Below are 141876 nucleotides of genomic sequence, written 5' to 3'. Positions count from 1 at the left end.
CCGCTAACAGGCACCCCTTGAAACTACAGGGCCTCTATCGCCGCTATCAGCGCTAGCAGTGCTATTCAACCGCTGTGGTGATCAATCTCGTAGTGTCGGCGATTCATTCCGTTTTCAATCATTTTTCCATTCAAGACGCAGCGGCGGCAAGACCATCAAGCATCAAGAATTTTCCCCTCTTCCAAGCGTCAAGATCCTCAAGATTCGGGCACTTCATCCCTGCTCATTTCTTTAACTCTCCCTTTCCTAGGTCTTTTTCCTTCCTTCCCCCTTCTTTCCCCCCCCCTCTTCTCTTTCTTGGTCCTAACACAGCATCTGCTGTGGGTTTTGTTTCCTTGTTTGGTTTCTGGCTTCTGTTTCCTTTCTTACTTGGCATTGCGCGTCTTAAGTTTTTCTGTCTTTTTCCTTTCCTCTTTGTTTTTTTTTTTTTTTTTTTTTTTCACTGTTGGTTCTTTCTTTCCTGCTTCCTATTACTGTGTTTTGTTTTCTTTTCCTTTCTGTTTCCCCTGGTTGTTGTTGCGCGCTTGTGCGCGTGGGTGTATGATGACTTGTCCGCAGCATGTCGCGGTCCCCGGAGTCTGAGTTCAGTTTGAACTCAGACAATGGGGCGGCATGGGATTTCGTCTGAACCAAAATTTTCTTTGTCAGATCATCTCATCAACTCGAATCTAAAAAGTTTATTGATCCTTGTTCACCGATATACTCGCAGAGCTTCTGAGTTTCTCCTCTCAGCCCCGCGCGGATCCTCTTCCAGATTCCTCTCCTTAAGATCACTGTTCCCCGGTCCAGTTCGCCGGCTTTTCCCCAGATTCTCAACAAACAAACCACCGCCGACGGGAATCTACCTCTCGTCGTCTCAAACCAAAATCCCCCCCCCAAAAATTCCGCTATCTCTCGAATCCTAGAATCTCCCCCGGACCACCGCGAAGGCAGCGCACAGCGCAACATTCCCTTCCAGTAACTGCCGACGGCCCAGCACCGGTCGGAGTTCCACATTTGGTCCCCCGAGCCGGGATCGAACCAGCGACCTCAAGATTTACAGTCTCGTCCCTACGGGATTTCAAGACGCTTGGCGGTCACCAGTCTTGCTTTTCCAATATTGAGCATAAATTCGCTTGTTCTTATTTCTTTTCTTTTTTTTGTCGATTAGTGTTCAGCGGCGGAGGCTTAAGGGAGCAAAAGCTCTGAATTATCTTCCTTTCTTTGCAATGGCCGACGCATCAGCAGGACCACCCGGTGGACGGATGGTCAAGATCAAGCCCCAGAAGAAGGGCCTTTGTTTTGATGGCTCTGAGCAACACTGGGTCGCTACGCTACGCTACGCTACGCTACGCTATTTCAGCGCTACGCTTTAGCGTAGCGGAAAAAAGCGCCCATCTATTTTGCATAGCGTTAGCGCGCTGTTAGCGCCGCTACGCTGCGCTAATTTTCAGCGGCGCTAACAGCGCGCCAATTCTTTGTTAGCGTTAGCGCGCCGCTACAGTCGCTACGCTACGCTGCGCTGCGCTACACCGCTTTTAGCGGAAAAAAGCCCTTTTTTCCCGCTAAAGTGCTGTAGCGCAGCGTAGCGCGCGCTCTTTTGCGCCCTGCATGCGTAGCGTTAGCGCAATTGCGCGCATCTGCGCTAACGCTACGCTATCAGCTAAAATAGCTGCGCACCGCGTGCGCATAGCGTTAGCGCATATGCATGCAATTGCGCTAACGCTACGCTAAAAAATAGCGCATTCGCGCTGCGCTACGCTACGCTAACCGCTATGGTTAGCGTAGCGACCCAGTGTTGCTCTGAGGTGGAGCAGTTCCTCGATTTCTACGAGCTCGCAGCGCAACTGGACGGCGCATCCGAGTATGACATGGCGCGTCAGCTTGGGTGCTTTGTCCAGGAAGGCGAGGTTCTAACGATCCTCGCTACGTTGGAGGGGTATAAGCCCCCGGATTGGCCGAAGTTGAAGGCAGCAATGATCGCTTATTGGGGCGATGTCGATAAGGCCCTGTTTACGGAGCGGGATTTGGACGCGCTCGTGGATCTGTGGGCAGCTAAGGGCGGCGTTTCGTCGGTCTCCGAGTATCAGGCGTTCCGCAAGTCCTGGGAGCCTATCCAATCCTATCTGATCCTGAAAAATCACATTGACTCCGAGGAGGAGCTGAGGAAGAAGTACTACCAAGCCTTCTCGTCGGTTTTTCAAGAGCGGATCCGGGCGCAACTCATCAAGGAGAAGGCCATGGTGACGACTCTGGATAAGCGCTTCCGGCTTCCGTCGTTTCAACTACTCAAAGCCGCCGTTACCACCGTGATGGAGACACAGACAGCTTTGACTTTTGAGGATTCTCGATCTTCAAATCCGGTTCCTGGACCTTTCAAGGCGTCCAACGACGTGATGCTCAAAATGGAGGCGGATCGCCGACCCAAGGAAACGGCGGATCAGTCAAAGGCCCCTGCTACTGTGGAAGACCTGACGCGGATGCTGCAGTCCTTCGAACAGCGGCTGAAGCAAGAACTTGCGGCGACTCCGTCGCCGCCGAATCTCTCTTCTGGATCTCGCGGCCCTTTAGTCTGCTACTACTGTCATCGTGAGGGCCACGGCACGGCCCGTTGTTTTGAGCTGAAGAAGGACAAAGACGATAAGTTGGTCGAGCAGAAGGGAACGAACTTCTTCCTTCCCAATGGAGCCCTGATTCCGTTCAACTCCTCGCGCCCCATCCGCCATGTTGTTGCATCCTACCAGCCTAAGACGAATGTGGCGGAGACAGAGTTTCGGACGACCTGCGGCACCTTAGATCCCTGGTATCCTCCAGCAGTTTCGTCGCAGTCTTTTTCCGGCTCTTATCAGTCTGTGCTGTTGATGGAGTACTTAAGAAGATATCCGATCTCCCGGTTCCAACACTTACGGTCTCGGAGATTTTCGCCATCTCTCCGGCAGTCGCAGATGGCATGAAGAAGTGGGTCTCTCGTCGCCGAGTGGAGGTGGGAGCAGGTGAATTGAAGGTCTCATCGGGTACTCTAATGGGAGACTCTCTGGATCCCCCAAGAGAGGAGAACCGCCTTTACTCGTGCCCGTTGGGGTACCTCCCATGCCTTCTCGGCGAGGACGAGGGTAACGCAGCTCCCCTTGTAGATTCAGGCTCCCAATTGAACTTGATTTCGGATGCTAAGGCAACAAAGCTTCACCTCAGCCCTCGAGTCAACTTCAGTTCGGCGGTCTATGGAATCGGTAATCAGGCCTGCGAGTTGGTAGGCGTTGCAGAGGACGTCCCTATCAGAATCGGCAAGTCCATCGTCGGAACTTGCCACTTTTGGATCACCCGGATGGACGGTCCCATCATTTTGGGCAGACCTTTTCTCATGGATTTCGACGCCACACTTGATTTCTCCGGTCAGACTGGAGAGAGAATCCTCATCCCGGACGCAACCGGCCGAAGAATTGAGATCTCTCTTTGCTCAGTGGATTCAGGCCGCTGGGAGCGCGACTTTCCGGGTAACGGGCGCAAGGCGGTCCTTACCCGTAAGGGTAAGGCTCGCGAAGACCCTGTCAAAGGCCGGCATTTTTTATAGGAGAAGTTGACCCGGAATGCGGCGGATTTAATCTAGAGTCTCGCGGTCCTGCCGCTGGATCAACTTCATTTCTAGAGTCTCACGGTTATTTCTCTTCTTTCTCCTCTCAGTTTCCTATTCCATCGTCATCTTTCAAGGCCAACAAAACCAAAAAAACATCAAGAAAATCAATCAAATCCAAAAAACATTTCTTTTGATCCTCTTTCCGGACGTTTCAGCCTCCCAATCATTTCAACTTCTCGTGCCTCAAGATTTTCTCAGCCAGCAAGCTTTGCGTGTTTTTCTCGAGCCGACTCGAGCGCGGCGGCGTCTTCTGGGTGCGAGCTTTATGGTTCAATTGTGGAGGAGATTTTAGGTGCCCCGCGGAGGATGGGAGAACTAAAAGTAAGTTCCTCCCAATTATGCACCTCCGGGCCGGATGCCACCCTCTCGTCAAAAGCTCTACGTTCCGCCACACTCGTGAGCCACCCGCAACCTGTTGGTTCCTTTTTCAGTTACGGTCAAACTCAGCGCCCCGATTCGGCTCGTCTCCGAGACGAGACTAAACTACTTTCCGAAACACGTCTCCGCGAAGAGAATAAACTCGTCCTACCCATTGAGGTCCTCCGCAACAAGGGTAATCTAATTCCGTCTTTCGAGACCCTCCGCAATGAGGCTAAACTTCCGAGCCTCCGCGACGAGGTAAAACTAATGACCCTCCGTGATGAGGTGAAACTATTGGTCAAGGACCCCTTCTCTAGGGTTAATGAGGAGGGTGAATACGGTGCGTCGTGGTGCTTGGGAGAACTAAAAGTAAGTTCCTCCCATAGTTGCACTTCCGAGGGTATCTCTACACGTTGTGAAAGCCCTACTTTAGCCACACTCGTGAGCCACAAGTCTTCGTTTGGTTTCTCCTTCTCAGAAAAGTCGGCGTTCGAAAGCGAGAGGGAGCATCGAACTGGACTCTTGTTGGAGCATGGCCTCAGTCAGCGCGCTCAAGCAACTCTTGCGGATTCCTGGCGAAACGGCGACTTCCTCGTCTTTGCCGCTAAATACAAACCGGTGGCGCGCAAGATACGGCCGGTGAATCAACCCATGCCCCAGGAACTCAACCCTCCGCTCCAGCGCCCACCCTTGTTGCGGGATCCTTATCGAGGGCTCCCTAGGTTTCTTGCGGGCCCGTTCGTTCCGCGTGGGCGAGTCACTGCCAAGAGTCTTCAAGTCGTAAACTTTGGGCCGCCAGGATGGCTGCGTCCCGCTGAGCTGGATCTTATCAAAAACGTTCTGGCGGAGCGTAGTCTGGCAATAGCTTTCAATGAATCACAGCGCGGACTTCTTAAAGAATCTTATGGCCTTCCCTACATCATTCCGGTCATCGAGCACGAACCCTGGCAGAAGAAGAAAATTCCCATCCCAGCGGCTAAGATGGACAAATACATTTGGATCATAAGGGATCGAGTGCGGACTGGCCTGTATGAGCAGTCGACGTCGAGCTACACCAGCCCCGTTTTCTGCGTGTTGAAAAGTAACGGCAAGCTCCGGATTGTTCATGACCTGCAACCTTTGAACAAAGTCACGATTAGAGATGCGGGCGTACCCCCTGCGACCGAAGAATTCGTGGAGTCATTTTCCGGACGCGCGTGCTACGGGCTAGGGGATATTATGGGTGGCTATGACGAGTGCGCTCTGCATCCCATTTCTCGCCCTCTTACGACATTTGACACGCCGCTCGGACGTTTCCAGCTGACTAGACTCCCTCAAGGCGCAACAAACTCTGTTGCTGTGTATCAGGCCCAGATGGTCTGGATTCTTCAAGACGAGATTCCGGATCACGCGGGAATTTTCATAGATGATGGGGGCATCAAGGGCCCAGTCTCTGACTACAACGACGCGGTTCTAGATTGGCATCCCACCATACGCCGTTTCATCTGGGAGTACGCCAAAACGCTCGAGCGAGTTCTTTTCCGTATTGAGGAGTCCGGCCTTACAGTTTCCGCGACTAAACTGGCGGCGTGCGTTCCGGCCCTGGAAATAGTGGGCCATGTCGTTTGCAAGGAAGGCCGTCGTATGGCAAAGAGCAAAGTCAACAAGATTCTCTCTTGGCCCACGCCGGCTAACGCGACGGAGGTTCGCGGGTTTTTGGGCGTGGTCGTGTATGTCAGGATTTTCATCCCCTCCCTCTCTCAGCTTTGCCTGCCGCTTCGTCGTCTGACGCGTAAAGACGCGGATTTTGTTTGGACCCCGGACTGTGAGGATGCGTTCGAGGAGCTAAAGCTGATTGTTGGGAAGGACATTGTCCTGGTCAAGATCGATTACGGGCCGGAGGCGGGAAAGATCAAGCTCGCCGTAGATTCTAGTTTCCACGCGGCTGGCGCGGTCCTCACTCAAGAAGATTCCAATGGGTTGGACCGACCCGCGCTCTACGAGTCGTTATTGTTTTCCGACGTCGAGTCACGTTACTCTCAGTCAAAATTGGAATTATGCGGCGTCGCTAGAATCCTCAAGAAGCTGCAAACTACCTTGTGGGGACAGCATTTTGAGCTTCAGGTCGACGCGCAGTCCCTTATTCAGATGATTAACGCGCCAAGTCTCCCTAACGCTCCTATGACGCGCTGGGTGGCGTTCATCCAGCTCTTCTCTTTTGATGTGGTTCATTGGCCTGGCAAGTCTTTCACCATGCCGGACGGTCTCTCAAGGCGCCCTCAAGGCGAGGACGAATCGGATCCCCCTTCTTCTGAGTTCGATGAGGACTTTCCAACAATCCGACCGCTTTACTCTTTTGCCGTCAACTCCAAAACAGGCTACTCTGGGTATCAGGAGGGCTTTTGGCGGCGTATGGAGATCTTTCTCGCGACACTCTCTTGTCCAGACGGATCTGACGAGCAGGAGTTTCGCGCGCTGAAGCGCAGATCAACGGATTTCTTCTTACAGGCTGGACGCCTTATGAAGCGCGGCACCCCTTTGCCGCGCATTGTTGTAACCATCTCCGAGAAACAAGATTCTATTTTGTTGAAGCTCCACGAGGACTTGGGACATCGCGGCACAACTGAGACTTATCGACGTGTCTCGGAACGTTTCTGGTGGCCATCTCTCAAGCGATCCGTGGCGCGCTGGTGTCAAAGCTGTGAAGCATGTCAGAAGAAAGACCTCAGACGGCCCCAGGAGCTACGTTACCCCACCGGCGAATCTACCGTTTTCGGCCGTGTCTCAATGGATGCGGTACATCTCAAGGCCAGCGGGGCTAAGTACCTTATCGTCGCTCGAGACGACTTCTTGGGATGGGTCGAGGCAAAGATCTTAAACAACCTCACTTCCGAGGCAGTTGCGGCTTTTCTTCAAGAGAACTGGACGATGCGCTACGGTCTTGCGCGCTCTTACTCGACAGACGGCGGATCCGAGTTTGGCGGCGTGCTAGCGGAGATGCTGCGCGCGCTGCCGGGACAGCACCGAGTTTCTACGCCTTACTACCCGGAAGGCCAAGGGATGGTTGAGCGTGGTCACGGTCCTATCAAGTCTGCGTTGGTGAAGTTGGCGGGCGAGAGCGGAAAGAACTGCCGCAAGTATCTGCCTTTGGTTCTCTTCTCTGATCGGATTTCGACAAAAAGAACGACTGGCTACTCCCCTTACGAGCTAGTTTTCGGTCAACGGGCGGTGCTCCCTCTAGATCTTGAAATCGAATCATACCTGGGCGTCGATTGGGACGCGGTGAAGGACACGACTGATCTCCTAGTCGCACGTTCCATCCAGCTTGAGCGCAGCGAGGAGACGCGCGCAATTGCCTACAAAAAGCTCATGGAAGCGCGGGGCGACTCCCTGCGCTACTGGGAAGAGAAAAATTCGTCAAAATTGCGAGAACCCCTCAAGCCTGGCGATCGAGTTCTTGCTTTCAATCGATCCCTCGAGACGCAGTGGGGGCAGCTGTTCGCGCATCGGTGGAACGGCCCCTACCGCGTCGTGAAGCAGGTGCCTGGAGGTTCTTATGTTCTTGCGGAACTCAACGGCACGGAATTGAAGCGGCGTTTTGCTGCTGATCAGGTGAAAAGGTTCTATTCACGCGAGGACTTTCCTGACCAGAAGTAAGTTCCTCTCCTGGTATGCATCTCCGGGTAGTTACTACCGTCACATGTCAAAAAACCCTACTTTAGCCACACTCGTGAGCCTCGCCGTGGTGGTCGTTTTGCTTTTTTTTCCTTTTTAGGGCCTCGGATTCCTTTTTTTTTTCCTTTTCCCCATTTGTCTTCCTCCCAGGTTCAATCATCGGATCTTTTACCCCTCCTTCCGGCGTCTTTTCCCTTTGTCCGCGGCGCGGCGCGTGCAGTCTAGGGACAGACTGCAATTGTGGAGGAGATGTGGTGATCAATCTCGTAGTGTCGGCGATTCATTCCGTTTTCAATCATTTTTCCATTCGAGACACAGCGGCGGCAAGACCATCAAGCATCAAGAATTTTCCCCTCTTCCAAGCGTCAAGATCCTCAAGATTCGGGCACTTCATCCCTGCTCATTTCTTTAACTCTCCCTTTCCTAGGTCTTTTTCCTTCCTTCCCCCTTCTTTTCCCCCCCTCTTCTCTTTCTTGGTCCTAACACAGCATCTGCTGTGGGTTTTGTTTCCTTGTTTGGTTTCTGGCTTCTGTTTCCTTTCTTACTTGGCATTGCGCGTCTTAAGTTTTTCTGTCTTTTTCCTTTCCTCTTTGTTTTTTTTTTTTTTTTTTTTGTTTCACTGTTGGTTCTTTCTTTCCTGCTTCCTATTACTGTGTTTTGTTTTCTTTTCCTTTCTGTTTCCCCTGGTTGTTGTTGCGCGCTTGTGCGCGTGGGTGTATGATGACTTGTCCGCAGCATGTCGCGGTCCCCGGAGTCTGAGTTCAGTTCGAACTCAGACGATGGGGCGGCATGGGATTTCGTCTGAACCAAAATTTTCTTTGTCAGATCATCTCATCAACTCGAATCTAAAAAGTTTATTGATCCTTGTTCACCGATATACTCGCGGAGCTTCTGAGTTTCTCCTCTCAGCCCCGCGCGGATCCTCTTCCAGATTCCTCTCCTTAAGATCACTGTTCCCCGGTCCAGTTCGCCGGCTTTTCCCCAGATTCTCAACAAACAAACCACCGCCGACGGGAATCTACCTCTCGTCGTCTCAAACCAAAATCCCCCCCCCAAAAATTCCGCTATCTCTCGAATCCTAGAATCTCCCCCGGACCACCGCGAAGGCAGCGCACAGCGCAACATTCCCTTCCAGTAACTGCCGACGGCCCAGCACCGGTCGGAGTTCCACACCGCTAAAAAAGCTGATAGCGCTGTTAGCGCCCGTTAGCGTAGCGGGTGCTACAACTAACGGCAATGTGTCAGGAACTACGCAACGCTAAACTAGCGGATAGCGCACGCTACGGATAGTTTAGCGTAGCGGCCCACCGTTGCAAGGAGCAAAGATGGGTCTGGGTAGTTTGAGCTCTGACTTGATGATTTGATTTCAAATACAAGCAGAGGAAATATGTAGTCACAACTAGAGAGCCCCCTTGCAAGATCCAAAGGGGGCCTAAGTGACAAAACAAACAAAACAGACATCTCACATGAGATGGAAGGAGAGATAGACACATGTTAAAGAAACATTAACATGTGGAAGGCATTGTAACTTAACAATGGAAAGAGAAAATACACATCACAATCTTGTGATGGAAAGCATCAATAAATAATTGATGGAAATAAATACCACATCACACATTGTGATGGAAGATGATAGATTAAAAAAAAGGGGGGGGTTAGGGCATCACTAATCAGTGATGGAAAAAGGAAGACTGTGAGCGAAGAAGATGAGCCAGAATTCTGACAACACACGCAGGCCAATGCCTGAGGACACATCAGAAACCCTCAAATAACCAGACTCTTGCATCAGTTGGTATATCGGGAACAGGCAAGATTGACCGGCGGGAGGCAAGTCACCCCATTCATGACATTATCTGTGTTTTTTAAGACTCATCTGACTCTCTGGAATTGCCTACTCCCTCCAGGTCTTACAGCGGTGTGCTCTTTGGTGTGCTGAGGGAGCAAATCCGTTCTCGGCTTTGGAAGAACCCAGCTTCAAGAGGCTTATTCATCCGACAATCCTGAAACATCTTCCGACTCGAAAGAAGGTCTTGAAAGCAATTCATATTCTCTACTTGTGTGTGCAGGAGAACCTTTGTGAGAAATTGCGAGTGAGTTAGCTTTTTTTTTTTACTTCTATCTTTTTTGACTTGCAGCACTTCAAACCCCTGACTTCCATTCAGGTCCATGAGGGGGCCCTTTACTTGGGGGTTGATGCTTGGCAGACCCCAAATGGATTTGACATTGTTGGAGCAGTGGTCTACCGACTTTTGGACAACAGTTGAGTTGGATGCAATGCCTCTGGACTTTGTCCAGCTTCAAGAAAGGCATACTGTAAAATACTTGGCGCGTATGGTTGAGTACATCGTTGAGAAGTTTGAATTGAAAAACCGGGTACAGTCATATTCCTGCCTGTCTCTTTTCTGGTTGCATCTTGAACTAATCAATTTCATCAATCTATTCCTCTCTCCAGATCTGTGGTATTGTTTCCGACAACGCGGCAAACAATGGGACGATGATTGCCGAGTTAGAAAAGCTTGATTGGAAGTGGTTCAAAGGCGAGCCGCAGTGGATACGGTGCTTTGCACATATCCTCAATCTCATTGTCAAGGCGGTTCCTCGGCCATTTGCACGTAACAAAAAAGGCACCCCTGGAGATACTGAGGATGAGGGTTATGATGAGGAGGAAGACCTTAAGGATCTCATTGAAGGGTGAGCAATTTCACAATCTTACTTGCTCAGATGTCAAAACATCCGGTTAAAGCTTGTATACATATTTCTACAGGTTTGATGACGAGGAAGAGCAAAGCGAATCTGAAGATGAAGAGGTGCCCACTAATCTTCCTGAGGCATGCAATGTCGAACTAGCAGTAGAGGACGAGGCCACTCTGGCCGATATTGAAGATCTTGAAGACAAAAAAGATGATGATGTTTATACTTCTGACTCGTGTCGTTGTTCGCTTGCAAAGGTTGGTTTTTTCCCCTGTGCCTTTGATCCTTCCCTTTAACCCTCAAAATTCATATTTATTTTCATTCAGTTTCGTGCAATTGCCACCAAATTGAGGAAATCCCCGAACTCGAAAGCAAAATTTACTGAGCATTGTCAGGGAAACCAGTGCAAGAAGCCTCATAACGTCGAACGAGATGTCCCGACTCGTTGGAACTCGACATACTTGCAGCTTTTGAGCATTGTCAGATGCGAGAAGGCCATGTAAGTCTCTTTGCATATCAATGGATTGCGCGAGGGATGAACAAAACTAATATGTATCTATATTTTGCAGTATTATGTGGCAGCGTGATAAAAGGTTTGGCACCGCCTGCAACTTCCATGTGAACCAGGAAGACTTTGACTTGGCTGCAGACCTGGTGCAGGTTCTGAAACCGTTTTATGACATCACTCTTCAAATATCAACACAAGGCTCTGCTCGAGTTGCCGAAGTCGTCATTATGATCGACCAAATCACCGCAAACCTTTCGGCCGTGATTACAAACAAGGATCATTCATACCCTGCCGCATTACGAAATGCATGCTGTGCTGGGCTTCAAATTACAAACAAGTACTACGCACTTACAGACTGCTCACCCATATACAGAATAGCAATGGGTGAGTTTTGACTGATTCTAATCAAATTAAATGTAAAGTAAATATTAATTTTTTGATACTTCCAGTGCTCCATCCGTTGTTCAAGGATGAATATTTTAAGCTGGCCAAATTGCCTAAGGAATGGATCAACGAGGCGATTGCTCTTACTCGCGAGATGTACGAGAAGTGGTATAAGCCTAGGGACTTAGATTCAGCCCCCAGACCACCAAGGAAAGGAACGCTGAAGGTAATCTTTCTACACATATTTCTCACTCTGACCAATTGAACTAATCACAGCATCCTCCAGCCGCAAACTGGGGTTCTGGCAGGGCTTGGTGCAGCTGCTGTAGCAAGATCTGCTGAGTCTCTGTCAGATCCGATTGACATATGGCTATCAGGCGGCCTCCATTTGGAAGACGGCGAGCCAATCAATGCCCTTAAGTGGTGGGCCAAGGAGAAACAGAGCGGTAATAATCACAATGGCCTCTTACAGATGGCCCTTGACATCATGAGCTGCCCAGGTAAGATCAGATTCTTATTTCATCTTTATCGCAACACAAAAATAACTAAAACTTTTATTTTCATACGGCAACTACAGTCGATGTGGAACGGACTTTCAGCTTTGGCCGCGACTATGTCGCCGCCAGGAGACACAACCTCCACGCAAAATTGGTAAGTAGAGGAATGGAATTGGCGTTCTATTCAAAAAGTGGGAAGATTTCGCCTCTGGCGCTCCACAACTACATGGAAAAGAAAAAAAGTAAGGCTAAGACTGGCGCGAAGGAAATTGGTGCCTCTGAAGGCGATGTGTTGATGGTTGAGTGAAATTATATCACCCTGCCATCACCCTATTTGTATATAGTATGCAAATATAAGTTATCTTGCTGTCTCAGTGCTTTGTGAGTGGCGGGTACCCGGCGGGTATCTGGGCGGGTACCCACCCATGGCCGCAGGTACCCGCCAGCGGGTTTGGTTACGGATGCGGATGTCAAGATTGGGTTGAAATAGGCCGCAGGTACCCGCACCCGCCACAGGTACCCGGGTTTAAAGTGCCATCTTTGTACAGTACCTGTGGGACTGCTAGGGTACCAGCCCCACTGGTTATCCGGAGGTGCCCACTGTGCGTAGCCATCATATAACCCGCAGACGATGCCAGATTCAGTCTCACTGGTGGTCGTAAACTTTTGAGAAAAGAAAAATGATGGAGAGATCTGCTCACGTGGTGGGTCGCCCCAGAATCCAAAACAGTGCCTGCTTCAGCAGCACCTGTCACATCCGCACCCACTGCCAATCAAACTGCCGCATTCTCATCAGGACGGGTGGGTGGGTCGTTCGGAGATGCTGCCTGACGGGCAAAACTGGAAGCGGGGCGACCAGGTGTTGGGGTGTTAGGCAATTGCAGGCCGGCGTCCCTGCGGAGAATTGGACACGTAGATCTCCAATGATCCATAACCCCACAATAGAGACACGGTTGTCCCACCAGTAAGTTCGGGTCGCTCGGGCCAGTGTTGCCCTTCTGAATGTTGTTAATGGCTGCCGCAATGTCATCAATGTTTGGATAACCCGGCTTGCCAATATTCTGGGACCGAGCAACACTGGGTCGCTACGCTAACCATAGCGGTTAGCGTAGCGTAGCGCAGCGCAAATGCGCTATTTTTTAGCGTAGCGTTAGCGCAATTGCACGCATATGCGCTAACGCTACGCGCACGCGGTGCGCAGCTATTTTAGCTGATAGCGTAGCGTTAGCGCAAATGCGCGCAATTGCGCTAACGCTACACATGCAGGGCGCAAAAGAGCGCGCGCTACGCTGCGCTGAAGCGCCTTTAGCGGGAAAAAAGGGCTTTTTTTTCCGCTAAAAGCGCTGTAGCGCAGCGCAGCGTAGCGTAGCGACTGTAGCGGCGCGCTAACGCTAACAAAGAATTGGCGCGCTGTTAGCGCCGCTGAAAATTAGCGCAGCGTAGCGGCGCTAACAGCGCGCTAACGCTATGCAAAATGGATGGGCGCTTTTTGCCGCTACGCTAACGCGTAGCGCTGAAATAGCGTAGCGTAGCGTAGCGACCCAGTGTTGGACCGAGGCTGATTGTTTTTTTGATTATTGGGTCGCTGGACAGGATTGTTGCGCTGTGATCAATCCATATGTGGCTGTTGGTTACCTTGGTTAGGTGACCATGAGTTGGGTCCGCTTTGATTTGGCCACGCTTGAAAGACGGACGGAATGGCTGAAGTTGAAGAATCGAAACGAACAGTCTTGCCATAAGCCAAAGTGATAATCGTCTGGATATCTCTCGCCGTGATATCATCTTTCTTGCCGAGTTGAAGCGAGATGTTTTGAAATAACTGCAATCTGGACATAGAAGGCGGAGGAGGGATGATTGATTGGAGAATGAAACCCTCAACGAGAGGAGGAATAGCCGCGTTGACTTTTTGTAGACCAGAGAAAATGTTGAAAACCCTATTGAATAGAGCCGGGATTTGAGAAGGATCAGTCAAAGGACCTGAGACACGTAATTCCATGAGCCTGTCAACCAGTTCCATTTGACGGAATCTAATAGTCCCTTGAAAATTTGTTTGGACCGCCTCATAAGCTTCAGTGCCAGTCGTGAACCTATCAACAAGAGATGATAGTTTGTCATGGACGGTGATCTGAATGAGATATAGGAGACATGTGTTCTCCTGCGCCGTAATCTTGACGTAGTTTTTCTGGTTGTCAAAAAATGCCGCATGACCAAGAGTTAAGAGTATTACACGAGTGAGACCGCGTTTCCACTTGTTGAAATTCAAGCCGTCCGCCGCTAGCTGATTGATTTCAGACTTTTAAATGCTAGGCTGTTGCAAAAATTTATTTTTGGGGGAAATTTTGGTCTGGTTGGCCTGTGACATTAGAGGAGTAGGTGATAGGGGAGTCAATAAGTATTCTAAGGTAGACGACAATGTTTCTGACAAGGAATTGGGAGAAGTGCTTTGTAGTATGTTTGCCTTTGGTCGATATTCAGGATTCAGAATGTTAATTGCAAAGGGTAAGCCGAAAGGGTTTGCAACTATTCTGCCTTCCAATACAATGGTAGCCACTGATGAAGATTGTTCTTCAATGTGCCGAGTTAAAAAATTTGAGAATATGTATGAAACTTCCGAGATGAATGGAGATGGAGGCCAAATGGGTTCTAACGTGTCTGGCTTCTTGTTGATCGGAGATGGAGGTAGGGGTGGGAGTTTCAATAAGTTTTTGTAAGCCTTCGTCTGTTTTGGCCGTTTTGCTTGTGTCGCCAGAGGAAGCGGTCCTGTCAACTGCGGTTTATCTTGGCGGGTGTTGACCATAAACCAGAGCGAATGAGTTGATGAAGCAAAAAGGTTGAACGGGCTAGTGAACCGGTAGAAAATTGACTCTTAATCTGTTGTGATCAAAAAACCCTTAAAGATGCATTGCTCCACCTTGACCTCCTCTTGACTCCCACATGCTCCAAATATGGAGTTTTCACACCCCATACTACAACAGTATGTAGTTGGTGGTGGACGCGGCGGCAGCGGTCTGATGCCCAGGATATGTGATATCAGCAGCCTCGGCTCCATTTTATGTATGTATATACTATATAGTATATATTCCGGTGCTGTATAGGGGCCCCTGGACTCATAGCGGGCCTATGCAAGCTCCTCCGGGGCCCAAATAGCCCTGTATGGAAATCTGAGAGACTATTCAATTTCATGTGAATATTTGACATAAAATCTACCCCACCATTATTTGAATTGAATCAAATACAAATACAAATACTCGAATTGATTTGATTTGAAGTGCTATGGTCTGTTGAAGAGGCTACACTCTTAATGACCGGTCCTCTTTGATGACCGGTCAGCCGGTCATCAAGAGGTTGTATCCCAGTCAATGACCGGTTAGTTGGTCATTGAGAGGTATCCTCTTCAATGAACAGCTGAATTTTGGGTACCCACCCAGGTACCCGCCGTCCTCCCCACCAGAATTCTGGAAACCGGCACCCGCCAGCGGGTACCTGTAGGGCCAAACGGGTACCAGTGTAAGACTCAAAAGTGGTAATGAAACCCTTTTGATGAATGGTGAAGGGCATGATGGAGGTGCAAACTCTGCCCTTCTGGCTAACAGCCGACAAGACCCACCAAGCTAGGCTTGGCAAGTTTTTTATTCAAGTGATAGGATTGGTTGGCTCAAGATGAGTTTGTTTGATTGACACAACAGTTTGATTTCCAATATAAGGGTTTGTAAGTTATGTGAGAATTGAGAGTGAGTTCAGTGGTTATTTGCAAATAAGGTTTTTATGGTGGTAAGGGTAAGTGTGAGGGTGGTATGTAAATAACTGGTGGGTACCAAACTGAGGAGAAGAGAACTGGGTGGAGGAGGAGCTTCTTTTATAGACAAATGTGAGATATTTTAGCCTCCCTTCTGAGGGGGGCTCCTGGGTTAGGGTTTCAGCTAGACTAGAAAGGGGGGTATGAGGCATTTTAGCTGGTGGCAGCAGGTACAAATGATGTCATAATATGTACAAATGATGGCATAATATGTACAAATGATTTCATAATTGTGAGATTACAGACCTAAGTGAAAGGCCGCGCCCTCACAAATTGAGTGGATCCGCATTATCTGTGGAAACAGTTAAGCAAAGCAAACCTATTCTGCAGTCCAAAAATGGTTCCACGGGGTTGAAAAAACTGAAACATCAATCCCTGTTGTATGCAGACTTGACTCCAACAACCAGCAAACTCAGGCTTGTGGAGAATCCCGGCCCACTGTCACTCAGAGCTAGAATATCAGCATCTACCAAATGTAAGTTGCTGATGTTCAAACTCCAAAGTGATCAGATAAGAGCTAACGCCTTATCCAAACTCCCGCAGACAAAGACAACCAGGAGAAGATCAACCAAACCAATCCCTCTCAAAGAGAAGGGAATAAAATTGATGAGTGGCTGTATCCAAACAAGGCTAGGCAAACAAAAGGCTCATGAGTGTTAGATTATGAATCTGGCAACTCAGGCTTTGTAGCTTAGTGGTAAAGCAGGCACCTAGAGTTAGCCCAACCCGGGTTCGAGTCCTGGTGGAGCCATTTCTTTTCTGACAGATTTACAGTCTCAAGCTCAAAGAGCCAAGTGTACCTGCAGAGGAGTGAGCACACCAGCGGGTCTAGGAGAGCCTTAGAGCATCCAGATTCCGGGAGGATGTTAGATTATGAATCTGGCAACTCAGGCTTTGTAGCTTAGTGGTAAAGCAGGCACCTAGAGTTAGCCCAACCCGGGTTCGAGTCCTGGTGGAGCCATTTCTTTTCTGACAATGAGGAGTGTGATCTTAAAACAGATAAAGTTGCTCAACTCCTTCACCATTTCGCCAACACCAAACAAAACGGACCCTAAGGGCCATGAGCTCAAAGAGCGTAAGAGACAATCTGCCTTAGAATTCAAAGAGAACAACTGAATAAGAACCAATGTGTCTTACTTGGCCTCAGAGCCAAGCGTCTCAAACAAGATTCCATTATTTCTTTTTCTCTTTATTCTCCTTAGTAAAGAGCAGCCTATTGCCTGCTCTTAGGTAAATCCCTTCAGCTAAAAGACTATTGTTTTCTTTCTTCTAAATACAAGTTGTACGGAAGCCTAACAAGAAATAAACTCTTAGTCATCTGAAATCTGGACTGACCACAGAAAACAGGATGGTTTTTCAATTCAATTACACAGGAACCAGGCTCTCCAAGCTCTGGTTGAGATGCTTTGGCCACTCCAGCTCCTGCATCCAATCCTCATTATGAGGACATGGACACAAAGCCAAGATGGTCAGCTATCAGCTTGACCCTTCAGGACTTCAGCAGAGGTTGAATGTTTTTTGCTTTATGAAGGGTGAAAGGATCAAAGGGCATAAAAAGCCACAAATACTCCAACCTCCCAGGCAAGAAGTGTGGCATCAGTCGCATGTCTTTGCTCCCCCTAGGAGGGGTTAGGTTTATAGGCGCGAGCGAAGCGCCCCTCTGAAGCGAGGGACTTGTGTTGAGGTCAAACTTAATACCTCCCGTGCTCGCACGCAATGTCGAGGTTCTTGCATGAGCAGTACCAGTCCAGCCAAATCCATAAAACCCCCCAGATGACCCCCAACCCCTCTGAAATTTGAGAAGCCAAGGGCACCATTGGAATCCTCAGGACTTCCTACATGCTCTGAACTGTTGAAATCTTAAAAAAAGCCAGCAGCCAATTATCTGTCACAGGAATTACAGATTGGTTGCCGGGACATAACGCTATCACACCCCTTTCAGACCCCTCAGAACACATGTAGAAACCTCAACAATGTCACTTTTGAGATAGTTTTTTTTGGAAATCCTAGGCAAGAAGGTAGGGCTCCACTTCCCTCATATTGATTCTTTGTTGAGATGCTCAGTTGTAGGTGCTACAGGATCTTGAAATCAAAATATGTACAACAAAATTACAATGCAAAAAACCCGGTCTTCTCTCCTTCGGAGGCCTCCTCGGAGAGGCTTAGCTAAGCTCGGTGTTAAGTTACATACTCCGGCTGGCCTGGTGACGTCATTGCAAGCGATCACCCCCTCGAGTCTTGACTACCGTTTCCGCCGACGAGCACGGTCAACAAGCCAACACGAACCACAGAGACAAGAGGAAGAATTGCCAGTCGACCGTCAGTAATACTTGGTATCATTGCAGTCCAACTTTCTGCTAACCCATCCTCCCACCCACCCATCAGTCAACCTCACCATGTCAAAAACCTACCCCTACCAGGCTCGGGCTTTGATGAGATTCAAAGCCCAGGATGGCCAGTTCGTTCTCGGGAGCAACCAACTCGTCACAGTCACTGGTCAAACCGATGACGAAGGCGATTGGCTCAGCGTAACCGACCGGGATGGCGGATCAGGCTCAGTACCTGCAGGATTCTTGATCGAAATCCAGCCAGGAGATCCCCTTTGCTCAGCTCCTGCCGACTCTGATGGTTCCGTAAATCTTCCAACACCACCGCCTGCTAGCAAACCTCACCAACTCGCTTCAATTGCTTCTCATGATCCGTCAAGTTCCCAGCCATCAACCGCTCAATCCCAGGCACCCCCACCACCTGCCGCCAAGCCCAACGCATTGCGGGATCGGATCGCCATGTTCAACAAGCCTGCTCCCGCCGCTTCATCACCTGCTCCCAACACCGGCCCCAAACCCCCAGTGGCTCGCAAACCCATGAATATTCCGCCCCCTGCTCCGCCGATCGAGGCGGCCCAAGATAGCCCATCATCCACTCCAGTGCCTGCTGACGATGAATGCGCTCGCTCCACCGAACCAGCTGGGATGTCGGCAGCCGACGCCGAGGAATCTGTCAAGGCGGGTGGGTCACTCAAAGATCGAATTCGATTATTGCAACAGCAACAGCAGCAACAGACATTGGCTTCTGAACAACCTGCAACACCCCCCAAACCCAAAAGAGAATGGAAACGGCCTCCATCGGCACCCACGGATGAGCCTAGTATCATCGCTCCTCTCCTTCCATCTGCCCCCCAAGAAATTTCCAATGCCGGAGAAAACATTACCGATCCCGATAACGAAGCGGTACCAACCTCGACTGAAATGGATCCTGGCGAAGAGGCAGTAGAGGAGGAAGACGAAATCGCCAGGCGACGAAGGATTGCCGAGAGAATGGCTAAGCTGGGTGGTGCCAGAATGGGATTTGGTTTCCCAGGTCCCGCCGCTGCACCTCCGAAGCCTTCTCCACCTCAGCACTTTTCGGAGGAATCGAGTCAAGTTCCAGAGGAACTACCCGCGGAAGAATTCTCGGCATTACCTCCGGAGAGAATCGTCATGCCTGCGATTCCCAAACGGGCTGCACCACCGAAACGCAAGGCCCCTGCGCTTCCTAACACTCCCTCGGCTGCAGATGCTCCTCTCGAGGTCCAGCCAGAACCTCTAGCCATTACCGAACCCGATTTACTGCCACTCAGCGAAGAACCTCCAGCCATTACCAATCCCGATTTACTGCCATTCAGCGATGAACCAGTACCAAGTGAATCTTATGGTAAGCCGTCCACTCTCACACTTTTTTACCTTTCAATGGAGATATGTGCATATATTTAGACCGCGGGCATTTTTTGACAATTCAACAGTTCAATCCGCAGAAATCGCAAACAATGACACCGGAGCCCCACCTCCTGCTGTCCATCCTGAAAAAAGTGGCTCTAGCGACTCGTATGCCGCCCCTTCTCCCCCTCAGCGCGCAGCCCCATCGCCCAAGATTCCTGATCCGACTGGTGGACCGGAGGACTCACATCCACCTCCAATCTCGCCCGATCGACCGCAAGTTCCCTCAACACCCCAAGTCACAAGCGAGGGAGCGCACTCTGATCGTTCAGCTACGACGTCTCCTCAGTCACCACCGATTCCTGACGCGTATAGCTCACCTAAAAGTTCTAGCATTCCTCATGTCGGATGAAGTGATGGTCCAAGCGTCATTTATTGGGTCTTAGATATGTTGTGACATAGTCTTAGGCATCGACTGCACCACATGACACAGATCATGTAGATAGCCTATTTAGTCTCTTTTCCTCACTTCATGATGGAAAACATCCATTTCTGCGAGCTCTCCTCCCAATAAGATAAAGCCTTTCTGGAATGATTGTTCTTCTCCTCTGCCACTCTTGTCCCTTCCGCTTTGTTGAAAGGACTATCATTCAAAGAGCTCTACTCATCCATTATTCTCCAACCCTTATCATCACCATTTTGCCATGATTTCTTCACAAAGAAAGAACAGCATTTTCCTGATTGTGTTTGCTATCTTCTTTTTTTGACATGATTTTATACATATCTTGAGTGGACGAAAGATAGTTCTGACGTGCACAAGAGTTAATTAGAAAAAATATGCCCTGTATGAAATGTAAAACAGATCCCCGCTCAATTGTGAGGTTGAATAACCTCATCAATAAGCTTTTTGGAAGGAGACAATGACCCCACTGACTGTGACGTACATATCCGTCGGGGACCCCGGTAAAACATACGCCCTTACTCACCGAGGAAGCCTCCGAACTCAGCGAAGTCCCTCCCGTGCTCACGGCACGTGAACACTCTCCCACTTCAGTTTCTCCGAGGCGGCGCGAAGTGTCGAACAGTCTTATCAAACAAAAAGAATGACTACCCAAACCATACGAGACAACATGCTATGGCGGCCGAGGCACCGCATCACGCTCCCAGCTACGGGGCCAAAACTACAGAGCCTCAGCAAACGCAAGGGGGAACTACTCCGTTGTAGGGGAGTCGAACCCCTGACGAGGCCATGGCAAGGCCCCAGTTTACCGCTAGCCTAACAACGCATGCTGTTGCAGCGCAATTCTGTATTAATCACATCTCATGAGGCCCCAAGTGCTGCGGTTTGTGCACGGGTCCCATAACCTCATTCGCCGGAAGGAATCCCTCCCGTTCAATGGGATTGCGCAACCTACAGCCTCATCGACCGGGAGGAGTGAGAATGTAAACATTTGTAGCCTCCATGATCGGAGGTTTTACATTTTTCTCGACTCGGAAAAACTTTTGAGGGTCGATTGATCAAGCTTTTCATATATCCCTCCAAAAGTGGAGCCGGAGCTTGGAGGCCGTCGCGCAGGGGCCTTCCGAAGATGTTTGCAATCTTGTACTCTATGTACCCCGAACTAACACCGATTAGTCTAGATTTTCGAGAGCCTCGCCGGCCAAAAGTTAATCCGTAACCTGGTGTCCGTCGATACATCTTCCCCAAGTTATACTGAATATTCTGCACCCAACAGCTATAAAGTAGCATGGATCTTTCCCAGCTTCCCCCGCACTACTGAGTGTGCTCGCCCCTATCCTATCTTAGCGTCCAGCTTCCCCCGCACCAGAGCGTACTTGCACCTTTCCCAGTGTGGCTTGAAAAAGCCCTCGAAATTTTGAAGCGGAATACTTGAGACTCTTTCTTTCGGATTAGCAAACGTCAAGATGAACCTGAAATGCTGCATAAAGATCCTCCAAATAGCTCTGCTCGCAAGAACCGCGCTCGCGATCGACGGCATAACTGCCCTGCCGAAGATGAGTCGCGAGGGCCACATCGATCAGTCATTATGGGCATTGAGCGAAGATGTCAATATTTCCTATCGGTCGGGTTGGTGGAGCTGGTTTCTTAATATTATTCCTTTCCCTTCCTCTCGCTTCTTGTGTGAAGCGTATGCACTGTTTCACTGCTGGCAGCAATTGATTGCACACGTGCTCCCTCCCGTTCTGCACCGTTACTCCAGAATAGGTCGATCAGAACCAACCAATCGGACCAGTTACTTCTGACCTTTTGGTGTTTCTGCTTATATTCTATATAAGAGTTAAAATGGTACACTTGAGGTGCTATGTGACTTGGGCTCACTGTCGTATATAGGTCGATGTTCCAGCGTATCGCTCTTCTATTCTGTTTTGAGAATTGGTGCACCTGAGCGCTTGATAGCCCTTTCGTAAATATGTGATCATACACTGGTTTCTAAAGCAAGGGCTCCTTTTTTGAAGGTTATCTGAATACCTATCATTCCACAAAACTAACGTTCATTTGAATGTGTGTACTGTAGCTCATTACATAGGCCGTCAGCTCGCGCAACAGGTTGTCTCATCCGATAAAGATTGTTTTCGAAAAGTTGCCCAAAGATACTTACCCCAAGCCCTATTTGACTCCAATCACTTGGGTGACTTGGATGAGACAAATGTTTTCGACGAAACCCCATCGTTAACCCATGGTGAGTGCCCTAATTTCAAGAGATGTTGCATTGCAATGATCCCCATTGATCTTTTGGTTGAATTATAGGATTTAGCGAGGAGCACAGGTTCCAGCTTCAACAGGGATTCGTATCGACTATGATAGATGCATTTGTGGAAAGTACAGAAGCAAAATCAAGTGGAGGGACGAATCTTCAATCCCGTTTCTTGGATATCGTTCAAAAAAGCAAGCTTCCCAGTGGAGTTTTGGCCGATGCATTCCATGAAGTTTCAGAAACTGCATCCCAGCCACTGGATGTGATTGTTGCCTATCTAGAAAGTCCGCCCTCTACCATTGGTAACAATTCGGATGATGTGACACAGTACTTTTTTATATTTCAGCTGTGGTGCATTGCCAAAAGATTTACCCTTCCAACATCACCTCAGAAGATAATAGAATATCAAACGTTTCAGGAACCAACTCCTTACTTGGCAAGTGTACTTATTGCCCTCCAGGAATCTCAGAGGTGCTTGAATATAGCTGCCAAACTTGTAATGAGACGAGAAGTCTACTTTCTATCAGAAGAAACTCCGGAAAAATTGTCAAGCTACAATATTTTGCCCGAGATTTCCAGACTTGAAAATGATGCTGCACAGATTTTACAGGCAACCTTTGTGCCTTTGACTCATCATTCTATATTGAAGAAGAACAAGGCATTCAAAAAATGGGCCAAACCAAAGACTCTCCTATTGAAAACCTATCAGGATGCTATGCACTATGGTAAAGAATTGTCTCAAGAAAGCAGAAATATAGCATCCTACCACAATAATATTAAACGTATCAAGATGAAGCTGACACAAAATGGTGGTGGCTTGAGGTCTTCTCACCTTCAAAAGTAGTCTGTTTACAAGTGAAATTGAAATTGAAAGAAAAATTATTTTTATTCTATCCCAAAAATTTCTGTCTATCCTTTTGTGGGTTTTCTCACAATATCTTTGGTCAAACTTAAACGCATCCCTCCCAAGCTCTGAGAGGGACTTATGCCTTATTGGTGAAATTTGCCTGAGAGAAATGCCAATAATCCTTACTTTTTTATGCTGAGGCCCTTGGACGGCACCATCTTGGTGTAATCAACTTCTACATTTACAATTAGACTCATCAGATGCCTGGCTATCTCCTGCCAAATTTGTATGCATTTTTCTCCTTCCCAAACCCAAGATACAAGTTGTGTAGTAAAAAAAGGGACAGGCTTTAGGCATGCCAAAAAATTCCCAGATGCACGCCATAAAAGGTGTGCATTCCTGACCACTCCAAGATTTTTGGAGTGCAGGATGGTTCACTCCAAAACCAGCCCCCATTTGGAGTGCACAACCCTGCAATCCAGGCTGGTATGCAGTGAACACCCTGTAGGAATACAGGCCCAGGCCCAGACCCGCAGCGACCTTTGCGGAAGCTTGCAACAGACCCAGACCCAGACCCGCAGCAACCCCCGCGGAAGCTAGCGAGGTTCAAAAAGCACCCAGACCCAGCTGCACAGAAAGGTAAGCCTAAGCCCCTTTCGCAGTCCAAAGACCTAAAACCTAACCCAGGCGAAAAGCTAACCTGTGTATCGCCACGTCGACCACAGAAGCCAAAGCCCCAGCCAAAACCTTATTGGTCAACAGACAAAGCAACCCAAAGACGCAGACAGAACCAAGAACTCTGTGAGTACTTGAGGCTAGATTTATGCAGGCTTACTCGTAAGAACTGACATAAGTCCGGTTCCGTCGTAGCACTCTTGCGGAACGCATCAGACACAAAAACCAAGCCAAACTGCTCTACAGGATCACGGAAGCCACTAGAGCTAACCGTAAGCACTAGAGAAGATTCAACTAAACAGATCAGACCTAAAGCTAACGCACGTCCGAACCCCGTTCGTTGCGTAGCTCAAGAAACAGCGGATAACGTTTTATCCCAGGACAAGACCAAGCGACTGCAATAGCAAACGCAAGCTCGTAAGCCTAGGTCTTGTAGCCGCATAGACAAGATAGAAAGAAACTGATGTAGAGGAGATTGCGGCCAGTTGCACTGCAGTTGACAATCTACGACAACCACTGCCCCTCGCCATCTTTTCTACCAACTCACTCAAACTCACTCAAGCCATAGGCAATTCTTAGCCTGCTTTCAGGTACACAGATAAAGATTCTCATTTGTTTTCTTTATCCCTAAAATTGTACCTAGACTCTAATGGAGAAATACATGTTTCAGTTGCTCCATTTCTTTTACACCCGGGCACTCAATGGCCGGTCTGCGCCGCCCACCAAGGGAAGTACATATCCCACTTGATGACCGGTACAGACCGGTCATCAAGAGGACAAAAACAGCACTCTGGATGACCGGGACTGACTGTTCATTGAGAGGACAAACCCAGCACTCTCAATGACCAGGACCAACCGGTCATTGAGAGGAAAGACACAGCCCTCTTGATGACCGGAAAAGACCAGCCATCAAGAGGACAGACATAGCCCTCTTGATGACCGGTTGGTCCCGGTCATTGAGAGTGCTGGGTTTGTCCTCTCGATTACCGGCTGGTCCCGGTCATTGAGAGTGCTGTTTTTGTCCTCTCGATGACCGGTCTGTGCCGGTCATCATGCAGGATATGTACTGCCCTTGGTGGGCGGCGCAGACTGTCCATTGAGTGCTGGTTTTGGAGTGCCCAGGTGTTCACTCCATACCAGCCTGGAGTGCAGGGTTGTGCACTCCAAATGGGGGCTGCTTTTGGAGTGAACCATCCTGCACTCCAAAAATCTTGGAGTGGTCAGGAGTGCATGCCTTTTTTGGTGTGCATCTGGGAATTTTTTGGTGTGCCTCAAGCCTGCCTCTAACAAAATGACATACTGGCAAAAACAGTCAAGGTATAACTGTTTTTCAAATGAGCTCCCTTGAAATCTTGAGTTAATAGGCCCAAATGCATATTCTCACAAAGTTTTTTGAAAAAGATGGACATCAGTCCTGGATACCTGTCTTTTTTTCTCAAGGCAAATGAGTGAATTTGCACTAACAATGGTGTTTCATAGGCCCTCAGGCTTGGCTTTTGCAACCCTCCATCTTCAATGGGTTAGTATGAGCAATTAATGAGAAAATGTGATGATCTAAGAGTATCAAAAATTAGACAAGATGCTGGCTTTCCTAATATCCAGAAATCTTGGTGAAATCTTTGGAGGTAAGGGAGCTATTGCAACATTTGTTGGAAATGGTGTTTTTAGCCATTCCTCTCAGGCCTACATAAATTAATGATAGCTAAGTTTGATCTTTGGACCAACTTTGACCAGCTCTCTGGGAAAAACACCCTTGGTGGCCTTTTCAAAGGTCTAGCTTGCCAAGAGCTACATATTCCTTCAGGTGAGCCCCCATAGAGTGTTCTTCCAGGTGATCTGGTAGATCACCTGGGGCTGGTTTTCTACCAGCTCTCCAAAAGAAATATGGAGGAGCGCACAATTCTATTGGGCATGCGACCAATCCGCACACCCAAAGGGTGGGCATGCCAATTTTCTACGCCCCACTTTTTGGCGTCCTGAGGCTGGAACACCAACTTTACCGGCAGATTTGCTGCGCGGGGAGACGTACGCCACAACTATTGGCGTACGCGGCCCGGCACGCCAATAAATTGGTGTTGTTTGGCCATTTACACCAATTTTCCTGGCGCACCCACACATGCCAAAAAATGGCATGCAACAAGTAAAACTTTGATGTGCCTTTAGGCTGACCCAAAAAGAAGGAAAAAATTACAAAAAATAACCTGAGTGCAGGCTCCCACTCCCCAGAGAACACCCTCCAGGGATTTTCAACCTGCCAAAAACTCATGGATTGGGTACACAGCCCCTCCAAAATTCAGTTCAACGGGCATAAGTAAATATCACATGTCCATTTGCCATTCTAATGGCCGGCACAGGCTGGTGCCAGAGCAGATTATACACAAAAACAAATGACTAACATGATTTGAAGTGCATTTGATCCTATTTGATATGATTAGAATTTTGCTGGTGAATACCCAACATAAACTGGGTGATTATATGCAATTCAAATGAATAGAATATGTTTCTTTTTATCACCAAATCTGAGAATATGCAGAATTACTATGCAGTAAATGTTATGCTCACTTCTAGAGGGAAGAAAGACAGGGTCTGAAGGATCTGGTTTCTGGGGTTTGGGGTTCTGGTTTGTAAGTTGCTAGATCACAGGCTGAGGAAGCTGTCTGTATTTCCAGCATCTCAAACTATGAGTGTACAGATTGTACAATATATGTGGCAGGCTATGTACATCTTAAGGCCCTTATGCTCATAATAGTAAATTCACAAAATGAGCACATACAGTAAACGTTATGAGGATATGAAGCAAGATTAAAGGGAGTTTAATCTTTTGGAGTACCTAAAGCTTAAAAAAACAAAGATTCCAAAGACATGCATGTGAAAGTGGAACAAGGTTGTGATTAACATTCATTTACAGATCCAGTCTGCATGAGATAAGGAATGTACAGGTGCTTGGTAACTATGGGGTGGTAGTATAGTTCTCAGAAACTTTCAGATCCAGTCCATATGAAGTGAACAATTGGGGGGAGGGGATTTAATTACATATAAACAATTAACTGGGAAATAATCATTCTAGAAAATTCTGAACCTAGACAGCTCAAAGTCATGTTGGAGTGAAAGACCTGTTTATCCAAATCATTTATGATAAAAGGAGACAGGGATTTTCCATTACCAGCAAATTGCCATAAAATAAACTGCAGAATGAGGCTTGGATAATAAATCCCTTGCGTACCTCCCATCTAATTGGTCTAAGGGGGAGTGGCTTTTCTACAATCCTTTTTAGTATCTTTTGGATCTGTAGGTGTTGTTCCTGTTCTGACTGGCTGTGGTGATTATTTGAGTTGTTTAGTTCATCATCATGACCTTGTAAAACAAACCCAGAATAAAAATGAACTATTTTGCTTACAATTGTACCCGTACAGCACATTGGAAATCTGATTTCAAGATTTCCACAAGGAAAGTCATTGGGGTTCTGTCCTCCCCCAGGCGGACTAGCTGTAATCCATTTCTAGTTAGATTTGGTAGAAGTTTGGAAGGATGACCTTTTCACATAGTTAGAATTCTTACCTATTCCTGTGTCCGGTACCTCATTGTCCTCGGTCCCGGCTTTGACAGTAGTACATATATTACGTGGGAACTTGGGATCCTTGCAAGCGCCTCTCGGTATCACCCGTTCGCCGCCGGGGTTTTTGTCACCAGGCTTTGCGCAGGGTTTCTTAGGATGGCCCGAAACCAGCGGAAATATGAAAACCAGGATGAGGAGCAGTGATAATGCCTTCAAGGGCATTGAGATTATGGATCGCATGATTTGAGCTTTTTCCTATCAACACAGACGCTGATATCTAGACTTATCTGTTTTATTTATTAACTGCGGCTGAAGATTGAGAAACTTATTAGATTGGTGCTTTTTGTTTTTTTTTTTGGTTGGGATGTGGGAGATGGATATGCATCAGGATGCAAGGCTTTTTATAAGCAATCTATGCCAGTCTGACGAGCGATGGCCTGCGAGGGCTTTACTGTGAGCTGGCTAGCTGGGTGGTGATTGTGAACATTGAGTCGTAAGTCATAACTCATGCCGTTGTCGATTGTGCAGTACCAACAACAACAGTCGTGGACGGTCGGTCTCGCTGCGTGCAAGTTTTCTACTCGGTCCCTATGCCTGTGCACCGCCAGGTTCATCTCAGTCTATCCGGTCACTGGATTCGCGACAGGCTCTGTTGACCGGCTTCCCAAGGTTGCACGGATGTCAAAGGATACCCATCTCCAGAAACCTGAAGTTGTCTTCGGAACGAGTAGCACGGCAACGGAAGCTGCACCAGTCAACCCGCAGAAGTATTCTCTTACTTCCTGCCGGCCGATTGTTTGGGTCCGTATCTAGGAATCACGTCCTGGGATGCCTTAGCAAACTGGGACATTCTGGTCGAGGAAAATTAAGTTTATCTGGTGCACCCCGGTCGCTGATCTCGCAAAACGTGCCCGGGCACCTTCCAACGATGAAAGGTTTCTGTGCGACGAGGAACACGTAATCATGTTGCAACCATGGATGGTTTAGTTACTCGGAGCGAGTTGCACTTCCTGGGACGCCATGGCAAACTGAGAAATACCCCAGGCAACCGTTGTCGAAGACAATTCGATTCAAGTGGGTCATGTGTGCTATAATTATTTTCACGGTAGGAGTTCAGGCTCGGGTATCAGTCTTACATTTAGGTACGAGTTCTATTTAGTACAGCTTTCCAGAGGCCAGTTGGAGTAGTTGAAACAAATACGAAACAAATTGATCACATACTTGAATTTGGATTGCCCTGAATCTTGAGGGAAAAACACAACAAGATGGTGACGAAGTCAGCCCAAACTTCTGAAGAAAGGTGTCTGATAGACCACCTCAAATAATAAACCTCTGAGTACTTCTGCTTGTTTTGGCTGTAATATGTCGACGGGATCAAGCCAAGGCGGAGCTCCCTTTCCTTATAATGTTTTATCAAAGCGAGAAAGTTGGAATAAATTAAATTTCGATTCTGAAGGCTTGTATTCAGCCTTCAGAAAGATAGAAAACATGAGTACACGGGTGACCTTTTTGAGAATGGAGATTAGAACGGCGGACTGGATAAAAGTCATAGAAAGGGGACAGCGATCGCTAGCGATTTTTGGGTTCGGAAGACGTAATGTTAAGAGAGGGAGCAGGAGCCGAAGCTGATGCCGGAGCTGTAGAGCCAGAGGGCTGTAGATTTGGAGGGGGAACGACCTCGCCGAAGGTGAGTTTAGTCCAGAAGGTGAACGACTTCTGGTTCTCCATTCCTGACTCATCCCCGTCCATCCCCTCACCACCCACCTCGTCTCGCTCATTCCCTCCTGCTCGCTTCTGACTCGAGTACGCACTCGCCGTGGTCGGCCGGGTTGGCGACTCTTCTAGCTCGTCATTCAGATCATCCGATTGATACGTAAACGTCACCAACATGTCCGCCTAAGTATCCAAATCATCATCAACAAAAAAATTCTATTATGTGTAACGGAGAAAATCCAACCGACCTGAAGCGTGCCGACATACTGTTTACTTGTTTTGGCCTCGACCAAGATCGTGGTCCGATTAGCTTTCTTGGTGACCACATTAGTTTGGAGAGTTCTACGCCTGACGGAATCGGGCAAGCCGAATGTACTGAGTCGATTGCGTTTCAGGGTCCCGTTCTCGTCGGCATCCTTCTGCTCGACATTCTCCTCGTTCGCTGCGCCCTCAGCCTCATCTTCTTCGTCGTACTCCCAAACCTCGGCAAAGGCGGCAATGGTAAATTCGGAGGCGAGTAGTTGGACGCTGTACGGAGTCTGGTCCGGCTCTCCCTCGACGGACGAGGGGACAGGCGCGGGTTTGGGGATGGAGAGGCGGACGTTGATGGGCTCGTAAAGCGGGTTGACGAAGGTCATCTCGAAGTGGTACTTGCGGTCCGGCCGGATCACCTCGTCGGGTGTCTCGCCGACACGCCCGAGGAGCGGATTGCTGCCGGCTGCCGTTCCAGTCCGGCCTGCGGCGGCACTCTTGCGTGCAGCGCTGATTCCAGACGTCAGACGATCGGTGCCGAGCTTGGTCGAGGTCATCCGTTTCCGATGGAGTTCGATCAAAGGCAGATAGTTCGAGGCAATCAGCTTGATCTTGAACCGGATCGACTGTGCCTTCTGTTCGGGCTTGATGAGGATATGCTGACAGGTCGGACATCTCTTTGTTCGCTTCGATCGCAGTGGAACCCGACTTGGTTTCAAGTCTTGGGCACGATCGAGATGGTCCCAGGCTTCGTCCCACTTCTTCTCGATCGGCGTGAGCTGCTCGATGAGCAGAGTACTGCCATTCTCCTGAGCGGATGGCCCATCTTGATTACCATTATGGTAGAATGCGAGCCGATCTGAGTCGGTTTTGAGCGCTGATTTTTTGGCACCACCGGGCGGGAAGAGTGATTCATAGACTGGCACGTCTTCCTTCCATGTTCCGTCATGGTTCAGATTGGCGGGCATGGCGGCAGAAGAGCTGTTCAAGAGCGAATTGTTCGAGCGAAGTTTGAAGACAGAAGTCGACAGACCCAGTTGAGTACCGTATCTAGACACCGTTGGGACTTCCTTGGATAGGGCTAGTGAGGCGGCTTGATGGGCTGGTGATCCAGAGCTTATACTTCCGCCTAGACGATGTCCATGATGCGATGCTGATAATGGTTGAGCTTGACTTTGGGATTTGAGGTAGCCTTCAAAATGTTCTTTCAATTTATCGAATTCCAGTAATTCCGAGGGAGATGAATCTGCCTGGTGCAATTGTTCTGAGTCCAAACAGAAGAGGGAGAGTAGGTGAGCATCTGCTGTTTTGATTTTCCTTGATCGAGGGGATACTTACGCGCTAGAAACGTGGGTTTTTCGAACGAGATTCCGACCTGCTTACTATCCCACCGACAGAATGTGCAGGATAGAAAGAACGGGGCTTCACCGAGACTTGCTTGAGGCGCTTTAGGATCATCGCCGTACGAGCTCGAAGGGGGGTCGGTGGCAACGGCTGAGAGAGTGTGGTGGCACTGAGGACAAAGGAAGCAGTTCCTGGCGCATCTGAGGATGGACAGCAATCAGTCAGCCGGCTCAGTCTCGGCAGATGTATACAGCACGGTTTAGCGAATGAATATAACTACCCCACACCTATTCTTCTGCGAGCGAATGTTGGCTGCCGGGACCTCGAAGAGACAGTTTGGACAGTAGTAGCAGTTCAGCTCGCAGCTCACACACTGCTCGCATCGCACCGCATCGCACTCCTCGCAAAACAGGAGGGATGAGAGTGGATGGTAGTGGATGCCGACGACTGACGATGCTGGCTGGGCGAACTGGGGCGGGATGGCGGAGATGGGAGTGGTGTGGGGGCAGAGGTAGTGGACGGATGAGCTCATTCCGTGGGTTCCGTGGCGGCGGAGCGGCTGCCGGGCGGAGGCCGGGCTGGCTGGCCATCGGAGAACTTATGCGCAGCGTGCTGCGGCGGCCAGCCGACTGCGGCGCACACAGGCCGAACAGATCTGGCCTTTTAAGGCGCCGGCTATTTCCAAAGTGGCGCCGACAAGCTGACAACCATACGCACGTTGCCCCCCGGTACATATTTGTGTACATCTTTGATGCTGGTTAACCAGTGGATTAAATTCTTCTGGAAATTATGTATCAGCCATCTCATGCGCTGCTTCCGTCCGACATGGTGTATTTACATATGTAGCATGTACCAGCCGGCCATGACATCAGGAACTTGAGGCGAAAGATTTGCGCACCCTGTCTCTGTGTTCGCAGACATATCATGTGTAATGGACAAACGAACTATTTGTGTGGCGGTAGAGAAGGAACAGGACTTGACAAACTCATTCAGCGCCAGTACACATAACACACTGGCGGCGCAGGGCTTGGCTGGCGGCACTGGGCGCAACGGCAACTGCTTTGCTTGGTTCTGAATGACGGGGGTGGATACGACACACGGAGGTTGATGGAGCCTTAAATGGGAGGAGTCTACCGCTCTCATCCTTCCTCATCCCATCACACTTCTCACTCACAACAATATACCTTTTGACTCGCTTTAATTACAGAGTATACTACAAAGCAAGGTCTTTGCAGCTTTTTTTTGCCTACCCCAATCTCGGCTCACCTCCCGAACTTTCTACTTTCACCCGAACTAGATGCCATTTCTAAAATCATTGATAGCGTTCGCGATCATGGCTTGTGCGTTGGCATCTGGGCAAGACATAAAAAAGAAGTGCACTTTTAGTTGCCCCGATCCAGACAGGCCAGTCGGAGTTTGCGCAAATGTTATCGGCCGGGACACGCGCGGACCATCCAAATGGGAAAGTGAGTGTGATTTTTACCTAGGTTTCTGCTCACACAGATGTGAACGAGCTGGAAGCTGAAACGTCCGTTGTCCGGGTGAAATCAACAGTGGTACAAGCCCATCCAACAGCAAACCATCCCAGCTATTTCAATTGCATCGAGACCCGAAAGGACATCACCACTTGTTGTGATGTTTTTACCCTTAATTTTCACGTTGATAAAAACAAACAACGCATTCTTGATCAAGTGAGCAGAGTTCCGCGTCACGTCACTCGCTTCACTGAAAGCCACACTCAGCTGACCCAAATGTCTCCAATAATGAACCCCCTCAAGGGTCCGACCATCTTTGAACTTGGAGAATCCTCCGATAAATACATCCGACATTGCCATAACTATAACCCCAAAGAATTGCCCTTCACAAATTTTCCACAGGATTGCAAATAATTACAAACTATGGCAAATAGTGCCCGAATGCACAAAACAGCGCTGCCAGCATGAGTTGGGGCAGTAAGACATATAATCTTTGTGGAGGCTGGAACCTGCTGTTCACTTTCTGACTCTCAGAGTGAAAAATTTGTAACCCAATGGACTAGACAGAATATTTCAAGGGAACCTTATTCTTACTCCACTATATAGATTAGGGGGGTTCACAATTGAATTTTACTAAACTTTGGAGCCAAATTTAAGGCCTTTATGAACAAAATTTTAAAATTTTGGGGAAATGCACAGCAGCAGGTGATACTGATGGATCAGTGCAATTTATCAATTTTTTAAAAAAATGTTCATAACCACCTTAAAATGTGTCCTAAAGTTTTGTAAATTTCATTTGTGAACCCCCCTATTAGGTCACGTTATTCACATTGACCAAAAGCATCATGTATCCAAATCAATTTTTTTCTTGATATTTGAGTCACTCTGGCTTGAAGTTATGTAGGATAAGTGCTCCTGTGGAGACTCAAAGTGCTCTCTGCTGCTCCCCACACAAGAGGCTTTGTAAAGTTATGGGCACATGTGTGTCCATTTGGGCCAGGGTCCTTGGGAGATGGGCCGGGCCATGGTGATAGAAGCCCGAGATGCTGATAGGCATATATGTAAGTACATAGATACTTGTTTTAATCATGTCCAAAAATGTTTATATACATATTGTAAATTTTTGTTGGTGTTTTGTTTGGTTATGTACACCAGAGGCATGTCATTTGGAAGGTTGGTATGTGATACAAATGCCAGGCTCCAGAACAAACAACAATCTCACTTTAGGTTTTTCAAAAAAGGCACTCAATAGACAAAAAATTTAAGCATCATTCCTCCATCCCCTGCCCCAGATCCACGCCCTACACCTAAAGTATTTCAACCGGAGACACCCCTTCAGTCAGCCATTCAGATCACCAACAGTCTTTACCAATTTCTTACAAACACAGTTTTGGACAAGAACCATTTAACTTCAAGCAAATGATGCATGTGCTACAGAACACCCTCCAACTTCAGACTGTTCTTGCAAAGATCCGCCCCAACATCAACACTGCAGCAGAAGCCACTAGTACAGCAAACAAAACTAAAAAAGAAACTACACTTTTGGAACAGATAGCTGAACATTTGGACCAATTGGAATGTTGAACACAAGTCACAGCTCCTCCCACACCTGCCACCTGGGCTGCGGTTGCAGGAGAAAACAACAAGAAGTGAACAAAATATGCAAACGGACAGCAACCACCGTTGGCACCCTCAAACAAGGAAATAAACAAATACAAGAAGGCTGGTGTTGTCATGAATACACCACTGGTGTGGCAATTTATATGGGGCTAGCAGCATAGAATGTCCGCTCAAAGCAGCACATGCGGGAATGTACTGGGGCGGCTGAGCAAATGCTCATTCTACATATCCAAACAAGGGGGATAAGAATGCATGCTTATGCCTCTGATATGTAGACTGAGTGGAACCTTGAATGTGCTGCTGAGAAGGCACGCGGAAAGCCGGCTAACGGGGAAGCTGCGGGACTGGGGACTTGTCACAGGGACAAGGGAACCGGGGTTTGAGCCACGCTCTGGACAAGTGGACTTAGCGGAACGGTTGGAGTAGGACTCTGGCAGGACTCACAGACGGACTGAACAGTGCGGACCGGCACCAGGTGAGCTGGGGCAGTGGAAGCTGATGACTTTGGGGCAGATGCGCCAGGTAGAGACTGGGGTCGGAGGCTAGTCAGAGGGTGGGGTAGAACAAGTGTTGGAGATATGTTAGGCTGGGAAGTGATGCATGCGGAGTTTGACAAGTGCAGGAAAGAAAGGATGCGGGAAATGTTGGCTGGGAGTGGAGTCATGCAAGTGGAGGGAGTGGAGACACAAGGACATTTTGGAGGGCTTTTCTCTTCTCTTTGTCAACCTATCTTACTACTCACTTTACAGTATTATTGTAGTTAGAGACTTACTTGTGGAGCTTTTTTGTATTGCTACAACACAGAGAGTTTTTCCCACCCAAACACATTCTTACTTACTTGCAGAGTTTTGCTACTTGCAAACAGAACAGCTGAAGCTTACGTAGACTAGGCAGATCATATCAAGCTCATTGTGGAGTGCTGAAGAGGTCTGTACATTGCGGAAACCAAGTGCTGGTAACCATTCAAACCCGGAGTTATCTTAGAAGGAGGCGCAGTGCGTATTCTTATCAGGCGACACTCTTTTATCACAACACCGGGTTTTACGGCTTTTGATTCATTGTCAGCTTTGGAAATAACCGCCAGGATCAACACTGTCTTGACTTCAATTAATACAACTGTTGACTTGCAGGTCATTGAGGCAGTTGGTATTGCTATACTCCCATCGGAGGATCTCAAAATGTACACAAACCCTTTAGAAAAAGCTTGATGGCTCCTTAGCAACAAGCACATATGGACTGAACTAATCAGCAACGACCTCAAAACATTCCCAAGTTGATTTCCCGTAATCCTCCACGCCATACTAAGGGCCCAATTATAAACACTTATTGGAATTTTATTGAAAAAAAAATCCAAATTCATTCAAATTTGTTTTTGTCTTGTTATTGAAACGACTTACAGGCATACAGTACATGTATGCAAGACTGTACAGCACTAATCCAACGGTAGAACTTTAGTTGTACCGTTGGTCAGCAATACACAGCCGCAGGCAGTTGAGATTTGGCAACAGCCCCGCCGCCGGATGCATTTCCAACCAGGATCCATCCCGCCATACCTACCCGATCCAATCTCAGGGATCCCAAAAATAACACAACAGCGATGAACGCTTCAAACGGCCCACCCTTTGGCCACCAACCAGCTTCCCCAGGGTTACTACCCGCTGACAAACCTTGGGGGTCTCAATCAACTCATACCCAGCCTCGGGACCGACTCGGCCGCGAGTCTCCCTAACCCGCAGGCCCCACTTCCTGCCCTAGCAACACCAGCAGCACGTCCAGCAACTGTGCCAGCTGCGCTCGGCGCCGGACCCAAGAAGGCGGGCGCGTGAAGGCGGTCCGACCTGCGCGTACATAGATTTGTTCTGGGATTTGCTGGAGTCGCTGCCATTGCCACATGGCAGGTATCCGGTCGTCATTCCAAGGCTCCCAGCGATTGGGCCTCTTGAAGGCGGTCCGGCCAGCGCGTACGTAGATTTCTTCTGGGATTTGCTGGAGTCTCTGCCATTGCCACATGGCATACATATGAATAGGAGTGGCGTCGAGGGGAGGAGGGATCATTTGCAGCAATTTGGTCGGGTGAGGCCGTGCGGTTGTGGTGATGGCACTGGTTGGGCGGGGGGGGGGGGGGGGGGCGGAACAGGCAGTGTCAGCCAGGAATTTGGAATCCTTGCTGTGTGGCCGCAGGTTTATAATTGTACATAATTATTGAGGCTTTATTGAAACATTTTTGGGCCTGTATTTGCCACAAAAAGTTAAGAGTTTTTTTTTTGAATCAAGTGTGGAATAATTTACAATAAAACTTTGATAACTGTTTATAATTGGGCCCTAACAGACAAGACGCATCTTCAAGAATTGGGAACTCAGAATTGAATTGACCTGTCATTGATTCAATCAGCCCGTTGGCTGGGAAACCCGGTAGGCAAAGGAAAAAAAAGGTTCACTAGTAATTCAATTACGTAACAAGGAGATGGCCCTCAAGGTTGAGAAGACAGGCCTATTTCTTCAAATCAAACTCTACCAAGGCGCACACTATGTTTGATTGGTTCCTCAATGTTTCCACTGCTGGAAGCTAGGTCATACAGCGCAATGGTGCAAAAACTCGCCACTCTGCAACAAGTGCAAAAAACCACACAATTCAAAAACCTGTACCACAACTTCGATGGGCCCTAACAAATGCTGTATCTGTATCACGCAGGAAAAAAAATCTTTGAAGAAGCCAGTCAACTCCCTAGATGAAAAATTTGCTCACCCCCCTTGGTCAGAATTGTGCCCACAAATGAAGCAAGAAATCCAAAGCCGCAAGCAATGTTGTTGGAACACTTGATCTTAATCTTTTTCCCTTCCTCTTAATTTTTTATGTCCGCTAGATTAATATCCAACCCCACCCAATTTTCATAGGTATTCTGTCATACATGGTTTTGTTTTTACTGGCTACAAAATGCCCTTTTTTTTGTACCCATAGTACGCAATGTCAAATCAAATCAGCACTTAAAAAAAACGGATGTACTTTGCGCACTCCAAAAAACTTGTCGCGCACTGCAGGGGGCGTCCACTCGACGTCCCAGCCACAGTGCGCGGTAGCTCAAAACGCTTCGCGCACTGCAAATGAAAAAGCTTGAAAATCCCCTTTTTTTTTCTGCCAGCTGGCAGAGGGGATTTTTCTTGCCCCTCCTCCATTTTCTTGGGGTATTTGGACCCCTCAGCATGACGTAGAAAAAGGATGATAAAGAAATACAAATACTAGGCAGAGCGCCTCCCCGGGGCGCACCCCCCGTGGATTTTCAACCTGCCAAAAGTCCATGGATCGGGTACACAGCCCCTCAAAAACAGAGTTCGAGGGGCAGAAGTACATACCCCATGACTTCGCCGTGCCGATGGCCGGCACAGGCCGGAGCGGAGTACAACATGCAAACTCCCCCGATGACCGGCCAGCACCCAGGGGGAGTGCAAATCACCGGTCATCGAGTGGATTAAGCAGTCCTCTCGATGACTGGAACGGTCCCGGTCATCAAGAGGGCTAAATGGTCATCTCGATGACCGGGAACGTTCCGGTCATCAAGAGGGCGAAATGGTCCTCTTGATGACCGGGAACGTTCTGGTCATCAAGAGGGCCAAATGATCCTCTCAATGACCGGAACCGTTCCAGTTATCAAGACTCAGAGAATTAAACCCTCTTCTCAATGAACGGGTCCATTCCGGTCATCGAGAGGAGGAAACACTCCTCCTCTCAACGACTGGAACAGACCCGGTCATCAAGAGGAGTCTTTAATCTTCTCTCAATGACCTGGGGAAGTAAAGAGCCCGGTCATCAAGAGTGATGCCGGCCATTGGCACGGCGAAGTCATGGGGTATGTACTTCTGCCCCTCGAACTCTGTTTTTGAGGGGCTGTGTACCCGATCCATGGACTTTTGGCAGGTTGAAAATCCACGGGGGGTGCGCCCCGGGGAGGCGCTCTGCCTAGTATTTGTATTTCTTTATCATCCTTTTTCTACGTCATGCTGAGGGGTCCAAATACCCCAAGAAAATGGAGGAGGGGCAAGAAAAATCCCCTCTGCCAGCTGGCAGAAAAAAAAAGGGGATTTTCAAGCTTTTCATGTGCAGTGCGCGAAGCGTTTTGAGCTACCGCGCACTGTGGCCGGGACGTCGAGTGGACGCCCCCTGCAGTGCGCGACGAGTTTTTTGCAGTGCGCGAAGTACATCCGAAAAAAAATGCCAGGCTGGGAAGACCAAATGACACCTTTGGATAAAAATTGTGAAACCCAATGTCCAAAACAAAAAACCAAAGTGCAAAACCATTGGTGCAATTTGTGGCCCCCAGGGCTTCCGTAGTGCTCTGACACCCAAATTCTTGCTTTGGGAATAAGTCCCTCCCTTTGCCACCAGCCAAACTTAAACTCCACCCAAATTCAATACCCCCCGGACCATCAATTTGATACCCCCCGGACCATCCCAGCTCCCTGGGAGGAGTCCTCTTGACAAGCTGGAAAGCTCCCCGGGAGGAGTCCCCTCTGCAAGCTGGATACACATGTATCCAGATCACTGGAATAAATTCTTCCTGTTGAGGTTATTTGTTGTTGTCTCTCAGTTTCTCTGCTTTGTACCAGTCTAGTTCATATCACAGATTGTGACATCCCATTCTTGTAGCTTCACCTGGAGTAGCAGACGTGGAAGGGATTTTCCTCATCCTTCCACAACCATCATCTTGACACTCTGCTGTTCCAGGTGAGCATTTTGATTGTTTTTGTTTCTTATCCTTTTCTTTTGTCTGATGCAATGATACTCCTTCCACACCCATCATCTCAAAACTCTTCTGTTCCAGTTTGATCACTGCAACACTTCCAGCAAGGTAGATACTTGTATCCATCTTGGAAAGGGATCAGTCCTCTCGGCAAGCTGGATACATATGATCCAGCTTGCCACTTGGCAAGGGAGTTCCATCCAGCTGGAGAGGAGTCCCATTGACAAGCTGGATACATGTGTATCCAGTCTGCCAAGAGGAATCCTCCCAACAAGCTGAATTTGTCCAGCTTACTGGGAGAAATCCACCTATGAGCTGGATCTACCGGGTCCTGGCCTTGGATGCCCCGGTGTGGTAGTCAGAAGGGTCCTACTGTGACGAAATGTCCGGTGGAGCCTTCTTCTACACAAGATAATCCCGAGTAGTCAAGGGAGACTCCGAACTCTGCGTAATGAAAGCATCAAGATAGCTCCGCAGACGTAAAGTAACCATAAAGTAATTGTAATAATAACGTCCATCCGAACAGTAAAGTAACACTCCAAACAACTCCGCTCAACGTCCCGCAAAGAAAAAGATAGCCGTAATAAAAACTCCTCCGCAAAGTAAAGTAAAGTAAGAATCCACACTCCTAATAATAATAATAATCCATCCCCCCAAAAGGGTCCATGGGGAAAGATCCTTCTCCTCCCCCCCCCCATATAGACTACTCACCATTGCTCCACCATAGAAAAATGAATCATGAGAAAACTCTGCCACATGTCATAAACCAATAGAAAAGGAAATAACAAATAGATATCCTCCTCCCATCCCACACATGCCACATGCCTCCACTCCCACGTTGTCATTTGCGCCTTCACTGCTCGCCGGCTTGCCGTAGACAGCCGCCCAACCTCCAATCATCCATCATCCACACCCCTGTCTAGCCTCCGGTGTTGGGATCCCACACGCCGCCTCCGCCCAGCTACGTCCGCTGACGTAACCCGCTTCAGCTGCCACGGCTTCCCCCAATCGCCGCGTCGTTCTAGATAGTCCGCGCTGGAATGCCTGGACTCAGCAAGTCCGTTCCGCTCCACACATCGCAGCTCCGCCGTCTCTGACCGCACGCTCCGCGCCCAGCCTATGCGCTCCGCCTCCGCCGCTTGAAGATCCTGCGCCGTCCCAACCACCTGCGGAGCCCTCATGCCCCGCCGCAGCCGCGCGCCCGAACCTTATCAGACACTTTGGCGCCCCGCACCAAACAATCACCACACCGGGGGCGGGAGATAAATCCAGGTTGGGGACTCAAATTGACTGCACAAACTTGCAGAAGTTTCTGATTGCGGTTCTGCAAGGCTGACACAGAGAGGCACAGCGCAGAGGATGTTCTTCAAGGCGGAGCGTGGGGTGATTGTACACGGCGCGGCGGCGGAGCTGGACTTGACTTAAGCAGGCTGGCATGGCAGTGACCGCAGGAAGCTGTGGCAGCCAAAGCGGGCTAATTCAGCGGGCGTAGCTGGGGCGGAGGCAGCATGTGGGTGTGAGCCTGAGTCTCTAAAGTGACTATAGGAAAAAAGTAAATGGGTGGGCAATATTTGAATTTCTTGGGATAAAGAAATTAAAAATATTAGAGAGTCAAGATATACAGATTTTTAATGATATTCTGGTTGGTACTAACTTCAACTGGCAATGCTACCTCCTTAATGGAGTGCTTCCAAGATGTGCTAGAGAGTGCAACAGCCTCCTCTCACCAAAGAAATGTGGAGGGCCTCTGAATTAGACAAGTCTAATCAGCCACAATTTTTTAGACTCCTCTCTGGATATTCCAGGTTCTTTAAATGGAAATATACATTTGCGCGCGGCATTCTACTTTACAGAGCTGCCCGCAAAGTTTGTTTGGCTATGCGGTGGAAAACCCCAACTGGGTCGGGGGTCCAGCACTCTAAAAAAGTACCTTTTTGGAGTCTACAGAGTGCGTGGATCCCAAATCTAAAGTGGCAACCAATTTGGTCCAGCCATTTTTTTTTTGTTCACAGCCCATATTTTGGGACCCACCTCCAAATACGGGCATAAGTACATATGTATGGGGTCCTAAACCCACACTTATGCCTCCTGGTTGGGCACTAAAGCCACACATGACGGCAGAAACTGTCATGCAGTGCTTTCAGGAGTGCCTGGTGGGTCTAAAACCATAGCTGGGACACCATATCATGTCCCAGCCGCCCAAAAATATATGAAAAAACTGTATTTTTTCCAGGTTTTGGGCCCCAACATTTGGGACTGGCCCAAAACCTTGTACAGTGGAATGCCGTGCGCAACTGTATGTGATTTTTTTCTTACAAAAACCACAGAAAAAGAAGGATGAATTGAAGCAGAATCCTTTGGTTATGAGGTCAAGATATAAGAAGACCTGTGATCAAAGATTGGCAAAAGAAAGCAAAGAAAGAGAGCAATCAAAGATACACAGAGTTGTACCTCTGAGATAACCAAGGTTCAGTGAAAGAGTGATACTTACTGTCAATATCCTAGGCGCCTGCAAAGGTAGGTGTACTGGGAGCGTGGTATCCTCTTTGGTGGTGATCCTGGGTTATCTGGGGGTGTGGTTCTGGGTGTCTGAAGTCTGTAGATCCTCCTGCTGCATGGGGGATCCTGACTTCGAAAATTTTCAAAGTTGGATGACATAATCACACATGTACATGTGGTTTGGAGCGCCCAGGCGCGACTACAAGGCACCGCTGCGCATGCGTGTCACAAACCACAAACTCTATGAAGCAGTAGAGATATTGGAAAGTGATCAGTGAACAATAGGGTCAAAATTGCATGAGAAATCAGATTATGAAGTCAAAACAACCTTAAGTCTCAAGTTTGAAAATATATAAACACATTTAGGTATAAAATGGAGATAAAAGGCAGTTTTAGGTTAACTGTGTTGACTCCAAGGCTGACAGTGGGATACCCGCATTGTAGGCTAGACAGGGGCGGGGAAGCTATGGCGAGAGGAGTCCAACAGTGAGTAATGACATGCAGCAAGGTTGAAAAGAGATCTGTGTGAGAGCAGAGTGGACATGTGACGTGTGTGGTTGTGGGAAACAAAGTGTCAGCCTGCGTGATGCCAAGGACAATAATCCTTCTAGCTACACGAGCTGCAAAGTGAAATACTAGAGTTTTAAGGACTCTGGGGATGATATCCAAGGCTTTGGAGAGGTTGTGTGGCGTAAAAAATAGAGAAATAGTAGTTTAATTATATTAATAAAATTAATATAATTAAAATAAGAGGGGCCTGCAAGCAGGGGTGGTTTAGATCCCTCTAAGGTATCGTGCAAAAGCAGAAGATTTAGGTACCTTTTAGTACTGGGGCCTGCAAGCAGGGGTGGTTTAGATCCCAGCAAGAATGAAGCGGAGAATCTCAAGAGAAAGGGGTTAAACTTACTAGAATTAAGCCCTTAAAGTCTTGAGGTTCTTCAGGGGAGAATCTGAGCAGATTCAGACGAAGGAATTGAGCTAAAGTCAGCAACTAAGGATCTTACCAGGCAGAGAATAGGTGTTGAGCACGTGTTGGAAGCGGGTAATGATCAGAGTAGGTGTAATAGCATGAGGGAGGGTCTTTGGAGCGCACAGAGGGCCCTTTAAATGGTCATGAAAGCCCTCAGGGAGCGCTCAGGGAGCCATATAGCTGCTGGCCAACTTGTGGGCGTAATTCTGGCTCAATTTGGCGGTTGGCCAACTTGTGGGCGTGATTTTAGACCAATTTGGCAACACTACAGGAGGACTATTCCTTTTTGGGGCGTGCAAATGGCTGCAAAAGTAATATTTGGCCGTATCAGGACTAGTCTAAAACACTTCTAACTAGTAGGAGTTGTTACGTGTGTCCTATCTTCTAGATTGGGCCACTTATGATGCTCCTGTATCATAATTAGTCTGAAACACATGGTAATTGTTTCAGGCTAATTTACAGGTTACATAATAGTAATTACTGTTTGGGACATGCAGACTGTCACGTGTGGCCAATTTTTCTGCTTTGGTCTACATAATGACATCACATGTACCAATTGGTTGGTACTTCTTATCTTTGTACATCAAGAATGTTTTATTTACATCATTACATATGTAATGGAACATTCTAGGCGCTCATGGGACTCAGAAGGTGTCATATCTTCATAGTATGGCGTGATCATGGCCTTTTTGGGTGTCTGTGGCGCTTACAAGCATATGTACATGAGCATATAAGCATGAGCGCTACCTTATCCGTGGTAACTGGGTATATTTTCATGTGTAATTTACACAGGGAAGGAGTAAGAGTTTAGGGTACGTTGCAGTGAGGTACCCTAGTTTATTTTAGGCGTAGATTAGGAATCTGAAGTAATATTCTACAATTTACATATGTAAGAGTGCGTAATAATGTCTCTTTCATAGGTAATATTTATACTTTTTATAGTGTTACATATGTAGGAGATTAGTAATAATGTCTCTAACATATGTAACAATTTTATTATTTTTCTGTGATATTATGTCACGGTGGCTCTGACATAGTAGCCAGCTGACACAAAGGGTAGTTACATCATGTTGCTTTATCCACACACTTTGGGTAACATAGCTATCCTTATTAACTATAGCTCCCTGTTACGTTATTTGTAATGGGGTCTTTCCAGGGCTTGCGCATAGTGTAACAGCCTCTTTTGAGGTCGTTACTGTTGGAATTCTAGTTATTCTACCAAAAGAATACACCCAGGTGAGTAGTACGAAGTGTAAATACTCACAGGGATGAAACTAAATGCTGAAATGAGTTTTTCACACATGCAGATTTGGCAGGTTCCACATTGGAACAGCCAATTGGCAAAGAAGCGAAGTGCTCTAGATCATGTGACATCACACGCATAGATGGTAAAGAGCAGAAATCATTGTACTCAAGGTGAGTAAATGATTTCTGTTTCTTGTTGAGAAAGAGGATGTTAGCAACACTAACATTAACAATCTCAATCATCACTACTTGCATCAGTTTCAAATCTTGAATAAAACAAATATCAAGAAGCCACATTGATTGTATAATTTCACCATCCAGTGAGCAGTAAACTATGATGAGCAATGAGTTAAAATAACTAAAAACTGATTAACAGCATTATCCAATCAACCAGTTTCATCTTAGGTTGTTTGATAAGTTAAAATACCAATTATTACCATTAAGAAACAGACCTACTTCGCACAGCAGCGGAAAACTCTTCGCGCACAGAATTGACCGTCCCCCAACGTCGAGCCCGCTGTGCGCGCAAGCCAAAAATTACTTCGCGCACAGTGACTTCCCCCAAAAGAAGGAGGTGATTTTTCCGGATTTTTTTTCGATGGATCAAAAGAGGGGGTCTTACTTGCCCCCTCCAAAAAATATTGGATTTTTTGAAGGTGTCCTTGTGATGCAAAAAAAAAAAATCATAATATTAATCCAAAAAAAAGGCACCCGCTACCCCGATAGCCCACCCCGGGGCCTTTGTACCTGCTCAAACTTAAGTGGTCGGGTACCCAGCCCCTCGAAAAGAAAGTTCGAGGGGCAGCAGCTCCGGGCCGGGCTATCCCCCAGCCGCCGTGCCGATGGCCGGCACAGGCCATCGAGCGGAGTTGCACACTCCCCCGATGACCGGCCAGCACATGCGTGCATGTGGCACAAATTACCGGTCATCGAGGGGATTATGTACTCCTCTCGATGGCCAATCTATCCCGGTCATCGAGTGGAGTACATACTTCCCTCGATGACCGGGTCCGTTCCGGTCATCGAGAGGAATGTTCACTCCTCTCGACGACCGGAGCTTGGTGACCTGGTTGCTCCGGTTGGCGAGACGAGTGAACACTCCCCTCGATGACCGGAATGGACTCGGTCATCGAGGGAAGGATGTACTCCTCTCGATGGACGCCCTGTTCCGACCATCGAGAGGAGTACACTCCCCTCGGTGACCCGATTACTCCGGTCGTCGAGAGGAGTGAACATTCCTCTCGATGACCGGAACGGACCCGGTCATCGAGGGAAGGATGTACTCCTCTCGATGACCGGCATGGACTCGGTCATCGAGGGAAGTATGGACTCAACTCGATGACCGGGACAGAGTGGCCATCGAGAGGAGTACACAATCCCTTCGATGACCGGTAAATAGTGCTAGATGCACCATGTGTGCTGGCCGGCCGGTCATCGGGGGAGTGTGCAACTCCGCTCGATGGCCTGTGCCGGCCATCGGCACGCGGCTGGGGGATAGCCGGGCCCGGAGCTGCTGCCCCTCGAACTTTCTTTTCGAGGGGCTGGGTACCCGACCACTTAAGTTTGAGCAGGTACAAAGGCCCCGGGGTGGGCTATCGGGGTAGCGGGTGCCTTTTTTTTGGATTAATATTATGATTTTTTTTTTTGCATCACAAGGACACCTTCAAAAAATCCAATATTTTTTGGAGGGGGCAAGTAAGACCCCCTCTTTTGATTAATCAATTTTTTTTTGAGAAAAATCCCCTCCTTCTTTCGGGGGAAGTCGCTGTGCGCGAAGTATTTTTCGGCTTGCGCGCACAGCGGGCTTGACGTCAGGGGACGTTTGATTCTGTGCGCGAAGAGTTTTTCGCTGCTGCGCGAAGTAGGTCCGTTAAGAAAAGTAAAACAAAAAAAAATCCGTATATTATCATCAAAAGGGAATTACAAACAAGAACTAATAAAACTCAAATGATTTCATTTTATTCAAACAGAAGTCCATTACCTTAAGAGTTTGTGATCATCAAAATCAGTCTATTTCTTTATAAGTCTATAAAATAAAGATAGCTAGTTAAATTGTAACTGCCTTTAGGTATTGATTTTTATCCCACTGCACTGAGACATTGTACCCAATAGTAATGATGGATTCCACCCTTGTTGCTTCTCCCACTCTGACAGTTAATTATGCTATTCTCACAATGTGATTGCTTGGCCGACATCCTGCAAATTTTTGAAGATTGTAATCTGACAGTAGCAATTGTGAAGGGCTACTGTGCAGAAAATTTTGGTGGAATACCACATTCTTTGCGTCTCAATGATGGACAAAACCCTGCTTCAAAACAACCAATTCACGGCTGCAAAACACCACTCTTGCCGCACCAACTAGAAGCCTTGGATTTTATTCTACAGCTAGTGTCTCCAGAATCAACAGTCTTACGTGATTTCTGGAATTCTTCTATCAGCAAATCCTTCAATCATTTTGTCAAGATCGGCAAAAGCAGGGGGCCTATTAATCATCACGCTCAGGGATAGAGAATGATGAAACGGACCCAGGTACCGGTTGCACCGCCGGTACCCGCTTGATTTTTGCCAAAAATAGGCACCCGGCACTGCACCTGCCACCGCTGGGCGGGTACCGCCGGTCTTTTTGGCGGGTACCGCCGGTCTTTTTGGCGGGTACCACGGGTACTGACCTTTTTTTTTTTTTTCAAATCACTCTTGCAAGTCCCATAGGACTTTCAAATTAAATAAAAAAAACTTCAAATTAAATAAAAAAAACATTTATAACAAATATAACTAATTAAATGACTATGTGATCAAGACAATGGCTAAGGTTCATCATCATCCAAAACTATAGTCTTTCTTTTCCCCTTTTGCTTTGTCTGGTTGTTGTCTTTGATTCCTTGTTTCCAACTTTGTAACAGACCTTCCTTGATCAGATTGTTCTTCGAATAGAAAGCCACGGTCATCCCACGCGTCAATGATTGAGGCGTAAGTCTGTGCCTCTTTGATGAGACATAATCACGTCCGAAGCTAAACGCTCTCTCAACGTCCACCGACGTTGCTAAAGCATACAGAAGAAATTTCAGATGAGGTGAAGATTATGATAAGAAAGGCGGTCAACTCACCTGGGCAGCTCAAGACATCAAGTGCCATATGTACTAGGCCACCGTGGGTGTTCCCAGAAGCTTTCTGCTGTATCCACCACTGCAGAGGATTGACCGGTGTGGTATGCTTTATGGTTACCCATCTAGCCCATTTCAAAATATCCTTTTTTTCTCATATGTACACTCTCAAATCAACCAATATGGCGACACCACGGGATTCTTCGGCCAATACTACACAGGACACCATGGACAACACACCTTACACCCCTCTGGATCAGAAGATACAACCCCTTCAAGACACCATCATTCAGTTACATACACACAAAACACCATACTCAGGTCATGTAATCCGTTACATGAACCACACTTACCCAGGACATGTAATCCGTTACATGGACCACCCTGACAGCTTGTCTAAACCTTTACATATACTTTACCTCATCAGCTGCACTCATTTCATTGTGTTATGCACATGTCATGCAGTGTCATGCAGTGTTATGCACACTTGATGCAGGCTTATGCAGTCTGACAGTTGACAGATGACATCATGCAGGTGTCAAGATAGCAAAAACCCCTCATGCAGCTTGCAGATGACATCAGTTGACAGGCCAGGCCAGCTAAAATATCTCACCTCCTATTTCTCACTAGCTAAATTCCCTCATATGACATCATGACCTCATGTGACCTGTCAACCACCAGCCAAAATACCTCATTGTAGCTTTCAGGGCAGCTGAAACCCCTCATTCTCTTGTTCCCCTGGAGCTAAAATGTCTCTTTTCTATTTAAGGAGGCTCTACTCCCCCCAGTTGTAATTTCTCTCAGCAAACTACTTGCACTCAGCTTACCCCATAACAGTACAATACTTGCTCACTCTACAGTATTAGCCCCACTCTATATTGTGGTTTTACACCCTTACATACAAATTACAACCTCATTACAACACTTACACATCAGCTACATTACCATAACCCTTAAGCCACCTGCTCAAAGTAGGCTATCTTTTGATACACCTCCACTATCACTACATAAACCTTCCAATCGTAGATTGGGGGGCTTGTTTTAGTGTCTAGTGACCCAGGAAAGGCAGAGGTAACCTCATTCATCCCTTTCCGCACTCAGCAAAAGGTTCTCAGGAACGCTTTTGAGCTTTACACCGGGTCCGCGCCATTGAGTATAAAACCGCCAGATAACCAAATTTCAAGTGGATCGGATGAGGATTCTCCCCCTCGGGCAGCAGCGGCATCTCCCAGTCCGGCAAGAAGACCGGTTTTGGGCTGTGAAAATTTGACCAAATCAGTTTTATGAAGCTAATCATCAAAGATCAGAAAAATACATCTTACCTTGGCACTCAGCGTCGACCTTTGTGATGTTGCCAAAGAGGAAGGAGGAATCGGTTTGGGCTTGTAAAAAGATGTCCACATGTCGCGAGCTAGACGAATAGCTTCAGTGATCCACTCAGGCTCCCAGTTGGCCAGCTTGAAGTACTCGTCTCTAAAGGACGGGTGCAGCACTGAAAAACTTTGGTGTCAGTAAGTAAGAAACTGACCATTGAGAAGAGAAACATACATACAAATCGCGATACGGTAAAGGGGTGATGTATCAGTCAAGCTATAATATTTGTTCGTGATTTTCAACCCAGATCGGCAGGCGTTCCTCAGTGCCGGTGGATATTTCTTATTGCTGGTAACCGTTGAAAGATGTTTGGTGATTTGATCTATGTATAGGACTATGTTTGACAAGCGAGCTGATCCTGAAACCAAAAGTTGAAGGGTTATCTCGTAGAAAACGTTAAGGACTTCGACCAAATCCCGAGCCAAGTTGAAGTCACCATTGTCCAAGTGATACGCGCGGTTGACACCATAGCGTTTATGACGCTGCCACTCACAAACGGCCTCTTTGCACCTAATGATACTGTTGAGTTGTGCACTGGTCAAATTCCACCAAGTTCGCACATCCCTTTCAATGTTGTGAGGAGTAGCGCAACCTTTTTCCTGACAGATCTCCATAAACTCGGATTTGGAATTTGGCGAGAATCACAACTTCTTTGCGATCATTTGGAATTTCGCCAAGGTCTGTTTGCAGGTTTCAGTTGTGTAGCAATTGTCTTCATCTTCATTGCTAGCCTGTTCAATATCAGCCTCACTGAGGGATTCAGCCTCATCGTCATCTGAAATAGAATGCGAGTCGGCATCGCTTAAGTAGTATTCTGGCAAGGAAAAATTCTGCCCACGCGGGAGCCTAGCATAGAAGAGAGAAAAAAAACAATCAAAATCAATTCCAAGCAAGGAAATGAAGTGTTACTTACGTGCGAATTTGACCCTCAGTTCCCTCATCATCATCAGATTCAGATGGATCGGAAATTGAACCCGGCCCATTGGTTGCACCTTTCTTCTTCTTTTGAGTTCCAAACGGGCGGAGGATCGCTTGGACAATTAAGTTTAAAACGTGAGCAAAACACCGGATCCATTGTGCATCCCCTTTGAAGCGAGACCACTTGAGCTTCTTGAGTTTGTTAACCATTACCTCATTATTTTTAGCATTATCGCTCACAACACCACATATCTAAATGAAAAAGATTAGCATCATTTCAAGTAAGAAACTCTATCATAATCTGTCCAACCTTTTCTTGAATTCCAAACTTCTTGACAACCAATTGGACAGTGTTTGCCAGGTACTCGCCAGTGTGGCTTTGAGACAAGCGGACAAAGTCTAAAGGCATTGCCTCTAGCTTAGCCCCATCTTCCACCAATCTGTAGACAACGGTACCCAAAATATCGAAACCGTTTGGAGATTGCCATGCGTCAACTCCTAAATACAATGCACCATTGTGTACCTACCAAAATCCAAGGCATTGTAGTCAGCACATTATGAGAAAAAGATTAGTCAGAGAAATGCAGTTTAATCACCCTCAAAACCGATTGGTAGTCGTTTTGGACAGCCGATGTGGTATGCTTTATGGTATCCCATATGCCAAAATCAAAATTTTCTGCTTTTCTTTCTTATTTCTATTATTTTCACTCTTAATCTCCCTTTTCCTCTTATCAATCACTTAATATCCCTCAAGATTCAGTTTCTAGGGACAAATTCACCCCTAGTCTTGCCTTACAGAACACTCATAAGGGCACTCACTCAGAAGTTACATACTCTTACACACTCACAATACCCCTTACAACCTCAAACAGTTACACAATCCACATTCACAACACTTATTTACACACACGGTTACATACATAGCTACATACATATTTACACATAGCTGCATCATCACTTACATACATACAGTGTACACATGCAGGCACTCATGCAGGTGCTAGCTGCATGTGATAGCTGCATGCACTAAGCTGCATGCGCTAGTGGATTTTCGTTGCATAACAACAGGTCAGCAGGTGACCTGGTTACAGCATGACTACACTAACATACAGTCCTGACCAATCACACCTCCTGATTCAACCTGCATGTCATAACCCATAATCACCTGTACAGTCCTGACCAATAACATTCACCCATTCAACATATGTACTAGCCAAAAACCCTCATGTATCTAGCTAAAATCTCTCATGTGGAGCTCCTCTGGAGCTAAAATCCCTCACTGTTGTCTATAAAAGGAGGCTCTCCTCCCCTGTTGTAACCTTCCCCCAGCAGACTACCTGCACTCAGTTTCCCCTATAACAAAGTACACAACTGCTCACTCCACAATATATTAGTCACCCTATATTTTGGTTTTACAAACATTACAAAACACTTACACATGAAATAACAACTCTACACAACACTCACATTACATAACACAAACCTCTGAGGGGTCCTCTTTGACCAACTATCATCTGATTGAAGTCCAGACTCCTCACTCATAACACATTTTAGCAACTTCATCGCACCCACTTTATAACAACAGTTATCTTTTGATAACACTCCACTATCACTACATTAAACCTGCCAATCTGAGAGTGGTGGGCTTGTTTTAGTGTCTAGTGAACCAGGAAAGGCAGAGGTTTCCTCATACATCCCTTTCCGCACTCAGCAAAAGGTTCTCAGGAACACTTTTGAGCTTTACACCGAGTAGAGCATATGAATGTCCCTTGAGACACCGTGTGCATTTGGCAGGTTCTTGATGACGGTTGGATGAAGGATTGATTTATGGCTTGCTTTGGTCAGTGCCGAAAATGGCCTAGCCGCTTCAGCGCACCATATGGCACATAGTTGGGGCACCTAGAACATTCAAAACCTATTGTATCAGATTGAAACAATCACATTGATGAGTTTGAATAAAAAAAGGCCTTACCTCCTTTGGATTGATGTGACTGCTTGCCGAAAATCCAAGATCGACCAACCATTGATTTTCATTGCTTTCTTGATGTTTTCGTTGACAGATTGATGCATGTTTATTCAGGTTGCTACATGAGGAATCAGAGGTTGGACGATTGATTTTGGAGCCACAGCTGAATCGGGTTTTGGGCCATCAGCTTGGATATGTACTGCATCAATGATAAATATGGCTTACATTTTGCAAGTATACGCAATCATCCGCCTGCCAACCTTGTCTCTTTGGTTGGAAAGTTTGGGTGGGTGATAGGCTTGATAGCTCGAACTGATGGCATTGGCGGCAATTTTCTGAGCTCTTTCTACATGCAAGGAATCAAGAATTAGAACGTTTTTGTGGTTTTCAGGATCATTGAGAAAAAGATTTACTCAGCTCCTCCTCGTCGGTCGGTCGATGAGCCGGAAGGCCTCGGGATGCGGGCTGAGAACTGTCTGGGAGGTTTTCTTCATCAGGTGGATTGTCCTGCGTTGAGCTGGTTTGATGGCGGGTGCGAGGCATATTGGTGGGTCAATGGGTCAACGTTCCAGGATGATACAAGGTCTACATATCCATATCCGAAGCGGGACTGGTGGCCTGGGCTACCTGCCCCCCGCCCCCCCCGGGGGATGGGAGGTACTTGGGGGCGGTACCCGGGTACCGCACCGCTTTTCCCAAAAAAACAGGCACCCGGCACCGCCTGGCGGGTGCGGGGCGGGTGCAGGCGGTTCAGGGTACCTAGCAACGGGTACATTTTACATTCTCTACTCAGGGATCCATCTTAGCAGACAACATGGGACTCGGCAAGACTTTGACTTGACTAGCACTGATTGTGACTTTGAAGAATGCAGCTGAAGAATTTGGCAATCCCACCAAGGAGCTTTCAAAGGAAACATTGTTGATCTGCTCATTATTGAACCTGTCAAATTGGGAGGCCAAGATCCATAAGCATCTGGACCTTAATCTCATCAAATATATTGTATACCAGGGAGAAGCACAAAAAACATTGACAGCACGTATCCTTTGGAGCCACAATATTATTCTGGTCACTTACGACACGGTGTCTACTCTTTATGATTCCAATTACAATGCTCTCTTTGAATGAACATGGTTTTGGAATATACTGGATGAAGCCCAGTGAGTTAATTCAACACAAATTACGGATTGTCATCCATGCTGTGTTACTGACAAATGCCATTTTCTAAATAGCCTGATTTGTGACCCATTGACAAACCGGAGCAGGGGCATTCTGGCAGTAAAGAGCCATTGAAAACTCTGCTTAACAGGAACACTGTTGCAGAATCAATTGAGTGACCTCTATACCTTACTTTGATTTCTAGGTGTGGACCCTTGGTCAAGGGAAGAAGTGTGGCAGACATTCATCACAGCAAACATCCGGCGCAAATCACCAAGGGAAATTGAACTGCTGAAACAGCTACTTGTCACCGTATTGTTGAGGAGGTTGAAAACCAATGTTCTCCACTGCCAGTTGCCGCCAAAATTGGATGAAACTGTGGGTCTACAACTAGTGCAACCATGGCGAGAGGACTTCCAAGAGCAATATTAAAACTTTGCAGAGATGTTTGGAGTGGAAAGGGCGAGTGAAGGCTGGGATTCCACAGTTTTTTTTTTGACAATTAACAATGCTCCGACTTTATTGTAATCATCCGGGATTAATTGAACCAAGCTTGGGTGGGGTGGGGATAGACTTGACTTGTGTGCAAAAGGTTTATCTGATGGTGAGTTTGTCAGAATCTCTTGGGATTTATTAAGAGGGAGTCCTTCTGTAGACTGATAGTCATTGAAACTATCTGAAGGAACCGTGTTGGAATCCAAGTGTTGAAAACCAGGCTACCAATCGTGCTCATTTTCTGGGCCAAAATTGCACAACTCATGTAGTCCGTTACTTCATAGAAGGAAGCAGAAGCATAGAGGAAAATATGATGGAGGTGCACTCTGTCATTTTCCAGTTTATGGTCCTAAAGTGTTCTGATTACTCTTTCTTGGTATACAATTCATTGTAGATACAAAAACAGAAGAAAGAGCTGGCACAGTGAGAGAGTTTCGTTAAGTCGATTGGAAGAAATTGATATTCACAAGATTGGTTCAACAGTTTATCTTTTGATGGCAGGATAAATAACAATAAGGAGGTGAGTTTCATTTTTGAAAGGGCTTTCCTTCCAGTCTTCTGCTCCAACAGCAGCGCACACACCCCTGGTTAAACCTGACCATACAAAATTGGTACATGGTGTATACATGTTACATAGAATTTAAATCTTACATGGTGTGTACATGTTACATGTCAAATAGTGCATGTGTACATGTCTTATGTGGTGTGTGTACATGTTGCTTATGGTTTACATGGTGTTTGTGCATGTCACAGGTGGTGTGTAAATTTTACATGTTTTTAAACTTCTTGCATGGGGGTTACATGGTGCAGGACATTCATGTGGGGTACTTGGGGGTTACATGTTGTGGGAACATCTTACATGGGGGTTGTGTGTTGCAGAAACATGTTACATGAGGATTGTGTGCTGCGGGAACATGTTACATGTTGCACATGATTGATACATGGGTTTCTTGGTGTAAATGTTTCATGGGGTTACTTGTTGCTGAAATATCTACATGGTGTTTATCTGTTGCAGAAATATGTTGTATGGGGGTTACATGTTGCATAACAATGTTATATGGGGGTGCGATGCCTGGGTTGCATGCCACATAACAATGTTATATAAGTGTTGCGGTGCCCGGGTTACATGTCATGTAACAATGTTATATGGGTGTTGCCGTGCCCGGGTTACATGCCCTGTAATATAGGGGGGTTGTGGTGCCCGCACGCGGACGACTCCCAATGAGGCCCTCTGCGAAGGGCCTTTTGGGCGGATGACTCCCATTGATTGGGAAAACAAATATAAATAAATGGTCTTTGAAGACTCCCAAAAAAAGCATTTAGGAAAACAACTCCCAACGCCAGTTGCGGCGACGTACAGGAGTTGTTTTCCCAATTTTTGAGAGTTTTTCTTCCAAGTCTCTATTTAAATTCAAGTTTCTTAAATTGTTGACCTCAAAAATCTTCCTTCCACATCTTGAGCTTTGGCGCCTATCAGAAGTATGTTTGTTTCACCCCGCACACATTGTCCAAGCATAACTAAAGCTTCTGCAAGGAGGCATGAGAGTTGTGAAAGGCTAGCTTAACTAAGCCTCTCAAACGGAGGGTCCGGGGGACCCTGCCCGGAGAGGCTTATGGATAATGTCTGCAGGCTGGCAGGGAAAGGAAGGATATTAAGTCCCAAAATCACTAGCTGAAAATTATTTAAAAATAAACCAAATATGTACAAAAAAAACTGAATAGACAGATTTAAGGGCAGTACTGATGCGCACCCTCACCCAACTGTTTGTGTGAAACACTCAAAAACTGATGGAAGGTATCTGTTTTGAAGGTCAAAGGAATCCTGCAGGATGTTTCATTGCTCTGAAGATCCGTTTTTGGATTTTCTGAAAATCTGCAAGAGTGAATATCATATCTGCAAGAAAATGTTACAATTGGATGGCTACAGGTGCAAGATCTGCAGATATCTGTGGGTTTGTGAATCCAAGATCCACAAGGCATGAGTGTTGAGTGTTTCAGATCCTTGGTTTACATTTCTTCAACTTTTTTATTAATTTTTGAAATACCAGTACAGGGAAAACGGTTGGGATTGAGGAGACAAGACCAGGGCCAAATGGAGGCTGAAGTCCAGAAGTGTCATTTGGCTCTGGGGTAAGTCCGCAGGAGCTGAGGGGGAGGCTGGCTGAGGCTTAATATCTTCCCTCCAGCCATTGGCCATTTCTTTCCCAGCCAACATTTTGAAATTACACGCAAGTCCTTCCCTGCGGGAGGGGCCGCAAAGCGGCCAGCCACAGGGAGCCTCCCAACAGGGGGGACTTGTGTTAAGTTAGTGTGAAAGGGGTGTGATGACGGCCTGCCCCTGTAAGCAATCTGTAATTCCTGTGACGTATTGGCCATATTTACAAGTGATTTTGACCTAAGTGTTGCCTTTTTATAAAAAAATTCAAACATTCAAAACATGTAGGAAATCATATGGATTCGCAAGATGCCATTGGCTTCTCGAGAGGTTGGGGGTCATCTGAGGGGCTTTATGGTCTTTCCAGCCGGCTGGTACTGCACACGCGAGAACCGCGACATCGCGTGCCCTGGCAGGAGCCCCGCGAGCACGGCAGGGACTTGCGAAAATCATCGCATTTCAGCTTTACAACTTTATACCATCAAGTAGATCACCGCGTTTAAACCATCAATCCATTAACTTCTTGACCCCCAAAAGAACAATAGAAAACGCGCATAAAAAAGACTAGTATAGATATTATTGTGTATGAGGATTAAGTATAAAAAATAACGACCAATCAAGAAAACAAGGAAGAGAGACCTCTCAATACTCTGGGAGATATAACTAGTACATTTTGTATACAGTATGATAATAATAAAACAAAGCCAGCAAAAAGGAAAACAGTCTGGGTGGATCAATAGCGAGCGACCGCGAATCTCTGAAATCGTAGATCCTGAACGAATCTGAGAAGTCCTGAGGACGCTTGTGTGCACTTCTCGATGTTTGACTGACTTCGCGGTTAATCACTGGGGAATCAAATTGAATTAGAGCCAAGTCAGATTGTACCCACATGATTTAAAGAGAAAAACATCTTACCCAAAATGGACACCATCCGGTAAAACATTGTGCCAAATTTTCAGCAGAAACAGCTTTCAAGATCAACTTATTGACCTGATTGGCGACGCTCAGTTCTTCATTGGGTTTGAAATCTCTCCCTAAACAAATCAGTTTTTTTGGATAAGGAGAGATTAGTAAACTTGGCGGGAATGATGGAAGAGTGAATGATCTGACCTGTGAGTTTTTGTTCGACCCGATTGACGACTGTCAATGCTTTATCATTGAGAACTTCAGCCTGGGCAGTATCGTATAAATTGGTTTCGACCTCTCTCGGTCGACGCATTCGGGGGCCCGCATCTGGAGGAGCGGGAATGGCGGTAGCCCCAAAAAAAGGGATAGAGACGCGATTAGAAACACATTGGAGAGCCTGAGAAGAGCAAAGTTCCAAGCTCACGGTTGGTTGCACCGCCTTCTCGTTCATCTAGTTGCCTTCCGCCTTTGACCAACCTCCAATTGATCAAAGGATCATGCACAAAAGCCTCCAAGACAGCCATGATACTTTCTTTGTTTGATCTCATTACCCTCATCGTATTTTCGCTAGTGATTCTGAACGTCCCTTCAACCCCACTTATCTCCATCGCTTGGACGAGCATCCTTGTCAATCTGAAGGGTATCTTTTCAGGCCATTTCTGTTGATTGTTAAAGGGAAAAGAAGACGTTAAGATTGGGTGTAATTATTGTCAGTCAGCTCGGGCGTACCTCTCGTGTCATTGCTACTTCGAAACAGTCTCCGAAATCAACGTGAATAATCATTCCGGTGACTCGATCCAAGAGCAAGTTCGATGGATGTCGATCTCCCAAGCCCAAAACGTCTGTGTACACAAAAATGGGTCATGCGAAAAGCAACAAGACACATATAAGTTCAATAAACCATCCAGCATAAGCGCAACAAATTTGTGAAAATGGTTAGATGGGCATGAAACGTACGTCCAACCATTGACATCACAGCCAAAGATCGAGAGTAATTGATTCGTCGATCTAACCAGGCCTCAGAATTCCTGCTCTTCAGCCACAAAACCCGATATAGATCTTGCCCGGTAGTATTATCCATCGCATATTCAAAAACCTCGACTTTCTGTGTCAAACACAACCGTTCGTGATCGATCGCCATTTGTTGCATTAATCGTGCTTCAATGTTCAGCAGAATCTTTCGGCCTTCTCGGTAATTCCTTTCAATCCAACCCAAAAATGGATGTTTGTGGGCATAATAAGAGACGATATCGATATTGACCGGCCAAAGTTTCGGACTGTACTTACTTGATCAATACATGGAGTGTGTCCGTGTTTTCGATCCAAGCCAACAACCCAGAATTAGGAGCCAGGGGAATGACCGCATATCGCCGAATGTTCAGATGTCTCTTGAAAGTTTCGGGATCCTTGGAGAGGAGAGTATTGATCAATCCAAACAACTGCATCACCCGTTCATCTTGTCTCAAGTCCTCGTGTCCTTTCAACAAGAATCGGTAACATCGACCTTCACTGCCAACGATCGACAACTCTCGAGGCCTTTGTTTAGATCCCATGATCTTGCAGATCGGTGAGATATACCCGATTGTGATCACTTGCTTGCCACTGCGGTAAGTACCTAATATGTTCAAATCCAAAAGATTTCGGAATATTGGTAAGAAAAGGCTCGAGTTAACTTCTGAGTATTTGACTAGCGTAATCGAAATTCTGACCTGGAACAGCAATTTCAAGATCGCGAGCGTCCAATAAGGGTGGAGAGACAGTCTGCATGTCAAGCATATGGGTCATCTGAAGAGATTTCGCGATACTGCGGAAGACCTGCAAAGACGTGCAAACCAAAAACATGAGACTAGTTTATATTCTCGTTGTTATTCAAGCAAAGTGTTTTGAAGAAATCTCTTTACCTGGTAATACAAATCCCATGCCTGATTGAGATCGCTCACATCCCCTCGCTCTCTGTACTTCCGACAGCAAGCACGAGCCTCCGACAAATCGTGACCATAAGTCGTGGCAAAATGTGATTCCCGAATCGTTTCAGGGCCCTTCAAAAAGAACATGGATGACGTAAGACATAATTTTTTCCTCGGCAATCCTGCTTCATCAAACGATGCTTACCTTCTCCAATAGGTCATGTAGCGGCTCCAGAGTGGCAAACATTGCGTCGATATTATGGTCTCCGTAGAACAATCGGGATGCCTCCTCCAAGCCCTCATACCACATTTCGGGCCACAAGATCGCGGCTCTGACCAATTCACTGCTGACCAACAAGGCCTACAAAACAAATATCGAGAATTGTTTCAATTCATTTTCAACGGAAATGCAACTAGGCACGGGAACCAACTGACCTGTTCGATGAGAAGTGCACTGTGCATCTTCATCTTGGTGATTATGTCGAGCGCTGCTTTCCTTCTAGGTTCGTTGGGGTATTTAGACGCCACTACCAGCGGGTATACTAATGCTTGCGGGTGGGCTTTACCAACATCACATAAGATGTTGTGGATAAGACGTCGAACGTTGGCACTGGGGGCATGGATCCGTGCAATCAACTGAGGAACGACCTCCAGCCAGGTGTCGATGCTAACGTTGCCGAAACCATCTTGGATAGCATTCGCGACTACTTGGTGATCACCGTACTTAAACCAAATCCCGAGTAATCTCAAGATATCTTGGAGTGCATTGCCGGGTGACAGAGCGATCGATTTGAAAAACGCTAGAACGGCCGGGACTAGATGGTATTGGACGATCTCAGCTGGGACCGAATTGGCATCCTGGTTGCGCTCGTAATGGGAAGCCACCTTCGAATTCGCCAAGGCCCACGCATGCCAAGCTTTATACCAATCTGGATCGAGTTCTGATGAAAGTTTGTACGATTCTAGGATTTCTGCAACTGCTGGCGAGCTCCAATCCTCCTGCAATTGGGATTGCCATTCGCCAAGTTTCAGATGACAACGAGATAAAAGTCGCTGATGTCCGACTCGTCGACTCTGTTGTTCAAAGTCTTCTTCACTCAGATCTCGGTGATCAAATACATCTTCACTCAGTCGAAGCGTAAAATCTTTCAGGTACATCAAACTATCGTGTTTCGCTCCAGAACCCCACATGTATTTGATGTGCGAGTAAATCACCAAAGGTGGACCACGCTAAACCATATTGGATGAGAGAAGACTGGCATCAGCGCGATAATTAGGGAGAGATGGGTGCTTCTGTAAATGCATTACCGATTCAAGACCATTGCCGATGTTCTCACTCATCAAGGAATTCAGAGTTTTCTCGGCAAGTCCTAGCCTTCCCGACTTGCGACACAGCCCTGCGAACTTGATCCACATCCCTACGTCTTCTCTTGGTGTCAAAACTAAGGCTCTGACCTTCAGGATTCTCTGCCAAACTTCGACGTCGCGTTGGCAGCCTTTTAGCCGCTTCATCCAAGTCTGCTGGATCTGCAGCTGTTTGCTTGGGTCATCGTCCTTACACTCCTTATAGGCTATGATTTCTTCGAGCTCCGAAAGCATTTGAACCCTGACAACGAGACTGTGAGGAGGCCGAAAAAAGAAATTAGTTCGACAGAAGGTCGTAGATTGCTATAGTTAACGGGAACTTACTTGTAGGCACGACTATAACTTTCGCCCAAGAGAGTCGAGAGCTCAGTGTCCAGTGTGTCACGAGCTTTGTTGATAAGTTTCTGAGCAACCGAATGTTGACCACGATGGATGGAAAGGATGGATTTAAACCAAGCCTTTTCAGCAGAATCGGATTTCAAAACGTTGATATAGCTATCCATACTATCCCATTGCGCCAATCCCCAAGCAGCCGCAGCCGCCAATGGAGCCATGGTCCGCTTGACCTCGTTTGATGAGCTCTCCCAGTTATCCTGAGCAAGTTCCGACAAAGATTCCCATTCTCCTAGCGCATGTAGACATCTCATTCCGCCTAGGATGGCATCGATCGATTTTGGGTCTTCTTCTAGCTTTCGGGTGTAACTGTTTAAGGCGTCCTCCCAGCGTTCAAGTTCTTCGAACCATTCCTCCCGGATCTCCATCCCGAAGCGCTGTTGAGCCATCGTTAACACCCCCTGGGCCGAGTCTGGTTGCTGCAAATGCTGATTGATCTGAATCAGACTGTCCAGCGTATCCGCTGTGGGTTCTGTGAACGCCTCGATTTCCTTGTAGTGTAAGGCTTTCGCAAATGCATGACACTTTTGAGCATACATGCCCAAGGTACTGATCCGGATCGGTAAGACTTTTTCATCGTGTTCCATGAATTCCGCCAGGTTTAGAAGAGTTTGAGTGATTTCGGGAGGAATTGTCGGCGAAGAGAGTGCAATCTGAATGGCCGCGACTAATTCGAGCTATGAGAGGAACGCGTAGTTAGTAAGCGTTGTGAGTTACTCGGCTCCAAGGGCGCTAAGACATACCTGATATCGTTCAAATAGCTCCATCCAGCAAGACACAAAAGCTGCATTGAAAAGCTCCCTGGCCAATGGCGGGTAGACACTTGATAGATTGGCGCAAGCCCTCAGACAGTGACTTGGGGAAGATTGTAATAATTGGACGGAAAGCCGCTTGATCCACTCTTTCCAATCCTCAGATTTCGGCTTCTTGACTGTCGATGTTTCCCAAGCAGATTTTAGGTTCTGTTGATTCACTTGAAACTTGGTCGTTCCGGCATCTGGTGCGATGTCGGACTCGACTGTTACATTCGCTTGAGGTTTGTTGAAATTAGGGTCTGGCAAGGTCTCCCCCTTCAGTAGTTTCAAAACCAGCGATTCGTATAATGGATGTGAGTACCGTGCTTGAGTCAAGGCCTATACATGTTTGTCGATGGGACACATCAGTTAGTCGTACATCCCTTTAGCAAAGCATTAGTAAAAACTCACATGATTGACTGTCGACAGAAAGATAACAAAGTCGGGCCCGATCTGAATGAGGATACTACATATCGCATCCATCGTCAAGCTCCTCAACTCGTTGTTACCAACGTTAACCACTCTGATCAGAGGGTGGATGACTCTCGAAACTTGATCAATCAAATTGATCTTCATACTCAACACATTCAATGTGATGATAGCGTTCTTCCTCAAGCTAAGTGGCAACTCGGGTTTTTCGATTGTCTTGATCAGGCAAGGCAAAACTAATTGAATATAATCTTCCAAGTTGTTGCCGAATGTCTGAAACGCTTTCAGGATGTGATTAAGAGTTTGATATTTCTTCTCCAGAAAGCTACTTGACGATTCTGACGCTCCACTTGCCGTTCCTGAGCTTAGACTTCCGGATGCTGCGACTGTGTTGCTGTAATCAAACGAATCGATGAGAAGCGGTAGGAATGAAGGGAGGTACGTCCGGAATTCACTTTCTAGCGCTAGTGCTATAGACTCGATCAGATCTACGATGACCGTCAAAAGTGTCGAGCCGCTTGGTCGGGTGGCGGTGACGATACCGTTTTCATTCAGCCCGCCGGTTGCGGAAACGCCAACCCCTCCGCTCACATTACCGCCTGTTCCAGATCCCCCAGCCACGGTGCCACCGCCGGTGCTACTCGATGTGTTATTCATGCTCCAAAACTCGTGGATCAGGGTGACAATGGACGGGAGATGATTCCTGATGTGATGCTTGACCATCTGAATCAAATAACCAAGTTGCTGAAAGTAATATTCCTGTAAAGCCACATTGCAGAGACGCATAGCACTTAGATATGCTGGAATCACTTTGGGAAGAAATCCTACACACTTCAATCTGAGCGATCGGAATATGTAAATGATGGCCTGTACGACAGCGGCGTGATGATGCGACAAACTCGAGTCTTGAAGAATTGATAGCAAGGCCGAAAATGCAACGGTGGGATAATAGTTTTCATTCGAAGAACCAATCTGGTCAGGATGAGAGGGGTCGGTGAGAATAGGGGCCAAATCCAAAGAAGACCCAATTCCAAGGGCGATCCCACTGCAGCCGAATTGGTCCAATGCAGTGTTTCTGTAGGGATCTAGGGCGCCCAGAATTCCTAAGACTCGCAACGCTTCTCTGCGAACGTGACTTGATGCTTCGGTCTTCAAAATCGATGTGATAATTGGTAAGAGCGTTGGCTCGTCAAAGTAAGGCTCGACCACATAGCCCGTATTTGAGCAGAGCTGACCCAGAGTTTTCAAGGCTGCTTCTCGTTTTCCCGTCGATGAAAGATCTTTCAAAGTATCCATAATCAAATGCATAATAGTGCCTGTCTGGCTGGAGACCTCGGCTCCTCCTACTCGTGCCAACTCGCCCAGAGCCATCATGATTGAAGAAGCTACAGCAGGGTTCGAATCCCGAGCCTTCGGTAATAAAACTTTCAGCATGGGGGCCACGTATGGCTTGGTGAGACTTTTTGAACAGCTGATAAGATGGGCTAGGAGATTAGAACTTTCTTCTTTGCGCCGGACGTCACTTGAATATTCGAGGTCTGTCAAAAGTTGGATCAAAGTTTTCCTGAGATTCGGTACGATGTAAGCCGGGTTACGCTTGGCGAGTCGTCCAATGGTCTTAATAGCAGATTCTCGGATCACATGAACCTCGTCGTTTAGTACAATGAATAGCTGTTTGATGTTGTTAGGGTGGGCCAAAAAACGGTCAAATTTCGGATCTAAGGCTAAAAGAGTAGACTGGCGTATCGACGGTAGCGGATCGGCAATTACGACAGCGAGTAGCTTGGTTAGGACATCGGATATCAGCTTGATAGCATACGATGAATTTTGATGGATAATTGGATCCCGGGCCAAAATTTGGGCGCAGCAAGTGGCAGCAGCTTGCCGAACATCTGGTGACTCGTCATCTGCATATCGAATCACGACATCCCTCACGAATTCATTCAGCCGATGCCCTTTGAAGTTGAATGTACCAAAGGTTTTCAGCGCCAGAGTAACGGTCGCTCGATCGGTCTCCATGGCCTGCAAATGAAAACCAAACATGGAGTCGATGCATCAAAAAAGATGAAAGAGCACTTCCAAAGGGGAGGATCAAGGGAACTTTGATAACTTACGCTGAGGTCAGTGGGATTGGAAGCAGCCTTCCAATTGATCGGCATCCCAGGAGGCTTGAATTTTTCTCCGGAGAGTGTCACCGCAAGCAGGTCAAGCAACTTCTCTAGTAAACCAAATCAAATAAAACAAATGAAACGGAAATCTGACAAATTAGATCACGTCGGCAGAACGAAGAGCAGAAAAGTTCGAGAGTACCTTGGACAATGGGCAGCAGAGGGGGGATGAACCGTGCCAAATCAACTAGTGCTGCCCTAAGAGGCTCGCTGAGACCGTTGGAAAACATCAATTCGAGTAATTCGTGCATATGCTTGGTCATTGCTTGCCCCACGGCGGAAGCACACTTGCTAATGCAATGGAAGATGGAGGCTTCGGAAGGACTGTTCTTTTTGCCCCGATTGACTAAAGCTTCCTTGATGGATGCCAAAACGGCCTCGAGATATAAAGACATCTGCTGCTTGACGGCTACGGCGACGTGACCGATTGCGTAGAACGAGGTGGTCCGATCCCGATCCTTGCGTAGTTGTTCGATAAGATACATCATACATTGATAAAGATATGTCGAGGAAAATTCAGCGGAGTTGTAAGAAGCCAAGGTGGGTATCAGTTCGACTACTGCCCGTCGGACTAGGGCCTCGCGATGATCTTTATACGTCAAAACTTGATCGGAGATTTCGTGGAACCTCGGTCGCATGAACTGAAATAGATGACCATCATCAGTTTTGACAGCGAGCATGGGGTATTATCAGGATGGGATGAGCAAAACACTATGGCCATCACAAATCAATCCACAAGCGAAGAAAAAACACTCACAGCTCCACCTTCGAGGATTAATTCTTTAATTCCCAACAGGCTACCATGGATGGCATCAGAAGTGCCGAGTTTAAAGCCTTTCTGGGCCTGCTGTAGAACCATCGAGAAGCATTCATCCCGAGTGGTACTTTCACGAGTGGAGGTAAAACACAGTAGACCAGCCAGAGCGTCTGAGGCCACTTCTCGGATGACCACTTTGGGATCACGCATCGCAGTCCACAGATTGTCGAGTAGATCGGGCAAGGCGTCATAGATCACACTCGAAGGAGGCACCCGGACCATCTCTCGCAGTAGGAGGGCGGCGGCATGTCTTCGTTCTTCTTTTCGCTCACCCTGTAGCCATTCGATGACCCGGACCAGCTGTTTTCGGACGTTTTCCAACATGAGATTGCCGCCTTTCGAGCAGAGCCGGGCTAGAATGGAGGCACATTACCGATGATGAAAACGTGTGGGAAGATAAGCTCGACTGGATAGTGATCGACCAGAATGAGATGACCACTTGCCGAATATTTTGGCCGCATAGCCCATGACTAGCGGATCTTGGCAGGGCAAAACTTTCTGAACATAAGAAACTAGTTTGTAAGCCCTGGTGGTATCTTCGCCCATGATGTCGATGAGCTTTTCTGTGGATAGACGAGATACAGGAGGTAAGAGATTGATAGATGCGTGAAAAGAAATGTTGTAGTGAGATTGAGGTACCCATTGCTTGGAGGGCGCCCAATTTTTCGTTCATGTCATTTGATGATACTGCGATTTGGATCCGGCCACTGACTTCATTGTAGACTTTTGTAAACGAGTCGCCCGTTACTCCTCGAGAGGAGGTGAGAACCTAAGGGGATGTGATCAATTGATGAATTTATGTTTATCTGTGTCGGTTTGTGGGAAGACTGTAGGACTAAATGTTTTAGTTGAGGACGAACAAATTGTTGGACTTCATGAGCAGCACGGGAGCGGAGCTCGTCTGATCTAGGGGAAGCAGTCAACAGTCAGGATGGAGCGTGCTTGTGCTGATGAATTTGATGATGTGATGAGGGTTCCTGTGCGGTGACTGACCTAGACTTGAGATCGACGAGGATGGCTTCGATCGGTCTTGGGGCGATTGATCGATCCATGTGGGAGGGGGTGTGGTGCGGAAGCGGTATGAGATGGATGATAAATTATTTGTTTTGAGGGGGCGCAAGAGGGTCGATCGCAGGATGATACGAATCAATGGTTGGGAGTGTACATTCGGACTGAGACTGAGAGGCCAGACAGATAGTAGGGTCGCTGTTCACATGAGTCAAGTTGGCCGATCGAATCGAGCCAGACCGAAGAGTCTGGGGAGTGGGCGTACACGAGGCGGACAGGCGGGCGTGGTTGTTCGGCGGGAGTGAGTGTTTGTGTGTGGATGGCTGCGGCCTCAGTGACGATCGGGAATATTTGGTCGGCCGGTGCCCATCGAGGCCCATCTGGCTTTAAGGCGGAGCGGGAGCCCACCATCCCGGGTGGGTCCCCGTCCGATCGGGGGGGGCGGGGCCAACTGGCTTCCTCGTCTCTGAACCTGTGACATGGCCGGAGACAGCTCTCGCTGACAGGGACGGGGACGCGTCGCCGGCTGACTCGCCGAGACGCGCCGAGGTGAAGACAAGCAGTGGGGATGGATATCGGATCACCGATGGTGCAACTAATCATGTTTTAGAGGGTCCTTCCTGATGCCCGAAACTGTCGGCGGCCCCATGTACACAGTGCTGGATTAATATATTCATCACCCCTTCCATCTCCCAGAAAATACACCCGCTGACATCACAGTGCAGCGACCGTAGAAGTTGAACCGCCCATCGACAGACAGGAAGAGCAAGTTTACATAAATGGATATCCGGCTTGACGTGGACGAGACCGGCTCCTCCTATCCCATCCCATCGGATGCCGATGCCCTGCTCTATCATCACACCTCTACCGAAACACAACAATCACCCCATCATTCCGAGCACGGCCACGGCCACGAAGATATACCGAGCCAGGCCGAGTCCATCGAATCCCATACCCGCCCAGCGCCCAACATGCCCCCGCCGATCACCCACGAACTCGACCCGTTTACCCATTCGATCGGGATCTCAGACGAGGACGAGCAAGGTTATGCCTATGGAACCGAGGATGAGAAGGAGCCCGCATACGCAAACATCGTCCTCGAGGATCACACCTCCTCATCCACCCAACTCAACTCTCTCAACACACCCGCCAACCCTCACTGGGGCCCCGCACCCGCCGGACGCGCCCTCAGGCGCAATCGCACCAGGAAGAGGGTCGCACTCACAAACGGAAACTTGGTTATCGACCGCCCCATACCCGCTCGATTGTTAAGCTTCCTGCCCCGTCGCGGAGAGGAGGAGTTCGAGATCATGTCTTACACCGCTGCCACGTGTGATGTTCGCTTGCTCGATAGTCTGTCTTTCTTCTTCCCCATCCCCCTCCCACGCGAACCTGACCACGACATCTTTCTTTTTTGCATCATTCCGCCCATTCAATTCAGCCTGATGATTTTGAATCTGAGAGATACACCCTCCGAGCTGCTAAGATGAACCGCGAAACCGAACTGTTTGTGGGAGTGACGATGTACAATGAAGACGAAGTGTTATTCACGCGAACGATGCACGGAGTTATGAGTTAAGATCATCTTCCCACCCACGATCGTCAGATCACCAGCACTTTCTCAAATGTAAAATAGCCGCCACACAAAAAAGAGCAAGCACTAATATACGTGTCGCCTTATTATCATCCTCAAAGAAAACATCGCCCATCTTTGCACCAGAAATAAATCCAGGACGTGGGGAAAAGACGGCTGGAAGAAAGTGGTGGTCTGCATCGTTGCGGATGGGCGGAAGGTCATTCATCCACGAGTTCTCGACTGGTAAGCTCTCCTGGTCACCATACATACATAGTCCTGTCAGCGCTAATACACGGTTTCTTGGGGGGTAGTCTTTCCGCATTAGGTGTTTATCAAGATGGCGTAGGATCCAACATGGTTCAAGACCAACCCGTGACAGCACACATTTACGAGTTCACCACCCAACTTTCGGTAGACAGTGACCTGAAGTTCAAGGGATTAGAGAAGGGGATCGTGCCCACACAGATCATCTTCTGCATGAAAGAGCGCAACCAGAAGAAGATCAACTCTCACCGGTGGATGTTCAACGCCTTCTGTCCACTCCTTCAGCCCAACGTCTGCGTGCTTCTCGACGTGGGCACCAAACCGGGCCCGCGTAGCTTGTACCATCTCTGGAAATGCATGGATCTCAACTCAAACGTCGGTGGCGCGTGTGGTGAGATTTGTGCGATGAAAGGCAAAGGCTGGCTCGGACTACTCAACCCCCTAGTGGCCGCTCAAAACTTCGAATATAAAATGTCAAGTGAGCACGTTATTAGGCACTCACACCTGCGCTATGCCTTGTGAGATACTGATGATGAGAATGTTGGTTGGTCTTCTAGACATCTTGGATAAACCAACGGAATCCGTATTCGGCTATATATCTGTTCTACCCGGCGCATTCTCAGCCTATCGATACATTGCACTCAAGAACGATGAGATCGGGCGGGGACCGCTAGCGTCGTACTTCAAGGGCGAAACGCTTGCCGGTCGGGATGCGGATGTGTTTACGTCGAACATGTATCTGGCCGAGGACCGGATCCTGTGCTGGGAGCTGGTGGCCAAACGCGGGCACAACTGGGTGCTAAAGTACGTCAAGAGCGCCTGGGGCGAGACCGATGTGCCCAACGAGGTCCCAGAATTCATCAGTCAGCGCCGTCGTTGGCTCAACGGAAGCTTCTTCGCCGCTATCTATTCCTTGGCACATATAGGCCAGATGTCTCGCACCGAACACTCCCGAAAGAAGGCTCTTGCACTCTACTTCGAAGGACTCTACAACTTTTTGAATCTTTTATTTGCTTGGTTTGGATTGGCAAACTATGTGAGTATGATCCCTCCTCCCCCTCCCCCCTCTCGGCTTTTCTCAGTTATTACAGCGTGAGCTAACATACTGCTGTCCTACATCAGTACATTTTTTTTGTACTACTATCATCCTCACTCGAAGACCCATCTCTCAAAATGCCCAAGGCGATCACAATTATCAATACTTTATTACACGTAAGATTACTTGCTCGCTTTAGTCGCATACGAGAGTAAGATGATTGACATGTGTAGAATGCTATTGCTTAGTATCTCTATACTGGAACTTTGATAGGGTGCTTTTTGCTATCCATGGGAAACCGGCCACAAGGGTAAGTGACGTGACTTTCAGTTACTAGCCTTAAAACAAATAGTTGACGGTCATTCTATCCTTCCCAGGGCCAAGTGGAAATATATTTCTGCTATGATCATTTTTGCATGCCTTGCACTCTACATGTTGGTCGCGTGTGTGTTGATTTTAGTCAAAGCTGTCAAGGGTGGAGCCAATGCCACCCTTTATGCGCAGATCGTCATTTCATTGATTGCTACTTTGGGTAAGATCGAGCAATCTTGCTCTTATCCGATCATCCTTGACCCGCTCGCTGACTGATCTGGCATTTTGCTCGACTCAGGCTCTTGGATCACGTCAAGTGTCCTGGCGCTAGATCCGTGGCATTTGCTAACCTGCATGTTGCAGTATTTGTGAGTAACCACTCAGCCAATCTATCAGAATTTGAACCAAACGTCACTCATCATTGAGTGTTTATTCCTCTCAGGTTATTGGCCCCAGCATATATCAACGTACTCAACGTCTATGCATTCGCAAACCTTGTAAGCCAGCAACTGGTGCCACACAACTGTGTGATTCTTTGACGATTCTCAGACTGAATTTCGTGTGCGTACCCTTTTGACACGGCGTAGCATGATTTTTCTTGGGGAACGAAGGACCACAATATCATTTTAACCGACCTGGGAGTGGCAGTCTCTGCTGGCGATTCGAAAGTAGAGATCACATGCCCGCTGGAGCAGAAAGATCTTGACCAGACTTATGACGACGCGCTGATGAACCTGAAAACTCGGCCGAAATTGGTCGAAAAGAACCGGTCGGACAAGGAGAAAGAAGCTCTAAAGCAAGACTATTACAAAAGCGTCCGAACAAACGTTGTCCTGCTCTGGACGCTCACCAACGTAAGTCTCCTCCCGATCCGCCTTGATCGATTCTTATAGGTACACTCGCTGAGCGCTGGGTTATCTAGGGTATCTTGGTCGCTTGCATTTTGGATGGCGATGTGAGAAGCTCCTTTGCTTTGGGAAAAGCCAGCTTGAAGGTCCGGCTATACATGATCATCATTCTTGGCTTTGTAGCCTTCAGTAAGTCTCCGCCCTGATATCAATCATCAGACCGTCCTTCTGACCAATCCTCCAACTTCTCCCCTCCCTTTTTGTTTCACAGTGGCGCTGATCCGGCTCGGCGGATCAACAATCTACCTCGGCATCCGGCTGTTTGCCGGCTGATTTCATACTGTCAACTGTTTGGCTGTTTAAAACATTTTGACTGTGGCATCCATTATGTGTAGCAACAACCAGATCCACACGTGTTTATTTATATTGCGCACCAATGTTGTACTTGGATGTAATTTTTGGCTTTCTTTAAGGGGCTTAACTAATTGACTCCCAAAAATTACATTCTGACTCAAAACGTAATTTTTGGTAGTTGGAATGTAATTTCCCCGCATAGATTGGGAGTTGGAAATGTAATTTTACAAGAAATTGCAGAAAAAATACCTTCTCACTGGGGTACCCAAAGCCCATCAAAGTTTTACAGCGGGCAGAAGCCCTCTCAAGAGCACATGCTGCGTGCACTGTGGGTCTAATTTGGTGGATTTGCTAATCTTTGAGTATGTATGTACAGTGGGTCATCTAATGTTTTTGGCACTGCATTTTTCATTGCAGAAGCTCAGGCAACAGACCCAAAGTGATGGGATTGGCTGCAGGGGTGTAAAATAAGTTCCCAAGAATGATTATGATAGAAAAAAAATGAAAGTGAAAAATATGAAAAGTGTGAAAATCTTCCAATTTTGTGCAAATTTCTCAGAATATTTATTAGTGCTCAAAGCAAGGAGAGAAAATTACAGAGCAGTATGGCATGTGACAGGAATGATAAAAAATGAAAAACTGAGACCGTTTTCAATGATTTTTTGGGTGAATGAGGTATCCACCCATTTGAAATAGAAGTTGGCACCTGCAGGCCAAATCAACACCAATTTGACCAGAATTATTTGATCCAACAAAAATCATTGAAAATGGTCTCAGTTTTTTTTCATTCTTTATCATTCCTGTCACATGCCATACTGTGCTCTGTAATTTTCTCTCCTTGGTTTAAAAGGATTCTGAGAAATTTGCACAAAATTGGAAAATTTCCACACTTTTCATATTTTTCATTTTCATTTTTTTCTGTCATAATCGTTCTTGGGAACTTATTTTACACCCCTGCAGCCAATCCCATCACTTTGGGTCTCTTGCCTGATCTTCTGCAATGAAAAATGCAGTGCCAAAAACATTAGATGACCCACTGTACATATGAAAGGGTTGATTGGTTAGAATTTAGAGAGAACAACAGCATAATACAACAAATATACAATCAATTCCGCATAAATGAACCAATAAAGTGCTGATGTGGGGACTGGCTGCAGTATTTCCCTACCAGCCCCTGCCTGGATGTTTGTCAACAGCTGCTAAGTCATGGGTTAGTTGGGTTTATGCCTCACAGACACTTTAGAAGGGTATTCACCAGGTCCCTCAACTTGCCTCAGCTGTTCCAAAGCTATCCACCTATAAATGTATCCACACTACCCAAGGCGCCAAGCTCACCATTTATGTAGAGAAAACTGGTGAAAATGCAATTGGGACTTGCTCAAATCTGTTGCCTACATGAGGGCATAACACAGTGGCATTTGGTGGGGACTAAAATGGGGCCCCCAATTCCCATGGAAGTGGTAGTCCCCAGCCTGCTCTGATGGGGAGTACAGTGAGCCTTGTATGCAATTAATTTCTAGTGGAACTAGACATTTCCCTCTGCAGGGCTTGGATTGGGTTGCCAAAAGGCTGCAGGCTGCCTCTTGGGGATGTCCCTGGTACATCCACTGTTTCCTGGATGACAGTTGGTTATGTGGGTAGCCTGAAAAACAGGGCCCCCAATGCCCATGGAAGTGATAGACCCCAGCCTGCTCTGACAGGGAGTACAGTGAGCCTTGTATGAAATTAATTCCTTGTAGTGGAACTAGATATTGCCCCCTGCAGGGCTTGGCTTGATGTGCATCCAGTAGCACGGATGCAAGAATGGAGCAAGCCCCAATGTTTTGCAATTCATAGCCTCATTTAAATACTTCTCAACTCGGGCTAACATGTCATGGTCAGTGGGTAGAAAATTGTATACACCACACCATTTTTGGACCATAGAAACTCAACCAACCAACTTCAAGTCACTAGTATTGGTGAGATGTTTAAAAATAGTCTTCAAAACACAAATATGAAAAAATCAAAATCAAAATTAAAATCAAAGTTATGTAATTTACAAAAATTAAACAAACAAAAAAAACAAAAAAGGCAATATTTTCTCAAAAAATTTAGAAGGTTGAGGAATGATAGTATGAGATCTCAAATGAATGATGATAAGTAAAAAAGTAAAAAACAATTGATTCTATGTGGTTTAAAAGATGTGTGGAGTGAGTCATTCATCAGCATACCTGGCATCCTGGCACTGTAATGTCCCCATTTTGACTGCAGATTGTCCACCCACCAAGCCAAACCTTTTTGGGGTCACATTTTTTTCATTTATTATCATTTGTTTCATGTTCCATTCTGTGAGGGTTAATCTTAGGGGGAAGGATGACTTGCCTCCGGTTTCTTCTGCACGGGTTCACTAGCTAGTTGATAGATTACTAGATGGGGAGAGTGTGAGGATCTCTCCCCGGCTTGTGAGCCTGAGTCTCTATAGTGACAGCAGGACACAAGAGAAAAGGGGGGAATATTTGGATTTCTTTGGATAAAGAAAATACAAATATAAGAGAGAGAGAGAGAGGGAGAGAAAGAGACTGAGAAGATTCAAGATTAAGCAGATATTCGAGGTTATTCTGGTGAGAATGCACGTCCACTGGCAATGCTACCTCTTTAGAAGAGTGCTGCCAAGCTGTGCTAGAGAGTGCAACAGCCTCCTCTCACCAAAGAAACATGGAGTGCTTCTGGATTAGACAAGTTTAATCCAGCCACAATTTTTGGCTTCCTTCTGGATAGTCAAGGTTCTTTAAAGGGAAACCTATGTGGTTTGTTTCTTACAAAAACCACAGAAAAAGAATGATGTTAAGCAGGGGCAGCCCTGTGATCAAGGATGAGGCAAAGGCCAGCAAAAGAAGAGCAAATCAAGCAGACACAGAGTTGTACCTCTGGGATAAACAAGTTTCAGTGAAAGAGGTTACTTACTGTCAATATCCTAGGTGCCTGTGATGGTAGGTATACTGGGAGCGTGGTAATCTCTTTGGTGGTGATCCTGGGGTTATCTGGGGTGTGGTTCTGGTGTGCTGAAGTCTGTAGATCCTCCTCAGGCAAGGGGGATCCTGACTACAAAAATTTTCACAGTTTGCTTATGTAATTTACACATGTACATGTGGTTTGGCGCGCCTGGTAGCGCTGACATGTCACAACTGCGCATGCGTGCTACAACTCAAGAACTCAGGGAAGGAGTAGAGTTACAAAGAATTGGTAAGTTGTAACTAGAGTTAAAATTGCATGAGGAAGCAGACAATGAAGTCAAAACAAGGATATCTCTTAAGATGAAAAAGATATGAAGTAATTCATATGTAAGAAGTAGAAAAAGGCAGACTTTAGGTCAGCTGAGTTGACTTTAAGGCTGACACGGCTCCTCCTCATGGTGGAGAGCTGTGACATGTACTTGTAACTACATGAAATGTCTATGGGTAGGCAAGGCGCGCAGGTGCAGCTCATAACACATTCTTGCTTTATGTCTATTCACCTTTCTCTGAAAAAAAGAATTAAGCTTGCAAGAAAAACTTGTGTTTTTTCAACTTTTTTAAAAAATCACAACTTTGTTTTTTCATTTTCATTTCATCATATTCCTCTTTATAAGCCTATTTTGAAAGACCTCACTGAAATGAATGAATTGAAGTTGGTGGGGGGAGATTATAGAGTCCAAAAAGTTGTGGTGGATACAATTGTCTACCCACTATACACTGATACAGTCCATTCGGCTGCCGCTTCTCGCCTGGTACTTGCTACAGGCTACTGTGCCGCAGCCGCCCGTAGCAAGTGTTGGAAGAGAGGCAGGACAGGGATTCTTCCCTCTCCTGGCCTCAACCAGGGTGAGAGAAATGAAGCTAATTCACTTCGGCAACTGCAACAGACAACAGGAGTAGGGTTCAGGCGTACACCTACTCCTGGCGAATTGGGGCTCTCCCACAAAGCACAGAAGGGTGGGTGGGAGGTGCCTAAAGAAATGGCGAGCGCGAGAAGTGGGTGAGGAGAGGAGAGATCTGTGGAGGGAGAAGTCCGCGTTGAGCATGTTTCTCCCTCTGCTGGGGACTCATATATGAGTCGCTCTGACTCAGCGCTGTGGGGTCTTGCATGACGGCTTGCTCCGCACGGTCAGGGCATGCCCAGCTCCGATCTCTCAGGTCTGCCCACTTAGCAGCCTCCATGGACGGAGGGGAGCTCTTGGTGCCCTGCTCAAACCCCCGCAATGCCCAGAAGAAAGTTTGCAAGACATTTCTTTTGACTAGAACACTTACAAACCATACACCTTAAGTTCTGATTTATTGAGAGGATGGACAGAAAGTTTCCAAAAGAATGAATATAAGTAATGTTATTGGAAAAAAGAAAGAAATTTCAAATTTGCACTGCAGGTAACAAAAAAACAATGTCTGAGGTGTTTTCACTGCCCACTAAAATTTAGGATGAATTTTGGGATTCATTCTATTATTATTTTTTATCATTCACATCACATGTCAGTCTATTGATTCTGGTTATGCATGGTTTTGTTGGAATATTAATAAAGATTTTCAAAAATTATCATTTAATTGACACAAGTCCCTCCCTCATACCTATGCTTGGGGGGGGGGAGGTGGGCAAATTGCCTGCCTCCCAAAGGGAGGGAATTGCATTTAAATTTGGCTTACAAGGGGGAGAGCTACCAGCCAAATGGCTTGGAGGTGATCTCATCCCCCTATATTACCTAGTAGCTCTTGGATAAACCTCTGGCCCTTGGAACCATTAAAAGTGCAAGACTTCCAGCTTCATAATAACAAATATCTCTATACCCTCCCAAGAATCCTTGTGTAGATAGAATAACATTGTAAGCAATTGCAGTAGATATATCTGGTGCCAAATCCATAAAAAATTCTCACAATCATGATCATCAGATCCCATGTATAACACTTACCATTGAGTCAAAAAACTGTGAGAGGGTCCATGGACCAATGATATGAACGGATCTGCATCTGTCAAACTCTACTTTGCAAGAAACAAGGGGGATGACTACAAATCACAAGCCACTGTATATTTTTGGCCAAATGTTTCCAAAAAGAAATAAAATACACCGGAGAAGCAAGGCTACAGGTTGGTGTATTCAGAATAATATGCAAGGCCTTCTGTTACGTTTAAATAGTTGCTGAGTTCAAAAAATGTGAAAATCAGACCAATTTCGCAAAGTGGTCAGGCCACGCAGGCGGCTTATGACATAAGCAAACTTAGTTAATTCCAAAGGTGGGGGCACCAAGCGCCTCCACTGGGGGGACTTATCCAATATTAGTTATTTAGGCCTGAGAGGAATGGCTAAAAACACCATTTCCATCAAATGTTGCAATAGCTTGCTTGCCTGCAAAGATTTCCTCAAGATTCTTCGATATTATGAAAGCCCAGCTTCTTTTCTAATTTTTAATGCTCTTAGATCATCACATTTCCTCATTCCTTGCTCACAATAACCCATTGAAGATGGGGGGTTGCAAGAGCCAAGCCTGAGGTCTGTGAAACATTATTTTTAGTGCAAATACCTTGCCTCAAGAAAAAAAAATGACAGATATCGCCAAACAACTTTGTGAGAACATGCATTTGGGCCTGTTCACTCAAGATTCTGAGGCAGCTCATTTGAAAAACAGTTATACTTGGACTGTTTTTGGCAGGATGAAGTTTTTGTTTACTCCAAACCTTGTATCTTGGGTTTGGGAAGGAGAAAAATGCACACAAAGGTGGCAGGAGATGGCCAGGCATCTGATGAGTCAATGTAGAGGTTGATTACACCAAGAACACATCATGCAGGGGCCTTAGCATAAAAAAGTAAGGATTATTGGCATTTCTCTCAGGCAAATTTCACCAATAAGGCATATGTGTTAATTTTGCAACATAAGCCTCTACTACGGAGAGTCCCTTTGGGACCCCCATTTGAGAGGCTTTGTTAAGCTCTGCCAGACCTGGGGCTCCAGAATCCAAGTCCAGGAGCTTTTGGCCAACTTTAAGTCCCTCAAGACTTTGGGGGTGAACTCACAAAGCTAGCCTCTCAGGAGGGACTTGCCCCTTATGTAGCTCCCCGAACTCGCGCACCAAGAATGGATTTTCAAGGTGATTTGTTTATTTTTTCTACAACTCACCCACCACATCCACTCCTTGTTTATTAGCTCAACATTGTTGGAACATGCTGGAGAAAGGAGTGCAGATGTTTACATCTCACATGATCCCCTCTACATTCTCGTGGAGAGCAAACTGTGGAAACTGTGTTGGTGAGCACAGACCCTTTCCATGCAAAATCCTCATTTGAATATGTTTCAAGATTGTTTAGCAAGGAATTACAGAAGTTTGAAAACTCCTGCCACCTAAATTTAGAATCTTGCCCCCGCAAAAAGGGGCGATAAGGCGCAAGTCCCTCCTGCCGAGTGTAAAAACCCCGGAGAAGGAAGAAAAGGTACCATCCGACTACATGATCGTAGCGGGCATCAACTCTCCCCCGGAGAGGTATATCACCAGGCCATAACACCGAGGGCTGTCGGAGGCTCGCTTCGCGAGACACGCACCCGCAGGCGTGGTGGTTCAGAAAAATAAATGTCTTTGTCGGGGAGGACGATGATCTACACGACGAGCTTCCGAGACAGCTTGGCTGGAGAGGAATGTAGAAGTCTGAGGGATAGCCCTAAACCTTGAGGGAAGATTCCGAGGAGCATCCTCGGAGCTCGACCCCTCATACTGCCATGTAAGCGCCCGCCGCTGGCCTGAAGCACGTAATGAGAAACATTGGTTTATCTTGCAGGTTTGGAGGCTTAGGGCGTGCAGGGTTTGGCTAGGCGGTCCCCATGGACTCGACCGACCTCCCGCTACGCTTCCGGTAACAAACATCCTGGTTTCGTTGCACCGAGTGACATATCATTTCATTTGACTCCATACAACCTAACGACTACCGAAGTGATCAAGCAAAACATTGAGAGCCTCCGACTCTTGTCCGAATTCTTTGACTACGACACAAGAGCACGAAACGACCTTTCGAGCTGTGCCGTCTCGGTCGATCTGGGTAGGCAGTGTGGATTAGTAAACGCTTGGGGGCGAGGACCGGTGGGCTGAAATGAGCTTACCTTGCAGAGACCACACCATTCGCCGAGGAGTTTTCCATCTCCGACTTTGATGAGGTTGATCTTGTGTTCAGAGCAGAGTGCTTCGATCAGTTTGACATAAGCCTCTTCAGTGCAACCTTCGTTGAGCACGCAGAGATGGGCCTGTCGTTTGTCGAGGGCCTTGGCGGCCTCTCTGAGACCTCGGGCGAGACCATCGTGAACCTAAGATTGGAAATGCGAACTTTTGTATATCAGCAGGCAGATTTGATTATACTGAAGGAAAAAATTCTTACGAGGGCTGTCTTTAGGACTTTAACGAGAGCATCTTCGACACTCATCTGACCTTTAGGGGCATCCGCCTCCTTGGTGACCTCGACCTCCTCCTCAGCGGGGATGTCAACTGGTGCGTCCTCTACGTCCGACATGTCGTTTGAAGTAGTAATTTCTTCTGTTTGAAACGTTAAAATTTGAGGACCATGTCGAAGAATCGGCTCAGTAGAATGCACTAACCTAGTTAGCTGACCGTCTACGTCCTCAAGGAGCTGATAGTGTGTGTGTAGTGTGTTCGTTCGAATATCTGATCACGCCTGGAGTTGCTAACGGGATTCGGATCACCGGTACATCGGCTGGGCGAGTGTTGATTAGGTCAAAGGTGATGAGACGGGGGCTTGCGTGACCTGTGCCCTAACTGGGCCAGCCCAAACGCGCGGCCCGCCCGCATGCCCCTTTTTGTTCGGCCACCTCAAAATCGGGGTTTCGCACAGTCCCTCGAGACTTTGGGCCCCCGGGGGGTAGGCTGAACTCGCGTAGCGAGCCTCCGTCAGGAGGGACTCACCGTACCTCCCCACATTGGCACAGCAAGAATGCCATCTTGATTCCAGTTATGTTCACAGCTGGTGAACAATTGTGGTCTTGTAGGGCTGATAGCATCCTCTGAGAGAAAGCTACACAAAAAAACAACCACTCATTGTGCACACAAGCTGCAAGGTGCAGCGGTCAAGTTGCACACTGCTTGTAATTCCAGCTGTTTGGGGATTTTTGTGGAATTTCTGCGGGTGGCATGAGGGAATTATAAAGCTTCACAAATTCCACCCAGCCAAACTCAGATTCTTGGCACGCCAAGAAGGGGCAATAGCGCGCAAGTCCCTCCTGCTGAGGGCTGTCGGAGGCTTGCTTTGCAAGACACACTCCAGCAGCAGAGGGACTTTGTTAAGTTCGGGTTTTCGCGCGTGCAGAGACAGCATTCACATTCTTCAGGCAAATTGCCAATTTCTGGCAACTTAACCCAACTGGCAATTGCATTGGTCCGGGCAAAACCCCGGGTCAGCAAATCTCAGGCTTGATTCCAGGCTTCAGCAAACTTTAGCTAGCCTTAGCCTGAATTTCTGAAATCAAACCTCAGGTTAACTTGCCCTGAAAATTTCCAACAAATACATAAATGTGAATGCCTGGATGTAGTGCAGTAAACCCTCCTAGCTAATGTGCAGTGATTCCCTTCACTTGTGAGCTGTCCTAATCAATGGGTTCACCTTTTGAATTTTTCAGCAACACAAATTGGGAATCACCATAGCATTCAAGGCCAAACTTAAAAGTTCCCCCTGGTGGGAGGCTTGCTGTGGTTGAAGGCAAAGCCACTCCTCCCAACTTGTGTATTATTGCAAATTTGATGTGGGAGCAGAAAGTTTTCTGGCTGGGAGGTTTTTGATTTTTTTATAACTCCCCCTCACCCCCCCCCCCCCCCCCCCCAGCCTCTCCAAAGTTCTGCTTCAAGTGTACCTTAAATCACTGTCCCTAAAATTTGGCCTAGTCATGTTTTCTCTATCATTATCTGTGTGCCTTCAAGAATCTTTTCAGAAATTGAAGAATGTGTAAGATTTCCAAATGAGGGACCATTTGTTTGTGACTCCAGAAATCATTTTCTGGCTACAAGATGTGTCTATCCAGCTCTTTTGTTATATCATTTTTGCATTTTTTTAGCAGATACTTTCTGCTACTCCTCTGGGAATTGAGAGATAACTAATAAGCCTCTACTATGGAGAGTGGTCCCCCAGACCTTCCTTTTGAGTGGCTTTGTTAAGCTAGGCTTTCACTTGAAAGTTCAAGCCACTTTGACTGGAGATTTCAGACATCTCTAAATTCTGCAAATACTGGGACAAAATTCATAGCTCATGTGGCATCTGAACCATCTGATTGCCCCCGGACAGTGAATTTCAATTCCCAGAATATGTTGAAGGTTTGACCAAAAAACATGAACAGTTCTTCCTTCTGAGGCCTCCCACAAGTGCAAGCCTCCAAAGAAGGGGCGTGACACAGTGCTAACTGTTGGCGTGCATCCTGAGTTATGTATGTTACATACAAGTTAGATAAATAGTGGTGGTTAAAGTGAGAAAGGTTTTTCAAATAAAATATTTTGGGGGTTGAGGTTCTACAAATCCGAAACAACCGGCCAGAAGCAAGTGGCGCAGGGTAGGCCCATGGGCTGCTCAGTCACGACGTCTGCCTTGCTGCCGCAACGTCCTCGTTTGGTCCGGTGGACCGCGTCGCAGCCCACGAGGGGCAAACTTTAATGCTGTTTCCTGCGGCCGGCTGGAGTTTGCAATTCCTACTGGGCCGATGTTTCGAACGATCTTTCTCAGAACGACGACGAAACTTGGGACGAGCCATCATACCATCCCCAGGTCTTATTCCGCTGCAAGCTGTTGCTCGACAGGCCACCAGGATATCAGGCTTACGAAGGGTATCAACCACAGCCGCACACCGATTAACCCAACTGACCAGTCCACACAGAACCATATCGTATACTCCAACTCAATGACGGAAGACAAATCAGATCAATCGACTCATGAGATCATCAACCCTACCCGTTCATTCTACCAGCGCCAATTACCAGAGAGTTGTCTGTCGTTTACATCCGATCGAGGGAAAGCTCTCTTTCGTTCAGCTCTCGCCGATGGCCATCTCGAATCATTCTTTCCACTGGCTTCCCAACTAGTCACTCAGCATGAACCTTCGTTTTGCGGCTTGGCTACGCTCTGTACGGTTCTGAATGCACTAGGCGTGGATCCCAAGAGGGTTTGGAAACACCCTTGGAGGTGGTTCGAGCAAGACATGCTAGACTGCTGTCGCCCGCTCGAGTCTATACGCAAGAACGGAATCACCCTCGCCGAGTTTAACTGCCTGGCTCGTTGTAATGGTCTCGCCGTAAAGAGTCAATCACCGCCCATAGGAGCTCCAGAGGATGATCCAATAGGATATCAAACTGGCCTAAAAGAGTTCCGCTCGCAGCTCGCCAAGATTACCGCTCTATCATCTGCCTTCCTCGTCGTATCTTTCTGCCGGGCGAGCTTAGGTCAGACAGGGACCGGGCACTTCAGTCCGGTTGCTGGCTACTCGCCTGAAGAGGATCGAGTGCTGGTTTTAGACGTCGCAAGATTTAAATATCCAAGTTATTGGGTCGGTTTAGAGGATCTTTACAAGTCAATGATCCCAGTCGATCCGGCTAGTCAACGTCCACGTGGATATACGATCTTGAGCTATTCGCCCTTTCTCGAGAAAGCCAACTGTCTCACCTGTAACCCTAACCCGCCTTCGATCACTAGAATCAATCTTAACAAATCCTCGTGGGCTATCCTCTCGCGTGAACTCAGCCCAATCCTCGAATCTGTGAAGGCCGAGCCACTTTCGGTTGGCATCCAAAAAATCTATGCTTATATCTCCACTAGCCTTGCTCAGATTCCCAATCCTATCGAGATTCGCCCTGGTGTTGAGTCTGAAGCTGAAAGTCTGTTCGGTCAGATCTCATCTTCTGCACATCTTTTAGATGATGGCAATCATCCGGAAAAGCTCCCTCCGCTCTTAATCGTCTTTGCTTTGGCTGTCTTGCCATCCCACCCACTTCCCCTTGATCTCAAGTTCCTCGAACCCGAGTTGGCCTATCTGAGGTCACAGCTGCACGCGCTTGGGGAATGCTGTTCCCTGGAAAACGACCACGAGCATCCTCAGGAGCACCGCTGTGAATGCAAAACATCTTGACCAGTCGTCGGTTCTTGATCATTGGATTTTCACCAGTTCTTGGTCTAAATCGTCTTTCGCAACTTTCGTTTTTCCATTTCTTCCACAGATTTCAGACAATTTTTGATGCAAAAGCAAACCCGTTTTTTTAGCCTCTCGCTTCGTTAGAACGGATATGTTTGTTTAAAAAAAGAGCTTGATTACTGGAGAACTTCCTGTCGTATTAAGTAAATGGCAGAATTTAGACAAATAAGCTTCACATGCTGGAGAAAACTCCTTGATCAACTTCCACCAGCAACTTGCAAGTAAGGTTGAGCCCTTCCCTCGAAACAAAATTGGATGATTCCAAATCTGGTATCTTTCACCAACTCCCAAACTATCATTCCAGATATTGACATGGTTCAGTCTCTCTGATGTAAGTACTTGAGTTGCAACATTCAGATGGTTTGGTTATTTAATGTTTGTGAAATTGTACCGTTACGCTTCGCATCGGGCTCTGCACAAGAGGTCGTGATTTGTGCCAGCCCAGGCTGTACCAGGGCCCTCCGAAGCGAGGGAGTTGTGATAAGGAGTATCATGACTCAAACATCTCTGAACATTGCGACGCGGCTAAAACCTCTCTCCCAGGCTGTATCTCTTGGGCCACGGCCGTATACTTGGGGATTCGTATATGGGTACCCGTCCGGTGATGTTTCTCCGGTCCGGTCTCTCTGATGGCCTGTAAGGTGACTTTTGGGGGGTTTTCGGTAGTCGCCGGATTCTGTGGGTTTTCCTGGTTTCACCAGCGTTTGCGACTCCACTGACCGTATGTAACAGGATGAACCCGCCCATGGTCTCCCGGATTTTGGTGGAGCGTAGTATTTGCGTCGAATCAGGTTCTCCTAGAAGTCTTTTACGTATCCATCTCCAAAGCCTTTTCAAAATCACGTCCCTCATGAACCCTGCAAAGCTTTGTCAATTCCTGTTTTTAAGCTTGTGGTCCCTCTTCTCAATCATTTTTAGTTGCATTGCGTCTTTCAATGGTGAAAGGACTATCACAACTGTAGAGAATCCGACAGGGGGGTTCGTGTCATCATTTTTTGTTCCTAATAAGAAAAGAGGGAAATTGGGTGGTCAACCAAACAAGCTCATCAAAAACAATATCCATCACCACCGCCAGACAACAGGCAGCTCGGTTAGAAAGCCCGAAATAGAATTATTGAAGGGCCCTCATAGTGACACCCACCCAAACCAGATACAAACACCATCTTACAACGGAATTGCCCATGATCAATTGAGAAGATTACCAATACCAACTGCTGGAACAGACCTTACCCTTTCATTCCACCGACGGCCATTACCAGAGGGCTGTCTGTCGTTTACATCAGATGAAGGAAAAGATCTTTTTCGTTCTGCATTGGCGGAAGGTCATCTTGAATCATACTTCCCGCTGGCTTCCCAACTTGTCACTCAGAATGAACCTGCGTTTTGTGGTCTGGCTACGCTCTGTACGGTCTTGAATGCACTAGGCGTGGATCCAAAGCGGGTCTGGAAACATCCTTGGAGGTGGTATGATCAAGAGATGTTAGAGAGTTGGCAGTCACTTGAATCGATCCGCAAGAACGGGGTCACCCTTGCGCAATTCAACCGTATGGCTCGTCGTAACGGGCTCACCTTCACCAGCCAGTCACCGCCAATTGGAGCTCCAGAGGATGACCCAGAAGGATACCAAACCGGCCTGCAAGAGTTCCGTTCGCAAGTTGCTGAGATAACTGCTCAATCATCTGCCTTCCTCGTCGTATCTTTCTGTCGGGAGAGCTTAGGTCAGACAGGGACCGGGCACTTCAGTCCGGTTGCTGGCTACTCACCTAAGGAGAATCGAGTGCTGGTGTTGGACGTCGCAAGATTTAAATATCCAAGTTATTGGGTCGATTTGGAGGTTCTTTACAAGTCGATGATCCCAGTCGACCCGGTCAGTCAACGTCCGCGTGGGTATACGATCTTGAGCTATTCGCCCTCTCCAGAGAAAGCCAACTGTCTGACCTGCAATCCGAACCTGCAATCCTAACCTGCTTTCGATCACCTAAATCAACAATCAACCTCATCGAATAAAAAGTACTGTCTATCTGTCTTTAACAAATTCTCATTAAGCATGGCCCCAGCCCAAAAATTTAGACCAGAACATGTCCCTTAGATTTTTCTAATTAATTCCAGGTCAATATGTTGCTTGATTCGGACCATTTGCCCACGTATAATTTCTGAGAGTTTTCTATTTCACCTGTTAACACTTATGACAACTATTGCTCTATAACTAAAGCCATTTTTGTCCATCTGCTTTCCTGTCTCTTTGGGATTTATATCTTTGATGACGTGCCTCTTTTGTTTGTTCCTCTTTTTTCTGCACAAAACATGGAAAGGAGAATGGACTTACAATGAAATGAGATCTCATGAGGATAGTGCTTAAGTATAACTTTCAGCTAAGAAAGCAGATAATCATTGTCAAATTTGATCGCTCCCAACTATTGAGCCGGCCTTGGAGGATGTAGCTGTAGGAGGAAAGCAGCCAGCTTAGTCCGTTGGCCAAAAGAAATTCATGAGAAGCTGCTTGAGAGCACAGGTAGTTTTAGCGTTGGCAGGATCATAGGATAGTTTTTGTGGTGAGCTGGATGATTTATGGGACGGACGGGGGATGTGAACCAAGCAGGTGTTGTTTCCTGGACACCCCCGGGGTTGACCGTGTGAGTGAGCTACTGGCGATAAGAAGTGGCTTTCGTCATCCACCAAGGTCCAAAACCCACCACCACCAACCCATCTCTCTTCTTGACCATCCCCCACTCGTCTGTTGACCACCACCCCCATCCACCATGCCATCCCAGCCCTCATCCCACAACAACAACAGCCGCCATCCATCTGACCAGCAGCCCAGACAGTCCTCGTCGGCCACCCTCCCAGCCACATCGATCGCCTCCTCCGCCTCTGTATTTAGTCGAATGCCCTTAGAAGACGTTCTTGAAGATCTTGCCTCCCGATTCATCCTTAACCTACCCATCGTCGAACTCTCCCAAATCGAACGAGTCTGCTTTCAGGTCGAACAGGCTCATTGGTTCTACGAAGACTTCGTCAGACCCAACAGCCTGCTCAACCTACCCTCCTACCATCTCAAAACCTTCACCGGCCTCTTCTTCGAAAAATGCGACTTCCTCACCGTCGACGGAGCCCCTCTGGCCGGCTGGGATCCGTACGCATCCACTCATTGATCATCAGCATCAGTCGAAGAGCTGCAAGCTGTCTAACCTTCTTCATGATTCCCCTCCCACAGGAAGACGGCTTACGAAAAGTTCATGAGATATAAGGAAAGGGTGCCCGTATGTGGGGCAATCATGTTCAACGAAGACGCCACCCAAGTCTTGCTTGTTCGTGGATTCAAATCCAACTCATCCTGGTCCTTCCCTCGTGGGAAGATCAACGAGAACGAACTGCCGAAAGATTGTGCAGTTCGAGAAGTGCTAGAGGAGACCGGCTTCAACATCGAGCCTTATCTCTCCCTCCCCTCATCCTGGAGTGACGACAGCAAACTATCCGCTATCCGCAAGACTCGCCCCACCAATCCCACGCCCAACGGCTCAACCAATCAATCACACAAAGCCCACCACCAGAACTGCACACTTCACTCGGAGGGTGATGATCATTTTATCGAAATCACCATTCGTGAACAGAGATTACGCATGTACCTAGTCACCGGAATACCAAACGATACTAAATTTGCTACCCAAACCAGACAGGAAATCGGCGTAAGCTCGTAGATTGCTAGGGATTCATACAAATCCATGCATACTAAAGCTTCTCATCATCTTCCAGCGAATAGCCTGGTTCCCCCTCTCCGACCTGCCTACGTTCAGCGCTTCTAACAGCACGCTTGGCAGCAAACAACTCTCCAAGATGATCAATGTCTCATGCCCGAGTACGGTTGAATCACAGCGTGCCCATGCCAAGTTTTACATGGTAGTGCCCTTTGTCAAGTAAGCAATCATGACACTCTTCACTCTTCGCTTTCAAGACTTGTTTCACCACTGACCGCCGATGATGTTGGGGTATATAGTGACATGCGCACATGGCTTTCCAATAACCATTTATTGACACCCATCGGCCAGCCTGCGCGCGAGCACCACCAAGTCTATGTCCAGACGCCTCATCTGCCCAACAACCAAGGCTATTCGGCTAACTCAGTCGGTCATCCACAGAGCCACCACCACCACCACACCCGATTCGAAAACGAAGCGGCAGCTGTGCATGAGCGTGTCAGTCGACTCCAGGCGTTTGACTTCTTCCAGGACGAGCCTGCGTCGTCAGCCGACCATCTGCCGCAAGATAATTGCATGAACTCCGCATCAAACAACACCCGCAAAAAGAACAGACGTAAACAGCCGCAACAGGCGTCCAACAAGCCGACCCGGGACGCCCGCCACAATCAGCAGCAGCAGCAACGTCTAACGGACAATCTTTCATACCATTCGGACCCCCAAACGAGCACCGATGACGACGAACTCAAAGTTCCTAATGATACCCCTTGGAGCGACCTGGCCGAGGGGACCCGGGCCCTCCAGAACTTCTTCTTCGGCTCCCGCAACGACGAGCTCGAGGGCCCAAACGACCCCTACGAACTCCTCGCTAACGCTCATCATCCGATCTTGGACATCCATCTCCGCCACGACCCGCCCAGCAATCCCGTGCCGCCTCTTCTTACCTCTCAGCTCCATGCTGCTGATCGTTGCAGCCGAGGCATAGCTCCTGTATAGCTCAGATGAACCTCAGGAGCCCTCGTGAAACCATGACCCACTTCCTCCTCGCGACCGGAGCGGACTAATCCCGGAGCTAGCGTGTCACAGTTTATTTCCCAGTCATTCTTTCGCCCCCGCGGCGTTGCATGCAGTTCATTTCTTCTCTTTAGCCCAGCTTCTGTCTACTTGGGAACAATATCCCTTGATGTAGGGTTTCTTCTCCCCAGTGCATCCCCGTCTTTTCTCTTCCTGAAATCCAGAGGCTTTCCTCCATCTCAGCCCGTCACCTACACACCAGACCTCACGATATTCTGCCGAGCCCCGCTGCATACCCCTGATCGCCTTGTCCATTCACACACAATTTCCCTTTTTATTTTGGTGCTGTTTTTCTTGCTGTTTGATTGTCCCCACACTCTGCACTCACTCTGTATCCGCTGTGCCAGCCTCTTTTCGCGGCTGGTCGCCCCACTTGACACTGTTGTTTCTTTTTCTCGTTTTGGCTTGCTCGAGCTTTTATCGTTCATTGAGGGAGAAAGTACATACCATGCTGGCGGTCTTGTTTTTGTTGTCAACTGATACATCATACACCCATGTGAAATTAACCACTCAATGTGAATGTTGTACTGAATAGTTACATCAAAAATGGCTTATATTAAAACTTCCACTATGTATCACCCTCCTGGGCATGTTTTTTTTTTTTTGCGGAGGAACTAACCTGAACTAACCCCCCTCAGACAGGGGACCTCACTCACACAGTCAGTCGTATTGAGGCACAAAAGCAAGGGTGGAGAAAAAATGCAGGGTTAGCAGTGGCTCATGGGAAATTACAAGCCAACTTAGCTCAGTCCCCTGCAGGACAGCGTGAGAGGGACTTGGTTAAGTGAGAGTTACAAGGGGGTTACAAAGTTTTATCTGGCCCCTCATTTTCAGCTGCTGTAGACAATAGATGGTACTCTATTGGGGTGCTTGCCGCGGTCCTGGACTCCTGAACTTACCAAAACCAATTTGCCTCTTACACTTTGGGACTCAGATCCAAACTTGGGACACCATTGCTTTAGACTCAAAGCAATAGACATCACAACAGAATTATCGTGGCACCGTTGCAATCAAGTGTCTCCTTTTCAAAACAGATTAGGAGCTCAGATACAGAAGAAAATTGAATGGATTTGTGCAATAAATCCGCCTTCCTTGATCTTTAAGATCATGTGGGTAAAAAAAGGGGGTCCTCAACAAGTTTAGATCAACAGGCGTCCGTTGAACGCCTTTGGATCTGCGAACTTGTGATTGTAACAAAGGGTATGCCAAGCTAGACCAGCAAGACGACGTTTTGTTGATTGGCAATCCAGATGTTATCGGACACAGCTAATACCTTTCCCCGAAACGGATGGAATAGGCTTATCTGTGTGCATCGCTTCGACGATTGGTGATCGCCAGATGTTGGAGTTATCTGAAGAAAGAAATGACCGGCCTGGAACCTCGCAATGTCCAAAAGGATCCTGGGCCAAGAAAGTTTTGTGTGGCTCATATCGAAAGTCTTCGCGCGCAGGCCCCCCCGCTCAGGTTGAAGATTGCGGCCTCAGCTCTGACCTGTGAAGTTCTATGCTCAGTTCGACTGTCGACATCCTACGCGCACATCGAAGATTGGTATCAGAGGAGTTGCTTTCATCTTGTTTCCAAACTTTGTAATTTGGTTTAGTCTCCATCATTTTATAATAGTCTGTAAGGGCCATTGGGGAATAGAAATTTCATTCTCGCTGCATGTCAGCTTGAAGAGATCAGGACTGTCAGCAAAAAAAAAAAAAAAAAACGAACCCAGCATCGGAGGGAAGCACTAATCCAGCGTCTTTAATCGACTCTTCTCAAAACCAGCGCCATGGATGATCTGATGTCCGCTTGGCTCTGAGTTTGCAAATTGTAAATATTCAGTTCTTTCGGCGAGTTTTCCGGCCTTACCCTCAAGATGAATGGATGAGCCCACTGAGAATTTTGATTATTATTAGACGTGGTGCCACATCACCGAGTTGGCTGGATACTTTTTTCACCACTCTCAGCTATTATTTCATCCTCATAAGAATCAAGGTGATTGACCCCGTAAAAGTGGCATTCCAGCCAAGTGTTTGCGAATCAGCAGAACCAGAAAGAGAGAGAGATGCAAACAATACTATGAGGCTAGCCAATCCATTCACCTCAAACAGCCCAACCCCTTAGCTCAGTCGGTTTGGTTGCTCAGCTGGACGGCTTTCTAGGGGCTTTCACATGTGTTCCATCAGACACGTATTTACTACCCGGAAAGGGCATATCAGAGTCGTATGGCGTTGTGGAGGACCCGCTCTAAACTCCGTATAACGGGTCCAGTAATCACATCTGGCATTAGTTGGACAGTTTGAGAGAGGGTCCCGAATAATCTGTAAGCTTCATCGGAAATCAAATACCGCCGATCGTCAAACCCAGTTTCTCTTTTTTTGCTACTGAGCCTTCAGCGATGAGCTCCACCAAACCACTCGACTCAGGCTGTGAGGTCTCCGTGAGGATGCTGATGTTCACGATGATGATGAAGGTGTGAGTAGTATCGATAGTACATAGATTGGGTTGTCGCGAACGGGCGAGAAGAAGAAGCTTAAGGAAGGATTCCTGCTGAGGTGAGAATCCGGCCAGCAAGTAGACTTCAGCAAGTGCAGCACCGCCCAGCGACGAGTGAAAGCAGTCAAGCAACCTTCTTCGTGTCCAGCCAAGGGCAGAGCCTGGGGAGGAGACATAGGGAGACATCAACTACTCCTGCACATCGTCTACGCTTGCGTAGTGTATATTATCTCGCCACCCCGGGACCCACCATTCTACATACTCTACTTCTAGCACTACCCTACTCTAGCACTACCAAAGCTATATTCTTGCCACGAAAAATTTAGCATAGCACTATAGCACTGGGGATGTCCTTATCGCCCACCAACATGAACAACCGCCCAGAGTACGGCCCATACTCGAGATCCATCCTTCCGCCCGCACCACTCACCCTCCCCTCGATCCATGTGCTCTTCCAAATAGCTGATTCCCCAGGACCAATACCTCAACCCAGCTCACTCACCTTGCCGCCACTCCGTCTCAGCCAGCCATGCACTGATCACAGGCCCTTCCCCACGCGCAACCCATCCAGTCCATCCTCCTCCTCCTCCACCTCCACCCGTGCTTCCTCCTCTTCTACTCCCGGCTCTTCCCCTCAATCCCACGAATTCCCCAGGCCGCCGGCGAAACGCAAGCAAGTCAAGCGGGCTTGTCAAAATTGTCAAAAGGTTCATGATTTCTCTTGCTGTATATCGATCAAGTGATCTACCCAGTCCAAAACCAAACGGCGGGGAATCATTAAATGATCATTGTCAGTATACATATTTAACCGTGTTCTCTTGATCCTAGGCTTGCAAAGGATGTGCCGATACCCGACCCTGTCCGAGATGTATCATTCACGGGATCACCGAAAGCTGCGTCGACGCGCCGAGGAAATCTGATCGAAAGCACAAAGGTCTGGAGAGAGATAGTGGGTGAGTTAGTCGTCGTTTCGGATTTATCTTGTTATAGCTCGATGGGGCCTGATTTTGCTGTCTCATTGATTCGCGGCTCAAGTCTGGGTCCATGAGAAGACTATCAACCCTTTCTCCGCCCGATCCACTTGGAGTTGGATTTCTTGCGCACAAAAACGAACAATCTCGCAGCTTCTCCAGGCGGCATCCTCATTCTTCAGATCGACCACCCGAACCCTTTTCTTAAAATTTTAGTGAGGTCTTTCGAAGCGCTTGCTTTAAGATTATATACTTTTGAATACCAGCTCTGGAGTAACATACCTTTCTATTTCATTCTCAAAGAGAAAAATAAACATTTAAGTACCATTCTCCGGTTCATCCATCTAAATATCACATCCGTATTATACGTTATATATACATTTTTTTGACATTCTGTTTTATCCTGTAAATATGTACAGATTGGTCTCATCAGAAAGAAGAAGAAACAACTGTGCAAACTGTTTTCAGCTTGAATAGTTATCCTCAGTCCAACTTCATATCAATACCCACATCAAGTACTAAAAATGTATTTCCTAACTTAAGACATAATCAGTTGATCATTGCCCGAATGCAAATCGTTAGCTTGTTTGATACAAATGGGTATTTCACTGTAAAATATCAAGTATTTTGATGTCTTGATCACCGAATTTACATCTCGATAACGGTACTCAATTCCAGAACAAAGCACGCAAGTTTTGAGTGGAAATAGGGGCTATTTGACTGGAGGCGACGATATGTATTTAGGTGACACAGCGCACGAAGCAAATCGTGGCCAGGACTAACGAAAGTTTGCTTAGGACGGGGTATCATCGAAGCTCAGATGCATGCCCTCGCAAAATTATCAGAAGGTCTATTTGCCATAGAGATTGAAGATCAACAAATCGTTGATTTAGCTAGGCAAACATTTCTTGACAAATAGCGCGTCGTTTACATGGAATTTGACGTGGCCGGATTCGACTCGCTCAGTACGCTCAAGTAGAAGGCTTGCTTGGAATCGTTTGGCAAGCTGAACCGACTCAGGGGCCAGCAAATCAGGATCAGGTACGCATCCCGTGACCAAGATTGGGATCAGTGGCACCAGCCCCACAATTTGTCATCTGTGGCATTAAACCTGGCTGGCCGCGCGAAGGCGAAGCGAGCCTCCGAAGGAGGGGCTTGGATTCGGGAGTCATCGCCACAATTTCTATTGGCTTGAGCATCTGTGATGCTTTGATGCGGAGTTTGTGCCTTGGCATTTTTCACCACCTTCATCACGGGCAATCCGTATGTCCTTTGAAGAGTCTCACTTTGATGTGCAGATGTTTTGATGTTGCTCCCAACGTCATGAAAAACCAACTGATCCTGTAGAGAAAGCAGGTTAAGGAACCCTCCTCGAGACTCCTGAGACGAGTTTAGCCAAGCTTGCCAGTGAGAGCCCCGTAGGGCCTCTTCCTTCAACGGAGCTCGCACTTTTCATGAGGCGCTTCGACGCGCCGCGCCCATGGCAGGCGAGGGTAGTTGAAGAGGGGTTTGTATCGACTCTTGTTTGGGGCTACCCGCACGGTGTCAGCCCGGGAATCCACTATGTACATATAGACTTCGGGTATCACCCGGGGCTCAGCCTGGTCTGGCAACCATCACCACTGCAACAATTTACCACCATCATCAACATCGACCATCTCCGAAACAATGGACATCCCAACAGGCCAACAGAGACCATCATCCTCCACCAAAAACACTTACTCGGATTCGGAAATCGCCAAACTACTCTTACTCGAATCTCAAACATACACTGGAAGCGATAATTCAATCCTGTAAGACACCTCATCACTCCCTCCCTACCCAGAAATCAAACCTTCATTATTCCAGTCTTGGGTGAATTATTTATACTAAAAAATCCCCACCCAAAAAGCACAGGAAAAGCATTGAAGACGAATAAAAGATTTCTCAAGTCGGTGATTCGAAACGTGAATGATCATAACAGATTACTCGAAAGGAGGTCGGAAAGTTCGCTGACTCCAACACGGACAGTAAATGAACAAGAGAGACGCAAATCTGGGCGTGAGGACGAGCGCAGAAGAAGGGATCCAGAACCAGATCGTCACAGCAGCCGTAGTCGACATTCAAGCTCGCATCATCATCACACGACATCGGGAGGGACCAGAGACTCAGGCTCTCGTGTTTCCTCGAGACCTTCCGAGCTCAGTCGCAGTCACACCCACCATAATTCTTCTTCTACCGATCGAGAAAAACGGAGAAGATCTGACAGCAATAGGGATCTCAACGAAGAGGATCATCCTGAAGAAGAGCGGAGACGTGTAGAAAAAGAGAAGAAAAGACGCACGCGCGACAGAGATAGAGAAGATATACCCCATTCATCACACTTGAGTGAAGGTTCGGCTGGAAGAGCGCGAAAGGTTGAGGGAAGGTGAGTATTCTTTTTCTCTCTACAACCACTGCGGTCTCGCTGAATAGAAATCCCGTACAGGCTCTACGATCCAGTGAATGAAGGAGGAGGGCATCAATCCCCAGCAGGGGATGTCGCCTTGCCTATAGGATCGAAGATGGACAAGTACTTTGCGGCGGGCTACGATCCGCGATTGGATGTCAATCTGGACGATATAACCAACCCTCAGACGGGAATAATTGAAGGTGGAAACTACGATGATTGGGAGATCATCCTTGCTCAAATGAAGGCTAAACGCGATGAACGAGCCAGAGAGAAGGAGCGCAAGTTGGAACTGAAGCTGCATGCTGCTCAGCGTAAACTAAGGAAGAGCGAGAAGAAGGAACACCACAGGAGCCTCAAGAGTCGTAGCAAAGGGAAGAGATCCAAGGATGCCTCGGATGATGAACTTGATGACCTTGATCGAGAGAGACGCAGACGGAAGAGAAATGAGAAGAAAAAGAAGAAGGAAAGACGGGACCATTCGGCGTCCAAAACTGATCAAGACAACATCGACGACAACGATCGAGAGAAACGTCGACGCAAGAAAGGCAAACAACGGAATTCTAAACCAGGCTCGGAGTCAGACTCTTCTTCCTCCTCATCTTCAGACAGTCATTCCAGTAGCACATCCTCCTCATCTAATGACCATTGTCGCCGTCGGCATCGCGAACCGTCTGGCAAAGACCGGTATGATACGAAGTCGGCCGGCTTGATCGCGTTCAATGGGTTCTCTAAACTTGGAACGCTTCGGGAATGGGATCGCGGGAAACCTTCACCTACATAACCCCCTTCTGATCTCTTTATTCTTGTTCTGTTTATTCTTCTTTTGCTTTCTGTTTAGTTTTGTTATCGACATTTTCTTGGATACCTGATACTCCCATTCTTTTGACGAGTTTATCATTTTGGAAATGGTGCAAATATGTAGTGCATCAAGCCTCGAACTCAGCCAAGTCCCTCCTGGGCGCGAAGCGCCTGCCTCCAAAGGAGGGACTTAGGAATGACTGAAGTTTTTTGGCCTGACAAGTTTTTTGAATTTGGCAGGGGAAAAATTGAAAACTTGAATAACTTTTTGACCGCACTAGGCAGAGTGGCATGGAAAAGATGAGAGCAAAGGCCTTCATCTTGCCTTTCTCCTCACCATTAATTTTGGTGGCCATCCTTATGCACCTTCTTTCCAAAATGGGCGTCCCAAGTCCATCATTTAGCAAATTTGTCTGGCCGCGCGGGGCCGCAAAATGCATGCCTCCGCGTGGGAAAAGACTGAGACTCCAATTCCTTGGGTTGTTTGGTGGCAACAAGTTGCTTAAAAAATATAAGAAAAATTCTACAACGTAGCTGAGCTTCTGGGCTACTCATTACATGTTATGCAAATTTTTTTGGACAAGTTTTGCCAAAGGGGAGTACACTCCTCTCAATGACCGGAAAAATCCAGTTCTCAATGAACACTCTGTTCTGGTCATCAAGGGGAGTACACTCCTCTCAATGACCGTGACAATCCCATCATCAAGGAGAGTACACTCCTCTTGATGAATGGAATATTCCAGTCATTGAATTTGAGGGGAGGATGTACTTCTCTCAATGAAAGCTATGTTCCGGTCATCAAGGGGAGTACACTTCTCTCAATAAGCAGAACAGACCAACCATCCAGGGGATTATTTACTCCTCCTGATGAACAGGACAAACCAGCCATTGATATACTCTTGATGACCGGTTTGCTCCGTTCATCAAGAGGAGTAAAAGCTGCCCCAATCTCTGGAACAACATGGCCATTGAGGTGAGTTTGTACTTCTCTTGATGTCTGGAAGAAACTGACATGCTCCTCTCAATGGCCACAACAGACTGGCCATTTATAACTTGGTGAGTGGCTGTTACAACTTACCAGCCAACACAAGAGCTGGCCCCTCTTGATGGCAGGCTTTTTTTGGACATCAAGAGGCAAGTATTGCTCCCTCCTCCTTTATGTTCTTTCTTCTCATTGGGGCAGTGGTTGGGTGTCAAGTGTGGTTACTTGTAGTTAATGAAATTCACAATGGTCATCAAGATGCTGCATGGCGCAGTCAACATCAATTACTGTAGTGTTTGAATGCTGTGTAGACCTTCTGGTTTCATTCCCCCTGCAGGTTGTCATACAGACTTCAACTGGTGCCCTGTTGCAAGGGTACCCAAAATATTTTTCCTGCTTTAAGACCTAAGCTCCATACTACATGGTTGTTGGCCCAAAGTCTTGATGTGAGATCATGTGGTTTCAAGCATGACTCTTACAAACACATGATCTTCTTTTAAGCTCCTAAAAAATAACAGTTGATCTATTTCCACTTATTGGATTTTTTGCGTGCTTGTTGTAAATCTTTGGAGTCCCAATTTTCTTTTTGGTTCAGTTGTGTGTGAGCTTAAAATTTTCCCAGATGTAATACAAAAACTGAGGCTGCAAAATGTCTGCTGTGAATTCAGCAGCCAACAATCTGCTTATTAACTTTATGACCTCAGAACCTGAAGCTCTGTTGCTGACCAAGCTAATTTGGCTTTGAAATTAATAAATTTCCAAGGAACAAAGCCAACAGGCAGCACTCCAGTACATAAAAAAACCAGCAGCGGTCATCATTTCTAAATTTGAACTGTCCTAACAAAGCCAAGAGTGCACCAGCTACACCAATGGCATTAGTATGGCCTGAAGTAGCAAAATTCTGATTTGACTTAATGTAGTGTAGAGAATTTCTGCTTGATCTGTGCTAGTGCTACGTGCACAGGCCACAAAATAACAAGAGCTCCCACTAAGCTGCGCTTCAAAGTTATTCAGCCTTTTTTTCACTAAATACACCAGGGGGGAATCTGTGGCACTTCCTACAGAGTGCCATACCTTCATTCCATCAGAACCAGGGACTGAATTCATGCTAGAGTTAACCATTACTCTTGTGTAACTTTTTACGCTATCCCAACAATAACTGTAGCCCAATTTATGAACAACTGACACCAGTAAAAAAAGGAGTCAGTTGATGGCAAGTGACATGATTCAGCTTTGCTTTCGGCTCCAACACTTCTCCAATGCTGCTCCTCTCCACCAGCACATCTAGGGCTCACATGACAGGTTTCAGGAGCAAAGCACTCAATGTGAAAAAACAAGATGATGCTCAGCTTTTTCCCTGGCCCAGGTGATGCTCAGCTTTTACCCTGGCTCAGCTGATGCTCAGCTTTTGCCCCGGTCCAGCTGATGCTCAGCTTTGGCACTGGCCACCTGATGATCATCTTTGGCCCTGGCACAGCTGATGCTCAGCCTTGGCCATTGCTCAGCTGATGCTCAGCCTTGGCCATGGCTCAGCTGATGCTCAGCTTTGGCCCCAGCCTAGATCATTTTTGTCTCTGGTCCTTTCCAAGCTGATGCCCATCTTTTTCCCTGGCCTGGCTCAGCTGATACTCAGCAAGCTGAGCATCAGCTGGCTAGCTGGCCCAGGACTGGGTCAAAGCTGAGAATCAGCTGAGCCAAAAGAAAAGGCTGAGCAATGACTGGTACAAAGCTGAGCATCAGCTGCGCCAGGAATAGTAAAAAGCTGAGCATCAGCTGGGCATGGAATGGTCAAAGGCTTTATTCCAATGCTGAGAGGGAGCTGCGTGAAAAAGCTGAGTATGACCTGGGCAAAAAAGCTGAGTATGAGCAACACTGGGTAGTTACGCTACCAGTAATGGTAGCGTAACGGTAATGTAACAATTTTTTTTGCATTATCATTACGGTTATCCGTAATTGAGAATTTTCACGTTATAATTATCTGTTTGCACTGATTTTTTGTTTAAATTACGTTAACCTGTGGGCAGGCAGAGATTTTTTTCCCACCATTACATTACTGAAGTCAAGGAAAAAATGGAATTACTAGTAATATAACGGATAATGTAATTAAAAGCAATGTGTTATTATTATTTTGAGGGGAGGATTGCCTTCAACGCCTTCCCGGCCTCCGCAAATTCACCAGTCAAAGGGACATCCTTGCAAAGCCACATAAGGCTACTAACGCAGTGCAACATGGTTGAGGGGAGTAGGCTCCCGCGGCAACTGCTACAAACATCCAAAGCTGCTGAGAATAATCTCTTGACAGCGCAAGAGCTCCCACTTTCAGACAAATCTTGCCAGATTAGGGCTGTTTCATCCCTGGATAATGTGATATCACATTATCCAGGGGTGGAGCACTGTACATTACATGTTTCAATGTGATAACACATTATCCAGGGGAAGAGCGCCGTACAACATCTGCTTCATGGAGATAGTGCATTATCCTGGAAAAATATCACTACGTTATCTGTGTTGGCAGGCAAAAAAAAACGGTTCAATTACATTATGGGTGCCGCAAGAAATAGAGAATTACTGATAGCAGTAACGTAGCCTGGCAGTCACTGAAACCACTGCGTTACTGAGATAATGTGGATAACATAGGGTAACGTAATTACCCAGTGTTGGTATGAGCTGGGTATCAAAGCTGAGCCTCAGCTGGACAGAACTGAGGATCAGTTGGGCTCATCAAAAACTGAACAGAACCTTCTTGGTAAATTTTGGAAGTTGAGGAGATGGTTGGGAAATTGGGGTAGATAGCAGATAGATATTGGATAGATGGTGGGTAGCTGGCTGGAGCTGGCATGATGTCACTTGTCATCAACTGACTATTTTATTTTACTGGTGTGATCTGTTGATCAGATGTTGAATTAGTGATCAGTTGGAGAGGATCATGTCTTTATGTCATGAAGATGCCCATTTCTATCCAATGATGAGATCTATTCTGGGCCAACTTTTGTAAAATGTGAGTGTGCTTGATTCATGATCAAACCAAAAAATAGGTGCATTAAAAACTCCTCTGTAAAATACAGTAGCTACATTTGCGGATGGCATAGACCTGTAGGGAATTTTGGGAGGTCTGGATTGATACAGCCTGTTTATTCATAATTTTGTCCGTGTCCAAGGGGTTTTCTGATTTTTCCTGATTTTCTCCAGTGTAGATACTCCATATTTCTATATTTTCAATCACCTACAAAATCAAAATACTGTTTGGCCGCAATTGGCTTTGGCCTCTTTTCCAGCAATCAGCTTGCCTACATACATAGTTCTATTGCTCCAATCCCACCTGCCCATCAGGATTGTTGCCATTACTGTATTCTTGTCCCCTTCTGGTCTCTCTTCACCCCCCAACAAAGCTGATCTCATCTGTTCCAGAGGTCCTTGTATCAATGCGGCAGGTGAGCTGAGATGCACAACCCTGTTGAGCATCAGTCCCTGTGGGGATTTTGCCAGGTTTTTCACCACTGGAGGTGGCTGCCCGCAAGAAAGGTGATCTTGACATTGGAAAAGGGTCAACTTGCCAATCAAGCATGTCCTCATGGTGCCTCTGAGCGCTGAACCAATGGTTAGCAAGATCTAAGTGCTCAAGAGCTTATGAAAATTACAAGGCAGTTGGTCCGGATACATGGAGTACTTGGTGCTGTTGGCAGAGTGGATGGGGCTGTAGAAGCGCTTGCTGAGCTCCTCAGAGGCTGAAATGCTTGGAAAAGTCCTGGCCTTCCTCCAAGCCTCCTTGCCCCAACCTTGTTCAGAATGCATGTCCCAAGCAACACGCTTGTCCTGCTTCGCCCCAATCAACCGCGTACACGGAGTATTTGGTGCTGTTAACAGAGCTGATGGGGATGTGGAAGCGCTTGCCAGGCTCCTTAGAGGCCAATAGGCTTGGAAAATTCCTGGCCTTCCTCCACACCACCTCGCCCCCTCTACAAGAGCACATCTAGCTTGTAGGCAGGAGGGGAGTTGAGGAGTTGGCAAATGCTGTCTGATGTCCACTGTGATGTCCACGCGAGTGTCAGGGTGGAAAAACATCACACAGCAGCACGGGGGGCTTTGGGAAAGACTCCCCCAAGACCCCTGAGGCACATTTTGTGGGGTCACTAGGGGTGCTTCTTCTGGAACCTGTGCTGGACATTGGGCCCATCCAGGAGTAAGTCACAAAATCAACACTCTCCCCCTGAAATATAAACACATGGGATCTGAGAATGTTTCTGAGAATCAGATCTCCCTTGACCTCTGATACACAAGTTTAAGTAAAAATGCTGCCTGGGGGCGTGATCAGATTGCATGTGATGACCTTTCCTCTCAAAATCAAAATTTCTGCAAAGGTAAGGTCAAAGGAGATTTTTCCCAATCACAAAGGGACCAGGCAATAAAGGCACAACCCTCTTGCCAAAGATGCAAAAGAGGTTGTGTTTTTGTGTTCCCCACCCCAATCATTGCTCCCACCATGTTAAATGCTTGTGTGGCACAAAGCTGGCGCATGGTTATCTTTGCATTTGGTGGATGTTGCTTGTAGGGTAGATGATTCTTATCAATTCCAAATAACTTCCATTGAGCAAGTTGCACCAAGTATGGTGAGCCCTACAGCTGATTGGGTAATTCCTGTTTGCTCATATGTCCCATGTGAGATCTCCCTTTCAAAAGACAAACTCATAATGATGGTAATGTGAATGAATGGACATTGGTAGGTTGGATTCCCATCTTGAATTCCAGAATGCCAGAAAATACACAGATCTTCACCATTGAACTACCAATGAAAACTTTGACATCATTAGCCCTTTTGTGATTTCCAAAGTGGTCTGGAATTGAGCAAAAAATGTGAGGTACTCTAGATGAACAATTCTTCAGGCATTAGTTACACATGCACAAGCAGTTGAATTCATGAGAGGTTACTGAACAAAAATTATGGTATGGAAATCTGTGGGAAGTGCCACAGATTCCCCCCTGGTCATATGCTTTAGATTACCACAAAGCAGCTTAGAAGCTCTAACACTAGACTCACAGGTGGCTATGCTATCACTACATGCCTCTGTAGCATAGTGTAGTGTAGAGGCCCAGTGGTGATACAATAAAAGATTCTAGATATTTCTGTGTTGGACTAGGAAATAAGATATAGGTGTATTGTCTTTTTTATTGGATAGAATACACCCATGTCAAGTTCTTGTGTATTGGCAAATCAATACAATACCAATGATTTGTCCAATATTTTGTTGTGTTGTGTCAGTTTTACATTTGATTTCTAGTATAATCTGAATAACAATTTTATATTTATGGTGTTCAAAGTTGGTTTGCATAATTTTATGCATGCATAAATCATAAAATCATAAAAATATTTTGGTGAGGAAATTTTGTATTACATAATCAGACAGTCATATCCCCTGCAAAAAAGATTTTATGATTTTATGATTTATGCATGCATAAAATTATGCAAACCAACTTTGAACACCATAATTGTAACAGCACCCAAAAAATGGAGAATTGTTTACTAATGGTAGCACACTGCAGTTACTGGTAACAGGAATGGTAACACATCAAAATCAATATGTTACCAGTACAATACTGGCCCAGTGTTGAATATTGAACCTTGGACTTGTTGGACTTTCAGGCCGGGATAGTGATGGTTTTGGAGGGCAAAATTGCACTTTCTTTTTCAAGATGATCATCCTCATCAGATACAACAACATAGAAATACAATGTTGCATCAGGTGTGCCATGGATTAAACTTCAAAAGAGAAAGAAGAAAAGGTATCTGTACACACATTGAGACATTGGCATGGTACATCACTACTCCATCAACCTGCCAGTTATCTAACTCTCATGGTGAGCAGAATGCCATTCAGTCAAAGGTTCAAATATGCGGGGTTATCATCATCATGGGAGAATTTCTGATAAGTGTTTCTCTTGGGCAAAGCCTCAGGGAAGGAGGATTTTGACTGAACCAAGTCCCTCACGTTGCCTTTGACAGCTGGTTGTTCTTGCACACACTCACCATTCACCATGCTTCTTTAGAATCCCTTTATCCATTTACCAGGCAACACCTTGACACCCAGCACTGCAAGAAAAAGTCAAGCAACTGCTAGCAGTTGACATGCGGGTTACTGCTGTGGAACTGCTGTTCTAGCTCCACCCTAACACACATAAGCTTCTTCTGCACAGTCACTGTGCATCGAGGCTTGGTCAAAAGTAAGCCTTGACAAAGGCTTGTGTAATACCACAAGCTTGCCTGGAGTTCTTGCACAGTTGCTTGACTTTTTCTTGCAGTGCAGGGGGCAGGAATCCATCACCACCTCACCTTTATGGATTGCCAGTACCTATGCGGCGAAATCTTACGAGTTACATAGCAAATCCGAAAAGTAGAAGTTTCAAGGGATACTAATTGGAGCACAGTTTGGCCAAATGTAAGACACAAATCCAATGTACATGATAGTACAAATAATACGTGTGAAAGTTTGGGCTATATGATATAGATATATAATTAGAACATACATATTGCAATAGAAACGTTTAAGTGTAAGTGATCATGAAAGAAAGAATCGAAAAATCGCCTCTGTTCGATAGTTTCGCGAATAATTTCCGAGTTGAAATGTTAGGTCGCTTAGGCGATCAAAGTCAATTCACTCTTGCGATTTCTAGCATATACGTCTTTGTATTTATCCCAGACACTGCAGATAAAGAAAACCAATATCAGATTCTTCTTTTTTACTCCAAGTATACGGGGCAAGAGATGACTGACGCGGTAAGTTCAGCGATATATTCTTTCTGAACCTTTTCAATTTCTTCGAGTCCAGGGTTTTTATTTTGTTCTACACGAATAGGCTTGCCAACTGAACCAGCAAGTAGAAACCATCAATGTCAGAACTGGGTTGAGAGGATATAAAAGCGGAAAGGGCACTTGGGAGCAACTAACCTACTGAAACGATCGGATGTCGGTAGGGAAGCAGGCCAAGAGAGTCTGGTAGACGTAAAATTCAAACTGAGCCCTATATCACAAGATCAGCCTTGATTTGAGAGTGAAAAACTAACAGTTGAAGATGCCTCGGCCATGGAAAATGGCTGTCAAAAAATCGGTCATCCGTCAATCCCTTGATTCGATTACAATGGGCATCGAAACCACTAAATTAGTCTTGGGAGACGTTTCAAATTACTGACGCAATGTGAAGCCAAAGACAGATTGAAACCGTTTTTGAAGAGAGTAAAGTGCGGTGCCTTTGGAGTTTGATAATTGAGCGTAAATCTTCATTTCCATTTTGTATTTTTCGGACAAAGACATTTGTAATCAGTTAACAAACAAGGTGGTATGATTGAATCACCACGCACATCATTTTCTCCAAAGGAGAACACAGGCACGAGATCGGCTCTAATGTATGAACCAACACAATCAGGGAAAGTTGGTCAGAGTCCCTCCGTTGAATGAAATTGATGAGCGCGAATGCAAGTCGTCAAGAGCAATGACACTTACCCCTCCCGGATGGCCAATTTAATGAAGCCCAGCCTTCGTTTCAGAGTTAGATCAGCGGTCCCTGGATGAGCAGACAAACTTTCCGCAGCTCCACCAACAACGATAACCAGACAATTACCTTCTCCCTTATTGTTTGCCAGGTCGGCCGATCGCTTGTTTTTGGACTTGAGGATTGATATACATGATTTTATCGAAACTGAGCAGATTCCAAGACTGAGGATGAGGTCTCGATAGAACGGGATGATGAAGTTCGTGCTCAGTGTGAGAAGATGAGGATTGAGGCCAGGAAATTTTTCGGAAAATCCAGTTGCTGATCAGATTGAAAGGAGGAGTGTAAGGCGCGTTTAAATGTTAGGATAGTTCTGCCCTTCTCTCTGTTAAGGCGATCATGTCATTGTAAAGAGACCGAACCTTCCGTTCCGAAGTTGGCCACCGCCCCCCTTTTTAGCAACAATAGTAGAGAAGGTTTATCACAGTTTGTTTAATTCCTTCAACAAGGTCCACCATCAAGACTTACATTCCGATAATACCATGAGGATGATAGCCTGGGAGCGCGAAACAAAATCTCAACCAATGTTTATACTTTGCTGAAAATTTAAGAAGAGCCTACCAAAGACATATTTGCGATCACTGGGCAAATCAACAGTCTAGTCAAGCATAAGAAAATCAGATTACTGGCGACTAGGATTTTATCAAGTGCTGTCCTCACAGATGAATGGGCTTACTTTTATTAAACTGATTGGGAAATAAGATGCAAATAAGTTCCAAAATCTCCAGGTCCGAACAGATTGATTCAGCCGGCCTCCCTTCTCCGGAGCAGGATCTAAAACCAAGATCCAGATGACATATGGAAGTAGGATCGGCCAGGTGATCGGGTAAGACCTGTCAGAAAAAAAGAAAAGCAGAAAGCAAGGAGATAAGCAGGAGCTCGGTAATTCGTGAATGGGCGAAGTGACTTACATTAAGAAAAAGAATAAAGAAATGCAAAGCGATAGTTGAGAAGTCCATAAGAGTACTGCGGCCGTTTGGATACGCCGGTAAGGAGGCACACGAATTGGCGCCCAGCTGTTCAAGTGTTTGGAGAGGATTTTAGTCATAGTTGTTTGAGTGAGTGCTTGTGGAATCGATGATGTTGATCCACTTCAACCCTTAGCCAGTACCCCGCATGGGATAACCGGTGAATATCCCGGGATATCGGGTAAGGAACCGCGGATCACACCAGATATCCGAGACCCGAGGCTCCGAAACCTGCAGATATGGGCGGATATTTCTGGATCCTGCGCCACGGAGCCCGCCCAAACTTAACCGAAGGCCTTCCGGGAGGCACTTATGCCTTATCGGTGAAATTTGCCTTAGAGAAAGGCCAATAATCCTTACTTTTTTATGCGAAGGCCCCTCCACGGTGCCGTCTTGGTGTAATCACCCTCTACATTGACAAATACTCTGTCAATGCTTCCCTGAAATAAATGGGTGATTTGTGATCATTTGGGAGGCCCGGTATGTGCAAGCTTGGATCTTTGCCGAGAATGACAGGTCATCAAAGAGGCTTGGTTGCAAGAGCTTGAGGATCTGGGGCAAAAGAGGAGATTTCTTCAGAAGTTGTTTCAACTTGTCAGTTTATGACAATCTTTTTCTTGGTCTTCAGTTTATGACAATCTTTTTCTTGGTCTGATTTTTGTGGGATCCTTGCTGCCCCTGATCATCCCTCCTCTTGGCCACACCCACTTGCTTGCTGGTCCATTGGGGGACGACCATCGCCTGGAAACATGGTATGTGGAGACATCAAGGGCAAGGTCAAAGCCGGATAACATGTATGTTTTTAGAGATTGTTGTAGATTATTTTGACATGATAAATTCGAGACCGAAGAGTACAGAACAACAGAAAAAAAGTATGTATGTGGAGTCGGGCAGTTGAGGACAAAGAACGGGGCTCTGGTTGGGGATCGTTTTTTCGGTCTTGGGTGGTGTGCAGGAGTGAAAGAAAAGGGGGGGTGGACGAATGTTTTGAAGAGCAAAGCATTCGAATGGATGGATGGGGTGTGTATCATGCACGTGTTCGTCTGTTGGTGGGGAAAGATAATCAAAGAAAGAAGACAAAGATACGGTTGAATAAAGAGGTTGGAAAAGATAGCGGTGAGGATGAGGCGGATGACAGACAAGATGGGCAGCTCGGGAATCAAGAAGAAAGGAAAGTGAGGCGAGGAGAGAACCAAAACCAAAGATACATAGAACACTAACGATAAGGTATAAAAAAAAAGAAGAAACGGGCGGGATAGAGAGGATCAGAGCGGGTGGCCGGAGTATCCGTTGAGGTATTTGAGGATGTTGTACGGTAACTCGAACCGGTGGGAAATTCCGAGGGCGATGAACCGGGCGAGTTCGAGATGGACCATGGGGTAATAATCGACGCTACTTTTCCGGAGCGTCTGACACAACCCCAAAGAAAAACAACGGCCGGTCAGCTGCGCGGCAAGAGAAGAAGGCGTGGGGGAGAGAGGGGGAAGGACGCAACTACTAGACATCGCTCGAAGCCGCTCTCGAATAGTTCTTGGAAGATTTGCTTGGAGTCTGCTGAGCTCGCGGCGGTCTTGATGATCTGGTTCAGAAGCTTCATCAAACAGGTCTATTTGATTGATACTAGACAGTCAGTGGATGGCCTCCGAGAGTGCCTGAATGGTAGAGAGAGAGACTTACGCAGTACGACATGGCCTCGTACTCTACTCCGCCCGTCATCCCGCTCGGCACCTTCGGCGCCTCGATCGTCTCCTCGTCGATCGCTTTCAAATCCCAGAACTGGTTCTCGGCATGGCAGAAGATCCTACATTCCACGTCAAGCACAAAAAAAAAAAAGGGGGGGGGGGGGGGGGGGAGAGTAAGTGAGGAGTGTAGTGGGAGAGGGAGAGGGAGAGGCGGACCAGAAGTAGTCCATGAGGACGCCGATGAACTCGGTGACGAAGGTCTTGAAGGGCCGGACGCGATGGGTGAGGGCGACGAAGTCGACGATGTTAGCCTTTTTGAGGTCGGGTGGGCCGATGATGAGTTTCCTGAGGAGGTGGTGTGCGGAGGGGAGCGGTTCCTTCGCAGCTTGTTCGTCGTCGTGGGAGTGGGAAGGGTGGCCGGGGGAGGGCTCGAGGGTGATGGGGGCGGCCCAGTCCAGCTTGCTGGCGTCCATCGGCCGCGCCGCCAGATAGCCCTCCAGCTCGAAGACGCCCCCAATGATCTCGACCAACACTTGCCGCGTCGTCAGGTCGCCCGGCTTCTTCTCCGAGTACAGCAGTCCCGTCAGTTGGATGAACGGGTCCGGAAGCCGCGATGCTAGCGCCTTCCGGCCCGGCTGTGTCCACACATACCCCGTCAGTTGCTCTGTCTCTCTGTCGGTGCTTGGCTATCTGGGCGTGTGACTGACTTCTGTGAGTAATAGGGCTTTGAAGCATCGGAGGATCTCGTGCAAGACCTGGTCGTCATGTTGCTCCTCTCTAAGCCGGGAAGAGAATCAAAGAGTGAGCGATGAGAGGAGATTCTGGGAGAGGGATGGACTGACCTCCACTCGATTTCGACGAGCTCCTTGAGCCGCTTGAGGAGGGCGTTGTATCCGCCGAAGCCGATGAGTTCTTTGGACCATTCGGGGGGCTTGGTGCGGAGAGCGACGCGGAGTTTCTTGAGGTCTGCGGCCTGGAGCTCGCGGAAGTTGTGCGACTTGAGGTACATGGCCCACCACGCCGATCCTTCCTGCTTCGACGAGGCCTCCTCGCCCACCATCACCGCTGTTTCCCCGCGCCCGGTGACGACGGGCTCGGAGATACTCATGAGCTTCATGAGCGATGCGGAGGTGGACGACTTCAGCATCGCCGCTTTCACGGGGTGGTCGAGTCCTACCATCTTCTGTCGGACCGCATCGGTGATCTGCATCGTGTCCTGCAGGATCCTCCGAGCATCCGTTAGCCGGTGGGTTTTCGGGGAGGAGATGAATAGAGTGGCTCACGAGCAGCTTTTCGAATTCGCGGTCCACCCGCTGCTTCTCGCTCTCGATCTTCCCGTCCTGGCCGCCGACCTGGGAGAGATAGAGGTCGCGCATCGGGTTGTGAGGTTTGGAAGGACTGTTTAGGGCGGGGTGGGGAAGGAAGGGGTGTGCTGGGGGATGTGGGGAGGGGCCGAGGGAGGATGGGCGGGGGTGGCGGGCATGGGGACGGGGCGGGCTGGCGGGCGAGTGGTGGTGGGGGGTCGGCTCGGCCCGGCTGGCTCGTGCTGGTGGTGGCGGGTGGGATGTCAGCGCGGATGCACGCGGGAGAAAAGGGGGGAGCACTTACGCTCGCGGGGGGGCTCGTTCTCCTTGGCCTGGGGGCGCCCGATGGGGTGCTGGAGCAGCCCGAGCAGCGCCAGGTCCTCGAGCTCCTCCTCCTCCTGCGTGTCTCCGCGCCGCATGACGGCGGGGGCCGAGCCCTTGGCGTCGCGGACGGGCGAGGGCTGGGGCGCGGGCCGGCTGGGCGGGCAGGCCGGCTGGACGATGTCGAACTCGGTGTGGGAGCGGTGGTGGTAGATGCTGGGGGCAGCCGGGCCGAGCGGGCGGTGGCTGCGCTGGGCGGAGCGTTCCTGGCGGGCGGCGGCGAAGACGGAGGCGGCGACCGAGCGGGCGGGGGCGGCAGCGGCGGGCAGCGGCCGGGGCGGGTCGAGCGGGCTCTTCTGGGTCCAGCGCGCGCGGGCCACCTCGGGCGGGGCCTGGTGGACGCCGGTGAGCAGCTTGGCGGCGATCGTCGACAGGCTCAGCTTGGGCGGGTCGTTGCTTGCGGCCATCGCGTGGGTGGGTGGGTGGGTGGGTGGGGGTGGAGAGGGGCGGGCTGGGCGGGCGAGGAGAGGAAGAGTGGGCCAGGCGCGTCGCGACGCGTCCAGCACCCAACATTAACAAGACTGCTCAAGCCGCAGCAAGCCCAGAGCACCACATAGCCTGCACATAAACAGATCCACTCCCAAGAATTCGACTGCTGACTCCGTAAAGTGGCAGTTTGGGGAGTCAGAAGTCACATTCGTCTGGAAGTCGGAACACCTGACACTCTCCAGAGAGGCTGCATGGGAACTTTTTTCCATAACTTTGCTAGATGATGACTTGGGGTGAAAATACACAGTGTAAGGAATAATGAACCATGCTAGAAGGAAACTCATCCACAACAGATCTGGAAATAAGTGTGTCAGCCACTATGGAAAGTGCCTCCGGGACTCTGAATAGTGCCTCCACCACTATGAATAGTGCCTCCACCACTATGAATAGTGCCTCCACCACTATGAAAAGTGCCTTGGGCACCATGATAGTTTTGACAGATGATTCCCTCAAAAAGATGTGGCCCAGAAATGGGCCAAAACAAGTCAAAAACACAAAAGATGTGATTATTTGGCGGTTTTAGGGCCTGGACCATAGGGCATGAAAATTCCACTTTTCCAAATTTACATCCCTCAATACTTCTTCAAATTAAAACTGAACATCACCAAAAGACAGCCTTGGGCCCAAAAATGAAGAATTTTAACAATTGAACCCTCCCCTTATTTTCAACTTTTGTGTAGAGGAAAAGAAAAGTGGCAATTTTGCAAGATTGAAGCTTATGGTACAAGCCCTTAGTGTATTTCCAAATTTTTTCTGTCAGATATCTCCAAATTCCTTGTTTAACCTTAACCAACAAACCCCCACAAGCAACAAAAAAAAGTTTCAACCGCAAGACCACTGCATGAGAAACCTTTGGCCCCCACTGGATCTGCAATGAGGAAACTCACTCAAGGCCTTGAGAGGACTGCTATTTATAGCTGCCTCCTCTGCTTTTCCATTGTAGTACAATCCTTTTGTGTGTTATTGCTTTTTACAACTCTTTTGTCTTCAACTTGCTGTGCTTCTCCAATGCAACACAAAAGTACAGCTGTTTTGTACTCTGTTGATTTGGTTTCTCTGATGTGATGTACTGCACCACATATAGTATCTTCTTGGATGTAATGCAGTCCATGGCATAAGTCCTTTTGAATTTTCATGTGTTGCTTTGTTTGCTGCTCTGTTTCTGTTCCGCTGTTGTATTCTTGTGAGCCTCAGGTTCATAGTGCCTTCCCTTTTCCATGTCTTTGACAAGACATCTCAGCCAAATTGTTTTGTCTTGCTGAGACACAAAATTTGCTGATCTGAGAAGTTGAATGGACCTGATTACTTTGGACTGAAGAAAACAAACAGATGGAACACCCCTGCTTATTAAGAGATCAAAACATCTCCTCTTTTCTTCCTTAGTTCAAAAATAAGATATCTGATCAATCAAGATCGTCCATTTTTTGGGGTGGAAAGAAACAGAAACAATATAATTGGCATCTCTTACTCATGATAATCTCTCTGGAAATGCTAAATGTTGACCAAGAAAAATCTGAGGCTGTACTCACCCAATCTGGATGATTGGCTCTGCACCCTGCTGCTCAGTGCTCTGTTCCAATTTTCTAGATCTGGAGGAGGGGTTTTTCAAGACTCCAAGATTTCTTAGCCCAAAAAAAGTGATTGGTCAGGTGCTTGCTCTCAAGGAGGAACCCACAGCATATTATCATCACCAATTACAGTATTTCCAAACTCACATTGCTCTTAACAGCCATTGGACAAAACTGCAACAATTCCACAGGACAGAAGCATCAATGATTCTTGGCCAGTGAAGCATTGGCCATTGACCAAGCTTAACTAAGGCACTCTGAGGAGGCGCAAAGCGTTCCTGTGGGGTGCAAGCACCATATGGCCCCTATGGACTCTGGTCCAGACCTCTAATCTTTGCTTGTGTTTGAGGGCCCAATTTCAGTGCCATAAAGTCCCAGAACTATAAATTTCAGGGCCAACACCTGAAGCTTCCATCACACAATTCATGCTTGAATCCAATCCTTATGAAAAATTTAGTTACACTGACAGGGTGTCTTCAGAGTAACAGGAATTGTGCCTTGATGAGTTTTTGATTAGTCTCACCACAGTGGTCCTTACCAACAACCCTGATATACACTGCCAGCATATTTGGCCAGGATGAAGTCATCCTAGTTTAACTGGGATGCACTCAACCAATCTTAAATGGGTTGATCTCAACCAATGAAATATAAAACCAAGGGGGGTCCCTTGGATTTTTATTTCATCATTTGAGATTCAGGATGCAAATGGGTCGGGTCGACCCAGAGGCGACCCGAGACCCGGCGGGTCTCGGGTCGGGTTCGGTCAGCCTGACAGCTGAAAAACCAATTTCCGACCCGACCCGGCAAGACCCGATTGTCAATCGGGTTCGGGTTTGGGCAGGCCGATTCCACTTCGGGTCGGCCCGATGACCTGACTATGACCCAATTGAGTCAGCTGTAATCGCCGATCGGTGACTTAAGTCTGAGATATCTGATATCCCCTCAACCCACAGTCACACAATCACCCATCCTGCGCCGAGTCCCAACCATGCGACGGTCCAAGAGGAAACAACCGGCCGCGGTAAATTCCAGTTCGTCTGATGAAGAGTCTCCGATCAAGGTTTCCCAATCCCAAGTCACCACCAAGGGCCAGTCTCAGCCGCCAAGCACTCAAGAGGTTGCAAAAACCACCGAAAAGGATCCTGAACCATCGAGTGCGCAAGAATCTCAATCTACCAGTCGAAATTTGAAAAAACGAAAGACGACGAGCGACATTTGGGAGCACTTCACCAAAAAAGAATCCGGCAAGTCTCCTTGTTTTTGTGTTTGTGGGGGCCACTTTTGAAGAAGCTTTCTGATAATTTTCTTTTTTTAACAGGTCAGGGTACCAAGGCACACTGTCATTACTGCCGAGACCAACTCGAGGGTAAGAGCTCCAACGGCACCAAGCACCTATGGCGTCACCTCGAACGTTGCAGCTCCTACCTCACCTCCAGCAAGCAAACCATGTTGAAACTCTCGGCACCCGCGGATGGATCAAAACCAACCAACTGGATATTCTCTCAGACGACCTCGCGCGAGCTTCTTGTCAAAATGGTTATTGCTCACAAACAGCCATTCGTCTTTGTCAAACAGCCGCTATTCCGCGCCTTTGTCGCCTCACTACAACCAAAGTTCAAATTCTTTACTCGAACGACCCTCAAGACCGAAGTAATGGCTTTATACAACTCGATGAAGGAAAAGCTAGCTGTTGAGATTTCTGGTGTAGATCGAGTTGCCTTAACAACTGATCTCTGGACCTCGTCTAACCAGTCACCTTATATGGTAATTTTGGCTCATTTTATTTCGTCCGACTGGACGCTGAAGACTCACATCATATCCTTTAAGGAGCTTCTCACTCCTCACACTGGTGTCGCTATCGCTGAACAACTCGTCAACGTGATGAACGAATGGAAAATATTGGATAAGGTGGCATCTATCACCGTCGATAATGCCACAAGCAACGACTCCGCAATCACTCGAGTAATATTGTCTATTTCAGCCCGGAGAAGTCTTCCCCTTGAAATGAAAGGAATTTATTTCCATGTCCAATGTCTTGCGCACGTTATTAACTTGGTCGTGAAGGATGGCCTGAAGATCTTCTCTGAAGCTATCAACAAGATTCGGGACAGCGTTCGTTACACCAAGAGCACCCCTTCGCGTAAACAATCCTTCAAGGAGGCGATCGATCTTGTTGGAATGGACCAGCGAGCTCTCCCATTGTTCGATGTTCCCACCCGCTGGAACTCCACTTTCCTCATGATCAAGTCGGCCCTCCCGTATAAGGAAGCGTTTGATCAGCTCGCCATTCAAGACGCTAACTACACTCATTGTCCTAACTCAACCGAGTGGGAGGAGATTTCAACTATTAAGGATTTCTTGTCTGTTTTCCACTCGGGTACATCATTTCTTCTTTGTGATCATTGAATTCCCACAGATCAATTAGCTGACATTTCATTCACTGCTTGTTTGATTTAGCTACTTTAAAACTTGGAATGACACGATACCCTACTGCACATCTTGCCTATAAAACGATGAAGAAGATTGACAAACAGCTCAAAGAATCCCGAGAAAATGGCTCGCCCGAAATAATTGAAATGATCCAGCCGATGCAAGAAAAATTCGACAAGTACTGGCTTCCGATGGAAGACTTCACGGCAATCAACCAGGTTTTCGATCCCCGTTGCAAGTTCCAGCGCATAGAATTTATTCTATCTGAAGAGGTTGGCGAAGATCAAGCTACACTCACCATCAACAGAATCAGAAAAACCCTTGCCAGCTGGTTCGATGACGTGATTGGCAACAAAAACAAGCTTTTCTCCAAAAGTCACTCGAGCCTCGATTGCGATGAAAACAACTTGACCATTCAAAACGACGCTACTGCTGATGAAGATGATCAGCGCTTTGAGCAATACCTCAAGAGGAAGAAGGTGGCCCAATTGGTATCTACTACGGCTGAGCTTGACTTGTATCTCCAGGAGCCTCCAATTCTCATTGAATTGGCTAATTTTTCGGTCCTCACCTGGTGGAGCACCCACACCGATCGATTCCCAACACTCGCCATACTTGCAAAATCTGTTTTAATGACTCCGATGACTTCGATTGCATCAGAATCAGCATTCTCCACAGGTGGAAGAGTCCTTGGCAGTAATCGAACCCGAATGCAACCAAACACTCTTGAAGTACTTGTATGCGCGCAAAACTGGATCCGCGCTGAAGAGGGGATCATAATGAACAAAGATGATGACTTTGATAATGTATCTGAGTCTGTTTCTGGCTCATCATAGTATCTTTTCTTTGATTTTATCCTCATAGGCTCCCCTGTTGTATATACACGAATGCACCAGGACCAGATTGCTGAAAATTGGCACAATCTTATTTCCTTTCTCATTCAACGGCCCAAAACGCTCGGGTCACCCCTGACCCGACCCTGACCCGACCCGACCCGCTGCATCCTTAATCGGGTTCGGGTTTGGGCAGCCTGTTTGAGATTTTGACCCAACCCGCCCCGACCCGAGATTTACCTCGGGTCGGGTTCGGGCACTGTTTTCCGACCCGAACCCGACCCGTTTACATCCTGATTTGAGATCAACCAAATTTAAATTGGTTAAGTGCATCCCACTTTAAATTGGATAAACTCAGCCCGGCCAATTATTCTGGCAGTGATACAAAGCAGGTGAGCTATCAAAAATTATCAAGAATTTGTGTTTGAAATAGAAAATTACAAGGCAATCCATGGCATATGAAATTGTACAAGGCAATCCATGGCATATGAAATTGGACATCTGCATATGCATATCTTTCCATTTGAATGTAGTAAAGGCAGCCAAGACGCCTCTGGACTCTAGTACTCAGATCTTTGACAAATCTGTATTTGAGGTTCCCAAAAAACATGTCAAATACCACCGTGCTATGCCCTGTCAAGGTAGTTGTTTTTCACTTTTCTAATGTCACCTTCATGTACACATGTAGAAGGGGGGTGGAAAATCACAGGCTGGGCCTCCCACAGATCAAAAACATGTACAGACAAGACTTTGGAGATGGCACTTGGCACCCGCCGGCGGGTACCCGTCACACTTCATCACATAATTCTTTGTTGGTGATTCTCGTGGACAGTAATTAGGTATTGTTGAGGATTTGGATCTGATTGGTTGTCCAAAGCCGCCAGCGTTGCTAGCACTTTTGACAGCGGTTGGCCTGCTGCGCTTTTTGAATTGTTTTAAGAGCAAAAATCTCTTCAATTTCAGTAGCGGTCTTTGGCTGCGCTCAGAGCTGAAATGGCGAAAACCCGCTGCGCTGGGTGCTGAAAAGCGGGATCTCTGGCTGAAACAGCGATATTCTGTCGTTCAATGCAATGAGCACTGAAACAATGAGAAAATGTGGCGCGCTGAGCGCTGAAAAGCCTCAAATTCTGCTGGGAAAGCTGGGTTGGAACAAATTCTAGGATCAAATGCTTCTTTTCTTCTAGTCTTTGGTTGAAATGATAAAAAAAACTGTGCCCTAAAATCACTATTTCAAGCAACTAGCGAAGCAGCGCAAATGGGCGCGGCAGCGCGCGGTTCTGTTAACGCTTCTCACACCAAAAAGCCGCGAAAAGTGAAGAAAAGTGCCGCCGACCTTTGACCGCTGCAGCTATACTAGCACAAGTTTTTGCATCATTTGTTGCAATGATAATTGAAAACAATTTGATTATTTCTCAAGCAACTGTGAGATCTGGGATTTCACATGGCGTTCTTGTGCAAGTTTGTTTTCCGCGGTGCAGCCACAATTTGCCTAGTTTTTACTAAAATGGAACCCCTGGCACCCGCCATGGGCACCTGCAGGTGCATATAATTATGTGCTGTAGTGTGATGGGTACCCGCCGGCGGGTGCCAAGTGCCATCTCCAAAGTCTTGTCTGTACATGTTGTTGATCTGTGGGAGGCCCAGCCTGTGATTTTCCATTCTACATGTGTACATGAAGGTGACATTAGAAAAGTGAAAAACAACTACCTTCACAGGGCATAGCACGGTGGTATTTGACATGTTTTTTGGGACCCTCAAATATAGATTTGTCAAAGATCTGAGTACTAGAGTCCAGAAACAGCTTGGCTGTTGGCAAATTTTTCCCTAAAAGAGGCAGGTATCCCCTAGAGTTGAGCCAAAAAAGAAAAAAGAAAATAAGGTGGAAATATGAGTCACATCAAGCTTGGTGTGTTACCAGATTGTTTCAGCTAAACATGCTGTCTTCTTAACACAAATAAGCTTGTGAGATTTTATTTTATTTTGTAGACTTTCTTCAATGTTTCCACGCACACACATTTGGGCTGTTTTTCACTTTTCCAATGTCACCTTCATGTATATGCGTATATTGGGGTGACAGATCCCAGGATAGGCCTTTCAAAGCTCCATAAACAGTACACACTGGTCAGAAATCTTTTAAAGCCCCTGGCAGTTGCATTCATGCTGTGTGGAAGCCCTTGCACATTAGAGATAGTCATTCGGTACCTGCTGCGGGTACCCCCTTGCACCCGCCTCGCACCCGTGCAGCGGTGCCGGGTGCAGTACTACACCCGGGGAGTCCTTCGACGAGGATATCTCGAGGAATCCTCGTGGATTCCCCGTAGTGCCCCCATCAAAAGGTGACACATATACCCCTTGGTGGCCTGTCAGTACACCGGCCATCAAGACAAAAACACTAAACTCTTGATGGCCCGTACTGACCGGCCATTGAGAGCAAAACTCTTTTCTCAATGTGTATACACATCACCCTTGATGGCCCGTCAGTACTGGCCATCAAGAGGAACATAATACACTCTCAATGGCCTGGACTGATTAGCCATTGAGAGGACATACACACCCCACTCAATGGCCCGTCAGTACCAGCCATCAAGAGGAATATACTACACTCTTGATGGCCTGCGCTGACTGGCCATCAAGAGTGCAGTGCTTTGCTCTTGATGACCAGTTGGGTCAATGTGCAAGGTGTGTATGTCCTCTTGATGGCTAATCATTTCAGGCCATCAAGAGTGTATTATGTTCCTCTTGATGGCCGGTACTGACGGGCCATCAATGGCCGGCCAGTACGGGCCATCAATGGCCGGCCAGTACGGGCCATCAAGAGTTTAATGTTTTTGTCTCGATGGCCGGTGTACTGACAGGCCACCAAGGGGTATATGTGTCACCCTTTGATGGCCGGTCAGTAGCGGCCATTGAGAGTGCAAACAGTGCCTTACTCTTGCTGGCCGGTACTGACCGGCCAACGAGATAATGTAGGGTTTTCCTCTTGATGGCCGGTACAGACGGGCCATCAAGGGAGGTGTGTGTGTCCCCTTGATGGCCGGTGCTAACCGGTCATCAAGGGAGTCGTGCTTTCCTCTTGCACCTGCCACTGAGAATGGCAGGTGACAAAATCCACAACAGGTGACAACACACCCGGGGCGCGGGTTTGAATTGAAATCTGGATTACGTCAGCGCGACGAAATCCGGATTACGTCACCTGTTTGCTGGCAGTGCTACGCTAATACAGATTGTGAAACACCCCCTTGTTTATAAATATTATACCCACTCAGGAAGCCGTTTGCGAGTGGATTTTCCATCAAAGTTTTTTTTCAACTTTTTTTTTCTTCCTTTCAATTACTTATTTTCTCGAACTTTCAACACTTCAGGACCAGCCTGAGCTAGTCCTGGTTGGAAGTGAAAAAAAAGGTTGTGGTGGTGGAACCAACGTGAGCAACAAGCCAACGTGGTCTCCACAAGTTACAGGAGTGTGCTTCGTGGAACCGATGGGGAAAAGTGACAAACCCGTCGGTTCCACGGGGAAAATGATGTTCTGTGGAACCGACAAGCTTACCAAGCACTTACCGAGCTGATCCTTGTTGGTTCCACGGATCAAAAGCGCCTTGTTGGATCCACAAACCTGCTCGCAAGGAAGTACCCCCGGCGTTGTGGAACTTCTATGCAAGGCGTGATCTGAGCTTGGAAGGGAATATAGCAAAAACTAGGTAAGTTTAGGCTAAAGGTGCTTGAAAGGCTGCCTTCCTATAATAAACTCTGGGAGAAATTTACACTAAGAATTTAGTGTGTGGCTAAATCAGATGAATTATTCTTAATTTAGACTGCTTCAGACCCTAAGAACCAGGAATCTTGTGCTTGGGATGAGAGGTGTTATAAATTTGATGTGATCAAGTTTGTTATCAAAAGTAAGTTATATTTATAATTATCAAGTTCTAAATTTAAGATCTAATATTATAATACTATAATAATGTAATGGATGCAGAAGTAATTTCTTAATATTACTATTTATGCAGGCGTTACTATACTATAGTGGTGTGATGAATGCGGAAGTAATCTCTTGTTATTACTATTTATGCAAGCATGGGGAAGAAAGGGAACAAGAAGGGGCAGAAGAGGCCTCCTTATGTAGTAAATAAACTATTCTGAGAGTGGATTTTACAAGTGTGAAATAGTATACTACTTTGGGATGCTGTACAGTTGTAGTGTGAAATAATAATCTATATTGGGAAGCTGTACACAATATTTGTGAAACAGTATACTACTTTGAGTTGTGATCACTTGGCTTGTTCCTCTTTGGGGTGAAAACATGATCTAAGAGTAGATTTTCTAACATGTGATATTGGAATCTTTCAGCAGTGTCCCTTTTAGTCCTAGAATAGATTTGTACTATGTAATGGGTGTGATTTGTATGTGAAACTAGGATTCTACTATGTACTTAATTATGTAACTAAATAGACTAGTACTGGTTTTCTGGGTGATAATATAATTGAGAAATATGTGTAAGATGTTGGTTGTAGTATGTTTTGTACTATAATGGTTTTGTTTGTACTTTATAATATATTATTATCTTAATTCTTCCCTATTTTTGATGTGTTTGTAAGTGGATTAGTCTTACCACAGCGTGTAGGTACCGGGTTTTGGCCGGAAAGCGGTGTGGTACCCGGGTACCACCTACAAGCTAGCTTAACTAAGCCTCTTGAACGGAGGGTCCGGGGGACCCCGCCCGGAGGGCTCTCCGCAGGAGAGGCTTATGAGTTATGTCTTGATTTAAGCAGGAGCAGAAAGGATCTGCTACACTAAAAATCCCAACCAATATAGAAAAACTGAATACACAGAGCTGTAGGTTCTGTTCTTGCAATCAATTTGAACCACTTATCTATCTTGTAGCCAGAAAAACAACTCCTGGAGTCCCAAACAAGTGGAGCCTCATTTGGAAGACTTGTGCATTTTTGATCTTTTGAAAAGGTCAACAGATTGAGATAGAAAAAATCTGAGTAGACCAAAATGTAGAGAAAGAAAAGTAGCATAGGGTACAGATAGGGCATATTGGTGGAGAGGCTGGGGGAGGAGCTATAAAAATTTTCAAAAACCTCTCAGCCAAATGAACTTTCTGCTCCCGCGTAAAATTTGGGATAATGCACAAGTCCCTCCCTGCGGGAGGGGCGGCTTTGCCGCCAGCCACAGCGCTCCCACCAGGGGGGACTTGTGTTAAGTTAGACCTACAAGCACCTCCCACCCCCCGGGAGATTGAGAGCCTGGACTTGGTAGATCCAGCTTGGCGAAGGCCTCCCAGCAAGCTGGGAAGATTCCTCTCGGCGTATCCAGCTCGCCAAGGGGACTCCTCCCGCGAAGCTGGATACATATATTGTATCCAGCTCGCAGACGCCAAAGAACCTCTTGATGAGCTGGAGAGGAGTCCCCTTGCCAAGCGGGATACATATGTATCCAGCTCGCCGAGAGGAATCTTCCAAGGGAACTGGATGTGTCCAGCTCGTCGTGAGACCTCCCTAGCCGAGCTGGATATTGTGTATCCATCTTGGTGAGGGATGAGTCATCTCGGCAAGCTGGATACATATTATGTATCCAGCTTGGCAAGGGATGTCCACCGGTGAGCTGGACGCATATCCAGCTCGCTGGGTGGACTTGCCTCTTTGACCGGAGCCATTCCTCCGGTCAAAGAGGTGTACATGCCTCCAATCAGATGGATCAATTCCTCCGGTCAGAGGTGTGTATTCCTCCTCAACCGGAGGGATTCCTCCGGTCAAAGAGGAGAGCCAGTGCTTGCCGGGAGGAGTTCCTCCCGGCAAACAGTGGCCTGTTTGCCCTCCAGCTTGTCGCAATGGATGGCAACAAACTGGATGGAGCAAGCAGGACAGCAGGACGCTGCCACACCAAAAAATATCACGGGTGGTACCCGCGGTACCCGTGGTACCTCCCAGGCGGTGCCGGGTGCGGTACTAGGTGCCTGAAATTGGCCAAAAAGCGGTGCGGTACCCGGGTACCGCTTGGTACCCGGGTCCCAAATGACTATCTCTATTGCACATAGAGAAATGATCAATATAAAGAAGTCATTTTGGCCATCAAGACTGTACATTCCCAATGGCCAACATGATTCCTCTCCGTCCATCTCTAAAAAGCATTGACTAGCTGATTTCCAAATTCCCACTGTTATTCTCCAAATGTGAAAGTTGTGCAAGGGATGGAGGACTTCCTGTTGATCTGGAAAGTCAGATCTGAGGCAGCAGATTTCAGATTGGAGGACTTCCCGTTGGCATTTAGAGAGCTCTAAATGCCTCTCTAATTCCTAAATTAAGACACCTACCAAAACCACAAAAAGCACACATGAGAGCAACAAACTACAGGCTTAAGAAAACATTTTCCTTGATCCTGAAAATTAAGAGTTGGGTTGTATAAATTGAGATCTGGGAGGCTCCCAGAGGCAACAGGAAGTCCTCCATTGGAGGACTTCCCGCCAATCTGGAAACCCAGAATTTCCCAGATTTCGCAGGGAAATCTAGGCAGATCGATGATTTGGGACAATTGAGCCCAGATTTCCCTGCAAAATCTGGAAAAATCTGAGTTCCCAGATTGACGGGAAGTTGTCCATTTTGTGGGAAAATCTAGGTCTGCAAAGCTCCCCAAAGTGATCCACAGTTCCACATGCAAAATCTGAAACTCCAGATTTATTCAAAGTTCACTGGAAGTCCTCCAAATCATTCAATAATATAGCCATGCAGATGCCACAGAGGGACCTAAGAACACACCTGTTTATTGAGGTAACCAAAAACTAAAAGATTTTGCCGAGGATAAACCACCCAGAGCTTACAGTTGCACGCGGCATTCTGCTGTACGCTGCACGCAAAACCTGGTTGAGGATGATCTTAATTTGATTGAAAAAACGGCAAAAAAAATAAGGCCATGGTCAGTCCAAAAATGTGTGTACAGCCTAGTGGTCCCTGGTTTGCACACAAAACGTCTCACAAATCGTTGGGCTGTCACATTTACGTAACCCACAGGCCTCTGCACCCTCTGTGACCTCATCGATGACCTCATGAGGCTCCTGCGCGAGAACCCGCGAGAACCGAAGTGCCTTTGTTACAAATACATATTTAAATGTGTAAATTGTAAGTACACAATTTTCGGTGTGGCGCAATCTTCGGAGGAGAGCTTGGGAGATCGCAAGTCTTCTGGTCCGGTTGTTCAACTTCCAGCAAGCTGCTTCATTCCAATCTGCGCGCATTTGGTCCATCTTACCCTTAGAATCGAGCATCAGAAAAATGTTTTGAACTTGATGATCCATTGCTGAAATGGATTGCAGTCATATCCTACAAAGTATCAAAGAAAACGAAGAAAAACTTGGCAGTTGATCTTTGCGATCGCCGCAGTAACATACTGAAAGCCGTGCTGAACAAAACAATCCAATTGAATATGTGTCGTTAGTATTAGTAATAACCATGCCGTGTACAATGTGGTTCGATGATCAATGGTGGCGAAATTCACATCCCACCAGTTTCCCATGTATGGTTCATTTGGAAGAATGGGATGACTTTGGCTCTAGGCGAAAAGAAGGTCATCGCATGCGTAAATCGTATAGCCTACCCGTAGAATAATTGCATGACTGTAGTATTTGTTAAGGAAGGATCGGAAGAAATTTAGACTGGTAAAAACTGTTTTCACGGAGTCTTTTCTTTTCCCCATTTGGAACGGTGTGCATGACTGGCGGCCGTACGGACTGCGGGCCGAAATGTACATCAGGCAGGGAAGTGATAGCGAAGCAGTCAGGAGGGAATCGTTGTTACCCTTTCCCGTCAACTACGAGGCTACTGGGTGGCGGGGGGAGGGGCACAAGCAGCGCGGGTTCCTTGAGACAAGGAGGCCAATACTTGGGGGCGAATCCAGACTGGAGAGGATGGCGACGCAACATCGGGGTATCGTGTCGACGTGATGTTCTATCCGCTCACTAGATCCCATGGGTGCAAAGCAGCGCACTTTGTATTAGTTGCCTTTTGTTTCGTCTATCTATGTATCCTTTACCACAGCAACCACAAGCCAGAGTTGGAGGGGTCGGACTCGCAATCAAACATAGCATGAGCAATGACCCTCGCAATGACAAGCGTGGGCTCACCGTCACGTGGTAGTCCTCCCCCCTTTGGCTACAAGCACGGTAGAATACAAAACAGTTCAAGCGGCCTTAGAAGACACTATCACGATTGGACTTGGTGACACCGCCAGTACTGAAGTCCATGCTCATGGTCGGATAAAGAAAATCCAGCTGTAGCCAATAGGTCTGTAGCGTGTGTTACATGAAGTCGAGTTTCACTGGGTGTGAAGAATTGGAAGCGATACATATCTATTTACAACTGTCTACTATGATCCTCTGCTCCCGGCGCGACTAATATGGCATTGGAGGATGGCAGACTGTCGCGGGGATTGTGAAGTCATGTCTCTCGATGAATGGGATTTTGTACATATTCGGTGCAATTCGAGTTTAACAACAGCATGGGACTGTTACGTAAAAAAGCCTCGTCCACTCGGCTTTCCGGATGGTCACTTTTCAGACTTGCAGAGGGAGCAGTGGGATACTCTAGGATGTTCCGGGGTGCGACCAGGAAAATCTTTCGTTTCAAGTTAGCCTGTCCGAGGATGATTCCTGAATTGCTGAAAGTGGACGACCGAAAACAGCGGAGAGCTGTCGGGCCTGTTTGCACCAGATGGCTGGTATGCACGCCAAATCTTATGCGGCCTCGTCAGAGGGTAATCGCGAAGGCTTGCCGCCCTGGAAGGTTCCTACAGGCTGCCCGCTGATCAAAGTGTACTCAGAGTCTGACTGTGGTGGTTTCAAACCGCACTCATTTTGGGCTTCGGGCTGCTTCAGCTGGGCTGGTGTTCTCACAAGCGACCTCCACAAATAAATATTTACATAAATAGAGCTATCGATCCTCCGAAGTAGATTCCCCCACCGTTTCTTAGTCTCAAGATTTCCATATCATATCTATAAAACTAGCCGATCTTGGACACAGCTCACTTTCATCCCTTCCTCCCCCACCCCTCCTTTCTCTTGCTCTTTTTTTATTTGGCTATAAATAATTACTTCGGGACGTTAACAATTTCCTTCCATCTCCCCGAATGCCTTTGCCCTCACCTACTGCTGCCCCCTACTGGGGGCTCAAGGGACAACGCTTGAACCAAGCTGTCGCTAGTTTGGCCGGACTGGGATTCTTGTAAGCAGCTCTGTTGTCCTCAACCGTCCGGTCATCCGAGTCGCATTTTGCAGTCACTGATCCCCCTCTGCCTGACCCCTGTCCTCATCCTTCACTGTCGTCGATAGCTTGTTTGGATATGACCAAGGCGTTATGGGCGGTCTTCTCACCCTTCCCACCTTTGTGGAAGTATTTCCTGAAATGGACACAATCTCGAAGCATTTCTCCGCCGCACAAAAATCGAAAAACTCCACTATCCAAGGTGTGGCAATGTTGAGTATCCCTAATCACCACATGGCACCAGCGGAATTGGACCCGGGCTGATTCGTTATTTCGAAACTTACTACCACAGCGCGCTGTACGAAATTGGTGAGCTCGGATCTATAAGGTTTCTCTAGGATAGGCGCAATTACTGACCCCAATGTCTCCACCCAGGATGCATGATCGGTGCTCTTTCTTGTTCTTCGCTGGGTGAAAAGCTCGGAAGAAGGAAGATCATCTTTATAGGTGCCTTCGTCATGATTGTGGGCTCTATCATCCAAGCTGCTTCTTTTGGCATCGCCCAGTTCATTGTCGGACGAATCGTCACTGGTTTCGGTAACGGATTTATCACAGCCACTGTTCCAGTATGGCAATCGTAAGAATCCCTTTCCTTACATGAAGATGTGCTCTATTAGCTTGCTAATCCTGAGATCCGCCTGCAAATATCCAGTGAATGCTCCCCGGCTCATCAAAGAGGGAAACTTGTCATGTTGGAAGGCTGTTTGATCACGGCTGGTATCATGATCAGCTATTGGGTTGATGTAAGAGTTTTCCATTCTAGTGTGATTCTTAGAATTGGTTCACTGATGTAGTTCTCCTTCTGCAGTTGGCTTTCTACTTCACCAATGAATCGTCGGTGTCATGGAGGATGCCAATTGCCTTACAGATTGTCTTCGCTGTTATCATCATGTCAACGGTCCTTACATTGCCAGAATCACCTCGATGGCTCGTCAAGAAAGGACATATGCAACAAGCCAGAGAAGTATTCGCAAGCCTCGGCGGAGTGGAAGAGAACCATCACACCGTCGAGAAATTATTGAAGCAAGTTGAAGATTCCGTGATAAACTGCCCCCCTCCTCGTTTCATGGATCTATTCAAGAACGGCAAGTCTCGCAACTTCCAGCGAACTACATTGGCAGTGGTCAGCCAGTGTTTCCAACAGATCAGGTGTGTATTATAGACTGTCACACGCCCAAACCAACTAAAAATGAAAGACGGGAACTAACCACCCATTCATCGTCACAATCTGTCCTACTTTAGTGGCATCAACCTCATTACCTATGTAAGCCTATTATTGCATAGCCTATGTTGATGATGGCAGCTTACAAGTCGGTATTGTTTTTTCGCGGAATTAGTACGCAGCAACAGTGTATGAAAGTAAGTCTAACGACCTTGGTAATTATCGTATTTTTTAGCCTGATACTAACTTCAACATGTATCATCAGATTACCTTCACTTGGGTCCCGTCTTGTCCCGTGTTCTTGCTGCCTGTACCGGAACTGAATTTTTCATGGCCTCATGGATTGGGGTTTACACTATTGGTAAGTGAGAGCCTGCTTCACACGTGCTTGAAATACAGAGTGACCTAATCGAGAACAACTCCCAGAGCGATTTGGTAGAAGGAAGTTGATGTTGGGAGGAGCTGCGGGAATGGCGATCAGTATGGCTGTACTTGCGGTCTCAGTATGGAAAATCGAGCAGAACGGTCCCGACTCTACCGATGTGGGACCGGCAATCGCCGCCACCGTTTTCTTCTTCGTGTACAACACTTTCTTCGGGATTGGATGGCTAGGAATGTCGTATGTGCCCACCTCCATCGCATCTCACATTCGCCGCAATCTGAATAATTGTTTTGATTTCCTAGATGGCTCTACTCTGCCGAAATCGTTGGCTTGGAGATCCGATCCGCAGCCACAGGACTCAGTACCGCTTCCAGTCAGTTTTGCAATCAACATCTTGTTCCCTCTTCCCACAAACATGCACTAAACCTTTGTTCGTTTTTCCATCAGACTGGATCTTCAACTTCTTGATTGTTCTCATTACCCCGATTTGCTTCGATCACATTGGTTGGAAAACTTGTGAGTTAATATGTCTGCACGCCGATTGCTTTTCAAATTCATTCTTACTATCTTTCTCGTTGTGCGCCCTAAGACTTGGTATTTGCTGTTGTCAACGCATTCATCGTGCCCAGCATATATTTCTTCTTTCCCGAAACCGCCTACCGTTCCTTGGAAGAGATTGATGAAATCTTCGCCGTCTCTGGCTGGCTTTCGGTCGTCAACAACGCCCGCCCCTCTGTCACTCCTCTGGTCAAACACGACGAGGGTTCCATGAAAGAAGAGGCTGATGCAGCCGCCGCTGCAAAGGAAGATTTTTCCGAATTCAAGTGACGACGTTTTCACAAAGGCCCCCCGCAATTCATTTTATCTCTTCTCATTAACTTTCAAATTCTAGTTTTGGTTTTGGTTCTTTTTGTTGGATGTTTGTTTGATGTACCAAACTCTGCGGAATTTCATTGGAAAAAGGTGCTACATTTTTTTTGGCAGTGTCTGGCTGGTACACATTGTCCAAGCAAAATCAACAATTGCTTTTAAGTCGAGGCTGTGCCAGCGAGCGAGCGATGCCTTGAGAGCGAGTAGTAAACCTAGCCAAAGTAGAAGGAGAGATAATTCAGCAGCATCAAATCAAACCAACAAAGAAGCTCAAGGGCACAAAGTTCAAGCATAAAGTGTAACTAGACAAATAAACGGAGTTTGCCGCGGTCGGTTGTATCAAAGACCAGACAAAACACCAAAACTCATCGTGTATGGTTCGACCGCAGCAGAGAAAAGGCCAGGAAACAAAGCAAGATACACGGCGGCCACGCAAGAAGTGCGGGGAAGGTTAACCTGCGCCTGTTGCTAACCCAATCCGATGAGGAAGGTCCTGCCGCGTCCGGTGCGGAGCAGGGAACTATGAAGACCGCACACCACACTACAAGCCCCTTTAACCCAGTTGATTTTGAAAGGTAAGTAAGAACTCTTCACAAAATTTTAAAAAGCTAATGTACATTCCCACCCTCTGTGGAAACCAGCAAGCACAAGTGAGCTTTTCCTTGTTGAAAGTTTGCCCAAAGTTTGTTCATTGGAGAGACTATTTTCTTGGCAGTCAATACTTGTCCTGGCCATCAAGGACAGACTTTCCTCTCCTAATCAATGACCAATATGAAGACCAACCACAATAAAGTGAATCCCCCCCCTTCCCCCCCTGGAGCCTTCATGGGTGAAATCAGGATGCTGTGGCACCTTTGCTTGATTTGGACCAAGCAGATTTTTGCCCCCCCCGCTTTGTCATGTGCCAAGCAGGTGTTGGGATTGTGACTATTTGTTCTTGGAAAACCTGGATTGCTAGTTTGCCCTTGTGTGCCCAAAATGGTGTGCAACACCATAATCTGAGGTTGGTTTAGTGACCAGATAGAGAAATTTGTAGCAACAGTGGGTCAGCTACACTATCATTAGCAATAGCACAGCATAGCGTAACTTGATACCATGAAGACCAACAGGATTTACAGTTGGTGGTTAGCGGCATTAAGCTAGCACTAACCACTGCCAACCAAAACTTAATCCCACTGCGCTGTGTTGTGCTGCTTCTTAGTGGCTTTTCCCGGTAAAAGAGGCATGTCGGAGTGTTAGCGTAGAGCCTCTCAAAGCGTGATGACGCCATGTTTGCAGCAGACCACACTATGCGCTGCTACACCAGTGGCTGTCTAGTGTAGTTTATCATAGTGGCCCGCTATTTGATTTAGCCTCATGCAATGTTGCCCTCAGAAAAATGTCTGTCCAAACACTGTTGACCATTAGAACTCAAAAAACTATGTGTAAATAGCTGGAATCCTTCTGATCCTATAAAAGTACTTGTTAAGATAAAGCTAATGATCAAAGGGGATAAGGATGATATTTATTCTTCAGATGAGATGTACCATAGGCTTTACTGGTGTTAGATGAGCTTTCATTTCCCTGTAGTTACAATTAAAACAGAGGTTACCTATGGCTATACTTCAAAAAAATTCAAGTGAATGCTTAAATTCTTAGTCGAGGCTCTAAATATTGTGTTGAAAAATACTTTGAAAATTTGGAGTATCTGATTTTTATTTTTTGTTCCAAAAGCAATTTTCCTCAATTCCTATATCCACACCAGGGGGGAATGCGTGGCACTCTCTAGAGAGTGTCAGACTGTAATTTTATCAGTCAAATGGTCTGATGTGAGTTCAATGTCAACTGTCACCCTTTGCTCAACTTTCTTTTCAATCCAAGCATAAATTTAGGTGAAGTTGTTTCCAACTGATCTTCCTCAACCCCAACGGATGAAAATCTCTCTTGTGAAATTGTTTGTCTGGTCCATCTTGATCACATTCTGGATGTTAACTTCAATGCACAAGATGTGGTGCCAAGCATTTGACTATGCTTATGCTAAACCTATCGTTGGCTAAGTGACAAGGAATATTTTGGAGAGCTGATTTCTTTCATTCAAAACACAGGTAAAATGAGATTGTGAAAAAAACTTGTAAAAAGTAGCAACTGCAAAGTCTCAACCAAGTGGTAGATGAATCCGTCTGGCATGTTTATTTCATGCCTATTCCTGTAACAAATTGGGAGGTAAGTGATGTTAAAACCAAATGTCTATTCTTTGAGTATCAAACAGTGCCAAAGCTGGGAAAAGTTGTGTAACTTATAACTATCCACATAGAGATGGCACTTGGCACCCGCCGGCGGGTACCCGCCACACTTCAGCACATGATTCTATGCGCTTGCAGGTACCCATTGCGCGTGTGCAGCTCCCTGCATGTATTTTTACTAAAATGGAACCCCTGGCACCCGCCATGGGCGCCTGCAGGCGCATAGAATTATGTGCTGAAGTGTGGCGGGTACCCGCCGGCGGGTGCCAAGTGCCATCTCTATATCCACATTGCAAAGCAGTGAAATGTGAACAATACCGGGGGCTGTTTTGATTTTCCCTACCATGTTTAACAAAGGGTGGATTACTCATGAAAGGTAAAGTTGAAAGTGTCATCAGCTGTTATTTTTGTAACACACCTGGCATATGAGAATACACATTGCAAACTTTTCATAGGCCCCGTTTGGCTGCCACATTATACGACAAATGTGCAAATTTATCACGCGCGACCCAAATTTCTCCCCCTGTCTCCACCAAAAACTTTGACCCCCCGGGGGTCGCGCGTTATAAATAAGCCCATTTATCAAGTATAACCCGGCAGCCAAACGGGGCCATATTTTTACCGCCACCTGACTAAAAATGTGGCTAGTTGTGAAATTAATCAAGTTTCTCAAGAGAAAGTGGGTAGATTGGTGGATATCAACAGGTTCATCAATATTTCAGTGATCCTGGAACCAGCAGGTAAAAAAATTCAGAAACTGGTCTGAGAAATCCAAGGTTAACAGTGAATTCTAAAATGTCCATGCACATCCCAGCATGGGTAACACCTTTTGTCTTGTAGACTGATTATGGTTGAGTTGTCTGTTAGTCTGCTACCATGATGTATCACCACAGTATGGAGGGCTTTTGCATCAACCCATGAGCACTACAAACCAACCACCCAGCTGGCAGCCACAAACGTCTGTAGCCTACACAGCGGGCAATCACAGCAACACCCAAGTAAAGGGGGACCCCTTCGCTTGGGTGTCACTGCGGGCTGCATGTGACATCTGATTGCCTGCTGTGCTAGTTGGTAAAGGCAGCACTCTAGTATGTGTCTCAGCATAGCTGAAGCCATGAGTTTGACTCTCACCAGACACATCTTCATTTTACAGTCTCTACAATTATCTTCACATCTTTTCCTTGATTTTTTCCACCAATTTGTTTGTACAGCCTACAGGTAGCATGCTTTCATCACAGGTACCATCATGTCAATGGGCATTGTGCAACAACACGGTGTTGATTGCTATTATTACATGGTACATAGTAGCCCAGTTCTTTGATAAAACTGATGCACTTTGTAGTAGTACCTGCTTTATCCAGACCAATCAACATAATTCACATTGGAGGAGGACCATTTGCACCCATGTGTATATGTGTTGAAAAGCACAAAAAAAACAGGGATTTTCAAGGTGGGCATAATTCAACAGCGGTTGCAGAGGGACAACAGAAATTAGGTCTGCATCCCCGTTGTGGAACTACTCAAATGGGAGAATAGAGCTGGGAAGGGAAATGTATAACTACACTAGTACTAATGTAAGCTATGCCAAGGATGCTGATATAAGAGCTGCCTTCCTGACTAATACTACTGGGGATGAGTGTAACACTAAGAAAAAGAAGAAAGGTGTGGCTTTTCTACTATAATCTTAGACTGACTAATACTATGAGCCGACTACTTGTACCTGTAGGGTATGAGGAGGAGTGGAGGAGTAGTGGGGGGCAAAGATGAAAGGTGATGTGCAAATGTGAATGATATATGCAGGGGGATATATTTCTGGTATGTATGAAAGTGTATAAGATGTGTGAATGGCAATGTTATCTAATGGTGTGGTGAAATATGTACTGATGAAGGTGTATCTAATGGTGTGGTGAAAAGGTCATACAGGGTGTATGGAGTAGAAATTCAATGTGGGGATACAACATATAGAGGGGAGTATATATGTGAGGAAATACAACAAGGGGAAATCATGATGAGCACAATGTGACAAGATCTGAAGATGAGCAATGATGAAATGTAGTGATGAAGTGAAGTAATGATGAGCACTATGTAATGTAATGATGAAGTCAAGTAATGATGAGCACTATGTAATGTAATGATGTAGTGAAGTAATGATGAGCACTATGTAATGTGTAATATATGTAGCTATGGTGATGATGACTGGAATATGTAATGTAGATGAAATGTGAGAAGCAGGAAAATACCAATGAAACTGTATATGCTAATAACTTCTGATCCAAAGGGAATTTCAGGGTGGTGTGAGTGAGTGACTAGGGGTAAAATGAGGTGTAGAATCTGAATCTGGAATAATAATGATGGATATGTGAGGGATATGTATGATATGAGAATGGTGATATGAGTGGGAACAGGGTTACCACACCGTGTGGCATGTGCCCCCAGGGAGTGTTGCTTTTTTTTTGCAATGTCCTCCGTCATGTTTGGCCGAACATCAGGGAGGACATTTGCAAGGTGCCGATGTACCCAGACTTGCCAAGCCCTACTTGCTATCATCAAGCTGGGAAAGCCCCCACCCTCAACAGTACCACACATACTGGTCATTGAGCCTGGCTTTCCCAGCCCCAATGACCAGTATGTGCTGCCAATGGAGCTCGGATAATGGTTATTGATCTAGGCCTCCTCAAACTCAATGGCCAGCACAAAATGGCCATCAAGTGGGGAGAGGCCGCGCTTGACGGTCATAATGCCCCAGTAATCAATCTGCGGCGTCTCCAAACTCAAAGACAATGGCCAGCACCTGGTCATCAAGCAAGGGAAGCCCTAGCCTGATGAACAGCACATTCTGGTCATTGAGCCAACCTTTCCGAGCATGGTAGGCATATATACTGGCCACCTAGCTTGGAAAAGTGAAGCTGGATGGACAGTATGTACTGTTCATTGAGCCAGGACTCTCCCAGCACAATGTACAGTACGTACCCCTCCGTCAAACACGGAAAGGCAAGGCTCAATGACTCACATGTAGTGCTGGTCAATGAGGTGGCTTATTCCCAGCCCAGTGACCTGTCACCAATTGGAGGGTGTCTCCACTCAATGGCTGGTAGACACCAATCACCTAGTGGAGAACCCCTTCACTCAATGTCCGGTACACACCAGTCATGGAGTGGAGAATCCCTCCACTCAATGCATTCACCACCGGTCATCAAGATGTCTTCACTTGATAGCTGGTAATGTGCATATGTGAATCGAGTGGACACACCCTCCACTCTGGTTGTCCAACAGTCATAAAGTGGAGGGTACCTCCACTCAATGGCTGTACATCCCAATCATTGAGTGGAGGGCATCTCAACTTAATGGCTGATACACACCAGTAAGTGTAGAATCCAAGAGTTTACCAAGCATCAAGTGGAGGTACCCTCCACTGAATTGCCAGTGTGTACACCATGGAGTGGATCTGTGATCAGCCTTAATTGAACATAAGTTCAACATATTTGAAGCCTGAATCACACATGCTCACACAGTTGACATCAATGAGCTCTCCCAAAAAAACATCCGGCTTCCCCCCTGGTGCCAGTATTGCAAAGCTTTTCATGTAATATTGGGCACATTTTGTGTGCTATTCCTGTTTTTTTATGATCTTAAATGAATGGCTAAAAACTTTTAAAAATTTTCCTTTGCATTTTTCAAAATATCTGGAAGATATTTTTCATTTCTCTCACTGGATCCAATTGGAGTTATTATGATGTCAATCATCTGCATATAAAAAAGAAACACTGGACAGCTTTTCTCCACAAGTAATAATGGGAATTCTTCTTTCTCAAGCAATTTTATTTCAATGTTGAGATCCAGGTTGATATTGTTCTTTCTTTCCCAGATGTCAGAATATGAGCTTCTAGTCCGCTCACGTTCTTTATTTTTGTGTTCCCGTCCCCAGTAGTCCCAGTTCCTGTTCCCAGTTCCAGTTCCAGTTCCTGTTCCCAGTTCCAGTTCCAGTTCCTGTTCCCAGTTCCAGTTCCAGTTCCAGTTCCAGTCCCCTGTCCCCAGTTCCAGTTCCTGTCCTGTCCCCTGTCCCAGTTCCTGTCACTGTTACTAGCCTGTTGCCTGTCTAGTTTTTCTGTTGTTGTTAGGCCCCCTCTGGATCTTGTGCAGGGGGCTCTCTAGTTGTGTGTTACGTGTCCGCTCCTCAGATGAGTAATAAGATCATCGAGTCAGAGCTTAAACAACCAAGACCCACCTTGGCCAAAGTCCCCAGAACCAGCTCCTTGTTCAACCAACAGTGGGCCGCTACGCTACAGGGCCACTTAGCGTTAGCGTAGCGGCAAAAAGCGCCCGCCCATTTTGAGTAGCGTTAGCGCGCTGTTAGCGTCGCTACGCTGCGCTACGTTTCAGCGGCGCTAACAGCGCGCCAATTGTTTGTTAGTGTTAGCGCGCCGCTAGAGTCACTACGCTGCGCTACAGCGCTTAGCACTGTGGCGCACCGTAGCGCGCGCTCTTTTGCGCCCTGCGTGTGTAGCGTTAGCGCAATTGCGCGCATCTGCGCTAACGCTACGCTAACAGCTAAATTAGCTGCGCACCCTTTGCGCGTAGCGTTAGCGCAGAGAAGGCGCAATTCCGCTAACGCTACGCTAAAATTTAGCGGAATTCCGCTACGCTACGGTTAGCGTAGCTGGCCCACCGTTGGTTCAACCCCTCCTCCTTGCCTATCCATCTTGCCTTCCTCAAGTGAAATCTTAACACCAGAAGGTGAGCCACAGATTTTTTGTTTCCAATCATCAACAGTTTTTGACTGCAAATCACAAGAATAACTCTTTTGTTTTTTCAAGCTTTTCTCTTCCTTGAAATCACCATCCTCTTTATCATCTTGCAGGAAAAATGATTTTTTCATTTCAACAAACCCTTTGGGGGCAGTTTTACAATTCACTATGATGTTTCCTGTACTTGGATCTCTTTCTATCTCCCTCAGAATACTGTTGATTTTATATTGGAGGACTTCCCGCCGATCTGGAAACCCAGATTTTCCCAGATTTCGCAGGGAAATCTGGGAAGATCTAGGATTTGGGAAGATCGAGCCCAGATTTCCCCGCAAAATCTGGAAAAATCTGGGTTCTCAGATCGACGGGAAGTCCTCCATTGGATATTTTTATCTGAATATTCAAGAGAAAGGCTGTCATGATTGAAGTACATTCTTTCCAACTCAAATCTGCAATTAAACCTCAGGTGATTGGTCAACTGATTAGATGATGATATAAAAACTAGGTTAAAAATGCCTTGAATATTGTGCTTAGATTGCCTTCTAGCAATTTCTTTCAATTTGTGTACAGAAGAGTTCTCAATCCAGCATTTCAATCAAGGATGCGCTGGAAAAACAAACACCGATCAGTTTTTCTGACCCGGTGGTGTAACATATTTACTCCTGTTACGTTACCGGCCTTCCGGCCGGTGTTATCGTAAAATATTTCATCATTTTCTTTGCCGCCTGTTACGGCAGGCCTTTTATTTCATATATGTCACACTTGTCTCATCTTGTATTTCAACATTTGTGACTTTATTGGACCTGCATATTGTCACAGGTCCTTCGTTTATGGGTGGGGTTCCCCAGTCGTCTTAGCTTGAGTCGAAGCAACTTTTCTCCAGCATCCCAACAGCACCGTGACCCCCTCTAGTCTCCTCTTCTTGAGCCTGCGTAGCGCCCCGGCACAGTTCCTACCACTATCACATCGCAATGAGCACCCAAGTAAGCTTTCTCTCCCTCATTGACGACCGAATGCCTGTGTTTATGTTCGTCTCTTCTGTTACCAGCCTCGTACCCTGTTTGACAAGGTCAGCCTTCGGACACCCTCCCTCTTGGCAAACACCCATCAGTCTAAAAACTTACCCGGCTTGAAAATTTCTGTCAGATCTGGGACGCACATGTCGTTAATGCTAAGGACGACGGCTCGGCGTTGATTTACATCGATCGGTCAGCAGTTCAAACCCAATCTATTTTACCTGGTCAAATCACAAAGAACAATACCAACAGTAATAAACATTAAACCAATTGACCAAAAAGGCATATTGTTCATGAAGTCACATCTCCCCAGGCCTTCGAGGGTCTCAGAAACGCCGGCCGGAGCGTCAGACGGACCGATTGTACTCTAGCCACATGCGACCACAACGTGCCCACTGATGATAGAAGTCAAGCTACCAGCGTGTCTACCTTCATCAAAGAGTAAGTCTCTTTTTATCCGCCCCTCCAGTCTCTTCACGAATGTTTTCTAATCACTTGTTGTTAGGTTTGAATCCCGTACTCAGGTCATGACCCTCGAAGAAAATGTCAAGATTTTCGGCCTGACTTACTTCGGTCTCAAGGATAAGCGTCAAGGAATTGTCCACGTAAGATGACATGAATATTCGAACGGAGATATTCTTGGGTTCTGATCTTTTTCTTTTTAACAAAAAGGTCATGGCCGCTGAACAAGGCTTCACTTTACCTGGTTCCACCGTGTGCTGTGGTGACTCTCATACCTCGACCCATGGAGCGTTTGGCGCGTATGCCTTTGGAGTTGGCACCTCCGAAGTCGAGCACATCCTGGCCACTCAAACCTTACCACAGCAGAAGAGTAAAAACATGAAGGTCAAGGTTAACGGGACTCTGGCGCCAGGGGTCACCAGTAAGGATGTCATCCTCCACATCATCGGTACCATCGGCACTTCTGGCGGCAATGGGCACGTCATTGAATTCTGTGGCAAGGTCTTTGAGGACATGTCGATGGAGAACCGGTCAGTCTTCCACCCTTTTCTAGCAATCAAGTGTCGTTTTACGCAATATTCAGTTGTCCGAAAACTCATAATAATATGTTAATCCCTTCAGCATGAGTGTTTGCAACATGTCCATCGAAGCTGGTGCCAGAGCAGGCTTAGTTGCGCCCGACGACAAGACGTTTGAATATTTGATTGGAAAACCGCTCGCACCCAAAGGCGAGGAGCGCAACCGGGCGATTGAATGGTGGAAGTCCCTTGCAACTGACGAAGGAGCTCACTTCGATAAGTCAGTTGAGATCGATGGAGGTGATATTGGACCAACAGTATCTTGGGGTACGAGTCCACAAGATGTGGTACCGATCACCGGAAAAGTACCCGACCCTGCCCAGATGTCGGATGAAGCGGCCAAGAAGTCGGCTATCCGAGCCTTGGAATACATGGGTCTTCAGCCCAACACCCCGATGGAAGAGATCAAAATCGACAAGGTTTTCATCGGCTCTTGCACCAACTCACGTATAGAAGACTTACGACTTGCAGCATCCATCATAGGACCCAGCCAACGCGTTGCCGAAGGTGTCTATGCGATGGTTGTCCCTGGTTCAGGCTTAGTGAAATTGCAGGCTGAAGAGGAGGGTCTGGATCGGATCTTCAAGGACGCTGGGTTTGATTGGCGAGAGGCTGGCTGCTCGATGTGTCTCGGAATGAACCCCGACCAACTCAAACCCGGCGAACGTTGTGCATCTACCTCGAACCGCAACTTCGAGGGCCGTCAAGGCCCCGGTGGGCGGACTCATCTGATGAGCCCTGCGATGGCTGCCGCCGCTGCTATCCATGGTCGGTTCACCGATGTCAGAAAGATCCAAACCACCACTCGACTACACGAGCCTAAACTAGTTCCGAAGATGGAACCCAGTGACAAAGATCAAACCTCCGAATCTCATCCAGTGGATGACGCTCCTGCTCAATCGGCTGGTGCTCCTACCCAAGCTGTTGGCAAACCAGCTGGCTTACCCAAGTTTGAGGTCTGGAAGGGTATTGCTGCCGTTTTAGAAGCCAGGTACGTTTCGAATCAGTCTCCTAACCAACTTAGCTAGCCTCCCTCCGATATTCTCAATTTAACATCAGAACGGCCTATTTATTAGCAATGTCGATACCGACAAAATTATCCCAGCCGTCTTCCTCAAGACTATTAAGCGAACCGGATTAGGACAAGCTCTATTCCGTTCCCTGCGCTATCGAGTCGTGGATGGAAATGAAGAATCGATACCTGACTTTGTTCTAAACCGAGAACCGTTTAACAACGCTAAGATTCTGATCGTTACTGGACCAAACTTTGGTTGTGGAAGCTCTCGAGAACACGCCCCTTGGGCGTTATTGGACTTCGGGATCAAATGTGTCATGACTACCAGGTCTGTCTCTTTTTGAGCTCTTGAGACTTGAACCATCTGTCGAAAACCATTAGCCCAAGCTTGAAATCAAACTGCTGAGTGGTTGCATTTGTTTCTCTGGCGGATGATAAATTAGCTTTGCCGATATCTTCTATAACAACATGTTTAAGAACGGAATGTTGCCATTAATATTACCACAGAAGGACGTGGACGAATTAGCACGACTAGCGAGTGAGGGAAACGATGTAGAGGTTGACTTAGTGAACCAACGGGTGAATGCGACGTGCCAGAAGACGGGCTCGAAGGTCTCGATTGTGTTTTCGATCGACCCTTTCCGAAAGAAGTGTCTGGTCGAAGGTCTCGATGACATCCGTCTGACCGAGCTACTCGGCGAAAAGATCAAGTCCTATGAAGCTGTCCGTTCCCAGAAGTGGCCATGGTTGGACGGAATCGGCTTCGGCGGGAAAGTGCCCGTCCCCGTCGGCGGCTCTGGAGACAGCAAAACTCTTGATTGGTAGACACATCCGCCTTGTCTTGAGCTTTTCATTCTCTTGATCTGCAAAAAAAAAACATCAAAGACATTCCGCCTCCATCGACCCAAATGCATCATGTTCCTACCGCATCTCGCAAGTATTCATCTTTTTCTCTTCCTTCACCAGCAATGTCCCCTATCATGTTTGACACTCACGACAGACACAAACAACAATGTTTCTTATATACTGTTAAATTCTTGAAAAATGATCATTCATGTCATGTCATATAACCTTGCCACCACAGGCCAATCTTGTATGCAGCGCAGGCAAAACAAAAAGGGAGGGAAATGAAATATTCCATATACTAACAATCATCTTGTTTTGGGTTTATGAATCCTGGCATTTGTAAATTCAATAGATAGCCCCTGAAATGGGGGAAAGCTTTGTAGAATTTGGCAGTGATGCTGGGCAGTGAAATTTTGATTTTTTATATGATTGTACAATCCCACTGAAAAGGTTTCATGAATTTATGATTAATGCATGCATAAACCAATTCTGAACACCCTGCAAAAATAACTTGCTCATGCAGGTTGGGTAGACAGACACATTATGCTGGCCTTGTGTCAACTGTGAACCATGGTGTACAGGTCTGCAGCCAGGCCTCAATGTCATTGTAACCCAGTCTTTCCCAGAGTCAGTCATGTACATGTGTATGTTGAATGAACAACCTGAGACATCAAGACTCAATGTGGGTTGAGATGTTGGTTGAGGAAAAATAAGTGGATTGCATGCACAAAGAGAAAAAAAGGAAAGATCAAAACAGAGGGAAAGAGAGAGAAATGACAGCTAACCTGAGACAGAATGTGGGTTGAGATTTTTGATGAGGAAGAATGAGGAAAATTAATCCCTTGCCTGCTGCCTCAGGACCAAACTACACTACAAGTGTCACAGCAAAAAAGAGGAAGAAAGGAAATATATGTGTGAAAGTAGAAAAACCTGTGAAACCCATCATCACATTGTTAGAATAAATTAATAATTCTTGACTAACTTGACTAGATTCAATTCAGCACAACTCTCACTGTAAGAAAGTGAGAAACTTTGACCCAAAGGAAAGGTGAAGCGGAAGAAGATTAGCTTAGACAGCAGCAGACTTAGTCTCAAAAGGAACTATAAACTTACTCAACTGTTTGCCACAAGACCTTGAGGAGGCTCATTGTTGCACAAGAGGTCAGGATGGTCAGGTTTGATAAATTTAAAAGTTGATTTTTATTTTAGAATTGTTATGCCGTGATGAAATAAGTACAACCTTCAAATCATAACTGCAGATTGCTTTAGGAAAATTCAAATCAAACCCACTACCTCTTCAGCAAGCAAAAAAAAAAAAAAAGCCCATGCTGGCAAATTTACTTTGAGGGAAAATGAATGGGAAGTTCTCAGGTGGCTCTTCAAAATTGAAAACACTCTTTCTGGTTGAAAATCTTTGGGTGCTATCTCATCATTTTTATTTTCAATTTGTATTTCCATTTTCTCTCTCACAAAATGCCAAGCCTCAATTCTGAACAATTCATTTGCTTCATCCTTCTGTTCTCCAGTCATACAGGGCTTCAGATTTCATTGGAACTTCTTTTACTGAGATTGCCTGATTTTTAAGCTTTGTAAATTTGCTTGGTTTTGAATCAGTCATGCAATGTTTTGCACTGGCTTGAACCTGACTAACCAATATGTCTGGAATTCAAATAGGAGGAGCTACAATGGGTGGGCCCAGAAGCACCATCCACCATAAATAGGGTTTTACTCTTTGTTAGACAACTCATTTTATGAAGTTGAAAATTGTTGATGTCCACAATCCATCCCTCAAGTACTTTTCCGCTTGTACCCTCTCATGACATCATATTTCAATTGGCCTTCACTCAGTCCTCCCATACTTGCTCCCGCAAGAATTCTCCCTGCAAGAATTAAGCTTGGTCCTTCCTACCTTTGACTATCATATATATAAGCTCTTTGCTTATTGATCCTCCTTTCTTTCTCCCGTGAACCTGCAACACTATTTGTTGAAATTAAGCTTATATCTTCTAAATCTCACATATAAGCTGTTCCTCCATTATTGACAATCTTCAGTTGATCCCTTCATTCTATCAAACTTTGTGATTCTCTATCACCTGATCATTACAACACTCTTCAATATCTTCTTTTTTATTTTTGACTCTTGCAAATCTCATCTCTCAACTCTTGCCGCATTCATTGTATCTTTCCCTTCTAATCAACAAACCACCAACCCTGAAGTCCATCAACATTGAGCAAATCAAAGCCCAGTATGTTTTCCATTGTGGACTTCTTCAATCACATGATATTGACTCCTTTCTTTTGGTTCTGCTTCTTTTTGTCCTGTGTGTTCTATTGTCCCTTGTACACCAACCACCAGTTTTACTTGCCTTTAGGTACATTTTGTTCTTCTTCTCTTTTCAAGTGTATTTCTTGTTGTTATCTTTGCTTACTCAAAATCCACTTTAGTTTGTCACTTCACAGAAATTGGGCACAGATGGCCTATGGTATTACACACTATGAATCTAAGGAACATCCACCTTTGAAAAACATACCAGTTACCACAAGATACCCAACAGTGTATTGGTATGACTAGGGAAGAGGCTGGATCTTCTAGCACTGCAAAAGAAACTGGGTCAACTGCTCACAGTTGACATGCAGGATACTCCAGCCAAGCTGCCAATCCATTGTAACTAGTTAAATAATGCCCTTTTCTGGCAGTCACTGTGCAATGTGCAAAGTGACTGTGCATTGAAGCTTAGGTTGATTTAAACTTTGAGAGAGGTTGGAGTAACACCATAAGCTTCCTTGGAGTTTCTGCATGTCAACTGTTCACAGTTGACATAGTTTGTTTTGCAGTGTAGTCGTGTCTCTTGAGTATGTAGATTGTTAGATGGGGAAAGTGTAATGATCTTCCCCCAGCTGCTCCTGATTACAAGGATCTTTGACATGTGTGTACAATGTGGTGACATGTCCCCGGCATAGGTTATGGCACGCTGGTGCAGCTTATAACACACAGCTACAGAAGAAACAAGTGAGATAGAGGTGAAATTTCTGAGTTCTGTGAGCCCCTTGGATACTTAATAAGTAAATCTGAGTTTTGACATACCCCATGTGTTTTTAAGCAGCTCTAATTCCAGTTCTCAAAGTTAAAATTGTTACAACTTATGATATTTCACAAAAGGGAGGTCTGAAACATCCCTGATTTTCCATCTCATATAAAACATGAATAATGGGCAGCATACACAAACTATCATACTATGGAATCAAAGATTGATTTCCAATAAAACTGATTACAAGATATACCAACAAGTCAATCTGTTCCTCCTTACAATGTTTGAGACACTTGATCAGCTTCTACCACTTGAGCTATACAGCCTTGGCTATCTTTTCTTTCCTTTGACCTATCATTCTATTGGTGTCAACTGTGAGTTGTGCAACCAGGTGCAACCCTGAATAATCTAAATGATCCATAAAAACATGTACAGGTCCAATTGTTTATGACCAGGGGTAACCAAAAGAGTATAATGGAACAGCCATAAACTTCTGGTAGGGCACTGTACAGTGGGTCATCTAATGTTTTTGGCACTGCATTTTTTATTGCAGAAGCTCAGGCAACAGACCTGAAGTCATGGAATTGGCTACAGGGGTGGAAAATAAGCTCCCAAGAATGATTATGACAGAAAGAAAATGAAAATGAAAAATATGAAAAGTGTGAAAATTTTTCAATTTTGTGCAAATTTCTCAGAATCTTTATTATTGCTCAAACCAAGGAGAGAAAATTACAGAGCACAGTATGGCATGTGACAGGAATGATAAAAAATGGAAAAAAACTGAGACCATTTTCAATGATTTTTTGGGTGAATGAGGTATCCACCCATTTGAAATAGAAGTTGGCACCTGCAGGCCAAATCAACACCAATTTGACCAGATTTAGGCCCCGTTTGGCTGCCGCGTTATACGTGATTATAAATGTGCAAATTTATCACGCACAACCCAAAGTTTGCCCCCCGTCTCCACCAAAAACTTTGACCCCCCGGGGGTCGCGCGTGATAAATAAGCCCATTTATCACGTAGAACGCTGCAGCCAAACGGGGCCTTATTTGATCCAACAAAAATAATTGAAGATGGTCTCAGTTTTTTTTTTTCATTTTTTATCATTCCTGTCACATGCCATACTGTGCTCTGTAATTTTCTCTCCTTGCTTTGAGCAATAATAAAGATTCTGAGAAATTTGCACAAAATCGAAAAATTTTCACACTTGATATTTTTCATTTTTATTTTTATTTTCTGTCATAATCATTCTTGGGAACTTATTTTACACCTCTGCAGCCAATCCCATGACTTTGGGTCTGTTGCCTGAGCTTCTGCAATGAAAAATGCAGTGCCAAAAACATTAGATGACCCACTGTACATGGTGTCCCCTAGTATGACAATATATGCTCTCATACAGTTTTGATCACTCTAGCTGAAGTTGAGGGATGACTGAGCCCGTATCAAGATGAAGGGAAAACAACCTAAGCTCTAGTAATATCAGTATGAAAAACAACAATGTTTAATGGTAAAGAGGACAATTGAATAAATAACTATCAAATAAACATGAGAAATGTCAAGGAGAGTAAAAGAATAAATCTTCTGCTGATGTGTTGCCCCTCTTTGTTTTAATTGTGGGGGTCAATGATGTTCGTGGCCATTTTCATTTTCATTTTCACTTCCACTTTCATCTTCATCTTCCCCGGATTCATCCTCGTCTTCTTCCTGCGAGTCACTATCTTCATCCGCACTACTTTGCAAGAAATCTTCGAGATTCCTGTGTCCGCTTCCACCGGCCCCTGAAGGTCTAGCAATAGTGGAACCGAGCTCGTCGTCAGAGCCTGTGGGGATTAAGACCACTTTCTCTTTGAACTTCGATTGGCCACCCATCCTCTTTTGCTCGTTCGTCGAACTTCCGGACAGATTCGAGACACGTTGGTGGAAGGCTGAGGGGTGCTGAGTCGATGGGCCTTGACTCTTCTCCTGCCCGTCCTCGGGCTCTCTCAACATTGGATCCAGTGCGCTCTGGGACCAAGCCGGAACCGTATTCCAATCCAGATACCTCCAACTGCCGGAGTTAAAATTCCCTCTCTCGCCCCAGTTCAATCCTGCCATCCGAATTAACGAGTTTGCCTCAAAGTCACTTTGCCCTTGATGATCATCCATATTGACAGGCTCGGATGAGGGATCAAGAAATAAGATCTTCTTCAACTCCTCAAGGCCGATTTTCTTCATCGGTTCTTGGTCGATGCTGCAGGAGGAAGGCTCATGTCCAGAAGAGAGGTGATGACCTCGAGCGAAGGCGGTGTGTTCGTCGAGCAGAGCGATTGTCTCGTCATGATACTCGTCGTGCTCATGGACTTCGACCAATCCAAACTCTTTTGGTTCTTCAAGTGTCAGGCCTTGAGTGGACGTTAGTAGACCCTGTAAGAAACGTGCACGATCTCGGACGATAAAGTCGGTGTCGTATCGTGCTAGCCGCATGAGATGATCAAACCCTAGCTGATACGACCGGCGCTGATCAAACAAAACTGAAGACATCGATGCGTCATCTTGTTGTCTCCGTATTGTGATCATCAGCAACGATTTGGATACCAGTGAGAGGATCTGAAACTTGCATCGAAGTCCTTCGTTCACAAAGTTCCAAATCGAATATTTGTAAAAATGTATAAAACTGGGGTTGGGAGTTTCCGATCGAAATTCAATCTCAGAAACCAAGCGATAGATATTGGCTCGAGCGCTGTCCTGCTGGATCTTGTTATGGACAAGTAGTTGAATGAGATCTCCCTTGAGCCTTTGAAGATCAGGCAATATGGCGGTGATAGTCCTCAGATCTGAGGACAGTAGGGCCCGAAGTATTTCGACCGATTTGCATCTCTGTTTAACTATAAAAAGAAGAAATGACGTCTTGAGTATAACCCTTTAAATGTCAAGTGTGTAGACAGGAAATTTCGATTCCAGGTACTCACTCTGACCAGTTTTTGCCAGTTCGATTAACACGCCCAAGGCTTCTTGTTGTACTTTGGCAGTGGTCATCATAATCATTTGACCAATTGTCTGAATAACTTGTTTGGCAAACTCTTCATGAAGATCTCGGGTGCAGAATTTCAGTTCCGACAGAATTCTTAGCTGGACGCTCCGATCATTGAGAGATAAAAATGTTGTTAAAATTTTCAGCTTAGTGAGTTTAACTGCTTGGGAGTCCGAAGTAGAGCATATCCCGAAGCTGCTAAGATGGTCCGAGAACAAGTGTGATTTTTTCAGCTTGTTGGATGTGAATTTGATGATCTGATAAACCTGATGCAGGACTACCAAGAGGGATTCATCTTCGCGCTCAGATGCTTTCTCCTCAACCAATCTCATCAAATCTGGGACGACCGTCTTTAGACGATCCAGGGGAGCCAAAAAGATGAAGACGTTCGTGACAGCGACGACGACTGAAGAGCTGCGAGATTGGAAGAGTGTGGTGACGGAATTCAAAAACAGTTCGAGATCTGGATCTAACGGCGTGTTGGAATCAGAGGGCTTTTCTGGATTGGTAAAGTGTACCCGTACATATCGAGTTAAGGTACGCATGATCACATGTTGTCCATTTTCGTCTGCATCAACAAGGGTCCAACACAGCGGCCGAAATCGCCGGTGGAGTAGATCCCACCTCTCGGGGCAGATTGCCTCCCATGCTGTCACGGCCGCACCAAGAACGAGTGGGGACCGATCTTGCAAGAGGCGTTCCACGGGTCCTTCGATCAACTTTTCCCGATAGGTCTCTGGGTCCATCTGATGGACTGTAATCAAGGCTTCGGCGACGGTCCGTTTGACGAACCAATTCGGATCATTTGCTAACCGGTTGATGGTGACTACGACGAGAGGTAAGACGGATTCGAGAGCCATTCCTGCAAGAGTTTTCAAAGCAAGGGCGCGGATGATCGGACTTGAATCTGAGAAATCCTTTTGCCAGGCATTCACTGATAGTAGGGCAAGATCGGGCGACAGATGAGAATGTTGCAGGATGTAAATTGAGACTAGATGTCTGATCGTGAAGGAATGTGAAGCAGTTGAGTGGTACGATCCATTGGCCGTCGATGAAGTTGACGGATGAAGACAATTGGTTACGAATGGGAAAAATGAAAGTACCGGTCTGTTTCGGCACATGAGCTGGATCATCAAAAGGGAAGAAGCAAATAAGATTGTGAGCTCCTGTCCATTTTTCTATTGAATTAATCGAAAAAGCACATACAACCGTGACTCTCTTTAAACCTTCGACTCGATCAGATTCAGACTTACTGCCCAATAACCTCTTAGTCTCCGATTCGCCCTGGACACTTGTGAGCTCACTCAGTCTCTCCCAATAAGGGGTTGAGTTTCCTAAGAGTCCCTGGGCATGGGCCAAGATCGGAAGCTTGTTGTTGAGAGTGCTAGATGGGTTGGAAAGATTATATTCCGGATCTAGACCGAGATCCTTTGTGCGTTCGGCCAAGTTTTCCGACAGTCGTGCCGATAACTTCTGGGCATGGCTTGCAAGCGTCGATAGGTCCATCGTTTACTCTCACGAGATGGTTGAAAGTCTACAGAGATTGAACCAACGGTCAGTCTTGAGTAAATGCGCGCAAGGCGAAAATATTGACATCCAGACATACCCTTTTGTATTCATGTAAATTCTATCCCAACACGCCCTGTGCTGGTTTGTTTCTTGCGAGAATCGGTTCTCGTGGGATGTAGGCGACAGAGAACTAGCTAATCAGGATGACCCACTGACTTAAAAGCCTCGCGCGACTGGGGGTGCAGAGCACCTCGGCACCCCAATGCGAAGCATCTCCCATTCCCAAATCCCAACTAATGAGTTTTCGGGGTTCTTCCGCGTGAGAGCTTCAGGAAAATTGTGGCTTTTGGCCAACTTTTTTAATCAAATTGACATTACACAGCGCGCACTCATTGTGAGTCAGCGATCTGAAGCGCTGAGGATAGCTGAGCATCTCAGCTTCAATGTACTCTGGAAATGGTGCAAAGTACACCAAAGGGGAAGTCTTGCCATCCCCCAGAAGCGGAGGTGGTTGGAGGATGGAATTCTGTATCTTAATTGAATCCACATGGAATTTTGGGGAATTCACATACACAGTTGTGGCAAAACACTCAAAAATGGGAAAGGGATAACAGTGTGAGGAGGAAAAAAGATTTGATTGGCACCAAAAGGAAGAGAAAATTCAGGCTTTCAATCTGGTGCCACAGGTGTGAAGTAATTGAAGGGGGAAGACACCGGAAAGGGGAACGGGATACTCCCACCAAAAGGGTTAAATCCCTCATGCCAAAATTGTGTGATTACACCAAGGGACCCGTATCTAATATTTGGGCCTGTCCCAAGGATTCTTTTGTTTAAAAGTAACCCCTGTCCTGAGGACACCCATGTCACCATTGGTCCCCCTCACAAGCATCCTGAGGACCCATCTGCACCAACAGCATCCCAAGGATGCATCATTGAGCCCAGAAAAACCCATCATCAGGATACACTTTGAAAAGTTGTCCTGAGGAGGATTTTGAACACCAATCCTCATGACACTCTTTATCAAGGTGTCCCAAGGATCACTTTGAGGAATTTGTGAAGCTACATGGATTATGTATGACTTCACATGCAACCTCCGCATGAGAAATGTTGATAGGCAAGTTGGTAAGCTCTCCCACACCACCCACCTTGCTGCTAAAGCAGCCAGTACTGTCCCTAAACCTCTTGGGCTTGCTGACCAGCTCATGTGGTTGCCTGCTCCCGGGTGTGGGGGTGTTGCTGATGTCACGGTGACATCAGCAACAGGTGCAAAATGGCCATCTCTAATGTCACCAGGGGGTAGCAGAAGGCAATTGATTTCCAGCAGGGTTGCTAGAGGTTGGTGGTTCAATCCTGCCTGAGTCTAGGCTTGTTTGTGGTCTTGGTGGGCAGACATGCATCCTGAGGATGCAGTTGAGGATGGCTTTTTAGCATCCAGAAGATAACCTCAGGACAATTTTGAAAAGATGTCCAACGTGTAGTTTGACTATTTGAATCCTGGGGATGCTTTTTGCTCTGCCACAGGAGTTGCATCCAAATGACCTCCCAACATGCATCCCCAAGACAACCCATTCAGCCTGTGGTGTACCTTCAAGTCCCTCCTTTGGAGATCACGCTCTGTGCAAGGGTGCTTTGCGCCAACCCAGGCCCCCCAAAGCAAGGGAATCAAGTCAGATGACCCAAGAGGCCAAGATGGTCTATTTATGGGGGAAGTCCATTGCCAACCCCTTGCAAGCTGCTCTTGGCATGCAGGTCCCCAGTTCAAATCCTGGTAGCCCCACTCCTCCCCCTCCCCTAAAGATGAACAATTGGTACCTGTTGGGGGGTACCCCGCACCACTTGGCAGGTACCCCTTGAACCCGCTGCGCACCCGTCCGGCGGTGCCGGGTGCGGTATGAGGTGCCAGTTTTTTTGAAAAAAGAGGTGTGGTAACTGGGTACCTCCCAGAGATACTGCCCCCACAGCTAGGTAGCCTGTGATAGAGGTGGTTGATTTGAATCCGGATACCCGCTTGTGTTTGGGTATCCAAGGCCGTTTTTTCCCAATTTCTGGAATCCGTATCCGCTGGCGGATGCCTCCGTGTGTGAGCGGATACCCGCGCGGATATGTACCGGTCGGGAATTGAGAGCTCCCCTGGGGTTGGGGGCCCAAGGGCCGGAAAGCGGGTTTGGAGTTGTGAAGCTGCGGCTCTAGAGATGGTACTTGGCACCCGCCAGCGGGTACCTGTCATACTTCAGCACATAATTCTACGCGCCTGCAGGCGCCCATCGCGGGTGCCAGGGGATCCATTTTAGTAAAAATACATGCAGGGAGCTGCACGGGCGCAATGGGTACCTGCAACGCTGCAACAATTACAATACATGTATTGTATAGACTATACATTGTATCATATTTTCATGCAGATACATTCAATTACAATAAATACGTTTTGTATTGGTTTCACCCAACAATTCCAATGATACATATGTACAGTTTTTGGAAAAAATTACAATACAGATGCATTTATTTTGATATTTTTCCAATATGATACAGTGAAATACAATTACATGTATTGTACTTGTTGCACCGTTGGTACCTGCAAGCGCATAGAATTATGTGCTGAAGTGTGGTGGGTACCCGCCGGCGGGTGCCAAGTGCCATCTCTATGCGGCTCACATAGACCCCAGGGGTGGCGCCTGTCCTGTGGCCCTGTGACATATTGTGAGCCCCCTCCCAAGGTGTCACAAAAATATCACAAGACACAGAGCAGGACCCATATAGTCCTGGCTCCTCCTCACCTACCTAGCTCTGCAGAGATAC

At 46.8% G+C, this 141876-nt stretch overlaps 17 protein-coding genes across 17 annotated transcripts; 9 read left to right on the top strand and 8 right to left on the bottom strand.

Moving 5' to 3' along the window:
* Positions 1 to 17899: 17899 nt before the first annotated feature.
* Positions 17900 to 22759, top strand: PtA15_1A976 (uncharacterized protein; the record flags this gene model as incomplete). The annotated part of the gene is made up of 6 exons (XM_053166059.1): positions 17900 to 19196; positions 19285 to 19601; positions 21006 to 21030; positions 21114 to 21287; positions 21736 to 21900; positions 21969 to 22759. The coding sequence occupies 6 exons, from the start codon at positions 17900 to 17902 to the stop codon at positions 22757 to 22759; spliced, it is 2769 nt and encodes a 922-aa protein (XP_053017189.1).
* A 3917-nt stretch (positions 22760 to 26676) lies between these two features.
* On the bottom strand, positions 26677 to 27233 carry PtA15_1A975 (uncharacterized protein; the record flags this gene model as incomplete). The annotated part of the gene is made up of 3 exons (XM_053166058.1): positions 26677 to 26751; positions 26835 to 26923; positions 26996 to 27233. The coding sequence occupies 3 exons, from the start codon at positions 27231 to 27233 to the stop codon at positions 26677 to 26679; spliced, it is 402 nt and encodes a 133-aa protein (XP_053017188.1).
* Positions 27234 to 27425: 192 nt separating this feature from the next.
* On the top strand, positions 27426 to 27806 carry PtA15_1A974 (uncharacterized protein; the record flags this gene model as incomplete). The annotated part of the gene is made up of 2 exons (XM_053166057.1): positions 27426 to 27446; positions 27522 to 27806. 2 exons carry the CDS (start codon positions 27426 to 27428, stop codon positions 27804 to 27806), a joined length of 306 nt encoding a protein of 101 aa, XP_053017187.1.
* A 400-nt stretch (positions 27807 to 28206) lies between these two features.
* Positions 28207 to 30834, bottom strand: PtA15_1A973 (uncharacterized protein; the record flags this gene model as incomplete). The annotated part of the gene is made up of 5 exons (XM_053166056.1): positions 28207 to 28236; positions 28668 to 28889; positions 28955 to 30222; positions 30297 to 30502; positions 30590 to 30834. 5 exons carry the CDS (start codon positions 30832 to 30834, stop codon positions 28207 to 28209), a joined length of 1971 nt encoding a protein of 656 aa, XP_053017186.1.
* Positions 30835 to 54854: 24020 nt separating this feature from the next.
* Positions 54855 to 63843, bottom strand: PtA15_1A972 (uncharacterized protein; the record flags this gene model as incomplete). The annotated part of the gene is made up of 22 exons (XM_053166055.1): positions 54855 to 54857; positions 54928 to 55046; positions 55123 to 55245; positions 55343 to 55577; positions 55648 to 55760; positions 55876 to 56117; positions 56206 to 56533; positions 56628 to 56733; positions 56820 to 56957; positions 57031 to 57186; positions 57261 to 58055; positions 58134 to 58443; positions 58515 to 59260; positions 59327 to 59716; positions 59789 to 61828; positions 61921 to 62024; positions 62117 to 62615; positions 62732 to 63144; positions 63235 to 63354; positions 63431 to 63560; positions 63652 to 63697; positions 63785 to 63843. 22 exons carry the CDS (start codon positions 63841 to 63843, stop codon positions 54855 to 54857), a joined length of 7215 nt encoding a protein of 2404 aa, XP_053017185.1.
* A 94-nt stretch (positions 63844 to 63937) lies between these two features.
* Positions 63938 to 64402, bottom strand: PtA15_1A971 (uncharacterized protein; the record flags this gene model as incomplete). The annotated part of the gene is made up of 1 exon (XM_053166054.1): positions 63938 to 64402. One exon carries the CDS (start codon positions 64400 to 64402, stop codon positions 63938 to 63940), a length of 465 nt encoding a protein of 154 aa, XP_053017184.1.
* A 176-nt stretch (positions 64403 to 64578) lies between these two features.
* PtA15_1A970 (uncharacterized protein) lies at positions 64579 to 68168 on the top strand (the record flags this gene model as incomplete). The annotated part of the gene is made up of 13 exons (XM_053166053.1): positions 64579 to 65136; positions 65241 to 65373; positions 65495 to 65618; positions 65687 to 66117; positions 66197 to 66675; positions 66762 to 66851; positions 66924 to 66985; positions 67053 to 67207; positions 67286 to 67355; positions 67430 to 67484; positions 67575 to 67841; positions 67910 to 68024; positions 68107 to 68168. The coding sequence occupies 13 exons, from the start codon at positions 64579 to 64581 to the stop codon at positions 68166 to 68168; spliced, it is 2601 nt and encodes an 866-aa protein (XP_053017183.1).
* A 6930-nt stretch (positions 68169 to 75098) lies between these two features.
* On the bottom strand, positions 75099 to 75684 carry PtA15_1A969 (uncharacterized protein; the record flags this gene model as incomplete). Its single annotated transcript, XM_053166051.1, has 3 exons — positions 75099 to 75215; positions 75281 to 75481; positions 75553 to 75684. The coding sequence occupies 3 exons, from the start codon at positions 75682 to 75684 to the stop codon at positions 75099 to 75101; spliced, it is 450 nt and encodes a 149-aa protein (XP_053017182.1).
* Positions 75685 to 77872: 2188 nt separating this feature from the next.
* Positions 77873 to 79291, top strand: PtA15_1A968 (uncharacterized protein; the record flags this gene model as incomplete). The annotated part of the gene is made up of 2 exons (XM_053166050.1): positions 77873 to 78460; positions 78812 to 79291. The coding sequence occupies 2 exons, from the start codon at positions 77873 to 77875 to the stop codon at positions 79289 to 79291; spliced, it is 1068 nt and encodes a 355-aa protein (XP_053017181.1).
* Positions 79292 to 80831: 1540 nt separating this feature from the next.
* PtA15_1A967 (uncharacterized protein) lies at positions 80832 to 81317 on the top strand (the record flags this gene model as incomplete). Its single annotated transcript, XM_053166049.1, has 2 exons — positions 80832 to 81000; positions 81274 to 81317. The coding sequence occupies 2 exons, from the start codon at positions 80832 to 80834 to the stop codon at positions 81315 to 81317; spliced, it is 213 nt and encodes a 70-aa protein (XP_053017180.1).
* A 796-nt stretch (positions 81318 to 82113) lies between these two features.
* On the top strand, positions 82114 to 84045 carry PtA15_1A966 (uncharacterized protein; the record flags this gene model as incomplete). The annotated part of the gene is made up of 4 exons (XM_053166048.1): positions 82114 to 82487; positions 82569 to 83040; positions 83108 to 83268; positions 83349 to 84045. The coding sequence occupies 4 exons, from the start codon at positions 82114 to 82116 to the stop codon at positions 84043 to 84045; spliced, it is 1704 nt and encodes a 567-aa protein (XP_053017179.1).
* Positions 84046 to 89246: 5201 nt separating this feature from the next.
* Positions 89247 to 90790, top strand: PtA15_1A965 (uncharacterized protein; the record flags this gene model as incomplete). The annotated part of the gene is made up of 3 exons (XM_053166047.1): positions 89247 to 89371; positions 89470 to 89985; positions 90046 to 90790. The coding sequence occupies 3 exons, from the start codon at positions 89247 to 89249 to the stop codon at positions 90788 to 90790; spliced, it is 1386 nt and encodes a 461-aa protein (XP_053017178.1).
* A 7627-nt stretch (positions 90791 to 98417) lies between these two features.
* On the bottom strand, positions 98418 to 100378 carry PtA15_1A964 (uncharacterized protein; the record flags this gene model as incomplete). The annotated part of the gene is made up of 12 exons (XM_053166046.1): positions 98418 to 98484; positions 98556 to 98646; positions 98730 to 98774; positions 98846 to 98875; positions 98972 to 99056; positions 99140 to 99179; positions 99282 to 99591; positions 99693 to 99721; positions 99799 to 99826; positions 99892 to 99928; positions 100007 to 100163; positions 100242 to 100378. 12 exons carry the CDS (start codon positions 100376 to 100378, stop codon positions 98418 to 98420), a joined length of 1056 nt encoding a protein of 351 aa, XP_053017177.1.
* A 1185-nt stretch (positions 100379 to 101563) lies between these two features.
* Positions 101564 to 104072, bottom strand: PtA15_1A963 (uncharacterized protein; the record flags this gene model as incomplete). Its single annotated transcript, XM_053166045.1, has 9 exons — positions 101564 to 101707; positions 101794 to 101904; positions 101976 to 102099; positions 102197 to 102615; positions 102688 to 102757; positions 102823 to 103196; positions 103264 to 103477; positions 103585 to 103721; positions 103785 to 104072. The coding sequence occupies 9 exons, from the start codon at positions 104070 to 104072 to the stop codon at positions 101564 to 101566; spliced, it is 1881 nt and encodes a 626-aa protein (XP_053017176.1).
* Positions 104073 to 118102: 14030 nt separating this feature from the next.
* On the top strand, positions 118103 to 120608 carry PtA15_1A962 (uncharacterized protein; the record flags this gene model as incomplete). The annotated part of the gene is made up of 13 exons (XM_053166044.1): positions 118103 to 118197; positions 118305 to 118448; positions 118529 to 118545; positions 118612 to 118813; positions 118889 to 118979; positions 119045 to 119385; positions 119479 to 119500; positions 119574 to 119595; positions 119664 to 119759; positions 119825 to 120017; positions 120083 to 120153; positions 120228 to 120296; positions 120370 to 120608. The coding sequence occupies 13 exons, from the start codon at positions 118103 to 118105 to the stop codon at positions 120606 to 120608; spliced, it is 1602 nt and encodes a 533-aa protein (XP_053017175.1).
* A 7977-nt stretch (positions 120609 to 128585) lies between these two features.
* PtA15_1A961 (uncharacterized protein) lies at positions 128586 to 131510 on the top strand (the record flags this gene model as incomplete). Its single annotated transcript, XM_053166043.1, has 9 exons — positions 128586 to 128597; positions 128663 to 128683; positions 128761 to 128822; positions 128913 to 129071; positions 129136 to 129235; positions 129303 to 129622; positions 129714 to 130661; positions 130747 to 131013; positions 131129 to 131510. 9 exons carry the CDS (start codon positions 128586 to 128588, stop codon positions 131508 to 131510), a joined length of 2271 nt encoding a protein of 756 aa, XP_053017174.1.
* Positions 131511 to 135966: 4456 nt separating this feature from the next.
* On the bottom strand, positions 135967 to 139077 carry PtA15_1A960 (uncharacterized protein; the record flags this gene model as incomplete). The annotated part of the gene is made up of 4 exons (XM_053166042.1): positions 135967 to 136031; positions 136364 to 137425; positions 137510 to 138695; positions 138778 to 139077. 4 exons carry the CDS (start codon positions 139075 to 139077, stop codon positions 135967 to 135969), a joined length of 2613 nt encoding a protein of 870 aa, XP_053017173.1.
* Between the last annotated feature and the right edge of the window lie 2799 nt (positions 139078 to 141876).

The sequence above is a fragment of the Puccinia triticina genome, chromosome 1A (genome assembly GCF_026914185.1).
Source record: "Puccinia triticina chromosome 1A, complete sequence".
In the NCBI taxonomy this organism is placed as follows: Eukaryota; Fungi; Basidiomycota; class Pucciniomycetes; order Pucciniales; family Pucciniaceae; genus Puccinia; species Puccinia triticina.
Note: the sequence above shows the minus strand (reverse complement) of the source record. Positions and strands in the feature narration are given on the sequence as shown.